We start from the raw sequence: 144,179 nt of genomic DNA on the forward strand, positions 1-144,179 counted from the left end.
AAATTCAGGCCGTGGAGGAGCGCCCCGTCTCCCCGGCCGCGAAAAAAAGAAGTAAAAACGCACACACACACACCCGTGATAGGCTACGTAACGATTTGCGTAGCCTATCACGGCTAGATTTCCAAAGTCAGCCGTGATAGGCTACGTAAATCGTCACGTAGCCTATCACGGGTGACTTTGGGGGGGGGGAAGCGCGTATGCAAATGGCGGCGCCCCATGGGCGCCGCCATTTGCGTTCCTTATTTTGGCATGTCTAGTCTACGTAAAGATTTACGTAGACTACGGCAAAAATAAGGGCAACGCAAATAGCGTTCCCTTATTTTCGCCGTAGTCTACGTAAATCTTTACATAGACTACCCCTGTCCAAATAAGGAACGCAAATGGCAACGCCCATGGGGCGCCACCATTTGCGTACACGCTTTTTTCCCCCCCAAAGTCACCCGTGATAGGCGACGTGACGATTTACGTAGCCTATCACAGCTGACTTTGGAAATCTAGCCATGATAGGCTACGTAAATCATCACGTAGCCTATCACGGGTGTGGTTTTTTTTTTTACTGTACTTTTTTATTTTGTAATGGCGGCGGCGGCAGCCGGTCGGGAGACCGTCCGCTGCCCCCGCCCCTGCCGAAACGCCGCTGAAATGCCGCCGGGACCCTCCGCCAAGAGGGACATTCGCCGAAGGTAAGTCCCATCCCAGGGGGGGCGGAGGGCTGGCGGAGAATTTCCCCAACACTTTCGGGGGGCCGAATGTGTCGGCACTCGGCCTCCCGAAGATTCGTGGAGAAATTCTCCGCCATCCCTGAAAAGGACACACACTTGATCTGGTTTTCTTGACGGGAGAGGAGGATGGTGATCTGAAAGTGGAGGAACTAACATCTGTGCCTTTGTCATAGTCAGATCACTTCCTGCTGAGGTTTAGACTCTTGGCAGCCTTTCCCCTCTGCAAGGCTGGGGGACCTATTAAAATGGTTTGCCCCTGGAGGCTAATGGATTCTGATGGATTCCAGAGGGTTCCGGAGGGTTTTCTTGCTGGTATGCTGGTGCTCCTGTCATAGCTCAGGTCACTCTGTGGAATGCAGAGATGACTCAGGCAGTTGACACGATCACGCCCCAGCGCCATCTCCCTCTGAGCAGAGCCTGGCCAGCTCCTTGGTACACACCTCAGCTGAGGGCAATGAAGCAGGAGGGGAGACGGCTAGAACGCAAGTGGAGGAAAACTCGTGCTGAGTCTGACCGAGCACAGGTTAGAGCTCATTATCAAGCCTACTCCATGGTGGTGAGGGTGGCAAAGAGACAGTTCTTTTCCACCAGCATTGCATCTTCTCAGTGTCATCCAGCAGAGCTTTTCTGAGTGGTTCACAGCCTGTTACATTCTGGGCCAGGGAGAGAGCCTTTGGAACCCTCGGTTGCAAGCTGTGACAAGTTTGCACGGCACTTTGAAGATAAAGTCGCTCAGATTCGTCATGAATTGGACACCATGATTAATGCAGTTCCATTGGTAGAGGCATTCAGAGTCCCAACTGGTCCAGTTTTATTGGAAGAGTTTCAGTTATTGAGGCTTGAGGATGCAGACAAGGTGCTTGGCCAAGTCCAATCAACCACTTGGGTGCTTGACCCTTGCCCTTCATGGCTTATTACATCAAACAAGGAGGGGATGCCTGGCTGGGTCCAGGAGGTCATAAATTCCTCCTTGAGAGAGGGAGTGGTGCTGGCCTCTTTTAAAGAGGCGGTAATCAAGCCACTCCTGAAAAAGCCTAACCTAGACCCAGAGGATGTTAACAATTATTAACATAATTATTAACATTATGCCAGTGGCCAACATCCCCTTCCAGGGCAAGGGGCTTGAGCGGGTGCTTGCAGGACAGCTCCAGGCACTCTTGAATTAAACGGATTATCTAGTTCCATTTCAATTGAGCTTCAGACCTGGTTTTGAAACAGAGACTGCCTTGGTCGCCCTGTGGGATGACCTTTGCTGGGAGAGGGACAGAGGGAGTGCGACCCTGTTGATTCTCCTGGACCTCTTAGCGGCTTTCGATACCATTGACCATGTTATCCTTCTGGATAGGTTGTCTGGTTTGGGAGTCAGAGGCACTGCACTGGTTCCACTCCTACTTGGATGGCCGACTCCAGAAGGTGGTGCTGGGAGATTACTGCTCTGTGCCATGCCAATTGTGCCATGAGGTTCCACAGGGCTCTAGTTTATCCCCCATGCTGTTTAACATCTACATGAAACAGCTGGGGGACGTTATCCGGAGGCATGGGCTGAGGTGCCATCAATATGCGGATGACACCCAGCTCTACCTCTTTTTTTCATCAAACCCAGATGAGGCAGTGGCTGTTCTGAATCTGGGCCTGGGCACGGTAATGGACTGGATGAGGGCCAATAAACTGAAACTCAATCCAGACAAGACGGAGATACTGTTAGTGGGTGGTTCGTCTGCCCAGCTAGGTGATATTCAAACTGTTCTGGAGGGGGTTGCACTCATAGAATCATAGAATAGTAGGATTGGAAGGGGCCTACAAGGCCATCGAGTCCAACCCCCTGCTCAATGCAAGAATCCAAGTCAGAGCATCCCTGACAGATGGCTGTCCAGCCTCATCTTGAATGCCTCCAGTGTGGGAGAGCCCACCACCTCCCTAGGTCATTGGTTCCATTGTCGTATTGCTCTAACAGTTAGGAGGTTTTTCCTGATGTTCAGCCGGAATCTGGCTTTCTGTAACTTGAGCCCATTATTCTGTGTCCTGCACTCTGGGATGACCAAGAAGAGATCCTGGCCTTCCTCTCTGTGACAACCTTTCAAGTACTTGAAGATCGCTATCATCTCTCCCCTCAGTCTTCTCTTCTCAAGGCTAAACATGCCCAGTTCATTCAGTCTCCCTTCATAGGGCTTTGTTTCCGGTCCTCTGATCATCTTTGTTGCCCTCCTCTGAACCCTCTCCAGTTTGTCTGCATCCTTCTTAAAGTGTGGTGCCCAGAACTGGACACAGTACTCCAGATGAGGCCTAACCAGTGCTGAGTAGAGGGGAACTAGTGCTTCCCGGGATTTGGAAGCGATGCTTCTATTAATGCAGCCCAAAAGAGCATTTGCCTTTTTTGCAGCCACATCACATTGTTGGCTCATATTCAGCTTGTGATCGACAACAATTCCAAGATCCTTCTCACTTGTAGTGTGGTTGAGCCACGTATCCCCCATCTTGTAACTGTGCATTTGGTTTCTTTTTCCTAGGTGCAGAACTTGGCATTTGTCCCTATTAAATGTCATTCTGTTGTGTTCTGCCCAGTGCTTCAGTCTATCCAGATCACTTTGAATTTTGTTTCTGTCTTCCAAAGTATTAGCTATCCCGCCCAATTTTGTGTCATCTGCAAATTTGATCCGCATTCCCTGATCTCCTCCTCCAAGTCATTAATAAAAATGTTGAAGAGCACTGGGCCAGGACTGAGCCCTGCGGTACCCCACTCGTTACCTCTCCCCAGTTTGAGAAGGTCCCATTGAGAAGCACTCTTTGAGTCCGATTCTGTAGCCAACTGTGGATCCACCGGATTGTTGTTTCATCTAGCCCACTTTGAGCTAGTTTGCTCATCAGGATATCATGGGGCACTTTGTCGAAAGCTTTGCTGAAGTCGAGGTATATGATGTCTACAGCATTCCCATGGTCCACAAGGGAGGTTACTCGATCAAAAAATGAGATCAGATTCGTCTGGCAGGACTTGTTTTTGACAAATCCATGTTAGCTTCAAGTAATCACGGCATTGTTTTCAAGGTGCTTCCAGATGGATTGCTTTATTATCTGCTCCAGAATTTTCCCAGGGATTGATATCAGACTGACTGGTCTGTAGTTCCCAGATTCCTCCTTTTTACCCTTTTTGAAGATAGGGACAACGTTAGCCCTCCTCCAATCATCTGGCACTTCCCCCGTCCTCCATGATTTCTCAAAGAGAATAGACAGCGGTTCTGAGAGTTCTTCTGCCAGTTCTTTTATCACTCTAGGATGCAGTTCATCTGGCCCTGGAGATTTGAACTCATTCAAAGTAATGAGGTATTCCTTGACCATATGCCTATCGATCTCAAGCTGCAATCCTGCCCCTTCAGCCTGTACTTCGCCTTTGCCAGGGGGGTCATAGACCCTCTTTTGGGAGAAGACTGGGCCAAAGTAGGAATTGAGCATCTCTGCCTTTTCTTGGTCATCTGTTATCATTTTGCCATCCTTATTTAATAGCTGAACAACCATTTCTTTCCTCTGCCTTTTACTATGCACGTAGCTGAAGAAAGCCTTTTTGTTGTTTTTAGCATCCCTCGCTAACCTCAGCTCGTTCTCAGCTTTAGCCTTCCTGACACCATCCCTGCAATTCTGTGCTACCTGCCTGTACTCTTCCTTTGTTGCTTGGCCTTCTTTCCACTTCCTATATATGTCCTTTTTTGCTTTCAGGTCATCTCTCAGCTTTTTGTGAAGCCACATTGGCTTCTTCTGTTGTCTTCCACCTTTTCTTCTTGTTGGAATTGTTTGTAATTGTGCCTTGAGAATTTCCTTTTTTAAAAGCTCCCGCCCATCTTGGACTCCTTTTCCCGTTAGAGTCGCTTGCCATAGGACCTTACAGATCATTGTTCTGAGTTTATTAAAATCAGCTTTCCTAAAATCCAGGGTATGCGTTTGACTACACTCAGCTTTTGCTTCCCTTAGAACCAAGAACTCAAGTATAACTTGGTCGCTTTCCCCCAGAGTTCCTGTAACTGCTACTTTATCCACTAAGTCATCTCTGTTGGTTAGGATCAAGTCAAGGATAGCCGATCCTCTAGTTTCTTCCTCTACTTTCTGTAGGAGGAAGTTATCCACCACACAAGTCAGGAATTTCCTGGAGGGGCCATGTTTTGCAGAATTTGTCTCCCAAGAAATATCAGGGAAATCGAAGTCCCCCATTACTACTATATCATGCTTCCTTGAAACAGTGGCTATTTGCTTTTCAAAAGTTTCATCCTCGTCTTCTCCTTGGTTGGGTGGCCGGTAGTAGACTCTGACCACCAGGTTCCTTTTATTCTTTGCTCCATTTATTTTGATCCAGATGCTCTTGATGGGGCTACCAAGCTCATCCTCCTGTATTTCTTTGCAGAGATATGTATTTTTCACATACAGTGCAACCCCACCTCCCTTTCTGTTCCTCCTGTTCTTTTTGAACAAGTTATATCCTTCAATTGCTGTATTCCAGTCATGACAGTCATCCCACCAAGTCTCAGTTACACCTATCAAGTCATAATTTTCCTCTTGTATTAAGAGTTCAAGTACGTTCTGTTTGTTTCCCATGCTCTGGGTATTAGTATATAGACATCGAAGACCATGTGCTTCATAGTCTGGCTTTCTTCCTATATGTTTCTGAAGACTCTTATTGGGCGCTATTAGAGCTGTTCTCTCCATTGCGGTGCATGAGTCTTCATCCGTTGTTACCCCCAACTTTACATCTCCCTTCCCACAGGATTCAGTTTAAAGCCCTCCTGATGAAGTTCTTCATGCTGTGGCCAAACACACTCTTCCCAGCCTTTGTGAGGTGCAACCTGTCCCTTGTCAACAGCCCATCTTCCAGGAAGTATAGCCCGTGGTTCCAGAATCCAAATCTCTCGCGCCGGCACCACCTTTGTAGCCAGTCATTCACCCGGAGTATTTTTCGTTCCCTTTCTATCCCTCTTCTAACTACTGGAAGGATGGATGAGAAAACTATCTGGGCCCCAAAGTTCTTGAGTTTCCTTCCCAAAGCTTCCAAGTCTGATGTGATTTCTTTGTAGCTTCGCTTGGAAGTATTTGTTCCTACATGGATGAGAAGAAAGGGATACCTGTCAGTGGGCTTAATGAGCGCAGGCAACCTTTCAGTAACGTTTCTAATCCGTCCTCCCGCGAGACAACATACCCAACGAGTCCACGGGTCTTCGCGACATCTTGGGTTTCGATCCCACGCAGCAAGGAGTCTCCCACTACTACCACTCTTCTCTTCTTCTTGTTGTAGGCCTTGGTTTCATCACCTCTGCTTGACTGACCTTCAGCCTCTTGCTCACTCTCATGCAGGTTCCCCTGTAATTCTTCCTCTGCAGGCTGTCCTCCAGTCTCATCCTCAAGTACCTGGAATCTGTTCCACAGCTCCACTTCTTCCACTGGTGCAGAGTGGCGTCTAGTTCTTCTTCTCCTGTCACCCTTTTCCAAGGAGTATCCTCTACTTCATTTTTCTTCACCTCAGCATTTCCCACTTCTGCCTCAGTTTGCTGTTGCTCTTCAAGCTCCTGGTCTGCACTTTGCTGCTGTAGTTCCCCCATTCTGTCCAAGAACTCTTCGTGTTCTCTTATTCCCTGGAGGGTCGACAGTCGCCACTCCAGCCCTCTTACTTTTTCTTCCAGAAGTGTGATCAACTTGCACTTGTTGCAGGTGTACGCCATGCTGTTCTCAGGCAAGAAAACAAACTTTGCACACACCTTGCGGTCACCACCACTGGAAAGTCTTGTCCTTTCATAGCCTTTTTCCCTTTTTGTGGCCAGCTTTCCGATTGTTCTAGACTAGCCTGTGCCTGCTCCCCTACTCAGTAGAGGTTAAAAGGAGACACCCACTGGTGTGGAAGTGTGTGTTACAAGAAAAATAATTTAAACTAATGTTAGGGGCCTCCCCCTTGACCCCTCCTGCCAAACTTCCCTGTCCAATTCCTGTTTGCTCCCCCTGTTCACTTGCTCTGGTCGCCCGCTCTCTTGGAGTTTGCTTGCTTCTATAGTCCTTGGACCAGCTGGACCAGCTTCCTCTGCTCTGCTCAGCTGGGAGGCGGGAAACAGACTGAAGCTTCCTGCCCTCAGCTGCTGGGAGTAATCAGGCCACACACACCCAATTCAGTTGGAGCTCTCAGGAGCATCTGGTGAGCTCACAGCCACTCAGAAGGAAAAAGGACAGCCCCCTGGGCTTCCTGCAGCCCACTTACCTCTTTGCTTCTGTCTCCTTTGTCTCCTTTGTCTCTTCTACCACTGCAACTCCCCTGGCCAACTCCTGGCCTGCTCCCCTGGCCAACTCCTGTTTGATCTAATAGAATACAATCAAGAGTAAATACAATTTAAAATAATACTTTAGATTTGTAAGTGCAAATAGGTGTAAAATAAAACTACTGCAACAAAGCATCAGATTAAATCATTACATTTCACCATATTAGTCTCAATAAAAGTTCTCCTCAGTTTTTGAGCAGCCACTACAAATCTCACAACTCTGTCCATCACAAATTTATCAGAATAAGATAGAAAATATATACTTTTAGCTTGCTCATCATCATCAGGTATATCACTTGGCAGTTGCAATATAAATTTTAGGGATGGCGGAGAAATCCACCACGGACTCCAGTGAGGCCGGATTCTAAAGAATCCGGAGTCCGTGACGGAACAGACTGCTCCCCCCCCCGCCACCCCGCAAAGTCTGGTAGGGACAGATCCTACCTGGCGCCAGCCGGTCCAGGTCCGTCCACTGCCGTCCACAGCCACCCGCTGCCGGGCTGTGGATGCAAATGGCATCCGGCGTAGCAGACGCCATTTGCGTCCCTGCCCTTGGAAGTGATAGGCTACGTAAACAGATCATTTCTTGATCTCCCCAGGTATTAAACCAAAGGCTAACATTTGGTGTTCACAATTTGCTACCCAGGAGGCCTGTCCATAGGATTTCAACTGTTCCAAAAAAAATTTTTCTTGAAAGCCTAAAATCATCCATATTTAGAAGCTTAAAATAATACAGAAACCTAAAAAAAACATGAAACTGTACTGGCATAATCCCCGTCTCTGCTCTAATATTGGCTGAAGGGATAGAGTGAGGCAAACCAAGTAGTGATTTAAGAAATTTATTTTGTGTAATTTCTAACTGGGTTGTTTTTGTCAGACCTCAGATTGCTCCCCCATAAATCAACTGTGGGAGCACTTTGCCCATATATATTTTCAAGGCTCAATCAAATTGCTACCTTTGATCAAATTGCTGATCAAAGTGATCAAATTGCTTACCTTTGGTTCTAGTAAAACCTAAGATGGCTTGAGAAGACCTTAATGCTTTCAAAGCTATAGCCACAATATGATACATCCAATTCCCCCAAACTGTGTACCATATCCCTATATAATTAAAGTGTCTCACTTGCTCAATTACTTGTCCATCCAGGACCCACTTGTGCTTAAGGAAGCTTGCCCCAAACACTACCACTTCTGTCTTGGTATAGTTTACATTAAGATGTTCCTTATAACAGATCGTTCCACACTTTTTAAATAAGCATCTCACACCAACTTGAGTATATGATAGCAAAACCATGTCATCATCATAAAGCAAAAGTGATAGGTTTTGGTGCAGAACCGATACAGGAAAATATTCTGAATGTTTAAGCTCTGATATTACATCATTTATATATAAGTTAAACAAAAGAGGAGCTAATAAACAACCCTGGCATACCCCCATTGAGGTTGGGATTGGCTCGGACAGTTGGCCATTCAAGCCTACTCTCACTGTTATATATGTATCTGAATATAATATTCTGATAAGTGTAAATAGCTGCCTGTCAATATTTGTATTACAAAGTTTTATCCACAACCTTCCCTGACTTATTCAATCAAATGCAGCTGTAAGATCTACAAATGCTGCATATATTTCTTAGAACCCATCACATATTTATTAATGAGATGGTTTAACACGATATATTGATCAATGGTACTTCTTCCCTGCCTGAAGCCTGCCTGGTCTTCTGCAATAATATTGTTGGATTTGACCCAATCTTCCAGTTTAATCAATAGGAATCATGCATACAATTCTGATGTCACGTTCAACAATTTTATAGGTCTGTAATTACCTGAGTCACTTTTATCTCCTTTCTTATAAATTGGTACTGTTATACTCATCTCCTAACCCTTAGGGAGCACCCCATGAGTATGAAAACTTGTATGAAAACAATTTAGCAAGCACATGGTACCACCAATTAGCATTCTCAAGAAACAATTCTGGAGGTAACATATCTTCCCCTGGTGCTTTATTGCGCTTCAGTGCCTTTATCAATAATTTAATCTCTGAAGATGTTACCACAGGCCACGGGTCGGTTTCATTCAATTCTGGAAATTTAATAAGAGAATACAATTCAACATTGGAGATTTTCGAGTTAAAGGCTTGAGCAAAAAAGGCTTCCCATTCATCAGCTAAAATATGGGTATCTACAGCAGCTTTCAGCTGCTTAGATTTCTGTGCTGCTAAAAACCAAAATTTAGCAGAATAATTCCCAGCTGCAGCCTGTTCTAACTCTTGCCAAAGTTTTATACAAACTTACATAAAACATTTTCTTCCTTTTTAATAGTAGTTTATACTCTCTTCGTTGTTGAACCATTTTGGAAATCAGACAGTCATTTCCATTTTGTTTTATTTTCCTTACGTACTTATTCCTTTCTTTTTCCTATGTTCATCATCAAACCATTCTGCACCAAGCTTGTATTTACCCCCTAGACTACTAGGTTTACTGAATACTGGGTTTAACTTCTGTATCAGATCATTATAATTATCCAACACCTCTGAGTCATTCTTCAGGAACTCCTTTCTCCAAGCAATCGTATCTGGACTAAAAAGTAAGTTTCCTATCCTACTTTGAACATTCAGGTCCCATCTCAACCTATACTGGCCATATTGTGTATATATAGGAGTTTGCCTTTCCTTTAACAACATGGATGTGTTAACATCCAAGTCAATCAGCGAAGGTTGATAGTCGCTTTCTGGTTTATCCCCCCACATGGAAGTTCTTAAAATAGGGAACTGCTCTGGGTGACAAGAATATATAATCAATAACACTGCAATCTCTAGGAGAGGAGAAAGTGAACTGACCTTCCATGTCTCCCATCCCCGACCCATTACAGATGGCTAACTGGTACTTATAAATAATCCTAAACAAATTTATACCTGGTTTGTTAATGATCTTATTTTTTGATATTCTAGGAGCTAAATCCGCCAGATCCTCATTCGTTAAACAAATTCCTCCTGCCAAAGCCACATTACTATCTCCTATTCTACCATTAAAATCACCCAGCACAATAATAGGTAATAGTGGGTGTTCCTCTATAATTTTCTCTACCTGACTATCTAACAAAGCCCAGATATTACTCCCAGAGATCACAGAACCTTTTAGTGGTATATAAACGTTAATACAAAGTAAGTTAAACCTGCCATCACTAACTAGGTGCACTACCTGAAAATAAGGGGAGAGAGGTATTAAGACCTCAACTTCCACCTTTAAGCTTGTCGAGACACAAAATAACAATCCTCCTTCCTTCCTTTATTATTGCCTCTGATAGCCAGTTGAGAATAGGAAGCAAACCCCTGTATAAAGATTTCTTTTGCCCATGTTTCTTGAAGACAAATTCTATGAAACTTTAAAAAATATTCTATGAAAGTACTGTCCGACAACTTATTAAACCAGCCTGCTATATTCCAGGAAATTATATTAATAGACTGATACTCTAGGTCTGTAAGTTTCATTTCATTTCAACAGCTATTCTGATACCAAGATCTGGTTTCACCCTTCACACTATCTCTCCATTTGCTGTAAGCCCCTCCTCTTCCATAGCTGCTTCTGCCTCCAATCGTACCCTTGGCTTGGGGGAAGAGGTATCATATTAGGATTTGTTACAGTATACCCAGGCAAACCGTTATTCTTCCTATTTCTCCTCCTCTTCATAGACCTAAAGATCTACATGGACTCTCTATTCCTTATCAAAACTGGGTTAAGATTAGTTAGAGATGCACCCTGTTTAGATACTAATTTCAAGTTAGATCGAAATTGTTTTGTACTGGGTTTTATTGGCCTCTCTCCCTCAGGTGAATTAATCCTTATTGCTAGAGGTGGAGGTTTGCAATTACACTATCCTCTTGTGCTGCAGCCTCAGTGCTATTTGATCGATCCAATTCTTTAACTTCTTTCCTACCATTGATAGTATAATTCTCTGATTTCTCTCCCACCCCAAGAGATTATTTTCCTGTCACACTCCTCTGTTTATCCTAACACCTGCCTTCATTAGAGTTAACCTTGGTAACTGCATCCATTTTTTTTATGATCTTAAAAAGCAGGTTGAAGTTCATAGTTCCACAGTTCTTTCTTTGTTGTGTTCACACTTTCTCACTGTGTTTCTTACTACTACACTCAACTGTAGAGGCTTTTTGCTGCAATATCTGAGCAAAAGCCACCCTCCTCCCTGAGCCAAGGGACTTCCTTTTTACCTTCTTTGACCTTATCTTGGACCCCTTGGTATCAGCAATTCCCCTGGACTCTTTAGAAGCAACGCATCCTCCATCAGTACCCAAGTCCAACAGTGGGGATGGAACTACCTCAGAGGGGTTTTTACACAGCAACAATTCCTCCAGGGAAAGACCATTTATCATATTGGTAACGTTGGCAGGGAGGTTAAACTCCTCTTCCTTGTTCACCCAAAATAGAGGGGTCTTTTCCTTCGTTAGAAACCAGCTCCTCCATGCAAGATACAAACTTCCCACTCAGCATTCCTATTTGTCCCAATATCGCCTTCATCCCAACTACTAAGTCTTTAATTCCCAAAATGGTATTACTCATATGATCATGGCAAACATCATGTTTGACCTGAGATTTCATAATATAATTAAATCAAAGATTTCCTTTCCACCTTCTCCTTATCAAAGCAACTAAATACAGGTGACTAAATACAGCCATGCCGAGATCAACAACCTTCCCTTTCTCTTGCTCCTCCCTCCCAATACTTCACTCTACTTTTCCTGTGGGCTCTCTTCCAGCCGGGGTAGATAAAAGATCTCCCATTCTCATTTTATCAAAGTCCTCATCCACATAGCTATTTAAACAACCATTTCACAGCAGTTGATCATTTGTTGAAGACATAATGAACAAGTCAGTGGGAGGGGTGGTATATACATCTGTGAGGGGTAAATAGCTGTGATCTGGAACAGGTGCCAATTTCCCACGCCCCTGTATAAACTCTGTAATCTTAGTTTGAATCATCCTTTCCTCTGGCATACCATTGTCCTTCTTGCTAGATGGATTATTTTCTTCCGTACCAGGGAGGGAAGACAGTAGAATGCTAGCGTCCTCTATAGTAGACGTAGGTATAATAGGGTTTGCCACCCAATCTTCCATTGTTTTTTTTAGGTCTGAAATTGGAGTAATAACCACTGTGACGCTCCTCTGCACCTGTTGGATTGCCAGAGGGGACAGGGTAAGATCAAATGCCATCCCATAGTCATTAGTATGTGTCTGCTCCATTTCAATCACATCCAATATCACTATCATCTAGTGCTTCAGGGAATACTGGCCTGCAAGAAAGTTGACGCTCTAGTCTGGAGCAGGGCAGGTGCCAGAAGATGGCCAAGTCCCCAGCTCACTGTCCTCTGAGGCAGCCGGTTGCTGAGGCAGCAAACAGTTCCTCCAAGAAAGCCCAGGTAACTATACTCCCAGCTCAGAGCTGTAGATAGGATGAACTGAGGGCTCCCTCCAATTCACCTGGCTTCAGGGGTGCTACAGCATGGTGCCTGTGAAAGAAGCGAGGTCCCAAGGTGAACAGCCAAATCAATAATAGAAAGCAGGTGATCTTCTAATGGCGGATTCTCGTCTTCAATCCCAACATAAACACAACTGTTCTATCACCTCTGCCTCTCGGTTGTTCTTATATTCAGCAAAAATTGTGTTTAGCAGAAGTTGGCAAACTACTAAAAGGTATCAGAGTTCAGCCAAACTCCACAAACAACAAGCAAAAGCCGCCAGAACTAGGTGTATTCCTACGCAGCAGCATTCTCCCCCAGTTCACAGATAAGACTGCAAACACAAGTCTGTCGGAGGAGAAAACAATTGAAAACACTCACTTACCTGACTATCTGCTGCAATCTGCACCAGTCAGAAGCACTCAGCAACAAATCTGAGGCAATTAGACTGATTAAAAGAATAAAAAACGAAAACAAACACAGAGCTCTGGCACAGCAGCCTCTTCCGTCACCATCTTGCCCCACCCAACACCTTGTTTGATGAGATGCTCAAGCTCTTCTTCATTTTTTCCCACAACGCAAAAGGCACATTCCTGGCTTTCATGCAGATTGGTGCAATGGATGGATCCAGATGGAATGACACTGGCTTCCCTTGTATTGTCCCAGTTCTTCAGAAAATATCCTTGGAAATTTATTAACAATTGCTGCAAGCCGACCTGTGGTAAGGATATGAATTCCTTGAATGCCGATTCCTATTGATGAGAACCAGTTTCTCCCGCAGAAGTTTTTTTTGCTGCCCCTCCACAATTATAAGTGGAAGCTTCCCTTGGAAGAAGCCATAGTGTACAGCTACAGTGCAGCATCCAACAACATCAACCTTTTTTGCATTGTAATCATGCAGAATGCATGATGGACTTGACAACCTTGGAGCAAGAGTCCCAGAAAATATGTGCTTAAAGGTATCCCTGTTAATTAAGGATACCCCTGACCCTGACTCCACTCCATTTTGCACCTCTGGCCATTGATTAATAGTGTTGCATACAACACAAAGTCATGAGGCTCCTTGCCATAGACCTTCTAAATGGGATATAGCTGTTCAGTTTCATCACCCTGTGGACAATCAACCTCATGGGACGCTAGGTGGAGTGACTCATTGTTATAGTTCCTTGGCCTTATGCTGACAGGTTTTGAATGGCAACTCGCTCAAGGTGGCCCTTCTTCTTGCAAAACCTGTACTCAGCATCCTTGAATCTGCACAGAGAACGCTGATGTGGCCCTCCACAGCCTGAGCAGGAATAGGTAAGCCAGGGCCTTTCTGCAGATTTTATGGAGGGTGCATTGCTTGTGTTCTGTTGACCTTGCTGCCCAGAATTCTCAGCCTGCTTGCTCGGGATGGCATTTACATCCTCTGCATCTCTCTTGAGTTCTGTGACATATAGTGATGCGGTATCACTGGCTAATGCCTTTTCTTGAGCCATTGCAAATGTCAAGTTTGGCTCAGACAGGAGGCGTCGTTGTAGTGCTTCATCATAAACCCCACAGACGAGGCGATCCCTCAACATATCCTCTAGAAAATCCCCTAAGTTGCAGGATTGAGAAAGATGACACAGTTCTGCAATATAAGTGGCAATGCCTTCTCCAGGTTGTAATATTCATTTGTGAAATTTAAATCTCTGCACAATCACTGAAGGATTTGGTGAGAAATGTATCCTCAGTAATCCTAAAACTTCATCAAATGTCTTAGTTTTGGGTGAGTCAGGAGCAGTGAGGGATCTTATTATGGCAAATGTCTGAGGCGCACAAACAGTTAAGAACACAGCTCGCTTTTGTTCACGATTAGCTATCTTATTTGCTTCAAGATGAAATGAAAGCCAGTCTACATAAGATTCCCAGGAAGCAAGTTGACTCACATCAAACTCTTCAATATGTCCAAAAGCAGCCATTTTAATTTTGATTTATATATATATATATTGCACAGGAGTTGCTCAGGTTCTTAAGTGGGCCTAGTTGACTGCTTACCAGTTAGCTGTATAATTGGATTCACAGACCTTGCTGCCCGTATAGCTCTCAAATCCCACCTTGGTCACCAAAAAAATGCTGTATAGGTAGTAGGAATGACTGCAAGAATCTGCAGGTCTCAAGCACACCTGTTCTTTATTCACCACACACAGAACTGCAGAACTGAGCAGAAGCTCCACCCACTCTTGTTGCTCCCAACTCTACAGGAGCTGCCAAGGTTCAAAAACAGTAACTAACCCATAGTACCCCCCCCCATACATAGCATAACCAATTCCATGACTTGTGAAATAAAACAATGTATAAATTAGGCAAACAATGAGTACTTAAGAGTCAGGGTATGAGCAAAAGTAAGTGAACCCCTGGTTTCATCAGCTCAGTTAAAGGGAATAATTAGAATCAGGTGTTTAAGTAATTTGGTAGATCTTCAGCGGTGAGTTTGGGAGGTCGCACCCTATAGAAGGATCAGAAACTTTGTGAGTTTGGACTTTACCATACGGTTGTGTGGAAGCACATCATGCCACAAACCAAAGACATTTCTGAGGACCTCAGAAAAGCAATTATTGCTGCTCTTCAGTCTAGAAAGGGTTACAAAACCATTTCTAAGGATTTGGTGTTCCACCAATCCACTATCAGACAGACAGTCTACAAATGGAGAAGGTTCAAGACCACAATCACTCTGCACAGGAGTGATTGTCCTACCAAAATCTCGCCAAGAACAAATGAACGCACCATCCAGGAGTAGGGATGTACGAAAATCACTTACCTTTCACGGATTATGCTGATGGTGGGGGGGGGAGGCGCTCCGTCCCTCCCCCCGGAATCCTGGATGTGGGGGAGGCGCTCCGTTCCTCCCCCCCCCCCCAGAATCCTGGCCGGCCGGCTGTGCTCCGCAGTGATTCTGCGGAGCCACTAGCCGGCTCCGCCAGTGGCCGGACATCCGGCCGCTGGCTAGCAGGGACGCAAATGGCGGCGGCCATAGACGCCGCCGTTTGCGTCCCTGCAGTCAGCCATGATAGGCTACATAAATGTTTACGCAGCCTATCACAGCTGACTTAAACAAAAAAAAAACCGCGCGTACGCAAATGGCGACGGCCATGGCCGCCGCCATTTGCGTTCCTTATTTTGGCACGTCTTAGTCTACGTAAACATTTTCATAGCCTAAGACGGCGAAAATAAGGGGAACGCAAATAGCGTAGATGCTACGCTATTTGCGTTCCCCTTATTTTTGCCATCTTAGTCTACGTAAATGTTTACGTAGACTAAGATGTGCCAAAATAAGGAACGCAAATGGCGGCAGCCATGGCCGCCGCCATTTGCGTACGCGCGTGTGTTGTTTTTTTTAAGTCAGCCGTGATAGGCTATGTAAACATTTACATAGCCTATCACGGTGTTTTTTTTTAAATCTAGCCGTGATAGGCTATGTAAATCTTTACGTAGCCTATCACTTTTTTTGGTTTTTTTAACCTGGAAATGGCGGCGGTGGCAGCCGGTCGGAAGACCGGCCACGGCAGCCGCCGCCACCGAACCGTCGCCACCAGGAAGATCCGCCCAAGGTAAGTCCTGTCCCGGGGGGGGTGGGGGGGCAGGCCGTTCCGCCACTGATTTCGGGGGGCCGAATGCGCTGGCATTTGGCCTCCCTGAGATCCGTGGCGAAACTTTCATACATCCCTATCCAGGAGTGAAAAAGAACCCAGAGTAACATCCAAAGATCTGCAGGCCACTCTCACCTTGGCTAATATGAGCATTCATGACTCAACAATCAGAAAAAGATTGAACAAGAATGGTGTTCATGGGTGGATAGCCAGGAGGAAACCACTGCTCTCTAAAAAGAACATTGCTGCTAGTCTGAAGTTCACTAAAGATCACATAGATGATCCCCAAGACTTCTGGAACAATGTTCTCTGTACAGATGAGTCAAAAGTAGACCTTTTCGGCCTGAATGAGGAACGTTATGTTTGGCGAAATACAAACCCTGAATTTGAACAGAAGAACCTCATTTCAACTGTCAATCATGGTGGTGGGAATGTGATCATAGAATCATAGAATAGTAGGGTTGGAAGGGGCCTACAAGACCATCGAGTCCAACCCCCTGCTCAATGCAGGAATCCAAGTCAGAGCATCCCTGACAAATGGCTGTCCAGCCTCGTCTTGAAGGCCTCCAGTGTGGGAGAGCCCACCACCTCCCTAGGTCATTGGTTCCATTGTCGTATTGCTCTGACAGTCAGGATGTTTTTCCTGATGTTCAGCCGGAATCTGGCTTCCTGTAACTTGAGCCCATTATTCCACTCTGGGAGGATCAAGAAGAGATCCTGGCCTTCTTCTCTGTGACAACCTTTCAAGTACTTGAAGAGTGCTATCATATCTCCCCTTAGTCTTCTCTTCTCAAGGCTAAACATGACCAGTCCTTTCAGTCTCTCTTCATAGGGCTTTGTTTCCAGTCCCCTGATCATCTTTGTTGCCCTCCTCTGAACCCTCTCCAGTTTGTCTGCATCCTTCTTAAAGTGTGGTGCCCAGAACTGGACACAGTACTCCAGATGAGGCCTAACCAGTGCTGAGTAGAGGGGAACGAGTGCTTCCCGGGATTTGGAAGCGATGCTTCTATTAATGCAGCCCAAAAGAGCATTTGCCTTTTTTGCAGCCACATCACATTGTTGGCTCATATTCAGCTTGTGATCGACAACAATTCCAAGATCCTTCTCACTTGTAGTGTGGTTGAGCCACGTATCCCCCATCTTGTAACTGTGCATTTGGTTTCTTTTTCCTAGGTGCAGAACTTGGCATTTGTCCCTATTAAATGTCATTCTGTTGTGTTCTGCCCAGTGCTTCAGTCTATCCAGATCACTTTGAATTTTGTTTCTGTCTTCCAAAGTATTAGCTATCCCGCCCAATTTTGTGTCATCTGCAAATTTGATCCGCATTCCCTGATCTCCTCCTCCAAGTCATTAATAAAAATGTTGAAGAGCACTGGGCCAGGACTGAGCCCTGCGGTACCCCACTCGTTACCTCTCCCCAGTTTGAGAAGGTCCCATTGAGAAGCACTCTTTGAGTCCGATTCTGTAGCCAACTGTGGATCCACCGGATTGTTGTTTCATCTAGCCCACTTTGAGCTAGTTTGCTCATCAGGATATCATGGGGCACTTTGTCGAAAGCTTTGCTGAAGTCGAGGTATATGATGTCTACAGCATTCCCACGGTCTACAAGGGAGGTTACTTGATGATTTGGGCCTGCTTTGCTGCCTCAGGACCTGGACAGTCTGCCATCATTGACACAACCATTCTTTACTGTATCAGAAGATTCTAGAGGAGAATGTCAGGCCATCCATCTGTGAGCTTGAAACAGAACCGGAAGTGGGTCATGCAACAGGACAATGATCCTAAACATACAAGCAGATCTACAAAAGAATGGCTGCAGAAGAAGAAATTCCATGTTTTAGAATGGCCTAATCAAAGTCTGGGCCTAAACCAAATGTTGTTGCAGGACCTGAAGTGAGCTGTTCATGCAAGGAAGCCCTCAAATATCGCTGAGTTGAAGCAGTTCTGTAAGGAGGAATGGGCCAAAATTCCTCAAAACTGATGTGAGAGAATGAGCAACAGTTACAGGAAACATTTACTTGAAGTCATTGCCGCTCAAGCGGGGCAGGGGGGACACGGACTGAATCTAAAGGTTCACACATCTTTTCACACATGGACATTGAATGCTGAATCAGTTGTGGATAAATAAATGTTGAAAAAGCATCACATTTGTGTGTCATTTGTTTACTCGGGTTATCTATTGTTCTTTATCTAGGATTATGAGGTTAGATTATATGTGACATTCCTAAGGCATTCACAAACTTTTTCTCACCACTGTATATCTACATTACAGGGCTGTGGCTGAGAGAGTGTGCCCTGCAAAGTAGCCTAATTGCAGCATTCCCATTTTATTGTGGTGGGGTTGTTATAGAAATTTCAGTTGTAGTATGTCTGTTATCCCATGATTTTATAAGCTAGGCTATGTCTGTTTTACCTCAGTGTGAGACTGCCATGCTAAACAAAGACACAGCGCCTTATCAGAGACTCAGGAATGCCAAGAATGTGTTTACTAGAGTACAAGGCTACCTCTCTGCGCATGCCTAGATATGTCAAAGGTGCTGCCTGTCTTCTGTTTCCCTCTCAGCTAGACAAAGAGATTAGTACAGCGCAAGCGTAAGACAGCCCCAAAGGTCTTGCCTATATAAACTTTTGAATCACATCACTTGATTGTAACCTTTGATGGAGCGTTAGCCCCAAGGGTTGCCTTATTCTGCAGAATAAAATCGTGTTGGACCAGATCTCTGCCTCCTCTCGTTCTTGGTAAACGAATTGGAAGGTCTACCAGGGAAAAGAACACAATTTTTGTAACAGGGTGGGGGGTTATAGTGATGTATGGCAACTCTGTAGTATAGTCCAGTGTTATTAGCCAGATTTCTGGTGTGGTGGGTTTTTTAAAAATCAATTTTTATTGTAAATTTTAACCAAATCAAACAAACAAACAACAAACATAAAACACAGTTTTTAAACAAATATAGAACAACATATTCTAAAATCCTCAGTGTCAAAAGGAGAGAAAAAAAAAGAGAAAAATGGTAATACATAAACTTCGGTAAAAAAAAAGACCAGATATCCAAATATAAGTCTATTTACAAGTTACGCCTCTATACCACTCCTTCAAATGTTGCTAGCGTTGTTAAGTCTTCAGTTCATTGCATTATAGACGGTGAGCTTTTATCCTTCCAGTATCGTAGTACCAGTCTTTTAGAAAACACAAAGCAAACGTTTTTGCTGAATAAGGTGTAACCAAAGATCCACAGAAATATCCGATACAGACACCAAAATGGTGGTCCATTAATTAAACAAAATAAGATATTCCAATTCCCTATTCCATTCCTGCTGTAAACCGCATGTATCATATTTGTTCATTGATAATAAGTATTTATAAACATGAATCATAGGTTGATATATCTGATCAGGTTCAACAAGTATTTCTAGTAATGAAGGGGACTCTGAAGCAGTAAAAGCAGCAGGACCAAATCTAGATACTAACAAATGTTTCAGTTGCCAATACTGCCATTCCGCTCTAGCAGGCAAACTAAATTTTTCTCACAAAGTTGTAAATAGCAAAAACTCATCATCAACACCCACTAATTGATCCAGGGTAAAGATCCTTTTATCTGTCCAGGTCCACCATAAAAACATTTTCTTTCCAATTCTTAAACCTGGAGTTCCCCATAAAGTCAATGTAGCATGGGAAAATGGGTCAAATTGTAATTGGGATGACATTATACGCCACACATCTCTGATGGCCAAGATTGTGGGAGGAGCTCTGTCTGCCTTAATATGACAAGAACCTAATGCCATCCATTTAAGAGAGGCTCCAGACAAGAAGATTCCAACACTGACCACGGAGGAAAATCAAATCTGAGTGGAGAAGGCCAAAATTTCGTACAGGTCAGCAAATAAGCCCAATGGTATATAGCTAGATCCAGAAAAACGAACCCGCCTTCGTTAATTGGAAGTTGCATCCTTTTCAAAGATATTCTTGGTGGAAAGGAACCCCCAAAGAGTTTACGAAACAAAGCATTAAGTTTTTGGAAATATTTGCCAGGTATTAGTATAGGGATCCCACATACAACATAAATAATTTGAGTTATAGTATTCATCTTAAGTGTATTAACTTTACCCCATAAACTGAACTTTAAAGATGTCCATCTATCTATATCTTGTGAAATATCATTAATCAACGTATTTAAATTTAACCTAATCATTTGGGATATATCTCTAGGAATAATTATTCCCAAGTAAGTAATGGACTCTGGGCACCGTTGAAATTGCCAATTGGCCAATACACTAGAGTATACCCTATCTCCAATCAGCATTATTTCCAACTTTGGCCAATTAATTTAATAGCCAGACAATTCACCACAAGTATTAATCAATTTCATCAAAGCTGGAACCGACGACTGGAGTTTCGAGATACACAACAAAAGATCATCAGCATAAAGGCTAATTTTAAATTCTAAGACAAAATGGACAAATCCATGAACACTACTATTTTGTCCAGTAGCACATGCCAGGGGTTCCAAATGTAAGTTGAATATCAATGGAGAAAGTGGACAACCTTGTCTGGTGCCCCGCCCAAGTGAAAAAAAAAAGAGTCCAAACTAAACCGTTAGTCATTACTCTCACTCTTGGAGCTGAGTATAAGATTTTAACCCATTTCAAAAATTCTGCAGGACAACCAAAATTAGTCAGTGTAGTAAAAATAAATTTCCAATGAATTTTGTCAAAGGCCTTTTCTGCATCCAAGGAAATGATGGCTGCCTGGTCAGTTCTTTCTGCCTTTAAAGAAACTAGATCAACGACTAATCTAAGATTATCAGCTCCCTGTTTAATAAATCCCACCTGGTCTGGTCTAACCAGTGTGGCCATAACTTGTTGCAATCTGTCGGCCAAGAGTGCTGTTAATATTTTGATATCTACATTAATTAATGATATAGGTTAATAGTTAGTACAATCAGTATGATCCTTGCCTGGCTTAGGAATCACGGTACTATATGTGTCATTTGACAATGAAGAAAGGGAGCCTGCCTCAAAAAAATGGCTATAGAGGCTATACAACTTTGGGGCTAAAAAACTGGAAAATGTTTTATACCATTCAATTGGGAATCCATCTGGACCAGGTGATTTCCCAATATTAATTTTCATAATTGCATTCATAATTTCCTCTAAGTGCAGAGGAGCTAAAAAGAGCTGTTGTTGTGAGGAATCTAAACATGGAAGATTGATGTGAAGGGGAAAAAAGCTTCCATATCTTGCTCTGGTATCTTGTTACTGGTACTATACAGATCAGAAAAAAAACATTAAAAATTGTGAGTTTATGTCTGTAGGAGAAGTATATACTTTGCCACTCTCATCTTGGATAGCTGAAATGACATTTTGATGTTGATGCTGTTTAAGACAATGTGCACAAGGACATTCACCATTTTCCCAATATTTCTCTCGTATTCAGGTCAAAGCAAATTCTGCCTAGAATCATAGAATAGTAGGATTGGAAGGGGCCTACAAGGCCATCGAGTCCAACCCCCTGCTCAATGCAGGAATCCAAGTCAGAGCATCCCTGACAGATGGCTGTCCAGCCTCATCTTGAATACCTCCAGTGTGGGAGAGCCCACCACCTCCCTAGGTCATTGGTTCCATTGTCGTATTGCTCTAACAGTCAGGATTTTTTTTCTGATGTTCAGCCAGAATCTGGCTTCCTGTAACTTGAGCCCATTATTCCATGTCCTGCACTCTGGGATGATCAAGAAGAGATCCTGGCCTTCTTCTCTGAGACAACCTTTCAAGTACTTGAAGATCGCTATCATCTCTCCCCTCAGTCTTCTCTTCTCAAGGCTAAACATGCCCAGTTCTTTCAGTGTTTCTTCATAGGACTTTGTTTCCAATCCTCTGATCATCTTTGTTGCCCTCCTCTGAATCCTCTCCAGTTTGTCTGCATCCTTCTTCAAGTGTGGTGCCCAGAACTGGACACAGTACTCCAGATGAGGCCTAACCAGTGCTGAGTAGAGGGGAACGAGTACTTCCCGGGATTTGGAAGCGATGCTTCTATGAATGCAGCCCAAAATAGCTTTTGCCTTTTTTGCAGCCGCATCACATTGTTGGCTCATATTCAGCTTGTGACCGACAACAATTCCAAGATCTTTCTCGCTTGTAGTGTTGTTGAGCCACGCAGCGTTGCCCTTATTTTTGCCGTAGTCTACGTAAATCTTTACGTAGACTACCCGGGCCCAAATAAGGAACGCAAATGGCGGTGCCCATGGGCACCGCCATTTGCGTACATGCTTTTTTTTTTTTCAAAGTCACCCGTGATAGGCTACTTAACGATTTACGTAGCCTATCATGGCTGACTTTGGAAATCTAGCCATGATAGGCTACATAAATCGTTATGTCGCCTATCACATGTGTGTGTTTGTTTGTTTTTAACATTCACTTTTGTATTTCGCAGCTGGGGAGACGGGGCGCTTCTCCCCGGCCTGAATTTTGGCCGGGCGAGGCAGGGCGCCTCCCCCCCCGGCCTGAATTTCGACTGGGTGAGGCGGGGCACCTCCCCCCCCGCCTGAACTTCGGGGGGAGAACCGAAGTGCCTCCCCCCCACCGCAAAGCAAGTTGCGGGACCAGGTAAGTGATTTTCGTACATCCCTATATGAGAGTCATCCATTGTAGTTTAATGAGCAGTAACCCGGCCTTCAAGTGCATTAACTTTTGACTCCATCTTTTGAAGACACACATTCATCGAATCTACAGACCCTTGAAGAATAATGATGGAATCCTGGATCGATCTGTTTTTACTGAAAACCTGTTTGAGCTACTTTGACTGGAAAGATAACTGTGAAGACATATTTTTTATTAAAACAAGCAGCTCCTATCCTTCTGCAGCTTCTTTAGAAACTTTTACCAGGGGGGTGGTATTGGCCCCAGGAGCGTAATCAAGTCACCTGCAGTGTTAGAGGGGCCTAGAGATCCATAATGCTTTGCTTAAGTTCATTATTGGTGCAATTCCCTTGTTAGTAGGCCTCTGAGCATGTGAGATGAGTCAAAGGCTGACACATTCCACACTAACAAGCTAGAAGATCTTATCAAGACCGGCCTGGGAAGTGAAGCTATGTGTTCATGCTGAACTGCAGGTGTCTGTGCTGAGAACCAAGCACTGCTAGTCTATGCTGGGGATGAACGCTAGGGGGTGCTTGCTGCTGTCATGCTGCCTCATTGCTAACATGTATGGTATAAAACCCATTGTACCCCATGGCTCTGGGTTCAGAGAAGCTGTCTGATCCAACCATTGGGTACGCCTGTGTGCTGTAAGTTACTCAATAAAGTACTCCTTGTAAGTAAACCTGGATCTGATTTATCACTATCTTGGCACCTCTAACCTAAGAGTTCAAAGCCCACGGCTGGGGCAATACAGGGCCCATCGGGGGAGTAGGCGGCGTTCCCAAGCTTTTCTTTCCTTTTGGTGATGACATCCCCATCTCACCTCCAAAAGCACAACAAGCAAATACAAATGTGGAAAACCAAAAAAAAATCTTAAGCAAAGTTAACAACAAATACCCAGATAACGCAACAGTCTCAAAGAGGTATTTTTAAAGTTGAAACTAGGGAAAGATGCAGTGAAGAGTAGGGATGTACGAATCCCTTACCTGGTTCTGGTCCGGGGCTTCGGCGGTGGGGGGGAGGCGATCTGTCCCTCCCCCTGGAAGCCTCCCCAGCCGGCTCCACTCTGCGGCAAGGCCGTGGAGCCGCCGGCCAGGGCCAGCTGCAGCCGGACTTCCAGCTGCTGCTGGGCTGCTGCGGCCACAAATGGCGGCTGTCGTAGCGGCTGCCATTTGTGTCCTTGCATTACACTGTGATAGGCTACATAAATACTTACATAGCCTATTATGGCAAAGAGCAGGGGCGCAAATGGTGTAGCGGCAGCCATTTGCGCCCCTGCTTTTTCCCATGATAGGCTACGTAAGTATTTACATAGCCTATCATGGCAAAAGGCAGGGATGCAAATGGCAGCCACTATGACGGCCACCATTTGTGGCCGCAGCAGCCCAGCAGCAGCTGGAAGACGAGCCGTATCTACTGCCGCCACCGCATCCGTCGCCACCACATCTGCCTCCGCCACATCCACCGCCAGGTAGGTCCATTCCAGGGGGGATTTCAGGGGGTAGTGGGGGGGGAGGCTGTTCCGCCACGGACTCCGGGGGGCTGGATTCTAAAGAATCTGGCCTCACTTGAGTCCATGGCGGAATTCTCCAACATCCCTAGCGAAGAGCCGATCACGACACCATCTCCAACCAGAAGTGTTGGTTGTTTTAGGGAAATGCAGGGGTGAGGAGTTGTGAAGTTGACTGTAGCAGCAGTGCTATTTATTCAGGTTTAGAGGTGGCTGTTGGGATGTATGTATGTATGTATGTATGTATAATACAGAAGTTTAATACAGGGGTGGGCAACAGGTAGCCCTTCAGATGTTTGGATTATTTTTTATTTAATTTCTATACTGTCCAATAGCTGAAGCTCTCTTACAGCTCCCATGATCCCTCACCATTGGCTGTGCAGGCTAAGGCTGATGGGAGTTGTAGGTCAAAACATCTGAAGGACCACAAGTTGCCCTCGCCTGGAAGAGAATGTGCAAGTTTCACTTCTTGCAGGAGGCCTGAATGGAACTTCCCTCTCTCTCTTTCTGTGCAGGCCTTATAGCTAAGACAGAGTGCCATACAGCTCCTCAGAAGTTAGTGTTTTCTCATGTATTGTAGTAAGGTGCCTGAATCTATTGTGCATTGCCTGCAGAGCAGAGCCCAAGAGTGGACTGCAAGCTGAGCAGGTCATGCCCCCACCCCCAATATTAACTATGGCCTTCATGCTTGTAATGGCCCTTGGCCCAAGGCCTCCCTTGGCCAAGGCTTTCCATGGCTCCCTTCACCCCCAAGGGCCATTACAGGGGTGAAGGGAGCCAGGGAAATAATTGAAGATTTCAGCTAATGGTGGAAATATGTTGTCAGGACACCATGTCTGCCTATTGAGAAACAACAGATGTATATGAATTTCTCAATGGGCAAGTCTACCTATCCTGGTTGACCAGGTGCCCAGGCCTTGTTCAGTCACCAGTTCTACTAAAAGTGGTGGACCTGTTCTTTGATGCTGACATGCCTTTTTTAAAAAGTGCAACCATACACAAAATACAAAATCCACACTTGGGTAATACTTTCTTTAGGACCAACCATAATTCCACAAAATTGTGCAAGCTTTCCAGTTCTCGAGAACAGGACTGAGCAGAAGATAGATCTACTTTGGGTGATTTGCAGTAGATTGGTAAAGATTTCTGACAACCAATTGTTTAGCAATAGCACCAACAAAATGAATTCCCTGTACTCCAAATTATACTGCTGAAATTAAGAAAGCTTGGAGTAACCACGAATGGATTTTTGTGTGGAAGGACCATGGCCCCATTCCTGCCAAAAAAGCATGGACATAAGGAGAGGTGTTGGCTAAAGATGTCTGCTCAGAAGTGACTCATTGTCTTCCATTGCACTTCACTGTGAGCAGGTGTTATAGAAATTTCAGTTGTAATATGTCTGTTATCCCATGATTTTATAAGCTAGGCTATGTCTATTCTACCTCTGTGTGAGATTGCCATGCTAAGCAAAGACACAGTGCCCTATCAGAGACTCAGGAATGCCAAGAATGTGTTTACGTAGTACACAACTATCTCTCTGCTGCCTCTCTCTACGCATGCCTGAGTATGTAAAAGTGTTGTCTGTTTCCTGTAGGGGTGCACGAAAGTCACTTACCTGGTCTTGCAGCTTTTCGCAGTGGGGGGGAGGCGCTTCGCTGCTCTCCCCGCGAAGTTCAGGCCGGGGGGGGGAGGCTTCCCTCCTCGCCCGGCCGAAATTCAGGCCGGGGAGGAGGCGACTCGCCTCGCCCAGCCACGAAATAAAAAGTTTTAAAAAAAAGCCCCCGTGATAGGCTACGTGACGATTAACGTAGCCTATCGCGGCTAGATCTGCAAAGTCAGCCGTGATAAGCTACGTAAATCGTCACGTAGCCTATCACGGGTGACTTTAAAAAAAAAAAGCGCGTATGCAAATGGTGGCCCCCATAGGGAGCCGCCATTCGCGTTCCTTATTTCATCGCTGTAGTCTACGTAAATCTTTACGTAGACTACGGCGAAAATAAGGGCAACGCAAATAGCGTTGCCCTTATTTTCGCCGTAGTCTACGTAATCTTTACGTAGACTACAGCGACCAAATAAGGAACGTGAATGGCGGCTCCCTATGGGTTCTCCATAGGTGACTTAAAAAAAAATTTGCAAAACAGCTAGATTTGCAAAGTCAGCCGTGATAGGCTACGTAAATCGTCACGTAGCCTATCACAGGTGACTTAAAAAAAAAAAAAGCGTACGCTAATGGCGGCCCCCATAGGGAGCCGCCATTCGCATTCCTTATTTGGTCGCTGTAGTCTACGTAAAGATTTATGTAGACTACGGCGAAAATAAGGGCAACGCAAATAGCGTTGCCCTTATTTTCACCGTAGCCTACGTAATCTTTATGTAGACTACAGTGACCAAAAAAGGAACGTGAATGGCGGCTCCCTATGGGGGCCGCCATTAGCCGTACGCGCTTTTTTTTTTTTTTTAGTCACCTGTGATAGGCTACGTGACGATTTACGTAGCCTATCACGGCTGACTTTGCAAATCTAGCCGTGATAGGCTATGTTAATCGTCACGTAGCCTATCACGGGGGCGTTTTTTTTTTTTAACTTTTCTTGGAATGGCGGCGGTGGCAGCCGGTCAAAAGACCGGCTGCCGCCCCCGCCCCTGTCGAAGCCCTGCCGAACCACCGCTGCGACCTGCCACCGGGAGCGACATTTGGGAAAGGTAAGTCCCATCCCGGGGGTGTGTGCGGGGGGCGGGGGGGGCGGAGAATTTCTCCCCGAAACTACTTCGGGGGTCCGAATACGTTGGCACTCGGCCCCCCGAAGTTTTGGCGAGAAATTCTCTGACACCCCTACTGTTTTGTCTTGTCTTCACAGGTTCGCAGCACCATACCAATCCTTGCCTTTAGATTCTCCAGTGCATAATTTCAGTCCTAGTGATTGGTGCTGATCCAGTCCTGGAAAGATGAACCACTTACTGAGAAGTGGAAGGGTCCATTTCAGGTTCTACTCACCACTCACACAGCTGTAAAAGTCGCTGGAAGAAAGAAGTGGATCCATCACACCCACATAAAGGCATCACCTGCACCAGAGAGGGTCACACCAGAAGCTGACCCACCTGAAGGCCACCATTGGAGTAGCAAACCACTAGAGGGATGGGGCAACTTGTAAGACAAATGAGTAAGAACTGTGATGACACTGTAATTATTGAAAAACAATTGTCAGATTCAGAACCAAACAGGGTAGGGGGTAGGCTAGTTACAGGATTACTTACCCTGGGTTCATACCCAGGAATTATTGCACAAGAAAATAGAAAAAGCATCCTACGCCTCACTTGCCATTTAGAAAAGACCATCAATGCCACAGACATAATAGTAAGGGCCATGCAATCTAAAATTGAAGATCTCAGCCAGCTAGTGACCCAATATCAATTTGTTGTAGATTATCTCTTAGCACGCCAAGGTGGCTTCTGCACCCTAGTGAAGCAAGGGTGTAAAGTTCCATGATTTAAACAAAACCATAGAAGATGAAATCGCCAAACTACAAGATATGATTAGACAGAATTATTCAGGAGCAAGTGATCCTTGGTTATGGTTGACTTCCTGGCTCCCTGATTTTTCCAGGAACCTGATTTTTTGGTTAAAACAACTTGTAATTGGCGCAGTTCTGTTTGTTATGATACTATTGATGATGGTTTGCGCCTTTAAGTGTGTAGTCCATTGCTGGACCAAAAAAAGGTATACAATTTGAGAAAAGCCTTTTGAGGGGGAAGTGTTATAGAAATTTCAGTTGTAATATATCTGTTATCCCATGATTTTATAAGCTAGGCTATGTCTATTCTACCTCTGTGTGAGATTGCCATGCTAAACAAAGACGCAGTGCCCTATCAGACACTCAGGAATGCCAAGAATGTGTTTACGTAGTACACAACTATCTCTCTGCTGCCTCTCTCTATGCATGCCTGAGCATGTAAAAGTGTTGTCTGTTTCCTGTCTCCCTTTCAGCTAGACAAAGAAAGTGGTAGAGAGCAGGTGTAAGACAGCCCCCAGAGACTTGTGTATATAAGCCTCTGGATCACATCACTTGATTGTGACCTTTGTTGGAGCGTTAGCCCCAAGGGTTGCCTTATTCTGCAGAATAAAATCATGCTGGACCAGATCTCTGCCTCCTCTCGTTCTTGGTAAACAAATTGGAAAGTCTACCAGGGAAAAGAACACAATTTTTGTAACACAGGGAGAGGGGCAAGGAGCAAGCCTGCTGGTTTAAATATCCGTTCTTATGGAAGAGGGAAGGTACACAGGACTGTAATGATTTTAAAAGCTGATTGCCCCCAAATGACCCTTATTCCCACCGAGAACGAGTGGACATGAGGAGAGGAGCTGGCTAAACATGTCTACTCAGAGTAACTCGCTCTCTTCCATTGCACTTCACTGAGCAAGGGAGCAAGAAGAGGGGCGGGGAGCAAGCCTTTTGCTGCCTCATACCTACGCAGTTGATGATGTTCAGTTCTACTCATGGGACTCTGCCCACCCAGCTCCCAGCCGATATGGTTTCAGGTGCCGTTTGCCCCATGGAAGTGGGGTGTTGTTTTGTTTTGTTTTGTTTTTTTAAATGTATACACCAATTTACTGGCTACCTTCGCCATGGGAGGAGCAAACCTGATTTCATGAAAATCCGGATTTAAATGGAATTGCCTCAGAAAGTGTCTCCATGTAGATGGAACCTATGAGTTGCATTCAGTTCTGCTGCTCAAAAGAAATTCCTGGACACTGGAGCACTGGGCAGAAAACAACAGAATGAAATTTAATAGAGATAAATGCCAAGTTCTGCACCTAGGAAAAAGAAACCAAATGCACAGTTACAAGATGGGGGACACATGGCTCAACAGCAATACTACAAGCGAGAAGGATCTTGGAATTGTTGTCGATCACAAGCTGAATATGAACCAACCATGTGATGTGGCTGCAAAAAAGGCCAATGCTCTTTTGGGCTGCATTAATAGAAGCATCGCTTCCAAATCCTGGGAAGTACTAGTTCCCCTCTACTCAGCACTGGTTAGGCCTCATCTGGAGTACTGTGTCCAGTTCTGGGCACCACACTTTAAGAAGGATGCAGACCAACTGGAGAGGGTTCAGAGGAGGGCAACAAAGATGATCAGGGAAACAAAGCCCTAGGAGGAGAGACTGAAAGAACTGGTCATGTTTAGCCTTGAGAAGAGAAGACTGAGGGGAGATATGACAGTGCTCTTCAAGTGCTTGAAAGGTTGTCACAGAGAGGAAGGCCAGGATCTCTTCTCGATCATCCCAGAGTGCAGAACATGGAATAATGGGCTGAAGTGACAGGAAGCCAGATTCCGGCTGAACATCAGGAAAAACTCCCTGACTTTTAGAGCAATACGACAATGGAACCAATTACCCAGGGAGGTGGAGGGCTCTCCCACACTGGAGGCATTCAAGACGAGGCTGGACAGCCATCTGTCAGGGATGCTCTGACTTGGATTCCTGCCGTGAGCAGGGGGTTGGACTCGATGGCCTTGTAGGCCCCTTCCAACCCTACTATTCTATGATTCTATGACTCAGAATTCTTTAATTCTAAGTCTATCTCGAGGCTCCAGTTGGTGGATCTCTGGGTTCTAGTGAAAAACAAAGTAGATTAAAAAAAATCCTTTCTGGGGAAATAAACAAAGGCCAAAAATTTAGCCAGATGTAATGGCCATGAGAGTCTGCGGTTTAGATCCAGTCTCAGAGTAGAGAGCTGAATGAATTAATCAGCGGTAGCTGTTAAGGTATCAGATTACAGCTAGCAGTGCATTTTGGGTTAAGAGAAGCATTAGCTGATCTCTATTTCTGAGAACACAAAGGGCGGTTGTAATTAAACTGCCTCTTGTCTTTGACAAAATGCACAAGTTCCTGAGATGGCATAAAGCAGAATGACATAAAGCAAAACTGGAGATTACTTTTAATTTTACCCACTTTTAGGTTTAAAAAGTGGCTAAATTGAGGTGAAATTGTATTACCTAGTAGTTAGAGGGAATGGAACCCTCAGTGCAAAGTCTTTCTTCAGGTGTCAGACAATCTTCCTCTGGTTCCATCCCTACCACTGACTAATTAATTCAGGCTGCAAATCTCCATTTTGAGACTGGGTCTATGTAAACTGCAGCCCTCATGGCTATAACCACTGGACATTTTGGGACTTGCTTTCTTACCCTATCCCCTCCTTTTTGTACTATGTAGCCTGATGAAGAGTTCTGGAGAACTCAAAAGCTTTTCCAGTTTTGGTTGGTTCTAATAAAAGCACAGCCCAACTGTGGATTTTGGATTTTTTTTCTCATAGGCCAGCATGGCTGTTGTTTTTGTTTTTTATGTAGACAAAATGTGCAACCACACACAAAATGTGCAGTTCTGGGATGGGCTGGGGGAGCCAATTCCAAAAGAACATTCCTGCAGTTCAAAACTCTATGCCATGCAAACGTTGTATTATGTTGAAGTAACAATGTGACAAGTAACAATGTGAAAAGTGAAGTGAGTAGTCCAGGTCATGTAGAACCCTGATCAAGCAGACCCATTTCTCCTCCCTCTGTCAAAGATACTCTCAACAGACTCCACTACGAGAGTGTTCACTAATTCTTCCAAGGTGAAGGAAATCATTCTAGGACAACTCAAGACAAAGTATTATCATAGAATCTTTGAGAAATCATGGAGGACGGGGGAAGTGCCAGAGGACTGGAGGAGGGCTAATGTTGTCCCTATCTTCAAAAAGGGTAAAAAGGAGGAACCTGGGAACTACAGACCAGTCAGTCTGACATCCATCCCTGGGAACATTCTGGAGCAGATTATAAAGCAATCCATCTGGAAGCACCTTGAAAACAAGGCAGTGATGACTTGAAGCCAACATGGATTTGTCAAGAACAAATCCTGCCAGAAGAGTCTGATCTCAGTTTTTGATCAAGCGACCTCCCTTGTGGACTGTGGGAATGCTGTGGACATCATATACCTCAACTTCAGCAAAGCTTTTAACAAAGCCCATGATCTCCTGATGAGCAAACTAGCTCAAAGTGGGCTAGATGAAACAACGATCAGTTGGATCCACAGTTGGCTACAGAATTGGGCTCAAAGAGTGCTGATCAATGGGATCTTCTGGGGAGAGGTAATGAGCAGGGTACCACAGGGCTCAGTCCTGGGCCCAGTGCTCTTCAACATTTGTATTAATGACTTGGAGGAGGAGGTGCAGGGAATGCTGATCACATTTGTAGATGACACAAAATTGGGCGGGATAGCTAACACTTTGGAAGACAGAAATCAAATTCAAAGTGATCTTGATAGATTGGAGCGCTGGGCAGAAAACAACAGAATGAAATTTAATAGAGATAAATGCCAACTTCTGCTCCTAGGAAAAAAGAAACCAACTGCACAGTTACAAGATGGGGGATACTTGGCTCAACAACACTACAAGCGAGAAGGATCTTGGAATTGCTGTAGTTCACAAGCTGAAGCCAACAATGTGATGTGGCTGCAAAAAAGGCACATGCTCTTTTGGGCTGCATTAATAGAAGCATAGCTTCCAAATCCCGAGAAGTACTAGTTTCCCTCTACTCAGCACTAGTTAGTCCTCATCTGGAGTACTGTGTCCAGTTCTGGGCACCGCACTTTAAGAAGGATGCAGACAAGGCCAGAATCTCTTCTCGATCATCCCAGAGTGCAGAACTTGGAAGAATAGGCTCAAGTTACAGGAAGCCAGATTCCGGCTGAACATCAGGAGAAAATTCTTGACTGTTAGAGCAATACGACAATGGAACCAATGACCTAGGGAGATGGTGGTCTCTCCCACACTGGAGGCATTCAAGACGAGGCTGGACAGCCATCTGCCAGGGATGCTCTGAGTTGGAGTCTTGCATTGAGTGGGGGGTTGGATGCAATGGTCTTGTAGAGCTACAAGACCATCGAGTCCAACCCCCAATATTATATATTATTACCCAGTCTCTACTTTCCCCACAATGATTTCTAACACTTTTATAGAAAGACTAGAGACGTAAAATATCTGGAGATAATGAAGCCATGGGGGGAATCTCTCTGTAAGATTCCCAGCATAATTATTTCTTCCATTCTTTCTTAAAATTATTGATCTAAAGTATATTTTACTAATATACATTTATGCTCAGTTTCCCAACATGTGACTAGAGTCACCATTGTGCATTCTTGACAGTTTGAGTTTTGTTCTAGAGTCCTGTGTTTCTGATGCTGTAGTAGTCATTTAATGTAGTTCTAATCTATTCAGACAAGAATTACAATTTTACAGAGTTTATTTTTAAAAGTTTGAAAATGATAATTTTACGAACAAAGTTATATATTTTTATTATTATTATTACATTTATATCCCATCTTTTTTCCTCCTAAGGAACCCAAGGCGGAGTACATAATCCTGCCCCCCGCTCCATTTTATCATCACAACAACATCCCTGTGAGGTGGGTTGGGCTGAGAGTCTGTGACTGGCCCAAAGTCACCCCGTGAGCTTCCATCGCCGAGTGGGGACTAGAACCTGGATCTCCCGGCTCCCAGTCTAACACTCTCACCACTACATCTTCCCAAAGCAACCTTCCCCAACCTGGTGCCCTCCCAATGTTTTGGACTACAGTGTCCAGCATTCCTGACCATTGGCCATGCTGCCTGAGGCTGATGGGAATAGAAGTCCAAAAGATCTGGAGGGCACCAGGTTGGGGAAGGCTGTCTTAAAGCAACAAAGTTACTTTAGATCTGTAAAGAGTGCTACAAAAGAAGTATTGCTTATTTTTCCATTTTACCCAAACTTTATTTTTCCCCCAGAAAAAGCCCCCCCCCCCTATGTTTTTTCCATGGCCCCAAAATTTCCAGGAAGTTTACATGTATGTTCTGCATCTTTTCAGTGAAGCTCCCCCGAACCATTTCATGAGAGTGTGGATTTTCTCTGGTGAATTAGGCCCTTTGGAGACTAATTGGACAAAAAGGTGTCAGACTCAGACCCCCAAAGGTGTTACGCAGGTTCAGCTTCCTCTCTCTCTCTCTCTTTTTTCACACAATGGGGGTGTTTTTTCAGGGAAAGCTACTCATTCATCATTGCAGATGGCCACCATGGCCAATAAGGCCGCCTTGTTTATGCCCTCCAGGTGGCAACGATCGCCTCTGCCGCAGACTATGGACTAGGAGGGGGAAGAGGCCAGGAGGGGGAGCCCGGGCGCTTGAACTGCTGCCCGCGTTGGGCCCTGCCGGCCGGCCCCGCCCTCCGCCGCCTCGCTCGCCTTCGCGGAGGGCACGGAGGGGCGGGCGCTCGCGAGAAGCGCCTCGAGGCCTCGCCACTGCGCCCGGCGGAGGGAGCCGCCCGGAAAGGGGCGCGGAGGCGCCGGGCACTGCGGCGGCGGAGGCCCGAGACCGCGGCAGGCCATGGTTGTATTTGGGTTAACCGTCGTTCGGCAGTGAGTACTGGGACTCCCCCCCCGCCCAGCCAGGGCTGCCTTTTCTTGCCCCTCCCTGTGACTCCACAGCGCCAGACGCGGGGAGAGGCTGCTCCTGCGGGGGCGGGATCGGGCCCCTCTAGCGCAGCGCCCCTACCCCGGGGCGTCCACGTGGCCACCAGTTCGGCATATTGGCCCAAGTGAGGCCACTGGGTAAGTGTCGGGGGCTTTCAGAAAAGGGAAGGCTCCGGGTCTCCCCCTGGCCCTGCGCGCCCCCATCCCATCGTCTCCAGATGAAGCTTTTGTCACTAAATGTCATTGGCTTTCACCACATGCTCAGATGTACGAGCATTCGTCAACGGGCAAACGCTCTCGGTTGCAATCCTACGCACAAATACTTGCACAAATAAGCCCCCACTGAAACATACGTAGGATTGCACTGTTATTGTGGAGCCCTGCCGTTGATCGAAGCTCATTAACCTGCTGCTGTTTTTTTTTTTTAGAACGTCTTTCCCTAGTGAATTGCGAAGGAAAACACGCAGAATTGGAATAAGCAAGTGTCCCTGTGTATGAGGAGGCCCATCCCGGCAAAAGGCCTCCCCTCCCCTCCACCTAGGTGGACAGGAACAGAGCCTCGGGCAACCCGCTCCCCTCCTAGGTCATGGCTTAGCACATGCAATGTTCAAAGCTGTGTTTGGGAACAGGCCGCCTAACGCTGCTGCGTTTATTTTGACGTGAAAGCAGCCGATTGGTGACTAGAGGAGATCAAACTGTAAAGACCCAGCTCCAGTCCAGTAAACAGCCGCCTCCTCTCCTCTGCCCTGCCGCAGAGGCGGGGAAAGAGCCGGCAGTCGCTGTTTCCCCCTCCTCTCTTTCGCTCGCCACCTCCGGGAAACGCGGCAGGCGGGGCTGGGCCCGCCGCTTCCGCCCGCGTGCTCGCCTTTTTTTCTCTGAGCAGCGCACCTTAGCGGGCTGGTTGCAGTCACCTCATCCTCTCACTCACTCACCTTCACTCCCTCTAGGACTAGGGAATGTGGTTCCGAGGATTGGCCCCAACTTACTGCTTTTATGAAATAGATCCCAGGTCTTGGCCATAATAAATCTGCCTGCGATGTTGGACTGTACTGTCAAATCACTGGGGCTTATTGGCAGTTTTCCCAAAGATGAGAACTTTAGGGTGCGAGTGTTGACCTGAAGTCTCAGTTTCCTTGGAATGAAGTACTGGAGGCTTATGATGTTTTCGTGATACATGGTTTACATATGTTTTGGGAACAACCCACAGTGTGTGGTTGGTGCACCTGATGGATGATCAGGCACACCGTCCACAGTGTGTGCCTTGTTTATCCCCCCCACCCCCGTTTCCACTCAGTCCTCCAGCCAGCTCCACCCCACATCCCAGGGGATTTGGCTGCAGAACCCGTCTTGTCTGCCGCCAAGCCCCCATCCTCACTCCGACCACAATCCCAGTTGGAGCCCTTTTTTATTTTATTATATTATTTGTGCCCCTTGCAGCAGCCCTAAAGTGCCCAAACAACACTTTGGAGGGGCTGTCACTGGCTCCCCTGGTTCACACCAAGCCCCCCATGCCCGCTCCGATTGCGATCCCGATTGTGATTGGAGCCTCTTTTAAAAAAAATATGTTTCTTTTTTTGTGCAAAAACAGGGCTGGGATTTTTTTTTATTTTTATTTTTTTTGCATTTTCTAAGACCCATTGTATGTGCACAAATGACCCCTTTAGTTATGTTTCTTATGCCTGCAACTGCAGGTATCCAAAAACACTCCCTTTGGAGTAGAGAACCATGGTGGTGTGCACTTTTATAAGAAAACAGGGTGCTGGGGACTGGAGGTGGAGGGGTTCCCCAAAGGTCAGGGTGTCACTTTAAATCCCTGGGGTCTTTTGGGTAATTAGGTGATCTTCAGTACTTTGACAGGTGGGGAAAGTGCTCAAGATGACCCAGTTAGCCGAGCCTCCCCCCCCCCCGAGATTTAAAGTCTTGCCAAGACATATGGAAGTGCCCACTTCTATTCTGCCCCACCCTGAGTTGGCAGAACCCCATTTTCATATAAAAATGCATCCCACCCATTTTTCCTGGTTTTCTACTACCCACGTGGGAGTACAACAGCTGTCAAAAGAGCTGTTAAAGTCCAGCCCAGGTAGTGGAAAGGGGGGGGGGGAGTGGATCTGCTTGGAAAAGACTCTCTATGACAAAGAGATATAAAAGGCCACGCCACCCCATTTCTCTACCCCAAAGGGAGTAACGACTTCTGCTTTGACAGCTGTCAAAATAGAAGTGGTTACCGTGATCTGAAGAGAAAAAGGGGGTGGTGCCTCAGGCACCCTTAAAAATAGGTGCAGGGGACTCGGGCCCGTTGGGATTCCTAGCAGGGCACCCTCATGTTTTATGGCAACACATTTAACCCTGGGGACACCCTTGCTAGGGGGGTGATCTACACCCTGTTTCCCCCCTGTAGCCTTGCTACAGTGTAGCCTTGAGTGCTCCCTTGCATGTTGTACATACAAGGGAGCAGCCAAGACAAACCCCTATATTTTTGGATATCCACAGTTGCGGAAGTGTGCAACTGCAAATAACCAAAATAAGTAATTTTTTTTTTAAAAGCTAAAGGGGCCATTTGTGGACATAAAATGGGGCTGGGAAAATGTGAAAACAAATCCCAGCCCTGCTTTTGCACAAAAAAAGAAGGGCAGGGGGGCTCTGACCACAATTGAGATCTTGATTGGAGCAGGGACAGGGGCTTGGCAGGAACTCAGGGGGGGCAGCGGCTGTTCGGGCACTTCAGAGGGGCTGCCACTGGCCAAGGGAAAATGGCACTGGCAGCAGAGCCAATCGTGGCTGCAGTTGCTCAGGGAGAGTGGCAAGGGTTTCTGCTCTCTTGCCAAGCAGCTCGCTGGCCAATGCCCTTTACCCACAATAGGTTGGCATGTCCGTGTTCGGATGACACGCTTATCCATTGTGTGTAAAACAACACCTACAACAGACCATGTGTTATGAAGGTGGATTGTTTGGGAAAAACAAGCCAGCGTGATAAATCTGATTCTGGTTCGCATGACACATTAACCCACCGTGGGTTGTTCAAGCAAACCTGTCGTGCAAACGCAGTCAGTGGCTTATTAAAGCCTTCCCCAACCTGGTGCTCTCCAAATGTGTTTGACTACAACTCTCATAATCCCACAGCCTGCTATAGGGACTCTGGTGTGTTGGGGGAGAGACAAGCCAGACTTCCCTGTTTGCAGGTGACAATAAACAGACCACAGATGGAAGGTTTGTTTTAGTAGCTCTTGCTTGCAGTGGGAGTGATTGGGCAGCTGATTGTTATGTCTGAACTGGGCCATTGTATCTTTTTGAGGCTCTTGTAGGAAGTGCAGATAACTTCAAGCTTAATAAATAAAAATCCCCAGTCTGTAGGAAGAAAATTGCAAAACAAAATAGCTCTGGAAAGGGGTTTCTTTCACAAAAACAACTGCGTGTACAACTATACTTCAAGACGAGGCTGGACAGCCATCTGTTGGGGATGCTCTGACTTGGATTCCTGCATTGAGCAGGGGGTTGGACTCGATGGCCTTGTAGTTCCCTTCCAACCCTACTATTCTATGATTCTATCAACCAGGGGATAGGGTTCCCTCATCATGTCAGTCAACAGGGTCCTGGTTAGGGATGTATGAAAGTTCCGCCACGGATCTCGGGGAGGCCGAATGCCACTGCATTCGGCCCCCCGAAATCGGTGGCGGAACGGCCCGCCCCCCCCAGGATGGGACTTACCTTGGGCGGATCTTCCAGGCGGCGGCGGCTCCGGCAGCGGTTCGGTGGCGGCGGCGGCCGGTCTTCTGACTGGCTGCCACCGCCGCCATTTCCAGGTTAACAAAAAACAAAAACCGGTGATAGGCTACGTAAAGATTTACGTAGCCTATCATGGCTAGATTTTAAAAAACACCATGATAGGCTATGTAAATGTTTACGTAGCCTATCACGGCTGACTTAAAAAAAACACGCACGTATGCAAATGGCGGCCATGGCCGCCGCCATTTGCGTATGCACGTTTTTTTTTGTTGTTTTTTTAAATCACCCGTGATAGGCTACATAAACATTTACGTAGCCTATCACGGCTGACTGCAGAGACGCAAACGGCGGCGGCTATGGCCGCCGCCATTTGCGTCCCTGCTATCCAGCGGCCGGATGTTCGCCTGCTGGCGGAGCCGGCCAGCGGCTCCGCAGAATCGCTGCAGAGCACAGCCAGCCGGCCAGGATTCCGGGGGGGAGGAACGGAACGCCTCCCCCCCACCATCAACATAATCCGCGACAGGTATGTGACTTTCATACATCCCTAGTCCTGGTCAGCAGACTGGTGGATAATCAAACTGAGGCCCACCTTGCTAAATGGGATTCCAAGTACCCCCCCTACACACACACACACACACACACACACACACTCGGGGAGAAGGAGGAGAAGCTCCTCAAATTTGGATAGCTCTGCCTCCTTCTCTTTTCATTTTCTTCCTTCCACTCATGATCCTGCTGCAGCAGGAGCAGATTCAACTGCCACAACAATTGTTGCTCCTCAAAACAAAACCAGCCATTCTTCTAAAGCAGCCTTCCCCAACCTAGTGCCATCCAGATATTTTGGACTTCATTTCCCATCAGCCAGTGTGGCCAATTCTCAGCTCTAGCCAGCATGTCTAATGGCCAGGTATGCTGGGAGTTGGAGTCCAAAACATATGGAGGGCACCAGGTTGGGGAAGGCTGCTCTAAAGGGTGAGATTTTTTCCACAAGTCATGCAAACCATACTACTGGCAGTCACTGTTCTGGCCTGCAGATAGTTGTAAAAGAGAATGAAGGAGTGTTATATTAAATTCTTGTTAAAAGCTCCACTGAATGCCAGAGGCCAGTCTAGCACAGTGGCTATTTTGAGACAGCAATAAGTCAGTCGCATTACTGAATTGCGAACTTGCAGGTGGAGACAAGCAGGAGGTAAATGAGGAGATATCTCTCACAGACAGGCCTGCTCTTCTTGTTTTCCTTGATGGCTGATGTTGAGTCCCTTTACCCAGAGATTTTTGAGCTGTATAAATGGGTGCAAAAGTTGGATATGGAAGACTGAATTAATCAGCTCAGGACTGAAGCATAAAGCTAAGATCCAGCACAGGTAGTAATGAATCTCCTTCCTCCTTTTTCTGCAGCTCTGGTCTCAAGGGTTAAAGTTAAAAAGTGGAGCTATTAAGTTCTGCGTTGAGCTGTGTGTAACAACGGCAGAATGGTCATAAATCACAACTTATATGGTGAATGGTATTGTGGTTATCTGAACTCTCATCACAAAGGCGGTGAGATGCAAAAATCTCCCCAAACTTGTAAACCAGCCCAAGATATCCTGTGTTTGCACCAGCTGAGGCAGCCGTTCCTTTTTACACCAGGAAGTTAACTATGTCAGACCCCGTCCCTCCTCAGAAACAGAAGAGGTGGGCAGCTGTCTTGCGAGGGAACCGAGAGTTCTAGAATTTTTCTTCTGTGAAGTGTATTAGACACCTTCCCTCTTTGAAATAGAAGGGTTAGTGAGCTGTATGATACCAAAACTAAAGAGTTCCAGAACTTCCTTCTGTGGAGAGTATTAGATACCTTCTCCCTCAGAACAGGAGATGTGATGAGTTGTATGGGCAGAGATAAGGGAAATCTGGATAATGATGATAATTATTATTATTAATAAACATTTCTGTCCCACCCAAACATTTCTATACCACCCAAAGCTCTTGGGTGGTTTACAAATGATTAAAACTTTAAAAATACAATATAAAACATAATATAAAAACCATTTACATGAAAAACAATTTAAAACAGTCAACAGTACAAATCCTGGGACCAGATAAAAACCTTATCATGTGTTGTCAAATGCCTTGGAGTAGAGGAAAGTCTTAACCTGGTGCTGAAAGGATGTCAGTGTTGGCACCAGGCAGATCTCAGCGGGGAGAGCATTCCACCGAAAAGGCCTCCTTCCAAACTCCCTCAGAGGAGGGACCTGGAGGAGGGCCTCAGATGATGATTGTACTGTACAGGCAAGTTTATACTGGGAGAGGCACTCTTTCAGGTATTTCAATCCAGAACCATGTAGGGCTTTATAGGTCAAAATCAGAACCTTGAATTGGGCTTGGAAATGTACAAGCAGCCAGTACAAGTGGGTCAGAATTGATGTTACATGGACAGACCTTCTGGTCCCCATAGTCAATCTGGCTGCTGCATTTTGCAAAAGCTGCATCTTCTGAACCATTTTCAAGGGCTGCCCCACATAGAGCGCAATGCAGTAATCTAACTTGGAGCTTACTAGGGTGCAGACTACTGAAGCCATGTTATCCTTGTTCAGGTAGGGGCATAGCTGGGTCACCAACCAAAGGTGGTAGAAGGCACTCCATGCCACTAAGGCTACCTGAGCCTCAAGTGACAATGATGGCTCCAGGAGAGCCCCCAAGCTAGGAACCTGCTCCTTTAGGGAGAGTGCAACCCCATCCAGAATAGGTTGAACACCCTCCATTCAGTCAGAAGAACCATCCACTAACAGCAGCTCAATCTTGTCTGGATTGAGCTTCAGTTTTTTAGCCCTCATCTAATCTATTGTCACAGCCAAGCACCAATCTAGCACATCCACAGCCTCACCTGATGACAATAAAAAGGAGAAATAGAGCTGCATGTCATCAGCAAACAGATAAAACATACTCTAAAACCCCTGATGACTTCACTCAACAATTTCATGTAGATGTTAAATAGCATGGGGGCAGGACTGACCCCTGTGGAACCCCATGCTGGAGAATCCACGAGGCCAAGCAATATCCCTCAAGCACCACGTTCTGGAGCTAGCCACTGAAGTAGGAATGAAACTACAACAACTCCCAATTCAAGACAATTGCCCCAGAAGGATACCTTGGTCATTAGTATTGAAAGCTGCCAAGAGATCAAGGAGAATCAACAGGGTCACACTCCCCCTATCCCTTTCCTGACATAGCTCATCATACTGGGCGACCAAGGCTGTTTCCATGCCAAAACCTGGCCTGAACTCTTAACTGAAATGGATCCAGATTATTGGTCTCATTCAAGAGCAACTGTAGCTGGTTAGTAACTGCCTGCTCGAGGACCTTGTCCAGGAAATTAACATTTGCCATCAGTCTAAAGTTGTTCAGATATTCCAGTTCCAGGGAGAATTTCTTCAGGAGTGGTCTCACTGCTGCCTATTTCAGGCAGCCCGCCCCCGCCTCCCTTTGCAAAGAGGTATTATTAATCATCTCCCTAGCCCAGCCAGCTGTTCCCTCTCTGCCGGTTTTTATAAACCAAGAGGGGCAAGGATCCAATACAGAAGTAGTTGGACAAACCTGTCCAAGCACCTTGTCAATGTCCTCAAGCAGTATGAACTGAAACGCATCCAACAAAACTGGTCAAGACTGTGCTCTGGATACTTCACCTGGTTCACGTAATATAATGCTAAAGCCCAGCCAGTCCCAGCAGATGCAAGAGATTTTATCTTGGAAGTATCATAGCAAGCATATCACAGTGAGCCTCTGATGGATCCACAGTGTCCTTAGAGCCAATATGTAATAAGCCCTGGATGACTTCTTTAAATCAATTTTTTATTATAAGGTTCAACAAAAAACAATTTAAAAAGGGGGGAAAAACCCACTAGTATATGCTTTGTACCCCACTATGTGCTTTAAAGGTTTCAGTTTCAGTATTACAGCATTCTAAAAAAGAAAAAGAATAGATTAAATGTAAACCTCAATAAAAGCAGACCAAATCCCCATACACAGGTCCATTTGCAAGTGTCACCTGTATACCTCTCTTCTGAATGTTGCTACCATTATTAGGACTTCAATCCATTGCATTAAAGGAGGTGAGCATTTATCCTTCTGGTATTGTAGTATCAGTCTTTTGAAAAGCTGCTCGATGGCACATACAGTCATGTGAAAAAGAAAGAAAAGAAAAAGCATTATAGTACACCCTCTTTGAGTTCTATGGTTTTACGTATCAGGACATAAAAATCATCTGGTCCTTAGCAGGTCTTAAAATTAGGTAAATACAACCTCAGATGAACAACAACACATGACATATTACACGTGTCATTATTTATTTTACAGAAATAAAGCCAAAATGGAGAAGCCATGTGTGAAAAACTAAGTACACCCTTACTGCTTCCATAGGTATGAAGAGGCTAAGTAGCAGCCAGGTGCTGCTAATCAAATGCCCTTGATTAAGTGATCATCAGCAAGTGTGTTGTTGTTGTTGTTCAGTCGTTCAGTCGTGTCCGACTCTTCGTGACCCCATGGACCATAGCACGCCAGGCCTTCCTGTCCTGCGCTCTCTCCCGGAGCGTGCTCAAGTTCATATTCAGTGTGACCACCTCTATAAAAGCCGAAGTCTCAGGAGTTTGCTGGTCTTGAGCATTCAGGTGTGTGTTAACACAGTGCCAAAAAGTAAAAACATCAATGATCTTAGAGAAGCAATTGTTGCTGCCCATCAATCTGGGAAGGGTTATAAGGCCATTTCCAAACAATTTAAAGTCCATCATTCTACAGTGAGGAAGATTATTCACAAGTGGAAAACATTCAAGACAGTTGCCAATCTTCCCAGGAGTGGACATCCCAGCAAATTCACCCCAAGGGCAGACCATGCAATGCTCAGAGAAATTGTAAAACATCCAAGAGTTGTATCTCAGACTCTACAGGCCTCAGGTTGTTAAATGTTAAAGTTTGTGACAGTACAATTAGAAAAAGACTGAACAAGTATGGTTTGTTTGGAAGGGTTACCAGGAGAAAGCCTCTCTAAAAAGAACATGGCAGCACGGCTTAGGTTTGCAAAGTTGCATCTGAACAAATCACAAGACTTCTGGAACAATGTCCTTTGGACTAACGAGACCAAAGTGGAGATGTTTGGCCACGTTTGGCGAAAACCAAACACAGCATATCAGCACAAACATCTCATACCAACTGTCAAGCACGGTGGTGGAGGGGTGATGATTTGGCTTGTTTTGCAGCCACAGGACCTGGGCACCTTGCAGTCATTGTGTCGACCATGACCTCCTCTGTATACCAAAGTATTCTAGAGTCAAACGTGACGCCATCTGTCCGACAGCTAAAGCTTGGCTGAAATTGGGTCATGCAACAGGACAGTGATCCCAAGCACACCAGCAAATCTACAACAGAATGGCTGAAAAAGAAAAGGATCAAGGTGTTGCAATGGCCCAGTCAAAGTCCAGACCTCAACCCAATTGAAATGCTGTGGCAGGACCTTAAGAGAGCTGTGCATAAACAAATGCCCGCAAACCTCGATGAACTGAAGTGATGTTGTAAAGAAGAGTGGGCCAAAATTCCTCCACAATGATGTGAGAGACTGATAAAGTCATACAGAAAATGATTACTTCAAGTTATTGCTGCTAAAGGTGGTTCTACAACCTATTGAATCATAAGGTGTACTTAGCTTCTCCATTTTGGCTTTATTTCTGTAAAATAAATGACACGGTGTAATACGTCATGTGTTGTTGTTCATCTGAGGTTATATTTACCTAATGATTTTTTATTATGTCCTGATATATAAAACCATAGAACTCAAAGAGGGTGTACTTTTTCACATGACTGCAGAGGATTCAAGAGAGGCAGAAAGATAGTGTTTCTTTACCCCTGAATATATCTGAGCATATCAGTGTTCAATTACATCCACTAGTTTTTCTCCATCTGCACTCAAGCCATTTCCTACTTTGTTTCTTCAGTCTCAACTCTGGGGTATACCATATGTATGAGCTCTACTCCAGAGAGGGCTCTGAGGAGCAATCATGTCAACTGCCCTGGTCATTTCTACATTCCACAGATGGTCCAGGGTTTTGACCAGAGAGCCAGCTATATCAGCCAGAACACCCCCACCCCCCAGCACCCTCTGGAAACCATCCAGATCCATTAGCCTTCAGAGGCAGACCATCATAATGGGTCCCCCACCCTTTCAGAGGGGGAAAGTTGCTGTAAGTCTAAACGTCGGCAGGAGGTGATCCGACCATGACAAAGGTGCCGATTCAAAGTTCCCCATCTTCAAATCCCCATCTCCAAGGCTAGCTGGAAAAACCAAGTCTAGAGTGTGCCCTGCTTCATGTTTGGACCAATAACAAATTGGGACCATCCCATGGTTGTCACGGAGGTCATGAAATCCTGAGCCACCCCAGACAAAGCACCCTTAGCATGAATGTTGACGTTCCCCAGAACCAACAGTATGGCAGATCTCAACAGCATACCTGAGACCATCTCCATCTGCTCAAGATAGACTGTTGGGCAGTGGGATGGGTGGTACACCAAAAGAATCCTCAGTCTGTCCAGCTGGCCCAACACAAGGTGCAAACACTCCAGACCAGTAGTCGATGGACAAGGAGCCTGCAGAGACAGAGATGGAATTCCTATAGATCATGGCAACCCACCCACCCCTTCCCTGGCATTCAAGTCTACCCTGATGCTGAGCCAAGTACCTCGACAGACTAACTCTTCCTGCTCACCCGCCCAGGTCTCTGTTATGCATGCCAGATCAGCTGCCTCATCCTCCATTAAATCGTGAATGATGGAGATCTTATAAACTTACCTGGCATTAAAAACAACATCTGGAGACCCAAGGGCAAGCTGATAAAGCAACCCCCAAACCTGAGTGTGGGGGGAAGGGTTGGAACATGGCACAGCTGTTAATTGCCTGGGCCTTGTTCCCCTTACCTCTTGAGCCCTCCTCTCAGTGCCATATCTCCCTTGACTATCACCACACTAACTGAGGTCCCTTCAGGACCCCCATTTGTCCCCACATCCTTTCTCTCAGGCACATGATCTTTCCTAAAATGGGGGGGGGGAATCAACCCACCTCCCCAAAAAACTACAAGAGCCAATCGGACTGGTATTAAAGGGGCTGCATCCCCCAAAGTGGCTCTTAGCAAAGGGGCAGCCCCCTTTTGTGCTGGCCTTTCAGGGATGGGCCCGCCGCCAGGCAGCCCACCCTTTCTTGCGCCAGCCTGAAGAGGCTGATACCAGCTCTTGCCAGCTGCAGGGAGTCTCCAGTAAAAAGTGCCAAGTCAGGGGTCTTGTCCTGTGAAGAGATCGTGTTGTCTGGTCCCAGAAGCCTCTCTGGATCAGCCACAGGTAGTGGACAGACAGAAGGATGGTAAAGCTCTCGGGCTCAGTCTCCCGGGGGAGCCAAGGGCACTGTCACCATTGTTCTCTCAAGTCATTTGAATAAGAGCAGATTGTTTCTGTTGAGAGAGCAGCTTTCCTCTCCCAGGTGCAAAGGGCCAAGGAGGAGCCTGTTCGGTCTTCTAGATGGCCACAGCTTTAAAATAACTAACTCATGAGAAGTTAGAAAGTTCTGGAATGTGCACCTCACCAGAACTTAGTTCTTTGTAAAGTTTATGTAAGTTACCTAAAGCCGCTCTCCTTGCTGGTAGATACAAGCCTAGATGCTACACATTTTCTCTGCCAGAACCTTATAGCAGATGTGATCAGACTAAAGGTGCAATCTATGTGTGTTTAGACAGAAAAAAAAGTCCAAATCCTGTCTGGCTGGGGATTGCTGGGAGTTGTAGGACTTTTTTTCTGTCTAAACATGCATAGGATTGCACCTTAAATGTATTAAATAAATGGAGTATTTATTCTAAATCTAAGGTTAATTTTGCTTTTCCTCTTTTATTTGGCATGTAATCCTTTTGGAAAGTTTTGTTTGAAATCATTTTAATAGAATCAAAGGACAAGAAGAAACTTCTTCCTCTATTCCCTAAATAAGAGGAGAAGAAGCCTGCTAAGCCCTCCATTAGTTCCCTATGTCCCTTTAAACAGCAGTTTAAACATATGCCTTATAAAAATGTCATAGATTCTCACAGAATGCTAGTAGCCTGCTGATATAGACAAGGATTTTCACCTAGCCAGGAAAGCAGCTTCTGCGGGCAGTTAGGTGATTTTAAAGTATTCAAGAAGGACATTGTTTGTACCTATGTTCTTTCTTCACAGTGCAGGTTCAAGGTAAAACATGTTTGAGTTCTCTGAGAAATCCAGTATCTCAGCTAGGTGATTTTAAAGTATTCAAGAAGGACATTATTTGTACCTATGTTCTTTCTTCACAGTGCAGGTTCAAGGTAAAACATGTTTGAGTACTCTGAGAAATCCAGTATCTCACTGGATCTCAGGGTACTGAACAGGTATCTTTTCTAGTCCAGCATTTAGGTTATTAATCATCCATTTTCTTCATTTTAAATGAGATGAAAATTCTCAAGACAGTAGTGGAGGCTCTCCAGCAACAGAACTCTCTAGCTTCTGTAGATCTCACAGAAGCATTGCCCTTCTCCAGAAGTACTGGAGAGTACTCCCCCTGTCTCTTTCCTGATAAAGGTGATCCTTCAGGGCGACCAAGGCTGATTCAGTCCCTCAACTATGCCTGAACCCAGACTGGAAAGGATCTAAATAATCCATTCCTTCCAAGAGCATCTGAAGCTATATGACCACTACCTTCTCGAGCACCTTCCCCAGGTAAGGGATATTAGCACCCGGTTAGTAGGTATTAAGAACCTCTAGGTCCAGTATGGTTTTCTTGATTACTGGGTGCAGCGCCACCTCTTTCAAGGCATTAGGCATCCCTCCCTCCCACGGTGGCACATTAGCCACACAATGGATCCACCTCAGTCAGTCCCTTTTGGCTAGTTCAAATTAGCCATGAAGAGCACAGGTCAAGTAGTTGCTTGCACAGCCTCAAGCATCTTGTCCATATCATTGGGCCTCAAAAGCTGAAAGCTATCTCTGGCTAGATCTCTGGACTCTCATAATGCTGGCACAAACATCTTGGAGAGTGATGGGGAAACTGGTACAACTTGGGTGTCTGTACTTCAGCAACAAGACATTTAGGCTGCAGTCCTATACTCACTGGAGAGTAATTCCTATTGAACTCACTGAGGCTTACTTACTTACTTACGCATGAGGTGTGTGTGTGCGCACACTGGAATCACAAAGTGAGCTGTAGAGCAGAGGTGTATAACCTCTGGCCCATGGGCGTAATCTAGTCTGCAGACTGTCCCAATCCAGCATGTGTCACCTCTTGCAGTTCCTCTGGGGGGCAAGGCTTAAGTTTCAAGCTCCACCCCTGGAAGAATGCACTTGGAAGTCATCCCTGCTCTCTCTCATCACAGATTGGAGATAGTAGCAAAGGTGGGGGCAGCCTGGGCTTTCTTCGTGCTTGTAGGTTCCGTGCCTCCTTCCAGCATGATGAAGAAAAAATAGAAAAGGAGGGGGACAGGGGTGGGGCCATGCCCCCTGATGTCATCTGGTCCATGGGGTGCAGGATGCATCCCTGCTGTAGAGACTTGCATCCTATGCTGGTATTGCGTCTATCTCTGATGGATGTGTGTATGTATGTGTTTAGATTTCAAGGCACCTATTATGCCATCGCTTTTCTTTATCCGATATTAAGCTTTTGATCATACTTGTAAGCATTTGTCGACAAGGTTCAACAATTTGTATGCCTTAATTATACTGTTGCAACATGGTGGTTTTTCAGGAAGTACTTACTTCTCAGCTTTGGGTGAAATATTAAGGTGAAGAGAGATACAAGATAGGGCCAGGTCTGACAACACATAATGCAGCAACCTTGCTGAAGCCAAGCAAGTCTAGATCTAGTCGGTGCCTGGATAGAACACCATCTAGGAACCCTATATTACTTTGAGTTCTACTGAAGAAAGTGTGTAAATATAATAAAAATTGAAAGAGGTCAAAGTATGATTCTCGGTCAAGGAGTAAGCTTCACTACAGAAATGAGATGTGCATGCTAGTAAATTAAGTATTGACTCAGCCATCAGATTTGCCTTTCCTTCTATGTTTCAGGTGTGCATGTATCCTGCATCTCTCTTTTCTAAAAAAAAAAAGTTTTTTTCTCTCTCTTGGGATTGTGTGTGTTGGCTCTCACCAATAGGCACCATTGACAACCAGCTTCTGCTACATATCAAAAGAACTATTTCCCCCCAGAATTCAACTGGGGGGTGGGGGTGGGGGGAGAAATGAATGCAGTGAAGCTTCTCTCAACCTGGCTGTATTGCTCTGCGCATGTTACCTTGCTCTTCTTTCTAAGCAAGCGTCCCCCCACTACATTTTGAAGTATTTTATCTCTTTCAGTGGGGAAACAAGATACAACAAAGAGAAGATACTTCAAGGTTAGTGTCTCTTCTGCTGCAGCTCTTACGATTGTTAATAATTCACAGTTGCCTTTAGCTTCACATCTTTGCTCCCATTATTACGTGCTGAAACATTATTGGCCAATCTTGTCAAAGTATTATTTCAGTTGTGTTGTTTTAAAGATCTTGGCCTTAGTCCAGAAGTACACATGCACATCAGTGGGATGCTGCTGTACATTTGTTTCCCTGAGCATGCGCTGTCTTGGTCAGACGGAGTGGAGAGGGAACAGCTGCATTTGGGCAGCTGCCCACTCCCAGACTGGCCTTTTCAGCTTCGAGGCGTTCACATGCAGCAGCACCTGTCTGTGAGCACTGCTTCTCAAACAGCTCATGTACACAGATGGAGGCCTGCTTCCATGCACCTATGGCCCTAACTAGATTGGGGCACAATATAACATAGATAGACATTTGGGGGTCAGAAACCAATAGAAATTTGGGGAGAAATTGAAATATGTGCATTTCTTGTTTTCTTATCAGTTCTACACTTACTACTTAAAGAACATAAAATACTCAGCACATACAATGGTACTGCTCGCTATATCTATTACATTTAGAAGTGCAAATGTTTTAGGTTTATTCAGACAATAATTACAAATATATCCAATGTCAGAGTTGGATTAGCTGTCTGCTGCACCTTACAGTACGTGCTTTTGCTAGCTGGGAAGAAAGGGTAAAATAGAGTTTAAACCACAAACCATCAATGTTATAATATACAAAAGGAAATTTGTATTATTGGGGCTTAGAAATAGTCTCCAAAGTCAGCATTATCAAGAAACGTAAGAAACAATGCAGTAAACTGTGCAACCTTATGAGGTGACAATGGGATGAATATATACCATAATCCATCTTTCAAACTGTTTCTAACCCTCGTAAAAGAAATTTCTGTCTCTACCTAACAGGATAGGATTTGAGTTGTATGTTTTTATATTATACAGAGATGGTAATTACCTAATTTTATAGATTGTCTCACAATTATTTCAGTTATTAGAAACCATTTTGAGGGAATAAAGTGAAGCTAGCAAAATATTAAAAAAACCTGCCTTGAAAAGCATTTTACTCATTATTTTGAAAGAGAAAACAGTTCATAAGAGCCCAATTTGCACACACTTTTCCTTGGTCTTTCAGGCCCAAATCCAGATAGGGAGAATGGAGTGCCTGGGAGTAGCAAAGATGCCCCCACATTGTCCTGGTCTTGTATTCCTTTATGAAGCATCTGTTTTGCTAGAGGAATCATCCTGTGAGTTGATCCATGTCTGGTTGTTGCTTGCATCAGTAGCTGGCAGGAAGGGTTAAACAGTGAAAGAGAGCCCTCTTCTACCACTAAGGCTAGATGCTTCATAAGGACCAGGACAACATGGACCATCTTTACGGACCAAGGAAAAAGGTGGATGCGTGGAGGGCACACTGTAAGCAAGCATAGTTTGTGACGTTGCAACAACATCACTGATCAAAGGACGCATGAGATAAGGCATCTGCCCTAGCTTCCAGTTTCCTGGCTTTGTGGAGCTTGAGCCAACATGAGATAGCCTTAACTTTGGTCTTAGAGTGGCACTTTTTATCATTAAATTTCCCTAGTTTTTGAAAAGGAAATTTTATCATTACAGTGCTGGCAATTTTACCCTCTCCCCAATGTATTTGAATCTGCTTTCTTGCAAGTTTACCTATATGATAAATAGGATTATAACTACTTAACTAATGGTAATCTTAACCAATTACCTAGGGAGGTAGTGGGCTCTCCCACACTGTAGGCATTCAAGACGAGGCTGGACAGCCATCTGTCAGGGATGCTCTGACTTAGATTCCTGCATTGAGCAGGAGGTTGGACTCGATGATCTTATAGGCCCCTTCCAACCCTACTATTCTATTATTCTAATCATGATTTCATTTCAAGAATCAAGATTCTAAGATCTTGGGGAGAACTGTCACAGATAGAGGAAGCTATCTGGAGACAGTTCTCCCCCCCCACACACACACACACGTAGAAAGCAATGAGAACAGCAAGGAAAGGGTGGAGCTAGCGAGCTCATCCCTGCTTCCCTTCCTCATGTGTAGAGTTTACACATGTTGAAAATGACTGAATAGGACTAGATTCTCGCAGTCATCTTAATGAGCATACATAAGAGTGTGAATTAGGGATGTACGAAAGTCACTTACCTTTTCGCAGGGGTGCTTCGCGGTGGGGGGGAGGTGCTTCGCTTCTCTCCCCGAAGTTCAGGCGAGGGGGGGGAGGCGTCCCGCCTCGCCCGGCCAAAATTCAGGCCGGGGGGGGAGGCGCCCCTCCTCGCCCGGCCGAAATTCAGGCCGGGGAGAAGCGCCCCGTCTCCCCGGCCGCGAAACAAAAAGTAAAAAAAGAAGAAGACCCCGTGATAGGCTACGTGACGATTTGTGTAGCCTATCACGGCTAGATTTCCAAAATCAGCCGTGATAAGCTACGTTAATCGTTACGTAGCCTATCACGGGTGACTTTGAAAAAAACAAAAACGTGTACGCAAATGGCGGCGTCCTATGGGCGCCGCCATTTGCGTTCCTTATTTGGTCCTGGTAGTCTACGTAAAGATTTACTGCGTAGTCTACGTAAATCTTTACGTAGACTATCGGGACCAAATAAGGAACGCAAATGGCGGCGCCCATAGGGCGCCGCCATTTGCGTACGTGCTTTTTTTTTTCCAAAGTCACCTGTGATAGGCTACGTAACGATTTACGTAGCCTATCACGGCTGACTTTGGAAATCTAGCCGTGATAGGCTACGTTAATCGTTACGTAGCCTATCACGGGGTTTGTTTGTTTTTTTACACTTTACTTTGTAATGGCGGCGGTGGCTGCCGCCCCTGACGAAAGGCCGCCGAACCGCCGCCGGGACCCGCCACCGGGAGGGACATTCGCCAAAGGTAAGTCCCATCCCGGGGGGGGCGGGGGGGGAGAATTTCACCGCCGATTTTGGGGGGCTGAATGCGTTGGCGCTCAGCCCCTCGAAGATTCAGGGAGAAATTCTCCGCCATCCCTAGTGTGAATACACATTCAGCGTAACGTGAATATACCCCTAGTGTGAGATAACATCATTTCATGTTCTTTTCCCACCATACAGAAAGAGCAAGGATTGGGGCTCTTGTGATGCATTTCTGCTTTCAGAAAGGTGATGTGAGGCCCTTATCCTTTTGCTTCCCTAACCTGTGTATTCCATCTCTTCAAAAAAAAAATTCCCTGAGGATCTAACTGCATGTTGTGTAAAGCAAGTTTGCCTTAACAATTTGGCCTGGCTTCATTTTGGGTTTTGCAGGACAGGGCATAGATGAGCCCCTTTCTGAGACAGGCTTCAGACAAGCCAACGCTGCTGGCATATATCTCAGTAATGTCAGATTTACTCATGCCTTCACAAGCGATTTGCTTCGGGCAAAGCAGGCAAGTATGCTGTACAGTATCTATGAAATAATGCAAGATCAGAGGTTTAGGGGTTTGTTTTTTGAAATTCATGTTGTGGGAATCATACTGTATATCTGTAAAAATACATCTGTAAGTCTAAAACATCTGTACTACAGGAACACATTGTAGGTCTCTTTCGTAAGTGCACGTAAACTGGGAGCGTTCACTTTAAAAGGCTGGAAGCTCAAAAATGAGGAGGAGGCTCACAGGTGTCTGCAATCAATTCCCCCTTTACAAACTTGTGTAATAAATTTAATAGACACAAAATTAAGAGCAAGCAGCTTGATACAACTCTGGAGTAAAACAAAATGAAATCTTTCATATATGATGAACAACAAATCCATTTCTATCAAGGATTAGTCTTCTTCAGTGGTCTGGTATGATAGTCTACTACTATCATAATTTCTCATATATATGGAAAACAGTACCCATCCTCTCAGCCTAAGCTGCCAAATATGGTAAAACAAGAATGATGTAACACTGGTGTCATCTGCAAAATAGACAGAAATTGATTGTTAAAGTTAATTAAAATTGGTATTAAAAGTAACAGTTAAGATATATATAAAGAAATGTTAAGTACTCAAATGATAAAAAAATGAACTCATGAACTGAACATAAGAATACCACTGTGGTATACAACATTAAAATCACAACAGGATAAAGATAAAATAATCACATAATCAGTGCAGCAAGGTATGACATAATAATTGTCCTAGCTCGTTACGCCTCTCTCACCATCCTTTCTAGGCAAAATAGAAACCTTTGGGCCAAGGTAACTATGAGGGGACACACAAAATAGGGCCAAATATTGTTCTCTGGCAACAGAACTGATGGGTGTTTTTTTACTTTTTAGAAAGCTTCATGGCTGACTGGTGATTTGAACAGAAGTTTCCCAGTCCTGGTACAACAATCACTGTACCGCACTGGAACAGTTTCCAAAGGGGTACCCATGTTCGTCTGTTGGAGCAAAAATCAATGAAGAGTCTTGTGGCACCTTAAAGATTAACAAATCTATTCTTGCATAAGCTTTCATGGATACTGTCCACTTCATCAGATTCACATCGAATATACACATGCTGGGGCATGGGAAGATGTAAACTGTGTTGTGACTTGTGAGAAGGAAGTGAAATGCAGGAAGTACAGACAGTGATGATTACCTTAAACAATTTCCATTCACAAAACAACACAGACATCATTGCAGTGGTGAGCCGATTAGCATATGCAGTGTGATTTAAAAAAACAAAAACAAATCCTTATGGAATCACAGGAAATAGAGTTGAATCTGTTGATGAATTGTACTTAAGCAATTTCATGTTGACGTCTATCTTTGAAATTCATTTGTTCAAGAATAGCTACTGTAAGGTCATTGACAGAATGTCCTAGAAGGTTGAAATGTCCCCCCCCAACCTACAATTCACTACACATACCTACATAATTCCAGCTTCCACTCAGAACATACCACAAAACCAATTGTCTACATCCGATCCCTATGATATGCCTCTGCTCAGACTCATCAGACAAAGACTCAGAGCATAAGGATCTAAATCAGGCATTTTTTTGGACTACACTATGCACCCAACAAAGTGTGTGTGTGGGGGGGGGGGGACCACATCAACAGGGCCAGACTGGTACCCAGGAATAATCTGTTACTGGACAGATACAGAAGAGAAAACAGCAGAACACCACTTGCTAACTCTGTTCCCATATCTACTCTGTCAACACTATTATAGGACCTAATAATACCATCCACAACATCAGGGCTTCATAGACCTGCTTATCTTCCAATGTGATATATGCTGTCATTTGCCAGCAATATCCTACTGCATTCTCTATGCCAAATAATAAATGGACACAAACCTGACATCAAGAATGGCAATGCTCAGAAACCAGTAGGGAAACATTTCAACCTCCCAGGACACTCTTACCATTTCAATTCCCTCTGACAACACAATTTACATCTCTTCCCCCCCCCCAGCATGTATATATAAATCTGCCAATTTGAGGTTAACACTTCATGCATATGATGAAGTGGACAGTGTCCATGAAAGCGTGTGAGCCTGGCCAGGGTGGCTTGTTGTCATGGTCAACAAGCCTCCACAGAACCCTACAACAGCCCATGGGTTCTGGGTGGCTTGTTAATCTTGTGGACTCCTGATGGCAATTTATTCCAGAATGTGGGGCCACTGCAGAAAAGGCCCTCTCTTGTGTGGTTGGCCATCTAACTTGCTGGTTACACAGGTGGGCAAATGAGGAGGGCCTTTCTTGCTGATCATAAAGTGCAGGCAGGCTGATATGGTGTAGGCAGTCCTTCAGGTAATTTGGTCCCGAACCATTTAAGACTTTAAAGGTCAAAAGCAGCACTTTCAATTGGGCTTGGAAACACACTGGTAAGCAGTGCAGCAGGCACATTATAGGTGTTATATGATTGAATCGCCTCGCCCCCACCAATACTTGGGTGGCTGTGTTCTGCACCAGCTGAAGTTTCCAGACCATCTTCAAAGGTAGCTCAATGTACAGTGCAGCACAATAGTCCAGCCTGGATGTCACTAGTCCTTGGATAGCTGAGGCGAGGTCCATCTTCTCCAGATAGGGCTGCAAGTGGAGTACCAGACTAAGCTGGTAAAATACAGTTCTGGACACTGCAGCCACCTGGGCTTCCCTAGTTAGTGCAGAATCCAGGAGGACTCCCAGACTGCACACTTGGTCTTTCAGGGGGAGTGCAACCCCATCCAAGACCAGCTGTAAGCCTCCATCCGGGGTAGTTGGTTACCCAACCCACAGTACCTCCATCTTGTCTGGATTAAGTTTCAGCTTGTTCATTATCCACCCCAAATGAGAAGTGCTGAGTATCATCCGCATACTGATGACATTTCAGCCCAAATTTCTTGATGACTTCTCTCAGTGGCTTCATGTAGATGTTAGCATGGGGGACTGGATGGAACCTTGCGGCACCCCACAGGCTAACAGCCATGGGGTGGAGCAAAAGTCTTCCAGCACCTCCTTCAGAGACCACTCCTCCAGAAAGGACCGGAACCACTTTAAAACTGTCTCCCAAGCCCAGTCTATATAAATGATCCAGAAGGATACCATGGTTGATGGTACCAAAAGCCGCTGAGATATCCAGAAGAACTAACAGGGTTGTACTCCTCCTTTCCATTCCCTGGTGTAAGTAATCAACCAGGGCAACGAAATCTATCACTATCCCATACCAAAGGTTGCCAAATACCATGGGAGCTATCAGTGCCTGCTCTGCTACTAAGCAGCTTTACAACAAGAGAGTGGCTTGCTAAAACCACCTAGTGAGTTCATGGTAAAGGTGAAATTCAAATTGAGGACTTCATGATCTGTAGCTCAGTCTCTTAGCTACTGCCGTACTCCATAATGGAGACTTCTAGTGTACATGTTCGTAGTGCATAGTAACACAGTTTAAAGACATTTTCAAAACCTCACAGAAGGCCAAATAGGGAAACAATTTACCAGGGACAGATATCAGAAAATGGCAGTGTCTCAGGTAGCTAGGGAAGAGTTGGAGCATATGCTATAGCTTTCTTCTTTTGGAAGTGCATTTATCAATTTCATGAGACAGAGGAAACAGTGACATTCTAGAAAGTACATTTTACTTGTTTTCTGTTTCCTATATTCCTGAAAGTACAAAAAAGAAAAGCCAGATAGTGTGCATTTTTTAATTTTTTGAAAAATCTTTTAAGGCACAAGTTTACTTTACAGAGAGCAGCTTTTACATATTTGTCTGAGGGAAACCTTCAGCATTCATCGTGTGTGTGTGTTTTAACATGACTTGTATCCTTAATGTTTCAGACCATTGCCACAATTCTTAGAAAGAGTCAGTTCTGCAAAGAGGTTGCTGTAAAATGTGATGCAAGACTACGAGAACGGGTAAGTATAGAAATTTCTTTGCTTGTTTGTTTTTTTCTTTGTTGTATTTCTATGCCACCTTTTGGAAGCCAACCAATGGGTTTACAAAGTTTGGAAAATACAAACCTTTATATAATTGTCCTTTATTTGCACTGTCCTTATGAACTGTCTTGATGGGGCAAGATCTCGAGCAGAAGCCTCCAGTGCGGTGCCCACAGGGGCCGCGGTGCCCCAAAGGCCAGGCTGAGGTGCCCACCAAGCTATTTTCCTGCTCTGCAAGTAAATGGAGCAATTCCTTCATTTACTTGTACAGAGGGAAAAATGTCCTCCTTGCTGAAAAATGGGTGGAGGCGGGGTGGGTGGGAGTTCACCCCCTACCAAGGACCCTTGGGGCAACAGAGTCCTTGGCTGGGGGAGAGTTTCCCCCTTCCAGCCAATTTTTGGAGCTCCCTCCTTATACAAGCCAATGGAGATCATTCAATTGGCTTATATAGGGAGCAAACCCCCCCCCCTCCACCGCACGCTGTAAATCAGCTGGAGGGAGGATGGAGTCCAACCCCACCAAGGTCCTTGGGGTAACAGGGTCCTTAGCAGGGGTGGGCCTTACCCCTCCTTTAGCCAATTTTTGGCCGGGGGCCTTTTTCATTCCCTGTACAAGCCAATGGAGTTTGCTCCCTTGGCTTGTATAGGGAGTGAGCCCCCCTGCCAAAAATCGACAGGGGTTTCTGCAAACGACAAAAAATACAACTTTAAAAATGGACCCATTTTCACAGTAACTACACCCAGATTCCCACAGAAATTACACCCACCCACCCCAATAGCTCTGTCCCATTCAGCTGCTGCTTTCAGAGTTTGAGGTCAATAGAAGTGCCAGACTGGGGGAAGAAGCTGACAAGTGTCATTTCAAGAGATAAACCAGTGAGAGGATGAAATTGACAAGCGGAATTTCAACACTTACAGAGGGGCTATTAATCTGCAATACTGAAAAAAATAAATAGTTGACAGGCAAGTGTGTGCAAGTGCACACTTGTGAATGACAACAAAAAACCTCAAAAAAGCCCAAAATCGTTTGCATACTTTTGAGGCACCAAAAAATAATTTTTTAAAAGGTAGTAAATGGAAAAATAGTGTAGAAAAGGGGTAGCGATTGGAGCAGGGAGGGAGTTTTCCTCTGTAGGACCAAGGATATGAGAGAGGTTGTGCTGCGAAGGCCCGTGGGATACATGCCTGGAGCGAGCGGGTAGGAGGAATAAAAGGGAAACCAGCCATGGCAAGCCGCAGAGTGCTGAATTGTCTGTTGGTAGCAACGTGGGTTAGTGAGTGAACAACCAACCCACCGTGGCTTATTTTCAGGGTGGCTTATTCTAACGCGTGAAGTGAAAAAGAGAAAAGATGAGCCAGGGAGAAAGAGAAGCCAGAGAAATGGAAGGAAGGAAGGAAGGAAGGAAGGAAGGAAAGAAAGAAGCCAGAGAGAGAGAAGCCAGAGTAGGTAACACACACACAAGATGGACATTCAAGCACAAGCACAGATAAGGGGGCACTCTTAGTATTGTTGTGATTGATCTCTCCCCCCCCCCCCCCAGCAGTCAATTTGTGTAGACGCCCAGGGCACTTTTTCAAAATGCCAAATATGCCCCTGGGCCAAAAAAAATTGGAGATCCCTGATCTGGAGCATGGTGTACTATGGTGCTGAGCCCATGAGATGGTGCATTCTGGGTACCACACTTTAAGAAGGATGCAGACAAACTGGACAGGGTTCAGAGGAGGGCAGTGAAGGTGATCAGGGGACTGGAAACAAAGCCCTATGAAGAGAGACTGAAAGAACTGGGCATGTTTAGCCTTGAGAAGAGAAGACTGAGGGGAGAGATGATAGCGTTGTTCAAGTACTTGAAAGGTTGTCACAGAGAGGAAGGCCAGGATCTCTTCTCGATCATCCCAGAGTGCAGGACATGGAATAATGGGCTCAAGTTACAGGAAGCCAGATTCCGGCTGACCATCAGGAAAAACTTCCTGACTGTTAGAGTAATATGACAATAGAACCAATGACCTAGGGAGGTGGTGGGCTTTCCCACTCTGGAGGCATTCAAGATGAGTCTGGACAGCCACTTGTCAGGGATGCTCTGACTTGGATTCCTGCATTGATCAGGGGGTTGGACTCGATGGTCTTATAGGCCTCTTCCAATCTACCATTCTGTGATTCTAGGATTTTTGCCAGAACTTTCGCAGGGGTTGAGTATATCTTCCCCCGCTGTTGAACTCTCAGTATACAAAATGAGATTGAACTCACTGGGATGCTATCTTGGTCTGCGGGTTGACACTTTGAGTGCATGCCAGGAGGTGTCCAGTAGCAGCCCTTTCTTGCAGAATAGGCCTGGCTGGGGTCATGCATTGCAGCCAAGCTCTGGCCGCTTCTTATCCCAAGCCAGGGAGGGATTCAGAAGTGCCCTCTTACTTAACATTCTTCTTCATGGTCTCTGTGCATCACATATATGGTCTCTTCACCTGTGTGGAGCCCATTTGGGAACCTTCTATAGCTGAGGAATTTTTGGCGGGAATTCTCCCCCACCATCCTAGTGCATGTGTCCCAGGCGTGTTCCTGCCTATTCCTTTTGCTTTTGATTGCTGCTGTGGCAGCCTCGTAAGGAATCTTCTCAAATTGTTCACTGCTTCCTAAGGGAAAAGGAGAACAAACTGAGATTTGTTATCTGATCTCCTTCTTTCCGTTTCTCATTCTTTCTCTCTATAATTTGCATTTTTACTTCTGTTTGCAATCCTCATGGTTGCCAGAGGGTCCCTTGGGCCCCTTTCACAAATGTGCTCATTGTGGGAGCAAACGTCCACCACTTGATGGACAGTCCCTTTGTCTGGGAGAGGGACCTAAAGCAGACTCCCACTCCTTCTGCCTTCACAAGCCGGCTTGTCATCCTCGGTCTGCCAGACTCCGTGCTTTGCTTTGGGAGCTGGCATTGAGAGCAGTGCACCCTGACCCTACGTTTGCAGACCAAGGGCAGTTGGCCGTCTGGTCACCAGAGACTTGGAGATGCCTCTAACATCCAAAGAGCACCCTCCCTGGAGTGTCTGGGACTTCTGACACCTTCTGACATTGTTGCACCTTCAGTGGCTCCGAGTTGGACCTCTTCATCAGTACCATCCACCTCCAAAGCCTCCCGTGCCAACCCCCATACGCCAGTCCAGTTACTGAATATTGTTGCGGCACAAAAGTTATCCCAAAGGGCAAAAGTCGCTCCAATCAGAACCAAAAAAGAAGAAAAAAAATTTGTCTTCATCAGTCGCCCTCTCTCTCTTGATGCTTCTTGTAGGTGGTATCAAGATACCCGTTGTAGTTACTAATTGGCAATTTTGTTGATGCCCAGAAGTGATAAATTAACTTGGTATATTGATGTCTAGAGATATTTCGCAAATGGTTAAACTGAAGGTTTGACTTGGATTCCTACACTGAGCAGGGGGTTGGATTCGATGGTCTTATAGGCCCCTTCCAACCCTACTATTCTATGAATCATAGTGCATTACTGTTGGAAATATCTCAACTTGGAAAGACAGGCATCACTTAATTTAAGTAGTTAGGGTGAGGTTAATATACTTAAGATGAATGTCTTGCCACGGGTAATTTATGTATTACCTCGTGTTCCTTTATATATTCCACAAATGTATTTTCAAAAACTTTATGCAGCATTTTGGAAGCTTATTTTGTGTGTTGGGGGCGGGGTCTCCTCCCCATTTTTCATTGAAAAAGATACAGTTGTCAATTAAGGAGGGTGGATTTAATTTTCTAGATCTTAGTTTATATCATATGGCTTATTTGTTAACTCATATCAATGACTGGAAAAAAACATCTTTTAATATTCCTCTATGGGTTATTTTGGGACAAACATTTTGGTACCCCTTTCTGGCTGGATGGTGTTAGGATCTAGGTATATTAAAAAGAAAGGAATGGCTCCATTAATAATTTTAGCAGTGTGAGAGACTGTGAATGCAATGGCTCGTCAGCTGCAGTTTGATCCATATTCTCATGCTAAATTAACCTTATGGGAGACTCCTGTTTTGAAAATAGAGAGATGACCTTTTATGTGGAGGAGTTGGGGTGATCATGGAATTTATGCTTCAGATCAGTTAATAGGTTTGGATGATGAATTTAAACCATTTTCAGTAGTGCATATTACATATCAGTTACCATCTAATGCTAGTTGGCAGTACATTCAGCTTCAGCATTTGTTGGAGTCTATACGCGGGCCATCCGTGATGAGTGCTTCAGCGCTTCTTATGCTGTTGGAGGAATTAATTGGTTCCTTACAGAAAACTAAGCCTACAATAGCTGTTTATAAATGTTTTTGGAATGTAGTAAAGTAGATGTTCAGAAGGTCAGAGATGAATGGAATGAGGAATTGGAATGTTCTACACAGTCTAATCAATGGAAGGTTGCCATGTATAGGTGTTTCTATGCAAATGCTAGAAGCCTCTGAGCCAAAATGGGAGAGCTGGAATGCTTGGTTTTAAAGGAGAACCTAGATATAGTGGCCATTACATACACCTGGTGGAACGGAGAGAACCACTGGGATACGGTCATCTCTGGATAGAAACTCTGCAGGAAGGACAGGGAAGGGCGTCCTCAGGGAGGTGTTGCTCTGTACATCAAAAAAGGCATAGTGTCGAGCAGACTAGAACACCTAAAAGGGGTAGACTTCCACAGAAGCGCTGCGGGTGACAATACCGGGCTCCAAAACTAATTTAGTGTTAGGAATATGTTATCGTCCCCCCCGACCAGAATGCTCAGGGTGTCGTTGAGATGGAAAATGAAATTAGGGAGTCTTCCAAACAAGGAAATGTTGTAATAATGGATGACTTCAGTTACCCCCACATTGACTGGATAAATGCATATTCTAGACATGACAAAGAAGTTAAATTTCTCAGTGCCCTAAATGACTGTGCCCTAGAACAGTTGGTCCTGGAACTGACCAGAGCAGAGGCAGCCCTGGATTTAATCCTAAGTGGTGTCACCCATGACCCAGTATAAGATGTAAATGTTGTTGAACCATATATATTTAAGTGAAAGATTGCCCAGGAAGTCCAACACAGTCACATTTGACTTCAAAAGAAGAAACTTCTGTAAAATGAGAGAACTGGTGGAAAGGAAGTTGAAAGGGGGAGTCAAGAGGGTTACATCCCTTCAAAATGCTTGGAGGTTACTCAAAATAACAATAATAGAAGCTCAGCTAAAATGTATACCACAGATTAGGAAAGGTAGCACCAAGTCCAAGAGGTCACTGGCATGCTTAATGAACAATGTCAGGAACCTCTTAGAGAAAAGAGGGCTTCCTTCAGAAAATGGAAGTCTTGCCCAAGTGAGGAAAACAAAAGGGAGCACAAGCTTGCACAAAAGCGATGCAAGCAGACAATAAGAGATGCAAAAAAGCATTTGAAGAGCATATATCGCTAACAACATCAAGGCCAATAATCAAGAATTCTTTAAATATATCAGAAGCAGGAAACCAGCTTGGGAGGCAGTTGGACCACTGGATGTCAGTGGAGCTAAAGGAGTACTAAAGAAGGACAAGGAGATTGCAGAGAAGCTGAATAAATTCTTCTCATCGGTCTTCGCTGCACAAGATATAGGACAGATAAAAGGTAAAGGTAAAGGTGTCCCCAACCAGTCGTGTCCAACTCTAGGGTGCGGTGCTCATCCCCGTTTCTAAGCCGAAGAGCCAGAGCTGTCCGAAGACGCTTCCGTGGTCATGTGGCCGGCATGACTGAACACCGAGGTGCACGGAACGCTGTTACTTTTCCAGCCGAGGCGGTACCTATTTATCTACTTGCAATTTCTTGCTTTCGAACTGCTAGGTTGGCAGGAGCTGGGACTGAAGACGGGAGCTCACTCCGTCACGCAGCACTCGGGTCTCGAACTGCTGACCTGCCAACCTTCCAGTCTGCAGTTCAGCGTCTTAACCACTAAGCCATTCGGCCCCACTATAGGACAGATACCTGTGCCTAAACTGATGTTTTCAGGAAGGCAGTCTGAGGAACTGGGGCAAATAGTGGTGACAAAAGACGAAGTTCTCAACCTTATTGATAAATTGAAAGCAAATAAATCGCCAAGTCCAGATTGTATCTATCTTAGACGTCTCAAAGAAAAATATGAAATTGCTGCTCTTCTAGCCAGAATATGCCACATGTCCCTAAGATCAGCCTCTGTACCAGAGGACTGGAAGATGGCCAATGTAACACCATTTTTCAAAAAGGGATACCGTAGCCGCTGCCAATTGCGTACGCGTTTTTTTTTTTTTTAAGCCAGACGTGATAGGCTACGTAAGTCTTTACGTAGCCTATCACGGCTGACTACAGGGACGCAAACGGCGGCGGCTACGGCTGCCGCCATTTGCGTCCCTGCTAGCCAGCGGCCGGATGTCCGGCTGCTGGCGGAGCCGGCCGGCGGCTCTGTGGAATCCCCACGGAGCGGAGCCGGCCAGCCAGGATTCCGGGGGGAGGGACGGAGCGCCTCCCCCCCCCAGCGGATTTCATACATCCCTACGTAGCTGGTGTACCAGTCAAAGCTGGTAAAAGGCACTTGGAGCCACCATAGCCACTTGGACCTCCAGGGACAGTGATGGGTGCAGGAATACCCCCAGACTATGAATCTAATCTTTCAAACCCCATCCAGAACAGGCAATGAGTCTATCTCCCGGACTTGGGAATCACTCACCTACAGGGCTTTCATTTTGCCAGGTTTCAGCATCAGTTTATTTGCCCTCATCCAGCCCATCACTCAGTCTAGGCACTGATCCAGGACTTGCACAGCTTCTCCTCATTCAGATGTCACGGGGAGATAGAGGTGTGTGCCATCAGCACACTTTGCTCCAAATCTCCTAATTGGCACTCCCAGTGGCTTCATATAGATGTCACACAACAATGGGGAGAAGATGGTACCCTGCAGCACCCAATAGCTCAATTGCCAAAGGGCCGAGCAAAGGTCAGCCAATATTATTCTTTGAAATCAACCCAGCAGGTAAAACCAGAACCGCTGTACCACAGTGCCTCCAATGCCCAGCCCACAGAGTCAATCCAGAAGGATATCATGGTCGATGGTATCAAAAGGTGATGAGAGATCGAGCAGAATTAACAGGGTCACACTCCTCCCTTCCCTCTCCTGATAAAGGTCATCCATCAGGGTGACCATGGCTGATTCGTGTCAGAGTGGACACTGAGCCCATAGAATCCCAGAGTAGTTCTGATTCTGAGGTGGAGCAGCTGCTTGTGGGAGAGGAGCGTGCTCATCCCTCCCAGGGCCAACAGCTGGCAGAGATTCCTCCTGCCAGCATTCCTGACATAGATAGCGGTCCTGGAAGTGAGAGAATGCGGGAAGAGGGCTTGCTAGATGCGCGACGCCAATGCAGGGAGCAGCGCCAAATGGAGGGCGTGGAAAGGAGGCGTAGTGCCCGATTGGCGCGCAAGCAATGGTTGCACCCAGGGGATCCAAGGGAAAAGGGGAGGGTCTCTCCCTAGCCCATAAGTTCAGGGTCTGCAGTGATTCTCCTTCAAATGGGGAACAACTGTTCCAACTCAGGGCATAGGTACTCTGCTGCTCATAGCTAGTCGCTGATAGTAGAGTTGTTAAGTTGTAAAAGGATTAAAGCTTTGAAAAGAATCCCTTTGTCTGTGTCTGGACTTGGCTACTGGATTAGACTGAAAGAGGCCGCCAAGGAGCTCCTGAGAGTTTGGTCCCATGACCAGGTAGAAACCCAGACTGGAATGGGGCTAGATAATCAGTATCCTCCAAGAGTGCCTGCAGTTGCTCTGCCATGACCCTCTTAAGTACTTTCCTTAAGAAAGGGATATTTTTGACTGGGTGGTAGTTGTCAGGTCCTGAGGCCTCGCCCGGCATGGTTGCAGTCAAACAAAGAAGTCAGTCTCCAAGTAAATAGGTTTTATTACATGAATCAGTCTAACAGTGATTCAGGTTGCAGACCTTGTTATCTTATGGCAACGTAACGCTACGTTCCTTGATTAAGCTGGCACAACACTAACTAGCTTACCCAAAGATCCCTTTGAGAGATGCACAACAGTAGAGGGGAAAGTTGTTGCAAATCTAGCACCAGTCTGCAGCATAGAACCAGAAAGGCGTTCTCAGTCGTGCCCTCAGGGAGGGCCATTCCCTAGAGACCTCTTGTGATGGGCCACTTTTGTAGAACACCTTTCTTACGCTGCTCCTCCCTCTTCACCTTATGTCTGATCCTTGCATCTGTCACGCCCACCTTCTCCCCCACTGTGTTCCCAAAGAAGGAAAGGTTATAGCTGGGCTTTGATCCAACTGATTTGGCTCAGTCTTCTCCCAAAAGAGGGTCTATGACCCCCCTGGCAAAGGCGAAGTACAGGCTGAAGGGGCAGGATTGCAGCTTGAGATCGATAGGCATATGGTTAAGGAACACCTCATTACTTTGAATGAGTTCAAATCTCCAGGGCCAGATGAATTGCATCCTAGAGTCATAAAGGAACTGGCAGAAGAACTCTCAGAACCGCTGTCTATTCTCTTTGAGAAATCATGGAGGACGGGGGAAGTGGCAGATGACTGGAGGAGGGCTAATGTTGTTCCTCTCTCCAAAAAGGGTAAAAAGTAGGAACCTGGGAACTATAGACCAGTCCGTCTGACATCAATCCCTGGGAACATTCTGGAGCAGATGATAAAGCAATCCATCTGGAAGCACCTTGAAAACAATGCAGTGATTACTCCAAGCCAACATGGATTTGTCAAAAACAAGTCCTGCCAGATTAATCTGATCTCATTTTTTGATCAAGTCACCTCCCTTCTGGACTGTGGGAATGCTGTAGACATCATATACCTCGACTTCAGCAAAGCTTTCAACAAAGTGCCCCATGATATCCTGATGAGCAAACTAGCTCAAAGTGGGCTAGATGAAACAACGATCCGGTGGATCCACAGTTGGCTACAGAATCGGACTCAAAGAGTGCTTCTCAATGGGACCTTCTCAAACTGGGGAGAGGTAACGAGTGGGGTACCGCAGGGCTCAGTCCTGGGCCCAGTGCTCTTCAGCATTTGTATTAATGACTTGGAGGAGGAGATGCAGGGAATGCTGATCAAATTTGCAGATGACACAGAATTGGGCGGGATAGCTAATACTTTGGAAGACAGAAACAAAATTCAAAGTGATCTGGATAGACTGGAGCGCTGGGCAGAAAACAACAGAATGACATTTAATAGGGATCAATGCCAAGTTCTGCACCTAGGAAAAAGAAACCAAATGCACAGTTACAAGATGGGGAACAAAGGAACTGGCAGAAGAACTCTCAGAACCGCTGTCTATTCTCTTTGAGAAATCATGGAGGACGGGGGAAGTGCCAGATGACTGGAGGAGGGCTAATGTCCCTATCTTCAAAAAGGGTAAAACGGGTAAAAAATTCAAGTTGCATCATTTTCAGAGATAATCTTGGTGGAGAGACACCCCCTCCCCTCCAATTTATGAAACAAAGCACTGATTTTCTGAAAGTATTTGCCAAGTATAGATAAGGGAATCCCACATATAACATAAACAATCCAAGGTATAGTATTCATCTTAAATGTATTTACCTTACCCCATAAACTCAGCTGTAAATATGCCCATTATCTAAATCCTAAGAAATCTCATTAATTCATTCAAATTAAGCATAATCATTTCATAGAATAATACGATAGTAGGGTTGGAAGTGGCCTATAAGACCATCGAGTCCAACCCCCTCAATACAGGAATCCAAGTCAGAGCATCCCCGACAAATGGCTGTCCAGCCTCATCTTCAGTGCTTCCAGCGTGGGAGAGCCCACAAACTCCCTAGGTAATTGGTTCCATTGTCATATTGCTCTAACGGTCAGGAAGTTTTTCCTGATGTTCAGCCAGAATCTGGCTTCCTGTAACTTTATTACAGCCCATTATCCTGTGTCCTGCATTCTAGGATGATCGAGAAGAGATCCTGGCCTTTCCTCTTTTTTGCCCTTTTTGAAGACAGGGACAACATTAGACCTCCTCCAGTCTTCTGGCACTTCACCCGTCCTCCATGATTTCTCCTTGGGTTGTTGTTTTTTTTTTAAATCTATTTCTGTTTTATTTTTATAAATGAAATAAACACTACCAACAACATAATCAGAATCTTCAGTTTCCAACATTACAGTATTCTGAGGAAAGAAAAAAGGATTATATTAAACTTCAGTAAGAACAAATTAAATATCCAAATATAAATCCAATTGCAGCACTCTTCCAAACATTGCAAGTATTATTAAATCTTCAATCCGCTACACCACAAACGGTGAACCTTATCTTTCAGTATCATAACCTCAGTCTTACAGCAAAGGAATGGGAGCAAACAATCCATTTCCATTGGCCATATATTACCATTCAGATAACACGTATTAATAAACATTAAGGGTTTAGCCAAGAAGAAATAGTAATAATAATAATAGTCCCATAATGATAATAATGATGGTGATAATAATAATAATAATAATGAAAAAAAGTTTAAGAAAAAGATAAAAAATAAACAACAAAAGCAAATCATTTGTATATTTTAATTAAATCATATATAAAAATATATTTACATGTGTACACACACATACATACACAAACAGGCATTTCATTACAATATAACATAAAAAAGGAAAAAGAAAACAGAAATATGCAAATATTTACTCTGGCATACCGCCTAGACATCTTGTCAGCTATAGCCCAAACAGCACTTCAAAAGAACAGTGAAGATGGCTAAATTCCAATTCCGGAGGCTGGGAGAGTTGTTGGTTCCCTTGTTTTAATTTTAATACCAATTAAAAATGATTCTGCAGCATCAGGATCCCAGGATGCAGCATCTGGCCTTCAAAAAGAATGCAAAATGTAGCCAGATATTTAATATGGTATTGCAGGTTAATTTGCTTTGCCAAACTTCTCATCTTGGTGAATTGCCTTCTTCTGTTAGCAATTTCTTATACTAATCAGGAAAGAGCATAATCTTGTCATTTGCTGGTCCCCACCGAAGCTCACCTCGTTCTCTTGCCAGATGCATAAGATAATTTTTTGTAGAGACTTGTGAAAATTGAACAATAACAGTCCCAAAAGTCCCTGTAGTGCCACGTATTGAACCAGGAACACGATATGCATGCTCATAGAATCATAGAATAGTAGGGCTGGAAGGGGCCTACAAGGCCATCGAGTCCAACCCCCTGCTCAATGCAGGAATCCAAGTCACAGCATCCCTGACAAATGGCTGTCCAGCCTCGTCTTGAAGGCCTCCAGTTTGGGAGAGCCCTCCACCTCCCCAGGTAATTGGTTCTATTGTCGTATTGCTCTTACAGTCAGGAAGTTTTTCCTGATGTTCAGCCGGAATCTGGCTTCCTGTAACTTGAGCCCATTATTCCGTGTCCTGCACTCTGGGATGATCAAGAAGAGATCCTGGCCTTCTTCTCTGTGACAACCTTTCAAGTACTTGAAGAGTGCTATCATATCTCCCCTCAGTCTTCTCTTCTCAAGGCTAAACATGCCCAGTTCTTTCAGTCTCTCTTCATAGGGCTTTGTTTCCAGTCCCCCGATCATCTTTGTTGCCCTCCTCTGAACCCTCTCCAGTTTGTCTGCATCTTTCTTAAAGTGTGGTGCCCAGAACTGGACACAGTACTCCAGATGAGGCCCAACCAGTGCTGAGAAGAGGGGAACTAGTACTTCCCGGGATTTGGAAGTGATGCTTCTATGAATGCAGCCCAAAATAGCATTTGCCTTTTTTGCAGCCACATCACATTGTTGGCTCATATTCAGCTTGTGATCTACAACAATTCCAAGATCCTTCTCGTTTGTAGTGTGGTTGAGCCACGTATCCCCCATCTTGTAACTGTACATTTGGTTTCTTTTTCCTAGGTGCAGAACTTGGCATTGATCCCTATTAAATGTCATTCTGTTGTTTTCTGCCCAGCGCTCCAGTCTATCCAGATCACTTTGAATTTTGTTTCTGTCTTCCAAAGTATTAGCTATCCCGCCCAATTCTGTGTCATCTGCAAATTTGATCAGCATTCCCTGCACCTCCTCCTCCAAGTCATTAATAAAAACGTTGAAGAGCACTGGGCCCAGGACTGAGCCCTGCGGTACCCCACTCGTTACCTCTCCCCAGTTTGAGAAGGTCCCATTGATAAGTACTCTTTGAGTCCGATTCTGTAGCCAACTGTGGATCCACCGGATCGTTGTTTCATCTAGCCCACTTTGAGCTAGTTTGCTCATCAGGATATCATGGGGCACTTTGTCGAAAGCTTTGCTGAAGTCGAGGTATATGATGTCTACAGCATTCCCACGGTCTACAAGGGAGGTTACTTGATCAAAAAATGAGATCAGATTTGTCTGGCAGGACTTGTTTTTGACAAATCCATGTTAGCTTCGAGTAATCACGGCATTGTTGTCAAGGTGCTTCCAGATGGATTGCTTTATGATCTGCTCCAGAATTTTCCCAGGGATTGATGTCAGACTGACTGGTCTGTAGTTCCCAGGTTCCTCCTTTTTACCCTTTTTGAAGATAGGGACAACGTTAGCCCTCCTCCAGTCATCTGGTACTTCCCCTGTCCTCCATGATTTCTCAAAGAGAATAGACAGCGGTTCTGAGAGTTCTTCTGCCAGTTCCTTTATGACTCTAGGATGCAGTTCATCTGGCCCTGGAGATTTGAACTCATTCAAAGTAATGAGTTGTTCCTTGACCATATGCCTGTCGATCTCCAGCTGCAATCCTGCCTCTTCAGCCTGTACTTCGCCTTTGCCAGGGGGGTCATAGACCCTCTTTTGGGAGAAGACTGAGCCAAAGTAGGAATTGAGCACCTCTGCCTTTTCTTTGTCATCTGTTATTGTTTTGCCATCCTTATTTAATAGCTGAACCACCATTTCTTTCCTCTGCCTTTTACTATGCACGTAGCTGAAGAAAGCCTTTTTGTTGTTTTTAACATCCCTCGCTAACCTCAGCTCATTCTCAGCTTTAGCCTTCCTGACGCCATCCCTGCAATTCTGTGCTACCTGCCTGTACTCTTCCTTTGTTACTTGGCCTGCTTTCCACTTCCTATATGTGTCCTTTTTTGTTTTCAGGTCATCCCTAAGCTTACTGTGAAGCCACATTGGCTTCTTCTGTTGTCTTCCACCTTTTCTTCTTGTTGGAATTGCTTGTGATTGTGCCTTGAGAATTTCCTTTTTTAAAAGCTCCCACCCATCTTGGACTCCTTTTCTCTCTAGCATTGCTTGCCATGGGACCTTACTGATCATTGTTCTGAGTTTATGAAAATCATCTTTCCTAAAATCCAGGGTACGCGTTTGACTACACTCGGATTTTGCTTCCCTTAGAACCAAGAACTGCAGTACAACATGGTCGCTTTCCCCCAGAGTTCCTGTAACTGCTACTTTATCCACTAAGTCATCTCTGTTGGTTAGGATCAAGTCAAGGATAGCCGATCCTCTAGTTCCTTCCTCTACTTTCTGTAGGAGGAAGTTATCCAACACACAAGTCAGGAATTTCCTGGAGGGGCCATGTTTTGCAGAATTTGTCTCCCAACAAATATCGGGGAAATTGAAGTCCCCCATTACTGTTACATCATGCTTCCTTAAAACATTGGCTATTTGCTTGTCAAAAGTTTCATCCTTGTCTTCTCCTTGATTGGGTGGCCGGTAGTAGACTCCGACCACCAGGTTCCTTTTATTCTTTGCTCAATATCAAGTAAAAAATCAGATGGTAAAGCCAATAGCTCATGCAAAAGTTTATTCATAAATTCAAACCTATATCAGTAGCCATGTCTTTAATACCAAGGATACTTAGATTTGCTCTACATGTGAAGGCCTCCAGTTGAGAAATTCAAGCAGACAAAATATTATGAGAAGCTTCCATGGCAGTTTCTTGAGCAGTAACCCGATCTTTGAGAGCATTAACCTTCGATTCCATCTTTTGAAAAGAGATATTAATTAAATCCACAGCCCCCTGCAATGATTGAGTCCTGAATTGTTTCAGGTTTCTTTGACTGCTCTGGTATCTGGGAAGACATAGATTTTATCAAAGCAAGCAACTGCTCTTCATCTCTGGCACTTCTAGAAACCTTTGCCAAGGGAGCAATTGGGGTGGGGGATAAGTGGCGTTCTCAAGCCTTTCTTTTTTTCCTTTGGTACTGCCATCCTCCACTTTCAAAAGCACAACAAGCAAGTATAATCGCAGAAACAAAAAACCCAAACACTTAAGCAGTTTTAATTGCAAGTCCTCAGATATTGCTGGTAGTTTAAATTCAGAAATACTGTTTGGAGCCATTTGTCCTTATGTCTCCTAATTGCTTAGGAGTTTCATACAGCGTTCAGTAGATGATACTTCAGCGTCTAACCTTAGATTCCAGCCCCTCTGTTTCTCCGCAAAAGCAGCTGTTCTTCCAAGATTTCTTCCGGATGGCACTGTAAGCTTCCCCTTTTAATTCCAGAGGAAGATAAAAAGGTTTCTCAACCTTTTCACAGCTGTTTGAGATAAACAACCTGCATAGCTCCGCAAGTCACTGCAGGACGACATGGCTCCAACCAGATGTCTCCCCTCCATGATTTCTCAAAAAGAATAGACAGCGGTTCTGAGAGTTCTTCTGCCAGTTCCTTTATTACTCTGTGATGCTGTTAATCTGGCCCTGGAGATTTGAACTCATTCAAAGTAATTAGGTGTTCCTTGACCAAGATTTGAAATATATCTCTGGGAATAAGTATTTCAAGATAAGTAATAACATTAGGGCACCACTGAAATTTCCATTCTGCTAATACATTATGAGAGATAGAATCTCCAATTGGCATCAGTTCGGATTTTGACTAGTTAACTGAATAACCAGATAAATGATCAGCTGCATCAACGCCAGCACAGACAACTGGAGTTCAGAAATAAATAGGTGAAACACATAGTTGAGGAACAGCTGGAAGGTCTGAGAAGCTGAGGACAAACCTTGCATAAGAATAAAATGTGCCATCTTGGTCAGTATGTCTACTACAACAAAGACCACAGTGTTCCTTCATGAAGGTGGGAGCTTGACAGTGAAGTCCATTGAGGTATTAGCCATTCTTTCTGTGGGGTGGGCAGTGGCTAGAACAGGACTTGGGGTCTGTGACATGACATCTTGGTCTGGGAACACAGGTTGCAAGACTGGATATAGCACTTGACAGCCTGTAAACTGTGCGACACACTCAGCTTCTTAAGATAGGCCTGTGGACACATCTGAAATAAGTTGGCACTGACTGAGAAAACCCCAGAGTTTTTCCATCAAACCTTTTGGAGGGAGGGGTGCAAACAGCCATGTTCCAATAGCCCCAGTTGCCATAGGGTAAATAGCCTGAAAGGATCATACTTCAGTTTGTAAGCTCACTACTTGAGCCTTCAGGGTCTGGAGAAGCTGCAGCAGGGCAGAGTCTGTAGAGCTGCCTGAAGTTTATTCATCTGTTCCTGCTTGGGACTCATTTTTTGTTTGTTTGATCAGACTGCCAAAGTTGGGCTGTGGACACTGGTCTGGATAGAGTAAGGAAGGAGGTTTAGGTCTTGTCAGTGCTTGGAGGGGAGACTACCTAGCAACCACATGTAGCCACCTTGAGTTTCATGATGGAAGAAAGGTGGGATATAAATGTAAAAAAAATAAAAATCTAAAGGTAAACCTGAAGGCAGGATTGGAGAACAAGCGAAGAGTCAGAACCAACATCAAGAGCAGAAATGCAAGAGACACTAAAGCTTGTATAGACCTTTGTTGCTTGATCAAGGCTTAGCTAGAAGAAGAAGTCCTTTATATACCTTGCTGCCCTGGAGGAAACAATGGCCAATGTCGGTGGGTGGAACCAGACCAGATCTGGAGGGTTCTTCTCTAAGTGGGACTCATCACATGGGGCCAGCTATTGCTGATACTCCCATTCATTCTAATGGGCTTGCACTGTCTGGATTGTACTCCTAGCCTCTTCTTTTCTTTTTCAAATAATGACAAACATTTAGAGATACAATTTATCTACTTAGAATAAAGAAATCCATTCATACAAGTTTGACAGAAAATTAGTAGAGCTTCATATACATGTTTAAAATATTCTCTTAAAATGGGGATGGGAACCTTTGTTTTGGCCTGAGGGTCATGTTAGCGCCATGTTGGGGGCCGCATGCCAGCAGTGGGCAGAGCCACCCCAGCGCATGCATGCAGCCCTAGCTGCTTTCACACACACACACACACACACACACCATTCACCTCATACACAAACGCCATTCACGCACAAACTCACCACATGGAAATGTAACAAACTACTCATGGAGTAGCTCCAGCTCTGGCGGCCATGTGCCCAGCTGGGTTTTCGAATGCACAGCAGCCGAGGGCTGGGGATCGGGGAGGGGAAGTGGCCGTTATCTACCAAGAGTCCTTGGTCTTCACCAGACCCCCTCTCCGGGAGACCAAGGTTGCTGAGTGCATGTACTGGAGGTTGGGCCCAAAGGGCAGTCTGGGGGTTCTGCTCGTGTACCGCCCACCCTGCTGCACGACTGACTCCCTGGCTGAGGTGCTTGAGGTGGTCTCTGATGTGCGTGTGCAGTCCCCTAACTTATTGGTGTTGGGGGACTTCAACGTACAGTCGGAGGCCATCCTCACAGGAGCACCTTGGGACTTCATGGAGACCATGGCTTCCTGGGAGCTGCACCATATTCCAACTGGGCCAACCCATGTAGCCCGTCACGCGCTAGACCTTGTGTTTGTTTCTGGAGAAGTGGGGAGTGATCTCGAAGTCGGGGGTATATCCACCACCCCCTTGTCATGGTCAGATCACTATCTGGTGATGTTAGACTTCTCGGTTCCACAACCCCTCCGCAGGGGTGGAGGACCCATTAAAATGGCCTGCTCCAAGCGTCTTACGGATCCAAATGGATTCCTGAACGTGCTTGGGGATTCTCTGGAGCACGCCAACGGCCACTCGGTTGAGACCCTGGTGGGTGGCTGGAATGCCGCAATCACTGGGGCATTAGATCGGGTGGCTCCGAAACGCCCTCTCCCCCTGAACCTGGCTCGGACTGCACCATGGTTTAATCCACAGTTACGAGCTCTGAAACAGGAGGTGAGACGGCTAGAGCGCCTGTGGTGGAAGTCTCGCTCCAAAGACCATCAGAGACGGGCTAGAGCTGTATCTTCAGCCTATCACGTGGCGGTGAAGGCAGCAAAAAAGGAATATTATGCTGCCTCCATCACGTCTGCAGAGTGCTGTCCCAGGAGGCTGTTCCAAGTGGTCTGGTGCCTGGTCAGTCCAGTGGCTCCGGAACCACTGGAGCATTTTAAGGCCTCCTGTGAGGCCTTGGCAAGGCACTTTGCAGATAAAATTGATCGGATTAGGAGTGTTATTCCATGCGCTGTGGATACAATTAGTGAGCAAGAGGCAGTCTGTGGTAAACCGGTTTTGTGGGATTGGTTCCAGCTTTTTCCTTCTGATGAAGTGGACAAGGTGCTTTCATCTGTAAGGCCGACCACCTGCTTACTTGATCCTTGCCCATCTTGGCTCGTTATGGGCTGCAGAAAGAGACTGGGTGAGGGGATCAGGGCAGTGGTGAATGCCTCCCTTGAGGAGGGAGTGATGCCATCAGCCCTCAAGGAGGCAGTGATTAGACCACACTTAAAGAAAGACCTCCTGGGATCCCCAAGTTCTGAACAACTTTTGCCGAGTCTTGAATCTGCCATTTTGGGGCAAGGTGATTGAGCGGGTGGTGGCGATGCAGCTGAAGACTTGGAAGAAGCCAATTATCTAGACCCATTTCAGTCTGGCTTCAGGCCTGGGCATGGGACAGAAACGACCTTGGTCGCCTTGGTGAATGATATGAGGAGGGCTCTGGATAGGGGTGAATGCTCCTTCCTTGTTGTCCTCGACCTCTCAGCGGCTTTTGATACCGTTGACCACGGTATCCTCTTGGACCGCCTGGAGGGGTTGGGCATTAGAGACACCGTATTGCGGTGGTTCCGGTCCTTCTTCTCCGGCAGGTACCAGAGGGTAGCACTGGGAGAGGAGGTTTCGGACCCATGGCCGCTCTTGTGGGGTGCCACAGGGTTCCATCCTTTCCCCAATGCTATTTAACATCTATGTGAAGCTGCTGGGGACTATCATCAGGAGGTTTGGGGTGCGGTGTCATCAATATGCGGATGACATGCAGGTCTACCTCTTGTTCAGTTCTTCACTAAGGCTGGCCGTAGAATCCCTGTCCAAATGTCTGGAGACAGTGAGTGACTGGATGGGGAGGAATAAGCTGAAGCTGAACCCTGAGAAGACCAAGGTACTTTTGGTGGGAGACAAGAGGAGGTTGGGGGATGTTGACCTGGTGTTGAATGAGGTACAGCTAACCTTGAAAGACCAGGTCCGCAGCCTGGGGGTCATTTTAGACTCCCAGCTGTCCATGGAAGCTCAGGTGTCAGCTGTGAGCCGGACAGCGCTGTATCAACTCCATCTGATACGGCGGCCGTGCCCCTACCTTCCCGACCATCTGCTCCCATCGGTAGTACATGCCCTGGTCTCTCGTTTAGATTACTGTAATGCGCTCTTCACTGCCTTGTTGTGGCGAAGGGGCTTGCGTAACTCAGTGAAGCCATAAGCTATGCTGTGCAGGGCCACCCAAGACGGACAGGTCAAAATGTGGTCCACTGGAGAAGGAAATGGCAACCCACTCCAGTATTCTTGCCAAGAAAACCCCATGGAACGTATCACAAGGCTAAAAGATATGACGCCGGAAGATGAGCCCCTCAGGTCGGAAGGTGTCCAATATGCTACTGGGGAAGAGCAGAGGGTATTTCCAAGTAGCGCCAGAAAGAGTGAAGCGGCTGGGCCAAACCCGAAAGGACACTCAGCTGTGGATGTGTCTGGTGGTGAAAAGAAAATCCGATGCTGTAAAGAACAATATTGTTTAGGAACCTGGAATGTAAGATCAATGAATCAAGGTAAGCTGGAGGTGGTCAAACATGAGATGGCAAGATTGAACATCGAAATCTTGGGAATCAGCGAACTAAAATGGACAGGCATGGGCGAATTTAATTCAGGTGACCATCATATCTACTATTGTGGGCAAGAATCCCTTAGAAGAAATGGAGTAGCACTCATAGTCAACAAAAGGGTGGGAAAAGCAGTACTGGGGTACAATCTGAAAAATGATAGAATGATCTCAGTACGAATCCAAGGCAAACCATTCAACATCACAGTAATTCAAGTCTATGCCCCAACCACTGATGCCGAAGAAGCTGAGGTTGATCGGTTCTATGAAGACCTACAACACCTTCTAGAACTAACACCAAAAAATGACGTCCTCTTCATCATAGGGGATTGGAATGCTAAAGTAGGAAGTCAAGAAATCACCGGGATAACAGGCAGGCATGGCCTTGGTGTACAAAATGAAGCAGGACAAAAGCTAATAGAGTTTTGCCAAGAGAACATGCTGATCATAGCAAACACTCTTTTCCAACAGCACAAGAGGCGACTCTACACATGGACGTCACCAGATGGTCAATATCGAAATCAGATTGATTATGTCCTTTGCAGCCAAAGATGGAGAAGCTCCATACAGTCAGTCAAAACAAGACCTGGAGCTGACTGTGGCTCAGATCATGAGCTGCTTCTTGCAAAATTTCGGCTTAAATTGAAGAACGTCGGGAAAACCACTAAACCGTTCAGGTATGACCTAAATCATATCCCAGATGAATATACAGTGGAGGTGAGGAATAGATTTCAGGGATTAGACCTGATAGACAGAGTGCCTGAGGAACTATGGACGGAGGTCCGTAACATTGTTCAGGAGGCAGCAACGAAATCCATCCCAAAGAAAAAGAAATGCAAGAAAGCCAAGTGGCTGTATGATGAGGCTTTACAAGTAGCTCACGAAAGAAGGGAAGCGAAAAGCAAGGGAGAAAGGGGAAGATATACCCAACTGAATGCAGAGTTCCAGAGAATAGCAAGGAGAGACAAGAAGGCCTTAAGTGAACAATGCAAAGAAATCGAGGAAAACAACAGAATGGGAAAGACTAGAGATCTCTTCAAGAAAATTGGAGATCTCAAGGGAACGTTTTGTGCAAAGATGGGCATGATAAAGGACAAAGAAGGCAGGGACCTAACAGAAGCAGATGAGATTAAGAAGAGGTGGCAAGAATACACAGAAGAACTATACAGGAAAGATCTGAATGTCCCTGATAGCCATGATAGTGCGGTCACTGAACTTGAGCCGGACATCCTAGAGAGTGAAGTCAAGTGGGCCTTAGGAAGCATTAGTAACAATAAAGCTAGCGGAGATGACAGTATTCCAGCCGAGCTATTTAAAATCCTAAAAGATGATGCTGTTAAAGTGCTGCATTCAATATGCCAACAAATCTGGAACACTCAACAGTGGCCACAAGACTGGAAAAGGTCAGTTTACATTCCAATTCCAAAGAAGGGCAACGCCAAAGAGTGTTCAAACTACCGTACAATTGCGCTCATTTCACATGCCAGCAAGGTGATGCTCAAAATCCTACAAGCTAGGCTTCAGCAGTATGCGAACCGAGAACTACCGGAAGTACAAGCTGGGTTTAGAAGAGGCAGAGGAACTAGAGATCAAATCGCCAACATTCGCTGCATCATGGAGAAAGCAAGAGAATTCCAGAAAAACGTCTATTTCTGCTTCATTGACTACGCTAAAGCCTTTGATTGTGTGGATCACAACAAACTGTGGCAAATTCTTAAAGTGATGGGAGTACCAGACCACCTTACCTGTCTCCTGAGAAACCTGTACGAGGGTCAAGAAGCAACAGTAAGAACCAGACATGGAACAACCGATTGGTTCAAAATTGGGAAAGGAGTACGACAAGGCTGCATATTGTCACCCTGCTTATTTAACTTATATGCAGAGTACATCATGAGAAATGCCGGGTTGGATGAATCACAGGTCGGAATTAAGATTGCTGGGAGAATTATCAACAACCTCCGATATGCAGACGATACCACCCTAATGGCAGAAAGCGAAGAGGATCTCAAGAGCCTCTTGTTGAGGGTGAAACTGGAGAGTGCAAAAGCTGGTTTGAAACTCAACATTAAAAAAACTAAAATCATGGCATCTGGCCCCATCACTTCCTGGCATATAGAAGGGGAAGAAATGGAAGCAGTGACAGATTTTATTTTCTTGGGCTCCAAGATCACCGCAGACGGTGACTGCAGCCATGAAATTAAAAGACGCTTGCTCCTTGGGAGGAAAGCTATGGCCAACCTAGACAGCATAGTAAGAAGCAGAGACATCACCTTGCCGACAAAGGTCCGTCTAATCAAAGCTATGGTTTTCCCAGTAGTAATGCATGGCTGTGAGAGCTGGACTATAAGGAAGGCTGAGCGCCGAAGAATTGATGCTTTCGAACTGTGGTGCTGGAGAAGACTCTTACGAGTGCCCTGGACTGCAAGGAGGTCAAATCAGTCCATCCTAAAGGAAATCAACCCTGAGTGCTCATTGGAAGGACAGATAATGAAGCTGAAGCTCCAATATTTTGGCCACCTAATGCGAAGAGAAAAGTCACTGGAAAAGACCCTGATGCTGGGAAAGACTGAAGGCAAAAGGAGAAGGGGACGGCAGAGGATGAGATGGCTAGATAGCATCACGGATGCAATGAATATGAACTTGAGCACGCTCCGGGAGAGAGCGCAGGACAGGAAGGCCTGGCGTGCTATGGTCCATGGGGTCACGAAGAGTCGGACACGACTGAACAACAACAACAATGCGCTGTACATGGGGTTACCCTTGAAGACGGTTCGGAAGCTGCAGCTGGTACAGAACACGGTGGCTCGCCTGATTAAAGGCAGCCGCCGGCAAGATCACATTACTCCAGTGCTGAAGGAGTTGCACTGGTTACCAATTGTTTTCCGGGCCAAATTCAAGGTGTTGGTTTTGACCTTTAAAACCCTATATGGTTCCGGCCCAGCCTATCATAAGGAGCGCCTCCAGCAACACCAGGCAGGCCGCTTAACAAGATCAGCCTTGGATGGCCTTCTCTCTGTCCCATCAGCCAGGACAGCTAGACTGGTGGGGGCAAGGGATAGGGCCTTCTCTGTGGAGGCCCCCACTCTGTGGAACTCTCTCCCTAGGGAACTCCGCCATGCCCCCTCTTTAATGAGCTTCCGCCACGCATTAAAAACGTGTTTGTTCAAGCAGGCATTTGGGATGGGTTAGGGTATTTTAGAAAATGTTTTTACTGTAGAATTTTATTGTTTTAAACTGTTTTATTGTATACTTTGTACATCGCCTAGAGTGGCTGGGTGACCAGCCAGGTGGGCAATTAATAAATTTAATAAATAAATAAATAAAATGGAGAGAGAGATCTTCCCTCATGGGAAATTCACAGTTGCAGCCATCCAGTGAAGGGCGAGAGCCATCTCTCAATAGGCAGTTTGCTCCCTTTCCATACTGTGTGATGACAAAGGAAATAAGAGCCTTTCTGTGCTCCTGTGATTATATAAGGGAAAATGTACAAGCAGGATTTTATCCAATTGCCCTGCCAGGGAGGGGGAGCTGCAAGAAATCTCTCATCCTGAATCAATAAATCCCTCATTGACATTTTTGTTCTTGTATGCTCTGTTTCGTTACTTTCTCTCCCTTGCCTCTTCTATCTTGCTTGCTTCCTCTCCCATTTAATGTCAGCAGTGACAAATGAGAGCAGTGGGCAGAAAATACTATACTATTTCTGGATTGTACCCTCTGATCATGCTGGAGATCAGAGCCTCAGGGTCATAGAAGAGCCTCAGGGCCTTAGAAGTCAGAGGCCAGAAGGAGAAAAGTATCCCCATTCTCAGTTCTGTTTTTCATAGAATCATAGAATAGTAGGATTGGAAGGGGCCTACAAGGCCATCGAGTCCAACCCCCTGCTCAATGCAGGAATCCAGGTCAGAGCATCCCTGACAGATGGCTGTCCAGCCTCGTCTTGAATGCCTCCAGTGTGGGAGAGCCCACCACCTCCCTAGGTCATTGGTTCCATTGTCGTATTGCTCTAACAGTCAAGAATTTTCTCCTGATGTTCAGCCGGAATCTGGCTTCCGGTAACTTGAGCCCATTATTCCGTGTCCTACACTCTGGGAGGATCAAGAAGAGATCCTGGCCTTCTTCTGTATGACAACCTTTCAAGTACTTGAAGAGTACTACCATATTTCCCCTCAGTCTTCTCTTCTCAAGGCTAAACATGCCCAGTTCTTTCAGTGTTTCTTCATAGGGCTTTGTTTCTAGTCCCCTGATCATCTTTGTTGCCCTCCTCTGAATCCTCTCCAGTTTGTCTGCATCCTTCTTCAAGTGTGGTGCCCAGAACTGGACACAGTACTCCAGATGAGGCCTAACCAGTGCTGAGAAGAGGGGAACTAGTACTTCCCAGGATTTGGAAGCTATGCTTCTATTAATGCAGTCCAAAAGAGCATGTGCCTTTTTTGCAGCAACATCACATTGTTGGCTCATATTCAGCTTGTGATCAACAACAATTCCCAGATCCTTCTCGCTTGTAGTGTTGTTGAGCCACATATCCCCCATCTTGTAACTGTGCATTTGGTTTCTTTTTCCTAGGTGCAGAACTTGGCATTGATCCCTATTAAATGTCATTCTGTTGTTTTCTGCCCAGCGCTCCAGTCTATCCAGATCACTTTGAATTTTGTTTCTGTCTTCCAAAGTATTAGCTATCCCGCCCAATTTTGTGTCATCTGCAGATTTGATCAGCATTCCCTGCACCTCCTCCTCCAAGTCATTAATACAAATGTTGAAGAGCACTGGGCCCAGGACTGAGCCCTGTGGTACCCCACTCATTACCTCTCCCCAGTTTGAGAAGGTGCCATTGATAAGCACTCTTTGAGTCCGATTCTGTAGCCAACTGTGGATCCACCGGATCGTTGTTTCATCTAGCCCACTTAGAGCTAGTTTGCTCATCAGGAGATCATGGGGCACATTGTCGAAAGCTTTGCTGAAGTCGAGGTATATGATGTCTACAGCATTCCCATGGTCCACAAGGGAGGTAACTTGATCCAAAAATGAGATCAGATTCATCTGGCAGGACTTGTTTTTGACAAAAAGATCACCATAGAATGTAGGGCCTAGATGAGCCCTAACACTTCATTTAGAATAACACTTTTAGAATTTAGTATAAAATTAATTCAATTTAAATTAAGAAATTAAGGGTGCAATCCTATGGCTGTTAGTCAGTGGCTAGATGGCCATAGGATAGGTCGATTCTCAGGAACTGACCTCAGAGCCTGCACTCTGCGGTCAGTTCCCTGAGAACCGATCTCCACCCCCTCCCAAGGCAGCATGGATCAGCCCCACGCTCATAAGAGGAGCATGGAGCAGCGAAAACAGGGCATTCCTAGGGATGGGGTGGGCGGAAGTGCTGTTCCGACACTTCATATGTGTCATCCAGCATCCCCCGCCCCAGCTTCCCGTGGCTAGACAGCCTCCCCCTTATCCTTACTCTGCCCCTCCCTTGCCCTTACTCTGTTTTTGCAACATTTATCCAACAATGCCCTAATGCATTGTTTGTGTTCCAGTTTTTTTCTGCCCTCTTCCTGACCTTCCTGTAAGCACTTTGCATTTTTAGAGTGCTTCAGTCTTCTTTAGAAGACTACACTGCCCTTCATTTCTTTCCAGAGCTCTGCACTGTGGGATGTAGAAAGCGCCTCATTGGTTTCTGAAGCTTTTAGGATGGCATCTGAAAGTGCAATTTTGAGTTTGATTTTTAGCTTGGTTTTTGGGGTGCTAATGAAAGTGCGAAGTGTGTGTGTGTGTCAGTGGGTATGCATGTGTGTGAGAGAGAGTGAGCTGGCTCTACCCACATTGGGCTTTGCCTCTGGCCCCACCCACTGATGGCATGCAGCCCCTGAGAGGTTTCCCAGGTGGCCATACAGCTCTTGGGCCAAGAAGGATTCCCCATTCCTGCTTTAGGCCCACTCACAATAATAGTTCTGGCTATAAGCCTGATAGTTGAAGAATTAGTTCTAAAATGGACAGTTTAAAAAAATCAAATATAATTAAAAATGGTCTTCCCTGGCTCACATGGTTGACTCATCTAGCACCTTTTCCACAGTCTGCAGTTTTCTGTAGTGATTCCTTAAGTACTGAACCCTGGGCAGGGCCATAGCAAAACCTGATAAGGTACATATGGAGCCTAGTATAATCTGATGGGCCAGGGGTAGAACCTGGTAGAACCTAACTTTTCAGGCCCCCAATATTGGTTACCTGGCAGAAGACAGTTTTACTAGCCAGTATTAGGCAGAAGTCTGTTTAATGTAACACCCCCCCCCCCCGAATCTTTTAAATGAAGATGGTGCCACAAGTGAAGGGCCTTGCCTCTTGACCAGGGGGGAATGAAGGTCTTGGGATTCCTTCCAGCACACTTTGTATTTGATTTGCATCACAGTCACTTAAAATGCCACCATTTTCTGACAGAAATATGGAGTGGCAGAAGGGAGGCCCCTGAGTGATCTCAAGATTATGGCTAAAGCTGCTGGGGAGCAGTGTCCGTCTTTTACACCTCCGGGAGGCGAAACACTAGATGAAGTAAGTATTATTTCTTCTTTGCAATTTGTCCAGCCATGCAGAAATGTTAGAAACATGTATTTTTTATATCACAAGTCCAGCCTATACCTTTCCTGGGCCATTATTTAGTAACTGTGTGTCATGCATTTTGTGATAGTGTTGGTTGATGAAGCCTGTGGCAGTGGCTGGCTAAACCGACCTACTGCCACAGAATGGCAGTATTACTGAAGGGTCTCCAGTTGCCATTGGCTGAGCTGCTTTGATCTTAGGGACCGGTAAAGCAAGCAGGAGGACCTAAGGGAGGAGGGGTAGAAAAAACAGGGGCCTAGAAAAAGAAGAAGCAAGAGAAGAGGAGAAAGCCAGAAGGGAAAATCTGAGAGGAGAAGCCAAACTGAGAAAGAGATTGGTAAAAGGAAGATCTGTATGTGGCCAGAAACAGTAGGGGTGAAGAAAACTGATGTTCACTTACTCTTTTCAAATATAAACACAAAATTCTTGGCTGCAGTCAGTGGTGGCTGGTGCTCATTGTGATTGGTGGGGCTAATGGTAGGCAGGGCCAAAGGGTCACAGTAATAGGAGAAAACTAGATCTAGTGTTTCCTCATCCTCCTCACTTGCAAAGTCCCTAAGGACAGTTAATGCATTACAGTTAATTGCATTACAATTACATGGCATCTAAATAAACTGAATAGTTTCATAGCTTGGTTCAGAAGGGTTGGGTGCTGCCAAACAGGGTTCTGTGCTGAAGAAAAGCTGAGTGATTTCCACCACCTTATAGTCACCCCAATTCTTGAACAAGGAGTTTGGCTCCAAAACATTCAGAAGCGTAGCTTGTCTAGCAAGACTCAGCCTTGAAAAAAGTGTTCAGAACAAAGCAAAGGGCAGGGGGAGAGATACATACAAAAACAGACTTTTAAGTCTACAGCAGCAACTCAAAGCACTGAGAAGGTAAGCTGAGGAAAACTTTGAGATCAGGCCTGCAAAGAAGAGCGTTGGAAGTGAGAGATCCACACAACAACACACAAAAGCAGTCTTTTGAATCCACAGCAGCAACCCATTGCACAGAAAAGGAAAACCAATGAGAGAAAATTACTTTTTTTTTTTTTAAAGGAAACGATTGAAAAACAAATTGTAAAAGAATTGGCAAGGGTTTGGTGCCTTCTAAGACACCTTCAAAGTTAAAAATGGGGGAAGGGGGAATAGGAAAAATGAAATGGTGAGGTGTTAGAGGTTCATGGGGCACTATGTACACAACCCGTAATTGCTCACACAATCTGCTAGTTTGAAGAAAGAAAGAAAAAAGCAAGGAGCTTTGTCCCCTACCCCCAGACACTAGTTCTTACGCACAGACACAAATACAAAGCATTGTACCACCCTGCTGGCTGGATGCTGCTTCCCTCCGGTGTATGGATTCCATTCTCACCCCTCGCCACCTCTACCTCTCTCTCTCTCTCTCTCTCTCTCTCACACACACACACACACACAGAGTTTTGCCAAGAGGCAAAGGTTCTTCTAGCATTCAGAAGCAATAAATGCACAATTGGATAGACGTCAAGAATTTTATTACAGAGCAGGCAAAGTGATACAGAGCAACATAAAATACTGATATTGAGCAAGATAGCTTACTTCCCCTTTCAGTTGTCAGGAGCTCCAGGTGAATGACAACAGAGAGACCCCAGTCTCTCAGAGAGACCCCGTCGGTACGCACCACTTCCATGGTCCACGTGTGCGTCGAAGCTTACTGTGGGCAAGTCTCTGGCAACTTTTATACTTGAGTTCTTCTGTTGCTATGTGCAGGTTTGAGGAGCACCCTAATTAATCACACCTGGGTGATGGTCAGATTCTGAGGTCTTGTGTATTCTTGTACTGCTCATACATTCTTGTACTGCTCAAAAGATAAGCTAAACCAAGTGGACAGTGGCCAACCTAATTGATTCAAGATTGTACACTCCAAAGCAGACAACTGACCTTGGAAAGCAAAGCCTCCAGCCTAAAGGCTTGAGAGTTCTTAAGGGGGATGGGTTTTTAAGTTTCTCCAGGAGATTCAGGCATGCAAGGAACAATTCTGGCACACCACTCTCCTATCTCCTCAAAATACAATGGTCTTCTGGTGCATTTCCTCCACACACACACTGCTCTCAGGTTATCTCAATTTATTAATAATAAGGATAGGCCAAGGCTCAGTGACACCCACAGCCACACATTAAAATCAGTGGCTGGCTCCTGATTGGTTCAGGAACCAATAATGACTATGTATGATACTCGGTCAAAGTAGTCCTCCCAGATGCCCTGCTTGGTGCCTGCCCTACTATCTGAGCTGAGAGAAGAAAGTGCAGCAGCAGCAGAAAAAGCAACCACTGAGCATGCACAAAGCACTACCAGCCAGCACTTGAAACTGCAGCATCAGTGGTGTGTCTGTGGGGACAGCTTGTTGTTGTTCAGTCGTTCAGTCATGTCCGACTCTTCGTGACCCCATGGACCATAGCACGCCAGGCCTTCCTGTCCTGCGCTCTCTCCCAGAGTGTGCTCAAGTCCATATTCATTGCATCAGTGATGCTATCTAGCCATCTCATCCTCTGCCCTCCCCTTCACCTTTTGCCTTCAATCTTTCCCAGCATCAGGGTCTTTTCCAGTGACTTTTCTCTTCGCCAAAATATTTGAGCTTCAGCTTCAGTATCTGTCCTTCCAATGAGCACTCAGGGTTGATTTTCTTTAGGATGGACTGATTTGACCTCCTTGCAGTCCAGGGGTCTCATAAGAGTCTACTCCAGCACAACAGTTCAAAGGCATCAATTCTTTGGCACTCAGCCTTCCTTATAGTCCAGCTCTCACAGCCATACGTTACTACTGGGAAAACCATAGCTTTGATTATACGAACCTTTGTCGGCAAGGTGATGTCTCTGCTTCTTACTATGCTGTCTAGGTTTGCCATAGCTTTCCTCCCAAGGAGCAAGCGTCTTTTAATTTCATGGCTGCAGTCACCGTCTGCGGTGATCTTGGAGCCCAAGAAAATAAAATCTGTCACTGCTTCCATTTCTTCCCCTTCTATATGCCAGGAAGTGATGGGGCCAGATGCCATGATTTTAGTTTTTTTAATGTTGAGTTTCAAACCAGCTTTTGCACTCTCCAGTTTCACCCTCAACAAGAGGCTCTTAAGATCCTCTTCGCTTTCTGCCATTAGGGTGGTATCGTCTGCATATCGGAGGTTGTGGATAATTCTCCCAGCAATCTTAATTCCGACCTGTGATTCATCCAACCCGGCGTTTCTCATGATGTACTCTGCATATAAATTAAATAAGCAGGGTGACAATATACAGCCCTGTCGTACTCCTTTCCCAATTTTGAACCAATCGGTTGTTCCATGTCCGGTTCTTACTGTTGCTTCTTGACCCTCGTACAGGTTTCTCAGGAGACAGGTAAGGTGGTCTGGTACTCCCATCACTTTAAGAATTTGCCACAGTTTGTTGTGACCCACACAGTCAAAGGCTTTAGCGTAGTCAATGCAGCAGAAATAGATGTTTTTCTGGAATTCTCTTGCTTTCTCCATGATCCAGCGAATGTTGGCGATTTGATCTCTAGTTCCTCTGCCTCTTCGAAACCCAGCTTGTACTTCCGGTAGTTCTCGGTTCACATACTGCTGAAGCCTAGCTTGTAGGATTTTGAGCATCACCTTGCTGGCATGTGAAATGAGCGCAATTGTACGGTAGTTTGAACACTCTTTGGCATTGCCCTTCTTTGGAATTGGAATGTAAACTGACATTTTCCAGTCCTGTGGCCATTTCTGAGTGTTCCAAATTTGTTGGCATATTGAGTGCAGTGCTTTAACAGCATCATCTTTTAGGATTTTAAATAGCTCAGCTGGAATACTATCATCTCCGCTAGCTTTGTTGTTAGTAATGCTTCCTAAGGCCCACTTGACTTCACTCTCGATGTCCGGCTCAGGTTCCGTGACTGCACTGTCATGGCTATCAGGGACATTCAGATCTTTCCTGTATAGTTCTTCTGTGTATTCTTGCCACCTCGTCTTAATCTCATCTGCTTCTGTTAGGTCCCTGCCTTCTTTGTCCTTTATCATGCCCATCTTTGCACAAAACGTTCCCTTGATATCTCCGATTTTCTTGAAAAGATCTCTAGTCTTTCCCATTCTATTGTTTTCTTCGATTTCTTTGCATTGTTCATTTAAGAAGGCCTTCTTGTCTGTCCTTGCTATTCTCTGGAAATCTGCATTCAGTTGGAGATATCTTCCCCCTTTCTCCCTTGCTTTTCGGTTACTTTCTTTCCTCAGCTACTTGTAAAGCCTCATCATACAGCCACTTGGCTTTCTTGCATTTCTCTTTCTTTGGGATGGATTGAGTTGCTGCCTCCTGAACAATGTTACGGACCTCCGTCCATAGTTCCTCAGGCACTCTGTCTATCAGGTCTAATCCCTTAAATCTATTTGTCACCTCCACTGTATAGGATATGATTTCGGTCATACCTGAATGGTTTAGTGGTTTTCCCTAAGTTCTTCAATTTAAGCCGAAATTTTGCAAGAAGCAGCTCATGATCTGAGCCAGTCAGCTCCAGGTCTTGTTTTGACTGACTGTATGGAGCTTCTCCATCTTTGGCTGCAAAGGACATAATCAGTGTGATTTCGATATTGACTATCTGGTGATGTCCATGTGTAGAGTCGCCTCTTGTGCTGTTGGAAAAGAGTGTTTGCTATGATCAGCGTGTTCTCTTGGCAAAACTCTATTAGCCTTTGTCCTGCTTCATTTTGTACACCAAGGCCATGCTTGCCTGTTATCCCGGTGATTTCTTGACTTCCTACTTTAGCATTCCAATCCCCTATGATGAAGAGGACATCTTTTTTTGGTGTTAGTTCTAGAAGGTGTTGTAGGTCTTCATAGAACCGATCAAACTCAGCTTCTTCAGCATCTGTGGTTGGGGCATAGACTTGAATTTCTGTGATGTTGAATGGTTTGCCTTGGATTCGTACTGAGATCATTCTATCATTTTTGAGATTGTACCCCAGTACTGCTTTTCCCACCCTTTTATTGACTATGAGTGCTACTCCATTTCTTCTAAGGGATTCTTGCCCACAATAGTAGATATAATGGTCACCTGAATTAAATTCGCCCATGCTTGTCCATTTTAGTTCGCTGATTCCCAAGATTTCGATGTTCAATCTTGCCATCTCATGTTTGACCACCTCCAGCTTACCTTGATTCATTGATCTTACATTCCAGGTTCCTAAACAATATTGTTCTTTACAGCATCGGACTTTCTTTTCACCACCAGACACATACACAGCTGAGTGTCCTTTCAGCTTTGCCCCAGCCGCTTCACTCTTTCTGGCGCTACTTGGAAATTCCCTCTGCTCTTCCCCAGTAGTATATTGGACACCTTCCGACCTGAGGGGCTCATCTTCTGGCGTCATATCTTTTAGCCTTGTGATACATTCCATGGGGTTTTCTTGGCAAGAATACTGGAGTGGGTTGCCATTTCCTTCTCCAGTGGACCACATTTTGTCAGAACTCTCCACCATGACCTGTCCGTTTTGGGTGGCCCTGCACGGCATAGCTTATGGCTTCACTGAGTTACACAAGCCCCTTCGCCACAACAAGGCAGTGATCCATGAAGGGGGTGGGGACAGCTACTGGATGGAAGTATGCCCATGCATTGCATAAATCATGCACTGCAACCAGCAGTTTCTTCCCACTGAATGATAATAACCACAAACAGTCCTGCTGAACTACACAGTGATTATGCCATAAATGTTGACCTAAAAGCAATAGATGAACATTAAAGAAAAACAAGTTCTAAGGCAGGGTTTCCCAGATGTTTGATATCTGGATCACAGTTGTTTTTCAGATTAAAATTGGGGGCATCAAAAAGACACATACATGTTTTCTTGATCAGTCCCCCAACCAATAGTGGAAAGGCATCCTCCCTGCAACTACAGGATGCCTCAGTTAAAATGTTGCCTCCTAGTCTGCTTTCTCCTTTGCCCAGTCAGTGAGGGTTCAGTGATGCAACTGTGCTTTTCTGTACAGTGGTTCTCATTCTGGAATTTTCTCCTACTTGTCAACTGCAGCATGAACTATGTAAGGAACTCGAAGAGTTTCTTTATCCCTCTCTCAGAATGATGTCACTGTCAATATATTGGCAGGAAGAAGGGTGAAGAAAACTCTGTGGGGCATCCCCACTCCAAGGAACGTAGAGTGGTGGATACATCCCACATGGTGGCTTAATGTTTCAAAACACAGTTTATCCCTTCTCACAACATACTAGAGAACGCCAGCACACCATTTGGAAATTACTGCTTTGTGGATATTTTTTATATTGCACAAAAAGAAAACAGCTCTATGTTAGGCATAATTAGAAAAGGAATTGAGAATAAAACTGCCAGTAGATTTATACAAATCTATGGTGTGACCACATTTAGAATACTGTATACAGTTGTGGTCACCACACCTAAAAAAAGATATTGTAGAGCTGGAAAAGATGTAGAAAAGGGAAACTAAAATGATCAAGGGGCTGGAGCATCTCCCCTATGAGGGAAGGTTACCACAGCTGGGATTGTTTAGCCTGGAAAAAAGGAGGGTAAGGGGAGACATCATAGAGGTGTACAAAATTATGCATGGTGTGGAGAATGTGGACAGGGAGATATTTTTCTCCCTCTCTCGTAATACTAGAACCTGAGGTCATCCCATGAAACTGATTGGTGGACATTCAGGACAGATAAAAGGAAGTACTTCACACAGTGCATAGTTAAACTATGGAATTAGCTACCTCAAGATGTAGTGATGGCCACCAATTTGGATGACTAAAAGGGGGTTAGATAAATTCCCTAGTGGGGAAGACTATCAATGGCTACTAGTCCTGATGGTTATGTGCTACCTCCAGCATCAGAGGCAGTATGCCTGTGTACACCAGTTGCTGGGGAACATGGGTGGGAGGGTGCTGTTGTGCTCATGCCCTGCTTGTGGGTTCCCGGTCAACAGCTGGTTGGCCACTGTGTGAACAGAATGCTGAACTAGATGGACCTTTGGTCTGATCCAGCATGGCTCCTCTTGTGTTCTTATGGTTGTTCTTTTATTCCTAGTGTATTTCAATACATAATCTCTTTCAAGAGAAAAACATATTATTCTCTCTTCTCCAAATAGTTCTAATTTCTTCCTAAAACATGAGAAGCAACTGCTCAAGCATTTTTCATAGCTGCAACTAAATCAGACAAATTGAGCTTGGGCTGAGAATCGTTTTGATAAGCCATGTTGGCTATGATGTCCTGCTAGCTGCTATAAGGTACCAAACTCCATTTGGGGAGACAGCAAATCTTACAAGGCAGTTAGTCCTAATTGATAGATACGTTTGTATTTATTTTCATTTCCATTTCCGTTGTCCAACTGGGTTTGTCTCACCCAGTGAATGACTTTTCACACCTTTTTCCCTGACCAGGCTCTCTTTGTAAACACATTTCTGCCTAAACCCCATTTCTCTCATGGGTTATCAATATAAATGTTAATTGACTTTGAGCAGAATTCAATGGGGGGCTCACTCCTCCGCCGAGTCTCTTATGCCCCACTGCAAGCGGTGGGGCATAAGAGACTTATTCCATCTGCAAGCGGCCCCCACTGCTTGCTGAACCAAGATTTAGTGCTTCTGGGCCAACTAGAAACAAACAAAGATGCTCATTTCTGGAACAGGGCAGGTCCGTGGAGATCACATTGTCACGAAGAGCCATGGACTCGCTGGGTATGCTGTCTCCTAGGATGACGGATTAGAGACGTGACTGAAGGGTTGCCCACACTCATAAAGCCCACTGACAGGTTTCCCTTTCTTCTCATCCATGTGGGAACAAATGATACGGCAAAGCAGAGCTCCGAAGAAATCACGTCAGACTTTGAAGCTTTGGGAAGGAAACTTAAGAACTTTGGGGCCCAGATAGTTTTCTCATCCATCCTTTCAGTAGTTAGAAGAAGGATAGAAAGGGAAAGAAAAATACTCCGGGTGAATGACTGGCTACAAAGGTGGTGCCGGCACAAGAGATTTGGATTCTGGGACCACGGGCTATACTTCCTGGAAGATGGGCGGTTGGCAAGGGATGGGTTGCACCTCACAAAGGCTGGGAAGAATGTGTTTGGCCACAGAATGAAGAACTTTATCAAGAGGGCTTTAAACTTAAGCCTATGGGAGAGGGAGACGTAAAGTTGGGGGTAACAATGGATGAAGGCTCATGCACCGCAACAGAGAGGTTAGCTCTAATAGTACCCAATAATAGTCTTCAGAAACTTGTAGGAAGAAAGCCAGACTATAAAGCACATGGTCTTCCATGTCTATATTCTAATGCCCAGAGTATGGGAAACAAACAGAACAAACTTGAACCCTTAATACAGGAGGGAAATTATTACTTAATAGGTGTAACTGAGACTTGGTGGGATGACTCCCATGACTGGAATATAGCAATTGAAGGATATAACTTGTTCAAAAAGAACAGGAGGAACAGAAAGGGAGGTGGGGTTGCACTATATGTTAAAAACACCTATCTCTGCACAGAAATACAGGAGGATGAGCTTGGCAGCCCCATCAAGAGCATCTGGGTTAAAATAAATGGAACAAAGAATAAAAGGAACCTGGTGGTCGGAGTCTACTACCGGCCACCCACTCTAGGGGAAGACGAGGATGAAACTTTGAAAAGCAAATTGCCAGTGTTTCAAGGAAGCAAGATGTAGGAGTAATGGTAGTAGTTCAATTTCCCTGATATTTGTTGGGAAACAAATTCTGCAAAACATGGCCTCTCCAAGAGATTCCTGACTTGTGTTGCTCATAATTTCTTCCTACAAAAAGTAGAGGAAGGAACTGGAGCATCGGCTATCCCTGACTTGATCCTAACCAACAGAGATGACTTAATGGATAAAGTAGCAGTTACAGGAACTCTTGGGGGAAAGAGACTATGTTATACTTGAGTTCTTGGTTCTAAAGGAAGCAAAAGCCAAGTGTAGCCAAACGCATACCCTGGATTTTAGGAAAGCTGATTTTAATAAACTCAGAACAATGATCAGTAAGGTCCCAAGGCAAGCGACGCTAACGAGAAAAGGAGTCCAAGATGGGTGGGAGTTTTTAAAAAGGAAATTCTGAAGGCACAATTACAAAGAATTCCAACAAGAAGAAAAGGTGGAAGACAACAGAAGAAGCCAATGTGGCTTCACAAAAAGCTGAGAGATGACCTGAAAACAAAAAAGGACACATATAGGAAGTGGAAGGAAGGCCGAGCTACAAAGGAAGAGTACAGGCAGGTAGCACAGAACTGCTGGGATGGCATCAGAAAGGCTAAAGCTGAGAACAAGCTGAGGTTAGCGAGGGATGCTAAAAGCAACAAAAAGGCTTTCTTCAGCTACGTGCATAGTAAAAGGCAGAGGAAAGAAATGGTGGTTCAACTACTAAATAAGGATAAAATGATAACAGATGACAAGGAAAAGGCAGAGGTGCTCAATTCCTACTTTGGCTCAGTCTTCTCCTGAAAGAGCGTCTATGGGCCCCCTGGCAAAGGCAAAGTACAGGCTGAAGGGGCAGGATTGCAGCTTGAGATCAATTAAGTCAAGGAACACCTAATTACTTTGAATGAGTTCAAATCTCCAGGGCCAGATGAACTGCATCCTAGAGTAATAAAGGAACTGGCAGAAGAACTCTCAGAACCACTGTCTATTATCTTTGAGCAATCATCGAGGATGGGTGAAGTGCCAGATGATTGGAGGAGGGCTAATGTTTTCCCTATCTTCAAAAAGGGCAAAAAGAAACCTGGGAACTACAGACCAGTCAGTCTGACAGCAATCCCTGGGAAAATTCTGGAGCAGATTATAAAGCAATCAGTCTGTAAGCACCTTGAAAACAATGCAGTGATGACTTGAAGCCAACATGGATTTGTCAAGAACAAATTCTGTCAGACGAATCTGATCTCATTTTTTGATCAGGTAACCACCCTTATGGACTGTGGGAATGCTGTGGACATCATATACCTCGACTTCAGCAAAGCTTTCGACAAAGCGCCCCATGATATCCTGATGAGCAAACTAGCTCAAAGTGGGCTAGATGAAACAACTCTCAGGCAGATCCACAGTTGGCTACAGATTTGGACTCAAAGAGTGCTTATCAATGGGATCATCTCAAACTGGGGAGAGGGCATGAGCGGGGTACCACAGGGCTCAGTTCTGGGCCCAGTGCTCTTCAACATTTGTATTAATGACTTGGAGGAGGAGGTGAAGGGAATGCCAATCAGATTTGCAGATGACATAAAATTGGGTGGGATAGCTAATACCCTGGAAGACAGAAACAAAATTCAAAGTGATCTTGATAGGCTGGAGCGCTGGGCAGAAAACAACAGAATGACATTTAATAGGGATAATGCCAAGTTCTGCACCTAGGAAAAAGAAACGAAATGCACAGTTACAAGATGGAGGATACGTGGCTCAACAATAATACAAGCGAGAAGGATCTTGGAATTGTTGTAGATCACAAACTGAACATAAGCCAACAATGTGATGTGGCTGCAAAAAAGGCACATGCTGTTCTCAGCTGCATTAATAGAAGTATAGCTTCCAGATCATGTGAAGTACTTGTTCCCCTCTACTCAGCACTGGTTAGGCCTCATCTGGATTACTGTGTCCAGTTTTGGGCACCACACTTTAAGAAGGATGCAGTCAAACTGGAGAGGGTTCAGAGGAGGGCAACGAAGATGATCAGGGGACTGGAAACAAAGCCCTATGTGGAGGGACGGAAAGAACTGGGCATGTTTATCCTTGAGAAGAGAAGACTGAGGGGAGATAGGATAGCTCTCTTCAAGTACTTGAAAGTTTGTCACAGAGAGGAAGACCAGGATCTCTTCTTGATCATCCCAGAATGCAGGACACAGAATAATGGGCTCAAGTTACAGGAAGCCAGATTCCAGCTGAACATCAGGAAAAACTTCCTGACTGTTAGGGCAATATGACAGTGGAACAATTTCCTAGAGAGGTAGTGGGCTCTCCCATGCTGGAGGCATTCAAGATCAGCCTGGACAGCCATCTGTCTGGGATGCTTTGACTTAGATTCCTGCATTGAGCAGGGGGTTGGATTCAGTGGTCTTATCAGCCCCTTCCAACCCTACTGTTCTTTGATCCTATGACCTGTCCCAATCCACTCGTTTCAGAGCTTCATTTGGGAAGCACTAAATCTGTGTTGTGCAAGGAGTAGATCCTGCTTGTACAGTGGAATCAGTGAGACCCACCACTTGCTCAACAGAATCTGCAGGCAAAAGAGAATTGGCAGGGGCATCGTCCATTGGATTCTGCCCTTTGTTACCTGGGGAAGGTGTGGTCATCTTTGGCCTGATGTTCATTGTGACTTGCCCAGCCTGCCCCCTAGAGGTGGCAAATGTTAAATTTATAAAAGAGGTGGGACCAGCTGGGAATTTCTCTTTTTGTGTTTTTGTTTTAAACCTGCTGGCTGTGTAGGAGACATGGTTTGGCTAGAGCTGCTCTAGAGGTGGAGAGCCTAGAACTAGGCAGTACCACCATATCAGTCTCTTGTTGATGCCTTGAGCAGAAGACTCAGAACTTGCCAATTTTTAAAGCCCTGCTTGGTAATTTCACCCCAGCCAAGCAGAGAAGAATTAAGGAAACCATTTAGATAAGCTATTGTTTCTTCTTTGTTGTGCTCTATGTTCTGTTTTTGCTGGCTATGTTATGTAATAGGAACTTTGTCTAAAGGATTTGAGACTGCCTATATTGCTTGCTTACATAGTTTCTTGGAAAGAAGGTTTTGCTCAGAGTAGCAAGGAGGAAGCCAGAAGGCTGGCTAGGACAGATAGGGATGTGTTGGTGACCTCAGGACAGTGAGAGTGGAAGAGGTAGAGATAATAGGCTGCACTGGCCGAGGAGAGTTGGGTTTCATACCTGATAGTTGACCAGAGATTTGGCTATTTGGTGGTATAGAAATGTAATAAATAAATGTTGGTTCCTTTTTATAAGGGGAGATTCATCAGAGACCTCTTCATGGCCCAAATCTAGCCTGACTCCTCCTCTTCTTGAATGCTGAGTGGCAAATTCTAGAATGCCAATAATAGGGTGGTGGACAGTCTGTTAGTGTCAAGACAGGATTCTACAAATCAAATATTTGAAACCACTTGGAAGGCTTTCATCAGATAGTGCATGAGAAAGGGTTCAGGTCTCAGTGGGCTGGCATTTTTTTTTTTATTTGTCCAAGACTAAAAAATGACCTCAGACCAAACACCCTTATGAGGGAAGCAACAACACTTTTTACGGTGTTAGGTAAGATTGGAAACATTCCCATTTCGTCTTATATTTTATAGGGAATTACACTGTTTTATTGCTCAATAGTACATCAGTATCCATCCTGGGATCCCCAGGAGTTCCACAAGCCACCCTTTGAACTTCTAAGATCTGTCCTCTCAAATTGCTGTCTTGGAAAGCATGCTTCTTGGTAGCCATACCATGAAAACATTTTCAAAACTGCCAGAATAATTTAAATCCTGGGAATAACTTTCTCTCTTTTCTTCTTCCTCCTTCACATTTAAAATTACTATTAGAGTTCCAATGTTTTTTTCAGTATATCTAGCATGTTCTCAGTTTTTTGTGCAGCATCCCAGAACTGGAAGGAGCCTCTTCCCATAACAGAGGACTAAACAAAGCTAATTAACATAGTTTTGCCTACTGGAGTGAGGGCAGGAGACACTCAAGGATATTCTCCATCCACTGAAAAGAATAAACGGATCATGACATTCTTATCTCCTGCAACACAATCTTTTCTAGTAAAATCACTTCACACATTCGTCTGCAAGTCATCAAGCAACAAGACATCTAGTAATACATATGCATGTGTGAATCATACCACAGTTATTTCAGTTTATATGCCATATATTATATTTGATAGAGATATTATGCAGACTGCTTTGATTATTATTACCGTCATCGCCATATATAGCGCCATCATTGCACAGGGAACTTGAAGAGCAACACAGGCATAAAAGAGGGCTTCCCTGTCCCAAGGAGTTTACAGTCATATTTCAGTAGTGAAAGTTATAACGAAGGTAGAACAGAAATGGGAAGAGGCAAGAATCACAAGAAATGAATGTGGACAAATGCAGCTGGATGTCATTAGGGCTTGTTTCAGCTGGGGAGGAAAGCTATAAAGTTAAGTTTCATGGAAGAGATGAGTTTGAAGGGGTTTGTTCTAGACACAGAAGGGAATTTAAGAAGCATGAGAAAGTTCATCAGATAAAGGATATTTTCAATAACTTTGCAACCACTTTGTTCTGTCCTTCCCTCTTACTTTAGATAAAAGCACGCGCCAAGGATTTTTTCGAATATCTTTGCAACCTTGTTGCCCATGAAGCATGTCTGGAAAAGCAAGCTTCTCCAATGACAGAAGGAAATGGCACAGAAATGGCAGAAAGAAGTTGTATCACCTCATTAACAAACCACCGGAATGGACTGGAATTTCATTCCGATTCTGATGGAGCTGCTGAAGTGCTGGATGCAAACATACTAGTTGTGAGTCATGGGGCATACATGAGAAATTGGATTGGCTATTTCATTTCAGACCTAGAGTGCACTTTACCAAGCACTTTGACAAAGACTGAACTGTCTTCTGTTAGTCCCAATACTGGAATGAGTCAGTTCACTGTAAAGCTGGAGATGATAGAAAACATTACACCTAGAATCCACTGCAATTGTCTTAATAGAAATGATCATTTAATTGACATAACAGCTGAAAGCATGTAGCTCTGGAACATTAATCTATTTATGCAGTGTAAAATTATGTTTTCTTTTAAATTATTTTAGTGGTATGGCTGTTGGGAAGACAAAGGATTTTTTGCTCAAAATGAAAAAAAGGAGTAAACACATTTTGTTTGGAAAGTTGACCTTCAGCTATTGATTATTGGTAGATATCATACAAAAAAGAATAATCAGTTGTTTACTCATATGCACAACTGAAATTACCCTGGCTATTTAGTCAGTACTGCAGTAACCAAAGTATTCTATTTGTGTACAGATGAGTTTATATGTATATGGTCCCCCTGTGTATTATTTCTGTACCTCAGCATTTTATTAAACCTTTATTTCTCGGAGTTGGCTCTTCTGCCGTGCAAGGTTTCACACTATGGAACCAATTTGCCTCCATTCTAAATCAGTCTCCTTGTTTTAGAATGCATGAGCAACCATGAGGCTGGGCCTCCATTCCCTCTCATACCTCAGCCTCGCTTTCCATCTTATTTCTACAGCATGAAAACTTAAAATAGCTGAATAAAGATACACGTGGTTTACAGCAGTTTGTCTTGTCTGTTGTGGCTCTCAGGTTCCACAGGTACCCTTACTGTTCTGACATTCCTGAGCATGCATGATATATTTACTGGAATCCGATGGCTCTCTAGTGTGGACATACAATTTATTTAAATTAATAAGGAAATCAATGAACAGATAAAGGCATGTGACACTTTGAAAAATAACAGACAGTCCATCTGGATTTTGTGGGGAAGTGCAAATGCTGCGCGATTCATTGGTAAGCACATCTGTCATTTCAGTTGTGAAACCAGGTTCACCTCTCAGCTGGAGGTCCTGTTGTGAACTCCATTCTTGATGACTGAGGCACCAACAACCAACATTGGCTGATGAAAGGGGGTTCTGCCATTGGGGAAGCCCTATTATGGCTTCTGGAGAAGGCACAAAGTGACCTTGGGGTGCCCATTCAGGGTCACACTGAGGGCAAGAGCATCACCTATATTCATTTTTTAGGAAGCATAGATCTTGGGTCGGTGGTAAAGGGTTTGTGGTTAATCCCAGGTAAATCGTGGGAGAACAGCAGCTATGAGTGAGAAACATTGCTGTTGTTTAGTTTATAGTAGAGAGAATTCATTAGTTTCTGTGTTAGGCAGCCTCACATATACTTAATGCAATCTTAGTCTCAGGGATTTTATTTTCATGTATTGTATGGGTTACTGCAAAACTTTTTTAATATGTGTTTTTAATGTATTTTTATTATTGTTTTCAACTATGGTTTAAAAATGTTTTAATGGTTGCTATCTGCCTTGGGCGTGATTTTCTTGGTGGACAGGCAGGGTATAAACCAAATCAATCAAATAAAGAAAGTTGTACTCTGCTTTGAGTACTTGTTAATGTAGGAAAACGGGGTATAAACTATATGAGTGTATAGAATAGAATAGAATAGAATAGAATAGAATAGAACAGAGGTTAGGCAACCAGCACAGACAGATTTGGGGCAACATTAAGGGCAGAAGAATAGGAGACAGACAAGTCTGACCCATGGGGCACAGTTCACTGGTAAGTACTCCTGTGCAGGTCTTATTGAAGTGAACAAGAGCTGCACAACACAGTGATGCTGTCGATCAGCTCCCATTCATTTCAGTGAGGCTTGCATAAGGGAACTTCTCAAAGGAGTGTGCCCCATGTTAATTAGCAGAAGAGTACTGCTTGGAATTTTAGCCTCACAACCTTCTTTTCTTCACTCTGGTCTAATTTAATACATATTTTAATGGAAGTTCTTCTTTCATACTACAGAACCAGTTTGTCTGCCTTCTAAACCTGCCCATTGTTTTGGTGTGCAATGGAAGGAGCATGAGTAAGCTGGAACTCCCTTGTTATTTTTTAGGACCATGAAAACTTAAAATAGCTGAATTGGGTTATGAATGATTCACAGCAGCTTGCCTGTCTGTTGTGGTACTCAAGTTTTCGGCCCAGGCTCTGCAGACACTCCTGAGCATGCATGGCATCCTCATTAGTTTTTGGAATTTGATGGTTCTATGGCAACTTTCACCAAACGCATGCCCTCCACATGTGTTGAACTACAACTCCCATCATCCACACAGGTATGGCCAGCTGGTGTGATGGGAGTTATAGCCCAACATATCTGAGGTGGAGCAACAGATGGGGGAAAGCTTTTCTATGGTATGATCTAGCCAAGGAGTCCCCAACCTTTACGGACCTGTGGGCGCATTGGGGAATTCAAGAAACTGCTGTGGGCACCACCACAAGATGGCTCCCATGGACAATGTGGCTTGTCACATAATGTGGGGGCCTGGCTAGTCAAAAGTCAAATAATTCACCCAAGAAACTGAGTATAAGCAGAGGAAGGGTCTGAACCCCAAAGCCAAACCACATATTTAACTCCACAGAAGTACGTCAAAATACCCATTTAAGGTTGCAGTCCTATGCCTGCTTACATGGAACCCAATGGAAATTACTTCAATATCGAAATCAGATTGATTATGTACTTTGCAGCCAAAGATGGAGAAGTTCTATACAGTCAGTAAAAACAAGACCTGGAGCTGAATGTGGCTCAGATCATGAGCTTCTTATTGCAAAATTTTGGCTTAAATTGAAGAACTTAGGGAAAACCACTAAACCATTCAGGTATGACCTAAATCATATCCCTTATAAATATACAGTGGAGGTGATGAATAGATTTAAGGGATTAGACCTGATAGACAGAGTGCCTGAGGAACTATGGACGGAGGTCCGTAACATTGTTCAGGAGGCAGCAACTCAATCCATCCCAAAGAAAGAGAAATGCAAGAAAGCAAAGTGGCTGTCTGATGAGGCTTTACAAGTAGCTGAGGAAAGAAAGTAACCGAAAAGCAAGGGAGAAAGGGGGAAGATATCTCCAACTGAATGCAGATTTCCAGAGAATAGCAAGGAGAGACAAGAAGGCCTTCTTAAATGAACAATGCAAAGAAATCGAGGGAAACAATAGAATGGGAAAGACTAGAGATCTTTTCAAGAAAATCGGAGTTATCAAGGGAATGTTTTGTGCAAAGACGGGCATGATAAAGGACAAAGAAGGCAGGGACCTAACAGAAGCAGATGAGATTTAGAAGAGGTGGAAAGAATACACAGAAGAACTATACAGGAAAGATCTTAATGTCCCTGATAGCCAAGATAGTGTGGTCACTGAACTTGAGCCGGACATCCTAGAGAGTGAAGTCAAGTAGGCCTTAGGAAGCATTACTAACAACAAAGCTAACGGAGATGACAGCATTCCAGCTGATCTATTTAAAATCCTAAAAGATGATGCTGTTAAAGTGCTGCACTCAATATGCCAACAAATTTGGAACGCTCAACAGTGGCCACAAGACTGGAAAAGGTCAGTTTACATTCCAATTCCAGAGAAGGGCAATGCCAAAGAGTGTTCAAACTACTGTACAATTGCGCTCATTTCACATGCCAGCAAGGTGATGCCCAAAAACCTACAAGCTAGGCTTCAGCAGTATGCGAACCGAGAACTACCGGAAGTACAAGCTGGGTTTCGAAGAGGCACAGGAACTAGAGATCAAATCGCCAACATTCGCTAGATCATGGAGAAAGCAAGAGAATTCCAGAAAAAGTATTTTTGCTGCATTGACTACGCTAAAGCTTTTGATTGTGTGGATCACAACAAACTGTGGCAAATTCTGAAAGAGATGGGAGTACCAGGCCACCTTACCTGTCTCCTGAGAAACCTGTACGAGGGTCAAGAAGCAACAGTAAGAACCGGACATGGAACAACCGATTGGTTCAAATTGGGAAAGGAGTATGACAAGGCTGTATATTGTTGCCCTGCTTATTTAACTTATATATGCAGAGGACATCATGAGAAACGCTGGGTTGGATGAGTCACAGGTCGGAATTCAGGTAGCCAGGAGAATTATCCACAACCTCAGATACGCAGACGATACCACCCTAATGGCAGAAAGCGAAGAGGATCTCAAGAGCCTCTTGTTGAGGGTGAAAGTGGAGAGTGCAAAAGCTGGTTTGAAACTCAACATTAAAAAAAAACTAAGATCATGGCATCTGGCCCCATCACTTCCTGGCATATAGAAGGGGAAGAAATGGAAGCAGTGACAGATTTTACTTTCTTGGGCTCCAAGATCACCGCAGACAGTGACTGTAGCCATGAAATTAAAAGACGCTTGCTCCTTGGGAGGAAAGCTATGGCAAACCTAGACAGCATAGTAAGAAGCAGAGACATCACCTTGCCGACAAAGGTTCGTATAATCAAAGCTATGGTTTTCCCAGTAGTAACGTATGGCTGTGAGAGCTGGACTATAAGGAGGGTTGAGCGCCGAAGAATGGATGCTTTCGAACTGTGGTGCTGGAGAAGACTCTTACGAGTCCCCTGGACTGCAAGGAGGTCAAATCAGTCAATCCTAAAGGAAATCAACCCTGAGTGCTCATTGGAAGGACAGATACTGTGAAGCTGAAGCTCAAATATTTTGGCCACCTAATGCGAAAACTCCCTGGAAAAGACCCTGATGCTTGGAAAGATTGAAGGCAAAAGGAGAAGGGGATGGCAGAGGATGAGATGGCTAGATAGCATCACCTATGCAATGAATATGAACTTGAGCACACTCCGGGAGAGAGTGGAGGACAGGAAGGCCTGGCGTGCTATGGTCCATGGGGTCACGAAGAGTCGGACACGACTTAACAACTGAACAACAACAACAGGCCTACATAGGATTGCTCTCCTCACCCTATCCACACACACCTTTCCCCAGGCCCAAAGGAAAAGAAAAAGCCCCTAGCCCCAAAAGGAAAGAAAATGTTTTCCCTACCTCGACCCTCCTCTTCTGCTATCAGAGCCCCCACAAGGGAACATGCATTCTCTCTCTCTCTCTCTCCCCCCCCCCCTCCGTGTGTGTGAAGGATGAGGAAGGGGCTGGGAAGAGAGAGACAAAGGAAAAGGCCGGGGGCTGGGAGGAGGAAGAAATAGTGAGGTAAAAGTGCCCTAATGTTTCGCAAGGTTGTTTTTTTAACTGAAAATCAATCTTTGATGAGGGCAGGGAATGGGCATCACTGGAGGTCCCAACAGGTGCTGTGGCGCCCATAGGTGCCACATTGGGAACCCTTGACCAAGTCCATGATTCATGGGAAAGAAGACAGCATGTTGCTCAGTCTAACTAGTATCAGATAAAATAATAGGCTGGAAAAGACGGATCTGCCTGCCATGCGCATGCAGTCAGCCACTGGAAGTGCCAGCCTCAAATGGGGAATATGTGTTGCTGAAACATGAATGACATGTCTGGAGGTAGTGGGGGCTTTCTACATGGGATTTGCAGGCAGCCCAGTTTAGGGATTAGGTGAGGAGGAAGTATTTCCCTATATCACCTCCTCCTTGGAGTATCACTCCTGTAAAATGTGTTGCTGACCAGGGCCATATGCTGTCCGTTCAAGACCTGTTGGCTAGAACTTTGAACTTCTGCCCTTGGTTCTGGCACTAAGCTACATTAGACCTTGTTCACAGAACTTACAGGGCATACGCATGCTGAAAGAGCACACATCATCTCCTTTCTTCAAGCTGATGCTCTGAGCAGTCTATACAGTTCTGCAATTCTACACATGTTCAGAGGTAAATAAATAAATGAATAAATCATGGCTTGCCTATTACAGAGCTGGGCCCTGGCACAGAAAATGATGGCAACAACGAGATGCACAATAGTGCACAACATCACACTTCCTCCATGTATGATACTATGCTGGCAGTAGTGCAACATTACTCCTTGTCCTGTCCTTTCTCTCACTTATAGTGCAATCCTATACATAGCTACTCAGAAGTAATACCCATTGAATTTAATGTGGCTTACTCCTGGTTAAGTGAATATACCATTGCAGCTTCAATTGGGTAAAAGAGAGATGCTTTAAATGCTTTACCTGTGGGAGGGGTTAGACTAGATGACCTCCCAACTCTACCATTCTGTGTCGTTGGTAGTGGTTGCCAGTTGGGTACTTGTAATGTGGAATGGTAACTTCAATTTCACAATAGTTTAAATCAGTATCGTTCTCCATTATCCACTACTGTATGTATGAACCCAGGTCCCAGGAGGGATTCCAAAGGTATCCCTATTTTCACTACCAGCAACTCCGTGACTTGCCTCCAGCTCTCCAAGACATGTATTCCCTGAAAGCAGATTGGGAAAAAATAGTGAGCAACTTATAAAACAAGAAATAGGATGTATTTAACAGGGAAGGGGGAGGAAGCAAAACAAACATCGGAATAAATTATTTAAATTAAGCCCTTGATAACATAAAATGGAGGGAAGGGAGTCTAATACTGATACGTTCCCTCAAAGTTATTTCTTAAAATAAAAACCTCTAGCTGTGCAGTCCAGGACTCAGAATTAATTGTAGGACAAGGGGACAGACAATTGGTAGTCAAGCATCTGGTTACTGGGGGAAGGGCAGAACCTTCTCTTCAAACTCTGTCCTTGTCTCTCCTCACAGCCCCCTCAGGAATCTCCCTACATGACTCATCGGGTTTGCGTCAAAAAGGGTTGACATGCTGCCATCACACTCCGTTCTATTCCCACTCGCATCCTGCAAATAAGAGCTTATAAAATTCCATAGGTTAAAATGGGGTGAGAAATCTCACAAATACCGAATATCGCTTCTGGGGCGCAGCACATACTACACTTTCTCCCTTACCTAAGATGACAAATAGAAATAGAGAAATGTTCCTACAAAATAAACCCCATGTAAGCCTATGGGGAAAAATCAGACGATACCTGTCAAAACTCCTGGTGGGCTCTCGTAAAACTTTAAACTCTGATAAATAAGCCATTGCTTCCCTTTCTACCTCAAGATCAGCACAGAACTTCCTCAAACTCATTCCCATAGGCATCCTCAGGAAGGGACAAGGGGGGGCAGTTGCAGCCCCCCCCCCAATAAGCCATAATCCTCAGATTCCCAGCCTTCCTTTAAAAAAAAGGCAGGTCTCTAGCACTTGTAGAACCTGAGATATGAGGCAAAATATAAAGCTGCTATTCTGCCCATTTGTTTTGGAAGCAAATGGGATGGTGTAAAAGCCAGAACGGAATAAAACAGACTGGAATGGCCCCTTTGTTTTTTTTTTTAAAAAAATTTAGATACACTTGAGAACAATATTTTAGGAGTGAAACATTTGCAATATAGTCTCACACTCCTGTCCCCCAGTCCTGACTGGGATGAACTTGCAGGGACTGCAGAGCTTATTCAGACTTCAGTTTCCTCAGTTTCCTGGAAGGAGAGCACTGGAGACTTGTGGTATTTCTTTTATAAAGGCTTATTTACACAGTGCTCAGGATGAAGACCTACCACAGCAGAACTCTAAGCAAACCTTGCTTCCTCTCAGCTGTCCAGCAGATCTTCATCTCCAAGACAAAAGCCACTCTCCCTTCCCCCAGATTGAGATTCATTTCCTCTTAGGCCCTATAAGACAAAGGTTACCAATTCAAGAGTCAGAGTTGTTGGGAAATCCTCAGTTTCTTTGTACTCAGCAGCACAGGATTGTAAGGGACCCCCCCCCCCCGAGGCATTTCTGACTTCTCTCAAACACGTAACAATATTATTAACCCCTTAATGCCCAGAACCCATCTGGAACAGAACAGAATGGCCCGGAACAGCCACTTCCAGAATGGAATGGCGACCGAAATCAGAGCCACCGGCCTCCACTGAAATCAACCAATTCTCCAGCCACACATAACTGCAATGGGGTGTTGCAATGAGCCTCAAAACCAATGTCCAAATACCCATTCCAGGCAATAGTCCATATTCTGCAAAAATGGCCTGGAATGGCAACTTCTAAGCAACCCAAATCAACCAAATTCACCAGTTGCACATGATTGTATGGAGGGATGAATGAGCCACAAAACATTCACAGAAACCAAGTTGCAATATCGGTTCCAAGCAATATTTCATATTCTGCAAAATGGTCTGGAATGGCCACTTCCAAATGAACCAAATCAACCCAATTCACCAGCTACATATAACTACACGGGAGACATACAATAAGCTACAAAACATACACAAAACCAACATTTCAATGGCCATTCTGGGCAATAGTCCCTATTTTGGAAATTGGCTCTGAATAGCAACTTCCAACTGAGCCGAGCCAAGCCAATCAAATTCACCAGTCAGTCATAAGGGATGCAGTGAGCCACAAACCATCCATAGAAACCACGTTTTGGTGCCTGTTTCAGACTATAGTCTGTATTCCAGAAAATGGCCCAGAACGCCAACTTCCAAGTGAGTCAAACCAACAAAATTCACCAGTCACACACAAATTGTATGGGGGTGATGCAAAAAGCCACAAAAGTTCAACAGAAACCATATTTTGGTACCCATTCCAGGCAATAGTCCATATTCCGCAAAAGAGCCTGGAACACCAACCTCGAAGGCCCAATCTACATGTGGGCATCCTCTGACACTGATGTGGTTTAAAAATATGCATTTTCTTGAATTTGCATCTACTCCTCCTGTGGCACACATAGCCAATTGATCTGGTGTAGGCTTGATATAAATCTCACCTTTGTGAGACAAATGTAATCTTAAACCGTGTTAATTTGGCTATATAGGTGGAGACTCGGGACATCAACAAGATTCCTTCCTTTAAAAAAAATTTTTTCATTAAGCTTGGTGCGAAAGAGTGGAGGTTTTTTTTAAGTCATCCCAAAAGCAACATGCTGACTTTCTGAGGAGTAAGCCTCATTGAAGAGAATGTGATTTACTTCTGAGCAGACATGTCAACTAGTTGTTCCTTGAGGCAAAGAAATAAAAAGGACAAAGGAGAGAACATCTCTCATTCATTAAGCTTATTTGATGCCCAGGTATGCATTAACAAACAAACAAAAAACCAATAGTCAGAGGAAGGTGAAGCCAACAGGAAAGGTTAACTTTCATTCCTGTCAGGTCCACCCTTAGCTGACACAACTTTCCGTTCCTCCTCGCAATGTTGAAGCCACTCCTCCTCTTGCTGGAGTAGTACTGCAAATTTAGGATACACTGAGTCCCAAAACTCATGGAAGTTGTGGTAACCAGAAAATCCATCACAAAAGGTCTTTGCAAAAAAGTGTTTTTGTATGGCAAGAAAACTCGGGTCTGATACAGATTGGGGGTAACGTCATGCATCTCACCCATGTGTGAGGCACAGTAGCACCACAGTAAATTATCCATGTAGATTGGGCTTAAGTGAGTCAAATCAACCTGTGGAGGCTGGTGACTCCAGTATAGGTGGGTCTGTAAATCCATTCTGGGTTTCAGTCAGAGCCAGCCAGAACTCTAAAGGAACTATCCAAGGTGCTGAACCCTACCCCCAAAATAGGTTCCATACCTTGGATAGCTCCTTTATAGTTCTGGCTGGTTCTGACTGAAACCCAGAATGAATTCATAGCCCCAACAAAATTGGAAGCACCAGCCTCCTCTGAAATCAACAAATTCACCAGCCACACGTAATTGCATTGGGTGATGCAATGAGCCACAAAACCAATGTCCCAATACCCATTCCAGGCAATAGTCAATATTCTGGAAAAATGGCCTGGAATGGCAACTTCTAAGCAAACCAAATCAACAAAATTCACCAGTCACATAATGTATGGCAGGGATGCAATGAGCCAGAAAACCTCCCCAAAACCACATTCTGATACACATTCCAACCAATAGTCCATATTCCAGAAAATGGCTGTGGCACTGCCCTCCCTTCCTACTGCTTCCAGCACTGTCATCATGTGCAAGTCTCCAGCTCTCCCTGTTGGACTGGCAGGGAGAGAGGAAAGGTTGTGGCATGGCAGTGGCTTTATTTTTTCTCCCCACAAAAAGGCCAAGTTACAGAAATTGTGACTGCAATTTGCGTACCCTGGCCTTTTTCGGGGGGGGGGGGGGATCCATGAATTCCAACCGGCTTGGCTTGCGCTTGCAAGCTGAGACGGGGGCTCCAAGGAAATCGAGCGAGTCCCAACAGGACCACATTTCTCCGCAACACACATCCTAACTTTTAGTACAGGCCTTGTTGGAGCCATGCAGCTCCTCAGAAGTTAGTGTTTTCTTATGTATTGCAGCAATAAAGAAGCCTCTTGTGGAGGTACCTGAATCTATTATCTGTTGCCTGCAGGGCAGAACCTAGGAGTGGACTGCAAGTTGAGCAGGTCCCCCCCACACCTCTCATATTAACCATGTCCTTCGTGCTTCCAATGCCCTTTGGCCCAAGGGCCATTACAGGGGGTGAAGGGAGCCAGGGAGAGAATTGAGGGATTCAGCTGTAGGTGGAAAGACATTGTCTGGACACCAGGTCTGCCTACTGAGAAACAACAGAACAGAAGTGGACTTGGTGTACACATTTCTCAAAGTAGACCTGGTACACAGGCCTTGTCATGGCTGTGTTCCCAGATCTATCAGAAATGGTGGACCTGTTCTTTGATGCTGTCAGGCCCTTTCTTTCTTTCTTTCTTTCTTTCTTTCTTTCTTTCTTTCTTCTCTCTCTCTCTCTCTCTCTCTCTCTCTTTCTTTCTTTCTTTCTTTCTTTCTTTTTAATGTGCGGCCATACACAAAATCCACAGTAGGGTAATACCTTTATTAGGACCAACCACATTTCTACAAAATTGTGCAAGCTTTCAAGTTCTCCAGAACAGGAGTGTGCAGAAGGTAGATCTTGATCTTCTGGTAGGTCTTTGGGCAATTTGCAGTAGATCGGCAAGGATTTCTGACAACCAACTGTTTAGCAATATAGCAGCGACAAAATGAATTCCTCCTATCCCAGATTATACTGCTGAAATGAAGAAAGCTTGAGTAACCAGGAGTGGATATTTGTGTGGAAGGACTGTGAGCTCTGTTCAGTTCTGGTACACAAAACAAGTTCCTGGGCTCAAAATTCTTTAATTCTATGTCTCCTGCATCAGATTGGTAGATCTCTGGGTTCTAGTGAAAAACGCAGCAAATCCTGCAATAAATTCTTCCTGGTTGAAGAAACAAAGTCGAAACATTTGGTCAGGTATTATTATGGCCATGAGGTTTACAGTTTAGATAAACCCAGGCCCTGTCTCCATGACAATGGAAGGAGATGGGAGGAGTGGCTCACCTGAATTTTTGTAGGAGCTGCTTTTGGTCTGGGCAGGGTTCCATGAGAGTGTACATGACACCATTCTAAGTGGCTTCACATAACTTACTTCTGGGTGGGGGTGGGGGGTTGGAGTGAACATCATCTGAGTGGCAGGGGCTGCTCAAACAATAAGAGAGGCTTCCCACCCCCTCCAGGGTCTGTAAGGAAAGTGCGAAGTAGTTACTTCCCCTTGTGCACTTTTGTAAGACAAGCCTCCCAACGAGTCCCCTTTGTAGCCTGTTGCTGCGCTTGATGGAGGGGCAAAAGAAACACCCCCGATGTGTGCATTTGTTAAGACAAGCCTTTCAAGCCTCCAGTACCAGAGTCAGTGAGCCTATGTACACCAGTTGCTAGGGAACATGGGTGGGAGGGTGCTATTGCGCTCATGCCCTGCTTGTGGGTCCCTGGTCGACAGCTGGTTGGCCACTGTGTGAACAGAATGCTGGACTAGATGAACCTTTGGTCTGATCCAGTTTGGCTCTTCTTATGTATGTTAAGCTTCCCAACGAGCCCCAAGCCTCACTGAATACAATGGGTGTTACTTCTGAGTAGACACTATTTGGTTTGTGCTGGGAAATGCTGGGATGGGAGACAGGAAATACCCCTTGACTGGGGTCATGGTGAAAGGCACACCCCTGGGCAGGGCTAGCATACCCAAGGTCAATGCGGGGGTTGGGGCACACAGCAACTATACCGCAGAGAAGACTAAAGACGTAAGAAAAAGAATCGGACTTTAAGCAGTCTCAGGAAATCCGGTTTTTCCCTGATAAGCTCCAGAGTGGCTGCTGGATGGGCACAATGTCATGTATGCCTAAGACCTCCACACTTAGCCGTCTTGGAGTAAATCACTGGTGGAGACACACACCCCAGTCTCAAAATAGAGATTTTCAGTCTGAATGAATTGGTCAGTAGTAGGTGACCAACACCTAGCAATGCTTTATGGGAAGAAGAATCAGAACACAAAGGCCTTCTGTAACTACTCTGCCTCCTGTTTTTGGTAAAACACACAGGTTCCTGAGACAGAATAAAGAAGAAGCTCCGAGAAACCTGAAAGTCCTTATATTAACAAAGTTGGAGATTAATTTTAGGTAGTGGGTTAGGTAAAAAAAAGTCAATTGATGCCAAATTGTGAGTATGACTTAGTGGTTGGAGGGGATGGAACTCTCAATGCAAAGCTTCTCTTCAGGTGGTAGAAAGTCTTGCTCTGGTTCCATTCATTCAGATTCCAAATCCCCATTTTGAGACCAGATCAATCTAAACCACAGGTCTCACAGCCCTTATGTCTGGCCAAATGTCAGGACTTGGGTCCCCGTCCCTTGATTTTTGTACCGCCTAGCCTGATGAAGAATTCTGGAGAATTCAAAAGCTTGCATAATTTTGTGGAATTTTGGTAAGTCCTAATAAAGGTGTTGTCCAAGTGTGGATTTTGGATTTTTTTTTTTTCACGGACCAGCACAGCTGCTTTTGAGGGTTTTTTACATAGACAAAATGTGCAACCACACACAAAATGTGCAGTTCCAGAAGAAGAAAAAATGCAGTATAGCAGCACCCTGCCATATACAGTCTGCACTAAGCAGGGGGTTGGACTAGATAATCTCTAAGGTCCGTCCCAACTCTAAGATTCTATGATATGGATAGTGATGCCATAAAATATCCTTTAGGACATTCTTAAGACTGCAATTCTGTGTTTCTGCATATGTTCCCCCCTCCCCTTTGAAGAGATATCCCTCACTCAAAATAAAGTTTAGTTGGAGTTCATGATGCCTCTTGTGTGAAGCTTGACTAGAATTCTAAGAACATAAGAAGAGCCATGCCATATCAAAGTAAGCATCCATGTAGTCCAGGGGGCTGTCTTCACGAGTGATTTAGTAAGAAGTTAGAGCAATCTCAATTCCTTCATGACAGTTGACGTCATCACCAATCCACTGCCAACCAGCTGCTTCCCTCTTGAAAAGCCGCATTTTCTGAAACTCCTTTTACTTCGACATTTTTACTGAAAGAGGCTCGCTGGCAGTTTTACCACAGTGTGCCATATCCCCCGCATTAAATCCTGGGTGTGCCTCTGCGGCCTGGCAGTAACATGGTCAAGGGGGTGGGACCCCCCATTTCTTCTTGTTTCCGCAACAGAAGTAGTTTTTCCCATTGAGAAAACCCCCAGGAGTGCAGCTGCGACCCCTCACATTACTGCAGTCATGGGGACACTCAATCACCTGTAGCCTGTTTTTAATCTCTAACATCCCCCCCTTCTTGCTTCTGTAAGAAGAAATCTCCCCACCCCTGCAGTGAAATGGTTAAAAGTTAGCTTTAGTAACTCATCCTAAAATGCTCTTTCACTTCTCTGATGTTCTCTTAAATTGCTATTGCGATGTTGTGCTTCTTTGATGTTCTGTAGTTTCTCTGTTGTTATGTAAAGTCCCTTCTCCACTTTATCACAGTAATGATATTTCAGGTTTACAAGAGCTTCTCATTGTGAGCACAGAGGAGAAAGGGGCGGGGTTGGAAGCAATAGGCAAAAGTGCACCCATGAGGAAAAATGGGGTGGGAGCAATAACTCTGCAGCAGATTGCTGGGATGTGGCAAAATTGGGGTGGGGTGGAGCTCTCAGATGCTGCACTGGAGAACTGGGGATTTTGGTTTCTTCAGGGAAATCTGCACACACGGGGAAAATTAGTTGCTCTCCATTCGTAATGTAGTAGCAGTGGGGACAGGGGTGGGAAACAATACTCTCTCATTGGTTGAGCAGCCCCTGCCAGTTTGATGACATTCAGTTCTACTCCCTCCACCTCACCTGGAAGAATATTCCTTTCAAGCCCTGAAAACCAGATTTTCAAGATATGCTACACTCGGCTAATCTTGCGTTGTGTATCCGTGATGAACCAAAGCTGATTCCATGAAAATCCAGGTAATACTCCAATGTGCTTCTCATTCTGTTGTTGTCAAGATCTCCCCAGCATTCTGTTCAAACAGTGGCCACCCAGCTGCCCTCGGGTAACGCACAAGCAGGACATGTGTGCAACAGCACCTTCCCACCCATGTTCCCCAGCAGCTGGTGTACACAGGCATACTGCCTCTGATACTGGAGGTAATAACCTATGGCTGCGAGAGCTGGACCATAAGGAAGGCTGAGCGAAGGAAGATAGATGCTTTTGAACTGTGGTGCTGGAGGAAAATTCTGAGAGTGCCTTGGACTGCAAGAAGATCAAACCAGTCCATACTCCAGGAAATAAAGCCAGACTGCTCACTTGAGGGAATGATATTAAAGGCAAAACTGAAGTACTTTGGCCACATCATGAGAAGACAGGATACCCTGGAGAAGATGCTGATGCTAGGGGAAAGTGGAAGGCAAAAGGAAGAGGGGCCGACCAAGGGCAAGATGGATGGATGATATTCTGGAGGTGACGGACTCGACCTTGGGGGAGCTGGGGGTGGTGACAGCCGAGAGGAAGCTCTGGCGTGGGCTGGTCCATGAAGTCACGAAGAGTCGGAAGCGACTGAACGAATAAACAACAAAAAATGCAGAAGAGTATTCAAGTCTAGCTTCAAACAAGAGGCATCACAAACGCCAACTAAAGTTTATTTGGAGTGAGTGATATTGCACCCCCCCCCCCATTAAAAACAGGAGGAAAAAATACATGCACAAACTCAGAACAGCAATCTTAAGAATGTCCTAAAGGATATTTTATGTCATCTAATCACAGAATGGTAGAGTTGGAAGGGTCTTCAGCAATCATCTTGTCCAACCTCCTGCTCGGTGCAGATTCTGCACTGCAGGGTGCTGCTACATTATACCCCCCCCCCATTTTCTGTGTGGTTGCACATTTTGTCTATGTAAAAAATCTTCAAAAGTAGTCGTGCTGGTCCGTGAGAACCAGCTGCTCCTTCACACAGAGCTTTTATCCTGCGATTGAAATTGCTCCTTCACGGAATTTTGCAGGCTCTTTACATGATGCTGTGACCCTGCCATGATCGTTCAAGGCATCTCCTGCACTAAATGCCCTTTGTTCCATTTTTAAATAGATCGCGATCAAATTACCCCATTGTGTTCTGCTTGAGTTCCCTCCATGAGAAGAGGAAAAGTGGCAAGAAGAGGAGTGAGATAATGAAAGAGAATGGAAGAGTCAGATACAGGGAGAAGAAGGGGAGAAGAGGAGGGGGGAAAGGAAGCACGTGTAATACATAGTCAGTTGTGATCCTGCATTTAAAACGGAAGCAGAAAGCCCCATTTTAAATGCAGGATTGGCTTGCTTGCTTATTTATTTATTTATTAAATTTATTAATTGCCCATCTGGCTGGTCACTTGGCCACTCTGGGCGATGTACAATGGTATAATTTAAAACAGTAAAATTATACATTAAAACATTGTTTTAAAATACCCTAACCCACCCCAAATGCCTGCCTGAATAAACAAGTTTTCAGCGCGTGGCAGAAACTCATTAAAGAGGGGGCACGGCGGAGTTCCCTAGGGAGGGAGTTCCACAGAGTGGGGGCCACCACAGAGAAGGCCCTCTCCCTCGTCCTGACCAGCCTAGCTGTCCTGGCTGATGGGACAGAGAGAAGGCCATCCAAGGCTGATCTTGTTGAGCAGCCTGTCTGGTGTTGCTGGAGGGGCTCCTTGAGAAAAACCATATAGGGTTTTAAAGGTCAAAACCAACACTTTGAATTTGGCCTGGAAAACAATTGGTAACCAGCGCAACTCCTTCAGCACTGGAGTGATGTGATCACGCCGGCAGCAGCCTTTATTCAGGCGAGCCGCCGCGTTCTGCACCAGCTGCAGCTTCCGAACCGTCTTCAAGGGTAACCCCACATAGAGCGCATTACAGTAGTCTAGACAAGAGGAGACCAGGGCATGTACTACCGATGGGACCAGATGGTCGGGAAGGTAGGGGTGCAGCTGCCGTATCAGATGGAGTTGATACAGCGCTGTCTGGCTCACAGCTGACACCTGACCCTCCATGGACAGCTGGGAGTCTAAAATGACCCCCAGACTGCGGACCTGGTCTTTCAAGGATAGCCATACCCCATTCAAAACCAGGTCAGCATCCCCCAACCTCCTCTTGTCTCCCACCAGAAGTACCACAGTCTTGTCAGGGTTCAGCTTCAGCTTATTCCTCCCCATCCAGCCATTCACTGTCTCCAGACATTTGGACAGGGATTCCATGGCCAACCTTGGTGAAGATTTGAATGAGAGGTAGAGCTGTGTGTCATCCGCATATTGATGACACCGCACCCCAAACCTCCTGATGATAGCCCCCAGCGGCTTCGCATAGATGTTAAATAGCAAAGGGGAGGGGAAGGAAACCTGTGGCACCCCACATGTGAGCGGCCACGGGTCCAACACCTCCTCTCCCAGTGCTACCCTCTGGTACCTGCCGGAGAGGAAGGACCGGAACCACCATAATACGATGTCTCCAATGCCCATCCTCTCCAGGCGGTCCAAGAGGATACCGTGGATTTTAGGCTGCTGCCCATAGAATCTACTGCCCCACCTTTCTGCTTATAATGGTAGAAATCAACTCATCTGACTTACCATATATATATATATATATATATATATATATATATATATATAACATTACAGCCTTGGTTAGTGAGGGATGCTAAAAGCAACAAAAAGGCTTTCTTCAGATACATGCATAGTAAAAGACAGAGGAAAGAAATGGTGGTTCAGCTATTAAATAAAGATGGCAAAATGATAGGGATGGCGGAGAATTCTGCCACGGATTTCAGTGAGGCTGAATGCACTGGCATTCGGCCCCCCGAATTCTGTGGCGGAACAGCCTGCCCCCCCCCCGCGGATTCCCCCCGGGATGAGGCTTACCTGGGGTGGATGTTCCAGACGGCGGTGGGTCCAGCGGTGGGGCTGGCGGCGGGTCCGGCGGCGGCGGCAGCTGGTCTTTCGACCAGCTGCTGTGCCCGCCATTTACATCCTGGTCTTTGCCATGATAGGCTATGTAAGTCTTTACGTAGCCTATCACGGCAAGCCAATAAAAAAAAAAACTGCGCAAATGGCGGCGGCTACGGCGGTCGCCATTTGTGTTCCTTATTTTTCGCCGTTTTAGTCTACGTAAATATTTACGTAGACTATTACAGCGAAAAAAAAAGGGAACACAAATAGCATAGTGGGCGCTATTAGCGTTCCTTTTTTTCCCGCCATTTTAGCCTAGGTAAATATTTACGTAGACTAAAACGGCAAAAAATAAGGAACGCAAATGGTGGCCGCCGTAGCCGCTGCCATTTGCGTACGACTTTTTTTTGTTTTTTGTTTTGCCCAGTCATCTTATAAAGACTTACGTAGCCTATTATGGCTGCCTGGCTGGATGCAAATGGCGGCCGCTACGGCGGCCGCCATTTGTGTCCGCACCAGCCAGTCCGTGGCCGGAAATCTGGCTGCGGACAGCCCTGGCCGGCTGCTCCACGGAGCTGCCGCAGAGCAGAGCCAGCTGGGCAGGATTCCGGGGGGGAGGACTGGATCGCCTCCTCCCCCATCAAGGATTCCGGGGAGAGGGACGGAGCGCCTCCCCCCCCACAAACACAATCCGCGAAAAGTTAAGTGACTTTCGTATATCCCTACAAAATGATAACAGATGACAAGGAAAAGGCAGAGGTGCTCAATTCCTACTTTGGCTCAGTCTTCTCCCAAAAGAGGGTCTATGAGTCCCCTGGCAAAGGTGAAGTACAGGCTGAAGGGGCAGGATTACAGCTTGTTAGGCATATTAGGTCAAGAAACATCTAATCACTTTGAGTTCAAATCTCCAGAGCCAGATGAACTGCATCCTAGAGTAATAAAGGAACTGGCAGAAGAACTCTCAGAGCCACTGTCTATTATCTTTGAGAAATCATGGAGGACGGGTGAAGTGCCAGATGACTGGAGGAGGGCTAATGTGGTCCCTATCTTCAAAAAGGGTAAAAAGGAGGAACCTGGGAACTACAGACCAGTCAGTCTGACATCCATCCCTGGGAAAATTCTGGAGCAGATTATAAAGCGATCAGTACGTAAGCACCTTGAAAACAATGCAGTGATGACTTGAAGCCAACATGGATTTGTCAAGAACAAATCCTGCCAAACTGATCTGATCTCATTTTTTGATCAGGTAACCTCCCTTGTGGACTGTGGGAATGCTGTAGACATAATATATCTCAACTTCAGCAAAGCTTTCAACAAAGTGCCCCATCATCTCCTGATGAGTAAACTAGCTCAAAGTGGGCTAGATAAAGCAAATCTCAGGTGGATCCACAGTTGGCTACAGAATCGGACTCAAAGAGTGCTTATCAATGGGATCTTCTCAAACTGGGGAGAGGGAACGAACGTCTTATAGGCCCCTTCCAACTCTTCTATTCTATGATTTTATGATCAGCAGCAGCAATTTCTAGATGGTGGCTGCTGTGTGTGCCCCAACTTTCCTCAAATATATTCTGCCTCCAGCCCGACAAAATGTACCCCGTCCTTTGTTGATAAAACCATTTTCATCTGTTTTGACTTGGACTCCTCTTGTGCAAGAGTGTATGTTGGACATGTCTGTGTTCCCTCTTAGGTTTCTATAGATACCTATCCAAGACATCTCTGACTTTTGACCTGTCCCAAACATTCCCTTTCTAGGCAAGGTGTATGGCTTATCATGGCAGTCCAGCTCCAGGTTTTTGGTAGGTATAACCATACTAGTGAGCAGGGGCATCATTATAGTAGGGTCCACCTGAGCATGGAATTTGTTTTGAGATGTGCCCCAGATCTTTTGAGCTGTCCTAATTGCCTTTTTTTTTTTTTTTACATTTTCCCATTGACTTACATTGGAAAACAGAAACGGTCATATCTTTTTTAGTTTGTATGATAAATACATTAAATTTGGAGACCTGGTAGCCCCATGGAGTTGACTGAACCAGCCCAATTTCAGAAAGTTAGGTCCAGTGGCTTTTGTGCTGCTCACAGGTAAAATTTGCAATTTTCAAGAAAATGTGTCAAAGCAAAGAGCTATAATTTTTTTGTGCTTCTACATAAGTTCATGGAATTTGGGGACCTGGCAGCCCCTACAGAGCTGACTGAACCTGCCAAAGTTCAGACAGTTAGGTCCAGTGGCTTTTGTGCTAACCATGTGTAAAGTTTCCTTTTCTCAAAGATGAAAACAAAAAGTAAAAACTGTCAAGCCACACAGGGGGTTAGAGATCATAGAATCATAGAATAGTAGGGTTGGAAGGGCCCTACAAGACCATCGAGTCCAACTCAATGCAGGACTCCAAGTCAGAGCATCCCTGACAGATGGCTGTCCAGCCTCATCTTGAATGCCTCCAGTATGGGAGAGCCCACTACCTCCCTAGGTAATTGGTTCCATTGTCATATTGTTCTCAGGAAGTTTTTCCTGATGTTCAGCCAGAATCTGGCTTCCTGTAACTTGAGCCCATTCTTCCATGTCCTGCACTCTGGGATGATCAAGAAGGGATCCTGGCCTTCCTCTCTGTGACAACCTTTCAAGTACTTGAAGAGCGCTATCATATCTCCCCTCAGCCTTCTCTTCTCAAGGCTAAACATGCCCAGTTCTTTCAGGGCCAATATACATTGCGCCCACCATCACAATGAATTCAGTGTCCCGCTGGGTTAAACACTCTCACATTAAAACGTGATTATTCACACTCACCCATTTTCCCCATTGCAGTGCTTCATCGAATGCGTGAGCTCGGTTCACGCTCGAGCGCTGTGCTGTTTTCCTGCTGTTTTCCTGCACGCGCTTGTCTGATCTCGGATGCTAAGCGGGGTCAGTCCCGGTCAGTGCTTGGAGGGGCGACCGCCTGGGAATCAGGCTTCCTGCACTGGGTTGTTGAATCCCTTCAGAGGAGACTAAGTTTTATCCCCTCCTATCCCCTGCTCAGGATTTTTTTTTTTAATTAAGGCATTATCCTCACAGAATCGGGGCTTCTCTACGATGTTTTTTTTCTAATTGAGGCACAATCTTCGAAGATTTGAAGTTGTGAAGCTTCAAAGATCATGCCTGAAGACATGGGACCGACCCCGCTTAGCTTCCGAGATCAGACAAGTGCGCGCACATCCAGCTCTTTGCTTGTTGCTGAGGAAACGGGGGCCGCTGAGGAAGCTATGCGATCGGTAGCCAGAAGAAAACATGGGGCCGTCGAGAGCTGTGATTGGACAGGAGGGAAATACAAACACCACTGCATATGAACAGGTGGGGGAGGGAAATACGACTGGATATGGCAGCAAAGGCAGAAAATCAGAGCACATTAAGGGGAAATACCGGGATATTAGGGTAGTGAAAGCGGGAGCACAGAAGTGGGAAATTCCGGTTCCAATTTGAGGTGGCTACTGCGTAGTGTGAAAGGCGGGCAGTGAAACCTCATTGGAAGCGAAAAAACGTGGTAAGTGTAGATCCAGCCTCAATCTCTCTTCATAGGGCTTTGTTTCCAGTCCCCTGATCATCCTTGTTGCCCTCCTCTGAACTCTCTCCAGCTTGTCTGCATCCTAAATTGTGGTGCCCAGAACTGGACACAGTACACCAGATGAGGCCTAACCAGTGCTGAGAAGAGGGGAACTAGTACTTCCCAGGATTTGGAAGCTATGCTTCTATTAATGCAGCCCAAAATAGCATTTGCCTTTTTTGCAGCCACATCACATTGTTGGCTCATATACAGCTTGTGATCGACAACAATTCCAAGATCCTTTTCACTTGTAGTGTTGTTGAGCCACGTATCCCCCATCTTGTGACTGTGCATTTGGTTTCTTTTTCCCAAGGTGCAGAACTTGGCATTTATCCTTATTAAATGTCATTCTGTTGTTTTCTGCCCAGTGCTCCAGACTGTCAAGATCACTTTGAATTCTGTTTCTGTCTTCCAAAGTATTAGCTACCCACACAATTTTGTGTCATCTGCAAATTTGATCAGCATTCCCTGCACCTCCTCCTCCAAGTCATTAATACAAATGTTGAAGAGCACTGGGCCCAGGACTGAGCCCTGTGGTACCCCGCTCATTACCTCTCCCCAGTTTGAGAAGATCCCATTGAGAAGCACTCTTTGAGTCTGATTCTGTAGCCAACTGTGGATCCACCTGATCGTTGTTACATCTAGCCCACTTTGAGCTAGTTTGCTCATCAGGAGATCATTGGGCACTTTGTCGAAAGCTGTGCTGAAGTTGAGGTATATTATGTCCACAGTATTCCCACAGTCCATAAGGGAGGTGACCTCATCAAAAAATTAGATCAGATCACTCTGGCAGGATTCGTTCTCGATAAATCCATGTTGGCTTTGAGTCATCACTGCAGTGTTTTCAAGGTGCTTACATACTCATCGCTTTATAATCTGCTCCAGAATTTTCCCAAGGATTGGTGTCAGACTGACTGATTTGTAGTGCCCAGGTTCCTCCTTTTTGCCCTTTTTGAAGATAGGGACAACATTGGCCCTCCTCCAGTCATCTGGCACTTCACCCGTCCTCCATGATTTCTCAAAGATAGACAGTGACTCTGAGGGTTCTTCTGCCAGTTCCTTTATTACTCTAGGATGCAGTTCATCTGGCTCTGGAGATTTGAACTCATTCAAAGTGATTAGATGTTCCTTGACCTAATATGCCTATCGATCTCAAGCTGCAATCCTGCCCCTTCAGCCTGTACTTTGCCTTTGCCAGGGGGGTCATAGACCCTCTTTTGGGAGAAGACTGAGCCAAAGTAGGAACTGAGCACTTCTGCCTTTTCTTTGTCATCTGTTATCATTTTGCCGTCCTTATTTAATAGCTGAACCACCTTTTCTTTCCTCTGCCTTTTACTATGCACATAGCTGAAGAAAGCCTTTTTGTTGCTTTTAGCATCCCTCGCTAACCTCAGCTCGTCCTTAGCTTTAGCCTTCCTGACGCCATCCCTACAGTTCTGTGCTACCTGCCTGTACCCTTCCTTTGTTGCTTGGCCTTCTTTCCACTTCTTATATGTGTCCTTTTTTGTTTTCAGGTCATCTCTCAGCTTTTTGTGAAGCCATATTGGTTTCCTCTGTTATCTTCCACCTTTTCTTCTTGTTGGAATTGTTTGTAATTGTGCCTTGAGAATTTCCTCTCACCCATCTTGGATTCCTTTTCTCGTTAGAGTCACTTGCCATGGGACCTTACTGATCATTGTTCTGAGTTTATTAAAATCATCTTTCCTAAAATCCAGGGTATGGGTTTGGCTACACTCAGCTTTTTCTTCCTTTAGAGCCAAGAACTCAAATATAACACGGTCGCTTTCCCCCAGAGTTCCTGTAACTGCTCCTTTGCCCACTAAGTCATCTCTGTTGGTTAGGATCAAGTCAAGAATAGCCGATCCTCTAGTTCCTTCCCCTATTTTATGTAGGAGGAAGTTATCCGCCATACAAGTCAGGAATTTCCTGGAGGGGCCATGTTTTGCAGAATTTGTCTCCCAACAAATATCGGGGAAATAAAAAAACCAAAAAAACGCGCATACGCAAACGGCAGCGGCTACGGCCGTTTTTGCCGTCTTAGTCTACGTAAATATTTACGTAGACTAAGATGGGCCAAAATAAGGAACGCAAATGGTGGCGGCTGTAGCCGCCGCCGTTTGCGTACACACATTTTTTGTTTTTTGTTTAAAGTCAGACGTGATAGGCTACGTAAAGATTTACATAGCCTATCACATCATTTTGTTTTTGTTTTTTAACCTAGCCATGATAGGCTACGTAAATGTTTATGTAGCCTATCATGTCTTTTTTTTTTTTAACACTGGAAATGGCGGCGACAGCAGCCGGTCAGAAGACCAGCCGCCGCAGCCACCGCCGCCGCCGCCACCGCCACCGGCGCAGGTTTTTTTTTTCAAAGTCACCCGTGATAGGCTACGTAACGATTTATGTAGCCTATCACGGCTGACTTTGGAAATCTAGCCATGATAGGCTACGTAAATCGTGTGTGTGTGTGTTTTTTAAATTCACTTTTTTATTTCGCAGCCGGGGAGACGGGGCGCTTCTCCCCGGCCTGAATTTCAGCCAGGCGAGGCGGGGCGCCTCCCCCCCAGCCTGAATTTCTGCCAGGCGAGGCGGGGCGCCTCCCCCCTCCGGCCTGAACTTCGGGGGGAGAACCGAAGCGCCTCCCCCCCACCGCGAAGCAAGCTGCGGGACCAGGTAAATGACTTTCGTACATCCCTACAGTTGCCATTGTCCAGCAATAGGAAGGGCTGCAGCTCAGTGGCAGAGCACCTGCTTGGCATGCAGAAGGTCCTGGGTTCAGTCCCCAGCATCTCCAGGTGGGGCTCGGAAAGAATCCTGCCTGAAACTCTGGAGAGCTGCTGCTGCCAGTCAGTGTCAGCAATACTGGGCTAGACGGACCCAGGGTTTGACTCAACATAAGGCAGCTTCCTAGATTCCTATGAACAGAAAGCTTTAATAAAAATAGGAGGTTTTGGTTTGTTTTTTAAGTAGAGGGGAGAGAAATACTGCTAATTTATACAACCTGCATATTGTCACCCTGCTTATTTAACTTATATGCAGAGTACATCATGAGAAATGCCGGGTTGGATGAATCAGAGGTCGGAATTAAGATTGCCGGGAGAATTATCAACAACCTCCGATATGCAGACGATACCACCCTAATGGCAGAAAACGAAGAGGATCTCAAGAGCCTCTTGTTGAGGGTGAAAGAGGAGAGTGCAAAAGCTGGTTTGAAACTCAACATTAAAAAAACTAAGATCATGTCATCTGGCCCTATCACTTCCTGGCATATAGAAGGGGAAGAAATGGAAGCAGTGACAGATTTTACTTTCTTGGGCTCCAAGATCACCGCAGACGGTGACTGTAGCCATGAAATTAAAAGACGCTTGCTCCTTGGGAGGAAAGCTATGGCCAACCTAGACAGCATAGTAAGAAGCAGAGACATCACCTTGCCGACAAAGGTCCGTCTAATCAAAGCTATGGTTTTCCCAGTAGTAATGTATGGCTGTGAGAGCTGGACTATAAGGAAGGCTGAGCGCCGAAGAATTGATGCTTTCGAACTGTGGTGCTGGAGAAGACTCTTACGAGTCCCCTGGACTGCAAGGAGGTCCAATCAGTCCATCCTAAAGGAAATCAACCCTGACTGCTCATTGGAAGGACAGATACTGAAGCTGAAGCTCCAATATTTTGGCCACCTAATGCGAAGAGAAAACTCCCTGGAAAAGACCCTGATGCTGGGAAAGACTGAAGGCAAAAGGAGAAGGGGACGGCAGAGGATGAGATGGCTAGATAGCATCACGGATGCAATGAATATGAACTTGGGCACGCTCCGGGAGAGAGCGCAGGACAGGAGGGCCTGGCGTGCTATGGTCCATGGGGTCACGAAGAGTCGGACACGACTGAACGACTGAACAACAACAACATGTATGCCTGCTCAGAAGCCCCGTTATGTTTAATGAGGCTTACCCTCAGGAAAGTGTGCATAGGATTCCAGCACAAGTTACTTTTGCAGGGAGATTTACACCTTGATGTTTACTCAGAAATAAGTCCTGAGTTGTGAGCATGGTACTGCAGGCTTAATACAGTGCCTACCCAATTCCGTCTAATGAATTGACTACCCAAAACATGTTTTGTCATTTGTGTATGTGTGTGTGTGGGGGGGGGGGGGTAGCATGAACTCTAGCTTCAGTGGTGAGGGAAAGGGACTTTCATGCATGCTCAGAGTTTCTCCATAACTTAGCCCTGGTTTTGAAAACAGACTCATTGGCTGAATCCTGGTGAAGCCTTGGCACAAATGAAGTTATGGGGAGGAAGATACAAGAGCTTGTGTATAACCAGGAGGAGGTAGAGGAGAGTTGCACAAAACAAGACATCTGTTTTTATGAAAAATTGCTGGAGGATGGTAGGATGAGGAGGGAAGTTTGAATGGAGGGGAACAGAATTGGTAAAAAAAAACAGTGGTGAAAGAAAAGCATTCTGCACATGCTCAGAGGCACTCTCTATTTAAGAACATAAGAAGAGCCGTGCTGCATCAGACCAAGGTCCATCTAGTCCAGCATTCTGTTCACACAGTGGCCAACCAGATACCCACGGATAACCCTCAAGGAGGACATGAGTGCAATGGCACCTTCCCACCCATGTTCCCCTGCTGCTAACATTGGTGAAATGTAAATAAATTCTAGTAAGTCTAAATTTGCATGCATGTATATCCTTCAGAAACTCTGCAGGTTTCTTGCCTAGGGGACACCTCTAATGACCTGTGCATTTTCATACAAATTTGCCCAAAAACTGTTGGGGAAGGGGTAAATGGAAGGGAAAGCAAATCACTCCCTCCCCCAAACTTGAGAACTCCCCTTCCACATGAACTGCTGCACCTAACCTTCTGAAACTTTGCTGGTTTCTTACTTAGGGACAACTGTAGGCTGTCAGTAATTTTCAGAACAATGGTCCACAAGGAACATAGGGAGATAACTACGTATGTCCTCTTTTGGAGGCCTCAAAATGTCAAGGCCACCCTTGCACAAAAACCCTTGTGGCTATCATTCTGAAATGTGGCAGACATGATGTTCTCTGATGGGGCAATGAATCCTGAAATTTTTATCCAATTTTCCAAGTAATAAAATGTGTTATGGGCCTGTGCTCTGGATCTTTTAAGAACCTAGCAACGCCCTTGCTAGTGAATTCAGCTTGCATTTTGCAACCATAGATACACATTACTGGCTGCTACTGAAAATCTTTTTAAGGCTAGTTCAAGTGTGAAAGGGCAATTTAATTCTCAACATTTTATCCTATGTGTGTTGCCTTCTATTGTGAGGTAAAAGTCATTTAATGTTTTCCATCAGTGCATCATCAGGTATGCCAAATTTCAGCTTGCTGGGTGGCCTGCAAATACCATAACCATTTCAGGGGTACCCCTTATTTCTAGGGAGATTTTTAAACAAATTTTCTGTTCCAGTAATCACTGTCTTGGGTTACATGTATACAAAATTGGAGTGTTCTGGCTCATGCAGAAATATAATTAAAAATTCAATATCTCTATCTGAATGAATGCCTAAGGCCCACAAAAAATGCAGGGAGCAGTCATAAAGTCCTAGAAATTATATGTGCTTTTTTGGAAGAAGTTATTTATTAGGACTAGGTCCTTTGCAGGTTCAGACTAGACTGAGGGCCAGTTCAGACTCCTGGTGTATTGTTAAGAGCCTCTGGATGATGGTGAGTGGGGCTGGACCTGGAAACGTACTGGCACATGAATGAACATGCATATGAACTGGACATTCGCATGTACAAATGTATGCATGGTATACCCTATGCCCATGATCGTCTCACTAGTCACTAGAAAGTTCTCAGGTGTTTGACAGGCTATTCCTATTCCTAACAGCCCTGTCAGTATCATATTAGATCAGACCCAAACTTTTGATAGCTGAGTGTATTAATCTGGGATCCTGATTCTGTCAAGGCCCAGTCCAAATAGATTATTTTAGATTACCAAGATGAAGCAAAGCCACTTGTGCAAAAGGATGACATTTATTGATAGAAAAGATGTAGAATAAATATGCAAAGAAAGCTCATACCTCTCATCAGCCAATGAAGCTGTCATAGCAGGGTATCTATCTGGGTCCCCAAGATAGACGAGAAGCCATTCCTAGAGCCACATGTTTCTCCAGGCTGGTAGCACACTTTCCCCTGTGGAGTGAGAGTGAAGGGCAAGGGCAAAGCCTGCAGGTTGGATTTTATAAGTGCCTCTCCCTAGTTCAGGAGCTGACAGGCTGGTCAGGAGAAGGGGGGCTTCTCTTTCCCACAGGAAGTGAAACCTATCTCATCTATTAGGAGCTGACATCATCTAGCTGGCCAAAACAGCTCCAAGGTGAAAGCTGTAAATTACCAGGCTCTGTGAAAGGCCTACTTAATTAAGAATAAAGCTGCCAGTTAGGCCAAACTACACAGGTCTAGGTGGCTACCAAGAGCATATAAGAATGCCGTGAAGTCCGCCTTATTGCTCACCAACAAACTCACTACACTGTATGCTTTTACACCCTCAGTGTGTTATTTTTTAGAGTGTATAAAAGTAAGAATTGCCCTTCTCAGTCAGGATCTACATGATTCAGGGTCAAAGCAGAAATGACTGCATCAGACCTGTCTATTGCAAATCCCTCCCTTCCTCCACTCCCATTTTATATGGATTCAGCAGCAGATGTGATTTTAAGTGCACTGTGAGCAGGGAGCTGAACCCTCTCCCCTACTGCACATTTTGACCTGTAACTGCTCGGCCCTAATTGGATCCCTGCCCAGTGTCATATGTAACAATGAAACTTGAAGTAACCCTCACAGGAGAAAAAGTGCTAGTGTGCAACGTTTTGGAGAGATTGGAGAGAAGGTTTCACCCATGGTATGCTTCGTTTTTTCATCCCACTTTATACAGATTAGGCAAGTATCTTTGGATCTGCCGCTGTAATATCTAGGACCCCCCCTGAACACTTGATCTGGGTGTTCCTCCATACTGGAAGGAGACAAACTTAGAGCAGTGTCTCATTTAAACCTGCAATAGACAGTCTCTTCTGTGTGTAGGTAATTCTTCTGCTTCAGGACTGACTGACAGCTCCAATCTCACGCAATTTAGAATTGGGGCAGAATTTCTTATTGCCAGTGGAAGCTGACTGGAAGGTAGCCAGGGTGGAGGACTGTATCATGCAGAAATATAAAGGGCAGCATCCTTTGTTGGTGGGTCTTTGAGGCTTATTGATTTCTCATGGTACACTTAGGTGCCTTGGCTCATAGTTTGGGAATCACTACTTTGGATTTCCTTGGAAAGAGCAATTTTTAAACCGCAGCAAAAAGGCATGATTTTTTCCCTCAGTAAAATGAAAAGTTTATTTGTCCCTTCATAATGATTTGGGGCGGGGGATACAGAATAATAAATACACATAAATACTTCTGAAATGTGTAGATAATTCAAATAAATAAATAAATACAAAAACATAAAAATGCACTAACCACATTTCCTATTAGCAGGTGCTGCCCAGGGCCTCTTTTGAATTCACTATATAACACCCACACTTTAGTTTATATATTTCACAAGTAGGACCTGCAACAGAACACCTGCAGAATGGCGTACTCCCCATTCAGGATTCCAACCACTACATTCCATCCTACCCTGCCCCCTGCAAGTTGGTCAGCATCCAAGGCCACTGAGCATGCTCGGTCTTCAATGGACTCTTTGGTTGAGGAGTCGCATGAGGGTTTTCCCCCTAAAGTTGTTTATACTTTTGCGAACCCCAGGGTTTCCCTGAGTCTGCCAATACATCCTTCTTGTGCATGGGTGGGGACATTTTGGCTACATAAGAACAGGCACTTGGAGAATTGGGCTTGCTGATGTATATATGATGATACTATGGGGAAAGTCATTCTACATTTTCTGGCAGCGTAAGGGTTCTGTAGACCTATTATTGTGGGAAGTAACTGTTCATAACAAAAATATATTAAAACTTCTCCCTTACAAAATCTGAAAGTTAGCACTAAGCAGGGAGCAAATCCTGAGCGTAATCCCATCCTTGTTACTTAGAAGTAAGGCCCACTGAGTTCACCGCGGCTTACATTCAAGTAAGTGTCCACAGAGTTGAGCCTTAGTCTGCAATCCTATGTACATTTACCTGGGAGTAAACTCCGTATCTCTAATCTACCCCACAAAAGCTGGTCCATGTAACTGACACTCTTATCCAAAGAATCAACCATGCACCCTGCACATTTTCTGGCTAATCACATAATTGATCAGCTGACTATGTCATTATTGATGATCGAGACTCTTGAAAAGCGTTCAGTGCAAGAAAAAACTGGCACTACAGGTTATTGGACAATGCTAAGGAAAAGCTGGATGATTCTCCAAAATCTTGTAAATTTATTTTCCTACTTGCATTTTCCAAGTGACCTGAAGAAAGAGGATTATGCGAGTACTAAACAGGGGTAAGAGCTGAAACATTCAGCAGAAGATCTTCTGCTGCAGCTTCTGCTGGGATGTACCATTTTGACTGCAGATGAAGGACTTTGCATTTGATTGTTCCATATAAGGGGGGGAGGGGGGCAAGTGATAGGCTCACATTTTTAAAAGGTATGTGTGAGCATTCAAACATGTAATTCTTTACTTGCATTCTGAAATGGTACAGTCCCACTCCATCATGTGATTTTGCTGATCATGTAGCTTGGCTCATTTGATAGATCAGCAAGTTGAAGGTAAGCATTTCTGCTCTGATGTATAATATCAATAATTTCTAGTATTATGCTTATTGCTATGTTTAAGGACACAGCAAGTAAAATTCAGAGCTCACAAGGCCACAAGAGAAACACTGGACCTGAAGTATATTTTGCATTTTTGTTTTGGACCTTTCCCCCTTAATATTAACATCCCATCTACCAAGCCACTTACTATCTAGGAGACCAAAGTTAGTTCCAATGTTCTGTATTCCTAATAGATACATAGAAGCTATATGGAACAAGCTATAAGTATTTATGATTTATATCTTCATCCATAGCATCAGTCAAGAAAGATTTGGTCCTCCTAAAAGCACTAGCCAGCGAAGTCATTATATTTTCTCATTGGACATTCATTTGTAACTGAAATTGTTCCAGTTCTGTTCTGGCTGAGGCCTATAAAGGTTGAGTAACCCAGTTCTGCACACCTAAACTGGTCAGAGTTTCAATTCATATGGAAAAGTTTAAATATTGCTAGCATTATAATGCTGATTTGTGTATCAGGCGAGAACATTAATCATTGCAATACCATATCCTGAATACTCAATGGTTCAACATAGTGGACTGAAAAGAGAATTGGTAGCAAAAGTAGCTGCATTGTGGTAATGGCAGAGAGAAGTAAGGAAGAAAAACAATAGCCCATAAGTATTTGAAGATGACTTACACAGAGTCAGACTCTTAGTCCGTTTACATGATAGGCAGCAGCATACCAGGTCTCGGGCAGGTAAGGATCTTTCCCAGCCCTCAGATCTTCTTTTGCTTCTTTTGTTCTACTGCTGAACTATGGCCTCTTCCAAGTTAAGTCCTCGACATATGAAGCTATCTTATACTGTCACCCACTGGTCTATCTAGCCCAGTACGCTGGACATAGGCAACTTGTGGCCCTCCAGATATTTTGGCCTCCAACTACCCTCAGCCCTAACCAGCATAGCCAATGGGATGGGATGATGGGAGTTCTAGGCCAAAACATATGGAGGGAATGCTTAGATTCCTGCATTGAGCAGGGGGTTGGACTCGATGGCCTTGTAGGCCCCTTCCAACCTTACTATTCTATGATTCTCTGAGGGCCACAAGTTCCCTCATAGAATCATAGAAAAACTTCCTGACTGTTAGAGCAATACGACAATGGAACCAATTCCCTAGGGAGCTGGTGGGCTCTCCCACACTGGAGGCATTCAAGACGAGGCTGGACAGCCATCTGTCAGGGATGCTCTGACTTGGATTCCTGCATTGAGCAGGGGGTTGGACTCGATGGCCTTGTAGGCCCCTTCCAACCTTACTATTCTATGATTCTATGATTCCCCAGCTCTGCTTTACTCTGACTTGCAATAGCTCTCCAAGATCCAAGCACATATTTCTCCCCAGCATTGTTATAGGAGATCCATTTAACCCAAGATGCCAGGGAGTGAACCTCGGACCTTATGCATGAAACATATGTGCTCTTTCATTGAGTTATAAAAATTTCCCATATTCTGAATCCAGCTAAAGTTAGTAATGACTAAATTCTATTGAAACCAGTGGAGCAAGATAACTGTGACCAACTTTGGCTGAATCATTGAGTGCTTATGTTGACTGTGAATTTTATTACCTGATAACACAGAATGGAATATTTTGGAAAAACTCATGAAGCCTAAATGAAGATCTATGCAATCTCTTGCTCATTTACAATCCTTACCTATGCTACCTGGTTCCCTCCGTCTGCTCTGTTGGACCTCTCCATCTCAGCTGGGCACTGAGAGGCTGCTGCACTTTGCATTGTCTGGGAGTATGCAGACCTAACTGTAAGAGAACTCACTGCTTAATAAACAAATGCTTTGATCTAGCAAGGGCCATATGCTCCACCCTAGCTGGATAGAAAATGCCATATGTAAACACATGGTTTGCATGGGACTCCCTAGCCCAGTCAAAAAGCCAGAGCTCTATTCATGTAGCCATTTTTAAAAAGCCACAGTCCCACAGCAAATTGCTATTTAGGAAGGGTTCCATATATAATCTGTTAGATTGGAACCAAAGTTAGGGGAAAGATTTCAGCAACTTTACCAGCTACAGGAACTGGTCAAGGGCTTCTTCACATGGAGCTTTTATCCAGCAATTGAGATTGCTCCTTCACGGAAGTTTGTGGGTTCTTTACATGACGCCATGACCCTCCAGGGTGTCTCCTGCACTAAATGCCCTTTGTTCCATTTTTAAATAGATTGCAGATAATGAGCTATCAAATTACCCTGTTGTGTTCCGCTTCAGTTTCCCCCGTGAAAAGAGTTAAAGCGGCAAGAAGATGAGCAAGATCAATGAAAGATAATGGAAGACTCAGATACGGGGAGAAGGAGGGAGGGAGGGGAAGGGGAGGGGGAAAGGAAGCACGTGCAAAGGGAATCAGTTGTGATCCTGCATTTAAAACAGAAGCAGAAAGCCCCGTTTTAAATGCAGGATTTTAAGCTGGTGTACAGATGCCCCAATTCTGTAACATGGGGAAGGCACTCAGTACACATAATACTGCTGTCTCCACCAGGCTGTGGTGAATTACAGCTTTAAAAGAGGTGGTCAGAGCATGGAAACTTGAGCAGACCCAAATATATGAAAATCCTTCTACATACTTGATTTTATGTGCCCACAATTCATTCTGGTTGGGTTCAGTGAGTGTACCACAATTTTAAAATATATACATTATTTTTTAAACCCTTATTCTGAACTAATAACCTGAAAAATGGTTTAAGGTTCTGTTACAGTTCAGGTTAAAAGATACTGTTCATGTTATGTCCTGATTAGGACAGAAATCAAGTTGTTATAACAATTCGGCTCAGGTTCTGATATCAGTCTTAGGACTCAAAAATCTTCTGCTGAGTGTTGCACTATTTGGGTCTCCATCTTCACTGTTTGAATTGGCTAATCTGTGATATGTGAATGGTTGAGACTTTGGGTTGTTTTTGGAACCATTTCCAGCTGATATGATACTGTCACAGGGATCGGCATTGGCATCTCGGGTATATCTGCGAGGTTTGGGTGTGTTGAATTGGACTAAAGGAATTTCATTTCTTCTGGTCAAAAACTGGGAGTAAGGTGGTGGATTCATCCTGGGGAAAAGTGGTTGCTTAGGTTTTCCTAGGCTGACCAGATAATTGTACTTGGGAGACTGGTAAACATCATAACCATTTTCCAGGGTCCAATGTTTGAAAGTGCAGTCCTCATAACTGAAGAAATGCTGAAGAAAAATAAACAAGCACAAACCATCAGGCCAAGTATTAAAATCAGAGATGAAGAATCTTGTCAATTCTCTGCTGCACATTTTGATATTGAATATTCTCTGGGCATTTCCAAATATTTGATATCTCTTTATGATATTTTATTTCAGTGTTTTATATTCCACAGTATTGATGTGCAGTGGTACTGAACACTCAGTAGGTGACATGCCATGGAATGAGAATTTCACAGTATTTGATATATTATCTGCGATGGTGTTAATTTTTGATAGATGACAACTTGTGAGATATTTGATGACTGCCAAATCAATCAAGAGATCCCAACAAGTCTAAAGCTGACTGTTAGAGCAATATGACAATGGAACCGGTTACCTAAGGAGATGGTGGGCTCTCCCAAACTGGAGGCATTCAAGATGAGGCTGGACAGCCATCTGTCAGGGATGCTCTGACTTAGCTTCCTGCATTGAGCAGGGGGTTGGACTCAATGGTCTTATAGGCCCCTTCCAACCCTACTATTCTATGATTTTATGATTCTAAAGCATTTGAACTGAGGTATCAGTCATTCCCCACAGCCCTAGTCAATGTCTCTGTGGCCTTATAGATATTCTAGTCTCTGTACACTGTTTCTGCAAGTGGTAATGTTTTTTCCTCAACTACCTACCAAAATGCTTGAACTCAAAATTCCAGTTTCTGCACAGAAAAGACCACCCTGAAAACAAATTGTGTTGGACAAAAATGAGGAAATTGGGAGAGCAGGAAACTGATGAAATTCTGTGCATTGTTTTGGAAGTCAGTACAGATGACCAACTTACGAAAAGGTAAGGGGTATACACACTGATAAGTACCCATCTGGTAAATGGTGGCCTGTACTTTTCAGGGTGCGGGGAGGTGTAAAACAAGATTCATACAGTATTCCTTTGGTCTGACATGTCTTGATTGCTGAAACACCTGTTAAGGCACATCCAGACTGGCAGGTGTTTGAATGACTAGCAAAATGTTCATCATTATTATGAGCAGATGTGTGAACAGAAGGAGGATTTGCATATTGGAAACATGGTGGCCTGTATTAATGCTCTGTTGCTGACAGCCTCACAGTTGTGTCAAGTCAGTGTTTCACAAGATCAAACTAAAGGGGACGAGTTGTGCAACCCTCCATCAGTGATGTGGATTTTCTGAAAAATTCTGAATTGGAAAATTTTCTTATGCAAATCAAGCTAATGTTCATAGGGCCATTTGCATCAGAAAATTTGCCATTTGCACCAGAAATTTCCCAGCATGGCTGGTTGGGAATGCTGGGAGTTGTAATCCAACATATCTGGAGAACACCAGGTTGGGGAAGGCTGCATGAATTAAGCTGAGTAGCCCAATGAAATGTGCATGGTATGCTGACAACTATTCATCTATTTCAACTTTCTTCTACTAAGGTTGTTGGGGCACCTTCAGTTTCGCTGTTACTACCTATTAGTTCTATTTCACACTGAGACATATATGTATTTCAGTGACCTATATGTATTCTCTCACATGCTTGCTAGGGATAATCACTTGAAAAACATGAATTACAATTCCGAAACTGCCAAGCTTGCCTAATATTATATTTGTAATTGGCATCCATTCATTGTTGTTAATGAACTTATGAAATGGAAATTTTTCCACAGAAAACTAAAGCACTGGAAAAATTTCCACCTTGCATCATGGCCCTCCATGTTCTCTGTAGCACAGCTATGGCATGCCAGTGGTGATGTATGTACAGGCAGAAAGAAGTTGGGGGCATTCTGCACCAGTCTTTTTGTCTCATAAGAGTTGCAGGAGGCTCAACAAAGTTACACCAGGCATAAGTGAAAGGGCCAGGGACAGTAGCTTCTTGGGAAGCACAACTGAACTGGCTTACTGCTCCTCTTAGCACAGAATCACTCTTCAATTGTCATGGTACAAGTCATTAATTGCCTTGCTTCACAAAGAAAAGATGCCACATAATTTTATACACGTATGAAGACTCACCGATCCAAAGATATTCCCATTAATGTCCATACAGAGAAAACGCCCACTTTTCACACCATTTATCACTACAGAACCTGCACCTTCAGATTTGATCATCAAGGCACCTGGAAATGAAGTGGTGGAATATTAGGAGATTACACCTTAATACCTTAAACCAGAGATAGCCAATTGGTGACCCATAGGCCAGGTCCAGCCCCCAAATATTTTTTATCTGGCAGCTTGGCAGCCCTACTACATTTTAGTTATGGCAAAATGCCTGCTCATAATTTCGGCCACAAGGAAACCATCTCTTTTCCCATTCTAAACTATTAAACAATCTTCCTGGATGATCCTTAGAATCCTTGTTGATTATTTTCCTTGAGGGTTCTAACATCTCAGTTATAGAGCATGTTGCTAAATTTTTAAGACCCTCTATTATTATTTCATGATTCTGCTCTTAAATTGCTATGTATTTTATTTTTCAATATGTATTTTATATTTTTTTATTCTGTATGTCAGTGGTGGGTAGACCATAAATAATAAACTACTACTACTATCACATTCTAAGAAACAGAAGTATTATGTTTTGTAATGCTATCTCCTTAGTTTGGATTTTGTATACAATATGTATATGTTGATATATGCATATTATATGCTATATCTGAGCACAGGTGTTCCCAAACTGTGAAACACTTAAAGTTAAATGACACCAACTTTATTATGGACCCTGATCACTCACTAGGCCCTAATGATTAGGGGGTCAGTTTGTGTCTCAGAATAAACTTCCAGACCCCAGACCACTGTCTGAAGAATACAGCGGCCCCAAGAATATAGAAGCTGTCCACCTTGTCATTAATTAGTTCAGAATAAGAGCACATGAAATATGAAATTCAAGAGAATTAAATGTAAAGTCCTGCATTTAGGTACAAAGAAACGCCTCAGTATAGGATGTGGGAGACCTGGCTTGGCTGTAGTACATGCAATAAGGTTCTAGGTGTCTTAGTTGCTGACAAGCTGAACATGAGCCAGCAGTACAGTGCAACTTCTAAATAAAATGAATTTATTTTATTTAGAATTTTATTTATTATTTTATTTAGAGGTTTATGCAACCTCAGGCTGCATAAACAGATGCACTGTTTAAATCACAACTTTTATTTAACTACAAAACCTGATTACCAGAGGCAAAAATGGAAAGTCAGTGCACACCACATACCTCATTCCTCATTCAAACTGCCTTCAACTCACTGACAAGAACTCATCTGACATCAGCTTCTGTTAGATATTTCTAAGACAGACAATTGTTTTCTTCAGAGCATTGAAGGTGGTATGAGGGAGGACCTGTTGCCTGTGGTGTGTATCCTACTGTTTCTGGTATTCTTTATTGAATACCAGCTTTGAAACTCCCTCCCTAAATGAATGACATTTGTATGGTTAGTGTGTTATTTTTTATAATTAAATTGAACTGGAAGTCTTCAACCACCTGCTCCTTCTTCAAACTCACACAGTAAGGTGCCTGGTTTGTAGTAGTGAGGGAACAATAAACTATTGGCTTCAATAAATCTGTAGTGAGCCTCCTTTAGCTGAAAATGTGGATTATTCTCTATTATTCAAACATACAATGGAATGCTATCAGTGCGTCTCCATATAAATCTCCATATAAATAGAATCCAGTGTAAACAGCACCCCAATTTGTCCAAAGAATTTGAATGAATGGCATAATGTTCAGATTGAGATGGGAATGTTTTCTAGCTCATCCTGACAGCATCACTTCCCAGAAAGCTTTCTTTTGAATGTTGCTGAATATTACACTGCACCTTGTCCTCTATCATCCAAATTTAAATTTTATCACAAGTCACCTTCCACTGGCTCATTCATTTCATTCATTCATTTTTATCAGAGAGCACTAGAGGAGCTTGCCACTATTGTGATAATCCCTACATCTTGTAAATCCAGTCCACAATATTCAGTCACACTCTGGAGAGACCAGAATTGGGCTTTGAAAAAGGACCAGGTTTGATTCTTAATTATTGGGAGAGTCAGGATTAGGTTTAGCATTCACATCCTCCAAGTGCCTCAGTAAGCAATCCTTCACTTTCTCCCATATAAATAAAAGGTTGCCATTTATGAAAAACAGATTCTAATTTCCCTAAAACATGGGGAGTAGGGATGTTCAGGAAACATCTTCTTTCCACCTTTATGCAAAGCTGATCAAATTTCTTTACACTGCATCGAAGTGACATGAGATATGCAATAATGTAGACTGCACTGCTGATTCATTGAACAAAAGACCAAATCATCAGCAGGACATGATCCAGCCAAATTTTAAAGCCCCAATTGATGCCAATGGGGTTTTAAATGTTTAACATTGGCTGGATCATTCCTTAATGTTATCCATTAGGGTTCAATTTCTTCCAAATTACAGAGTCTGCAACAGAGTCTAACACACCCCTCTGGAAATCACCATATCTTGTGGCAGCAAATTCTGTAAATTATCTGCTTTGTCTGTCAAGAACCTACTGCTAATCACATTCATTGGGTGTTATGGGTGATGCTCCCTATACAGTCTTTTCACATAGTTCATAACCCCTTTATCATGTTCTCCCCACCCCCACTGCCATGGTACTTACTGTAAATTGTTTGGTAAGGACTTCCATCCACATGTCCATTAGAGTTAATTTGTAGGTGGAAGCTGTTTCTTGCTGTGGATGTGTACAAGTGCAACAGGCTATCTGTGTTCCCCCAGTTGGGATTGAGCAGCGGTGAGGCATTAGGAAAAGCAGCAACTGCCTTCCAACCACACATTGCAAGGAGCATGAACTTCAGGAAGCTGTACTGAGTAGCCTGGGGCATGGTGCTCCTTGCTTAGTGGCTGCAGCAGGACCTGAAACTTGATCCCTTCTGTGTTCCTCTCTTCCTCTGTGTCTCCTTTCCTTTGGAGTGTGAATCCTCAGATGGGTTTCCTACAGTTTTTGCAGCAGCTTTATAAAGGGCAGCTGAATGACATGGGGAGGGGAGAAAGAGACATCCCCCTTTTTTTTGTAATAGCAATATTTTCGGAGTGTCCTGAGACCTTAACCGTCCTGGTGGAGCGGGGAGAGAGAGGGAGATGCACGTAGGTTTCTCAGGGAGGTGTATGTGGTTTCCAAAGTAAGCTTTTGGACACTAATAACATGTTCAAATGTTATCTGAAAAAAAACTCTGACATCAGAATGCTTCCCACTGACTGAATCAGGATCAACCCATTCCTTTCCAAATGAATTAAATTCTCATTCCCCCTTCCCGTTGTTGTTTCTGTAAAGCTGGGGTGTGAAGCGTAAGCCTGGGTGCCTAATTAGGCCCACTTGACTCCCTGATATGGCCTAAGACATTCTTACCACACAAATACTGAGCCAGAGCTAGGAAGCAAATGGCATTAAAGGGGTATAGTGTGAGAAGAACGAAGACCACTTAATTCAGAGACGTTTCTTACAGTTTGTAAAACTCCTAGGGTGCTTCCCAACCGGTGGCTTCAAGGCCTACTCAGTCCTTCCTCTTCTGCTGCAAGTGGAATTGCAATTAACTATTCACACTTCTTAAGAGATAGTGCTTTGTCTGTGCATACATCCTGCTATGTTCTGTCCACACTAGTGGGTGTTTCATAGCCACTTGGACAGGGAAGGGTCAATTCACCTTAGCATGCTATTTTTTCAATCAATTTTTAAATACTCTTTTTAGATATTTGTATCAGAGCACTTTTTAAAATTTCTGTACTATTTCACTATTACGTCAGTGTTAAAAAGTAGAAGAAAAAAGAAAATTAGAAATTAGAAAAAAAAACAGTGATAAAATGGTGCTAAGCAGAATGAACAATTTATTCTTTTAAATCATTTTTAAAATTTGCACTAAAATATCTTTTAATTTAAACACTATTGCACAAATATTTTAATTCTAATTAAAAAGTGCAAATGAAAAGATCAGTTAAAGCTGACTACAGTGGTGCCAAGAAGAAAGACAATAGTAAAGGTGTACAGAGTTATAGATGCATAAAGGTAGGCTCAGCCACCTGATATGTCACTGCATACAACAAAACTACATTTCTTTACAAAGATAGAACATTAGCACTAAGGCAATCCACTGCTGTAGAGATTTCTCTATTGTTACATTCTTCAAAAAAGTGGGATTTTCTGCAGTCTGAAAAAAAGATGGAAGAAACCCAGGGAAAACCCAGGGGGACAACAATTTGATGACATCATCATGCAGACAACATCACTTAGATGCCCCATAAAAAGTGAGTGAACACAGCACAAGCTACTCCACAGTCAATGCAAAGTGTGGAAGCACCTTTAAAGATTTTTGGTCTGAGGTAGCTGGCATGTCACTTTAACTTCACCTTAACTCTATCTGTTTGCTGAATTTTGTAAATATAATAACTGGGCATATTCTAGTTCTATGGACTCTCTCACAGTAATCCAGATTAATATGTGGAACTTTAATTATTAAACTGTTAGGACTGAAGATGTGGAAAACCAAGGATCCTCAGATAATCAAAAGTGGAAGGCAGAAATGCTAAATCTGACACATAAGGAATATATAGCTTACAAAAAGTAGTAGGTTCTGTGAAACTTATTTTTAGAATTGTTCAACAGCAGAGCATGTTCATGTGAGAGATCAAGCCCTGCAAAACCTTCCTGGTCTTTCTTTCTTCTGGCATTATGCACTTAAAAATATGGTTTTCTTATGTCCAGTTTCTTCTTCATCTTTGGACAGTTTTCTCATATTATGTGGTGAATAATGATTTGGTTGAAAAATTGTTGCGCCTTTTATTTCCATCTTACACATGGGCAGTTTCTGTATGCAGTAGCCCTATTCAGGCATTATTAAAACTAATAGTACTCACCACATGAGCCAACTAGTATTACTCACCGCATGATTTTTGGAACAGGGCAGGTTGGCGGTGATCGCTTAAGGGAGCTCCGCCAACCTGTCCCAATCCAAAAATAAATGTTTCTGCTTATTTGGGGGGTTCCTATAGGAAGAGTGAAATCACCGTTGCACAAGCAGTGAGTCCCACTTGCAGAACCGAATCGGCAGGACAAGGGGCTGCTCACACAAAGGCCCTGTTGGATTCTGCCCTGTGTTTTCTGAGATCGGGCTTCTTCATATTTCTGACTGGATTTTGGATATGTTTACATTTGTATTTTTAAAAGCACTGAACCCAGAAAGAGCTGCAAAAGACAGCTCACATCTGGCAGGGGATGTACACCAGTGGTCCAGAGTCCCTGATATTATAGGCAGAAAAGAAGCTTAATTTACAGTTGTCATAGCACAGCCTAAAGATGTCAGGACTGGGATCAAATGTGATTCCAATCTGAGAACTAGTAAGTCCACACTGGAGGATGAAGAGCAGCAAATTCACTCCAATTTTGAGGTAGAAAGGGTAAGAAATTGCTTATTTATAAGAGTTTAAAGTTTGATGAGTGCCCACAGCAGATTGAGAGGTATTGTCTGTATTTCTACCCCCACCCCACCCCACAGACATACATAGGGTTTACACTGTAATAACATTTTTCTATTTGTACAGCATCTTTTGGAAAACAGTTTGTCATCTTAGGAAAGGGAGAAGGTGTTGTATGTGCCATGTCCCAAATATTAGGTATTTGTAGGTTTTGAAAAAAGTGAGATTTCCCACCCCATTTTAGCCTATGCGATTCATAACCTCATATTTGCAGAACGGGAAGGCGAATAGAATGGAGTGTAAGTGCAGCCCTCTGATGGAATGCCAGTATCTGAACTCTTTTTGACCCTGATGAGCCACTATAGGGAGATTCTGAGGAGACAGTGCAAAAGGGCAGAGATGTTATGAGGAGAGATTCTAGAAGAATCTTGCCCCAGTTACCAGACAGCAGTGGCTCTATAACCAATGGTCAGTTGAGGCCTACAGTTATTTCTGAGTCCTGTCCTGCACAGCTACAAACAGGTTTTAAGAAAGAACCTACCTTTATGATCATGGGCTTCTTCACACAGAGCTTTTATCCTGCTATTGAGATGGCTCCCTCACTGAAGTTTGTGGGCGCTTTAGATGATGTTGTGAACCTCCAGGGCATCTCCTGCACTAAATGACCTTTATTCTGTTTTTGATTAGATTGGAGATAATGAGCTATCAAATTACCCCACTTGTGTTCCGCTTAGTTCCCTCTGTGAAAAAGGAAAAGTCACACGAAGAGGAGCTGGATCAATGAAACATATGGAAGACTCAGATAAGGGGGAGAAGGAGGGGGGAAGGGGAGGGGGGAAAGGAAGTGTGTTTAAAGGGAGTGCATTGTGATCCTGCATTTAAAATGGAAGCAGAAAGCTCAATTTTAAATGTGGGACTTTTGGCTGGTATAGAGATGCTCCATATCACTATTGGACACCCTTCCTTCCATTTTACTGTTTAAGACTTACTTTAAATCATTTATTTAAAGGGAAACCTTTTCCCTTCCTTGTTAAATAAATCCTAGTTCTTATTTAATAAGTTGCTCACTGTTTTTCCCAAGATGTTTTCCCCACAGAACAGGGGGCTTGGTGGGCTGGAAGCACAGCATGCTAATTCGGGGGTCAGCATCTGCTGCTGTTCCACTGAAGCAAGGTCACAGTGATGCCTCCAAATGTAACCCCCAGTTTCTCTACCAGCAGCCCTGTGGGGTGGTGGAAACCATGAGATCTGGGTTCATACATACAGTTATGGATGTCGGAGAAAGATTCTAACTAATGCCCAGTGCCTCCAGGCCACCAGGGCCCCTGTTCCCTGCTGCTCTCTTTCCTGAACTCTGTCCCCATGACAACAGAAGGAGAAGCTATGGAGGCTTATCTGGATTTTTTCAAGGAATCAGCTTTGGTGCACTTTGGTCCACGCCGGGCTCCATGAGCGAGTGCACCACTGCGGTATAAGTTGCTTCACAGAACATACTTCCAGATGGGGTGGGGGGATTGGAGTAAACGTCATCAGACTGGCAGGGGCTGCTCAACCAATAAGAAAGCCTCCCCCCATCCAGGCTCTCCTGATACTCCTGTAAAGCGGTGGATGGAAGCTTAGCCTCATTGACCACAATGGGAGTTACTTCTGAGGAGACCCCTTCCCCAAGCCATGGCTGAGTCTGCCAATTGTTTTTTTATTTCTCCCCTTCTAAAACCACTATCTCACTTTGTCACAATCGCACGATAGTGCTAATGTGCGATAGTGACATAGTGAGAGATAGGGGGCATAGCTGTTGCTGGAGAAATGCATGGTAGTGACCTAGAGACATTAAAAACTCCTTTGTAGGTGTGATTTTTTTTAACCTTCATTTCTGGATGGGTGATTTCTTTCATGTCTCTATGCCAGTATCATGCATTTCTCTATCCTGCAAGTGCTCTATTGCTCTATCACGCGATAGCGCAATTGCGTGATAGAGCAAATGTGTGATTGAGGCATGGAGACATGAAAGAAACCACCCATCCAGAAAGGAGGAAGTTAAAAAAATCACACCTACAAAGGGGTTTTCAATGTCACTAGGTCACTATCACACATTTGTTGAGCAGTAGCTATGCCCTGAATAGTGAGATAGGGGATACAGGTATTGCTGTACAAATGTGAGATAATGACATACTGAGATAGCGAGAAGTGGGGAGGTGTAGGTGCTGCCAACAAAAGTGCTATTCGGTTTAACACTTTAATTTTTTAAAAGAAGTTAGAGGCTGCCTGGAGCATACTATACTTTGCAGGGATGGCCACCTGAGTTTAGTGGTAGGCAAGGTGAAGTAAATGCCATGAAGTAGCACAGAACTCTGATGGCCAGCCCTGAAATGGCGGTAACAGCGGGGAAACACAGGTGGGGAAAAAATTGGGGAAACACCCCTTAATTGGGGTCAGTGAGGTGAAAGACACACCCCTGGGCAGGGCTATCATGCCAGAGTAAATGCAGAGGGTGGTGCACACCATAACAGAAGTGCAGACAAGCCGAATTAAGGAAAACAATCGGACTAAAAGTAGTCTCAGAAGAACCGTTTTTTTGACGTGAAACTCTGGAGCGGCTGCAAGATGGCCATGATATCATGTATCCCTAACAATGTACAAACGCAGCCAGCTCAGAGTAAATCGCTCATGGAGACAGCCACCTGGTCTTTATGCAGCCTCCTCAGGACCTCGCTGTTCTGTTTCTGCTTTCCCCCCTTCACAGTTTCCTCAGAACTTCTCTTTTTCTGCTCAGAACTTCCCTGTATCTGAGTCTTCCATTATCTTTCACTGATTTCCCTCTTCTTCTTGCCGCTTTTCCTCTTTTGACGGAGGAAACTGAAGTGGAACACAACGGGGTAATTTGATAGCTCATTATCTGCGATCTATTTAAAAACAGAACAAAAGGCATTTAGTGCAGAAGGGTCACAGCAGGGTCATTGTGTCATGTAAAAAGCCCGTAAACTTTCACGAAGGAGCAATCTCAATTGCCGGATAAAAGCCCGGTGTGCAGGAGCCCTGTATGTTGTGGTGAGAGCCTTTTGCCCCACTGTTTATGACTGCAAAGCCAGGGAAAAAATGAACCTGGAGTTTAGAAGGATGTGAACTTGGGGTTAAAAGAGGACCCAACCCCACCCAATGTTCCAGGGGATAGGAAGCCATTCTGGAGGAGATTAAAATGACAGGGAAGAATGAAATTGAGGTTTGCTTTTTCTTGAGATAACAGGGCGGGGATTCACCCCAATGCTGGACGAGATGGGAGAGGTGTGGGGTAAATTACCGGGGCTTACTTCAGGGCTTCCAGTAAACTTCCCTGAGCAGGGGAGCATGGACAGGGGTGGGGAACAACTCTCTCATTCTCTGAGCAGCACCTAGGGGGTTGATGATATTTTCCATGAAATCGGCTTTGGCCCATCAGCTGCACGCGGAGCAAGAAAAGTGGGATTTTAGGGATTGCATACTCTACTTTTCTTGCTTTGTGAGCCACTGACAAACTAAAGCTGATTTCATGAAAAACTGGAGAAACTAGAAAGCACTTCTCATTCTGCTTCCATGAAGACTGGCCCCTTTTTCACCCATCTACCTGGGGCACGTTGGAGTGGAAGGAGACTGGGGAGGCCTGGGAATATGTCATAGCCCAGCTTCCCCAGCCCCCTTCCCTCCCTGCCCACCAGCACGCCCCCTTTATCCCCTCTCTGAGATTGCCTTTGTGATCTCAGAGAGGCACGTTAAATCCAATGGGTCTTACTTCTGAGAAGACATGTACAGGATTGCACTATACATGAGAGAATGGATAGGACAAGGACTAATATTGCACTCCTGCCAGCATATCATGCATGGAGGTAGCATGAAGTTGTGCACTACTGTGTACTCTTGATTTGGAGCAGCGTTGTAGCAATCATTTTCTGTGCCAGGACCCAGGTCTGTAATATGCAAACCATGATATGTTTATTTTTACCTTTGAACATAACGCAAAATGGAATTTCTTCCTAAATAATTCATCAGAACATTGTGGAGTAGGTTTTCAGAAGTTTTTGAGCTTCTAACCTGTTTTTAAAAATGAAAGGGAAAAAAAAGAGCAGACACATATTTAAGAATAGAAAATCAATTTTGATGTACTGCTAGTATATTTTTCATACCTAGTCATGGAATTTGTTCCTCTCCAAGCTCTGTGACCTTTTTCTAAAGGACCCCTCATCCCACCCAGGGTAAAATTATGATGAGAGTTTAGGAAGAGAAATACTTACTGAAGTACATGCTTAAATAAATGGCAAGACTTTTTACTAAGTTGACAATGACACAAACTAACACTGCAATATTATGAACAGCTACTCTGCCCTAAGTCCTAAGTCCTTCTATATGGCTGACATTTGACTATGTTTGCATATGTTCAAATGATGCAGTGCAGAAACCTATGAAACCCAGTGTTTGAATCCTTCCTGTGCCATACACTCAAAAAGCACTTGAAAGTAAGTCTCTCTCCCCGCCTTCCCTCCCCCCGCCCCTCTCTCAGCACTTTTACTCATTCTACACCTACTACACAGGATGTTTGTAACCAAAAAAAACCCTAAACAAAAACCTGTGTGTGAGATATACTGGGGGAGTAAGAAGGACTGCTTTACCTGTAGCTTAGGCTGCACTAAGCATGGTTCCTATTGGTTACCAGTTGGGTACTTGTAATGTGGAATGATAGTATCATACTTCAGTTGCATAGACTCCATGTGTCTATTACAGCAAATAAACAAATCTGGGACTTCTACCACTCTTCCACTGACAGTCATTCAGCTCCAAGGTAGTGATGAACCTAGAACTATCCACAGCATAGGATACCGTCCCACATGCATATTCTCTAAATAACACATTGGTTAAGGACGTGGCCCTTAATAGCTGTAATTCCCTGGCATTTGGGGGCTTGTGTAAACATGGAAAATCCTTAACACAACATGTTAAACCAGAAAGGTGTTGTTAATTCCTTCTTACTCCAAATTGTTCATGGAGTAATACAGTTCACACATGAAAAGAGATACAAATGCCAAATAAGATCCACATGCAAATAGGGTGGTGGGAGGGGGGAGAGAAGTTCTTGTGAGTAGATCCTCTTATAGGCGGCTTTCTGCTTTAAACACACAGGTAGATCTACTCACACAGTCAGTGCACTAAATGTTGTCTCGTGGTAAGTTTGCAATGGACCTTTTGATGTGTGTTCCTTATGATATCTGTCTACACATCAAAAAAATGGCAGGGAACTTAGTTCCTCTTTGAAGAGATGCTAATGTCCTCAGCAGAACACCTTGCAGCGAAGCCCCTTATTTGCAATAGGAGGATAATAATACACTACCTAATAGTGTTGCAAAGACTGCTGAGAAATTTTATTCTGAAGTATTTGGGGGGAACAATCCTATGGCTGCTAGTCAGTGGCTAGTCGGCCATAGGGTATCTGGTTTTCTGGGAACTGACCTTCCCCCCTTCCTTTCAGGCAGCGTAAAACAGCCCCATGCTCCACGCTCTGAAGAGGAGCGTGGAGCGGCCAAAACGGGGTGTTCCAGGGCGGGGAAGGTGGAAATGCCAGTAGGACACACCCTATGTAGTCCGGCAGCCTCCTCCCCCGCTCCGCCTTCCTGTGGCTAGACAGCCAAAATTGGCTGTCTAGCCACAAATGCAGGGCAGGAGAAGTGCGGAGGGAACAATCCCCTCCATGCCTCTTCTGCTCAGCATTGGATAGACGGTGGTCACCTCCAAGTTCTGGGGCAGCCACCTATCCCCATAGGATTGTGCCCTAAAGAACTAAATAAATGCTCCATTTTATTATTTAAAGCTATATAAGTTAAGCTTTCAAATTACTAAAACAAGAACTAACTCCTGCATAGAAATGGGTGGAAATCGTTAACACACACACATTGTAATTTTTAAAAAGAAAAAAAATGCCTGAAAACAAACTCCAAAAGACCTTTAAAAGCAACACGTATAGTAACAATTTGACAGTGGAGGCTTTAAACAAATTTACTTTAGCATTGCAACTTAAGCAAACACAGCTTAGCAAAGTTGGGACAGGCAGCACTGACCCTTTTCCAAAATGCCTGCAGTGAAAACCTAGTGTGGGGCTAGGGGGTGGGGGGTATGTATGTGTGTATGTCCACGTGCATGTTTTGCTTCTGTGCCAGAAGAAACCTGGGGTGACTGGTAATGCTGAGACAGATAGTGAATGGTGCGGCACACAAATTTCATTTCTTTGTAAGTTAGACTTTGCTTCTCACACTGATATATGGAAACATTTGAGATTTTGCCTGTTGTTTTGCTGTAACATATCATACCTTTGGGTTGCCTCTCTCGCCTTCCTCCACAAAAAATGTCAGTTGTCTCAGCAACAAAACGAAAAGGAGGACAACTGTTGCAGACCACCACAAAAAAAATGGTAAAAAGCACCCAACTGTTTTAATTAACAAAACCAAAGGTGCAATTTATTATACAAAAGGTGACAATTCAAATGTTTAAAACAGCAGAAAAAGCCATGTATAAAGAGAGTTGTGCCTCTTTGAATGGATCGTTGAAAGTTTAGTCCTGTTTCTTTGTATTTTCCCCTTCTTTATACATGGGCTTTGTAGTGCTACATTTTCCACAACTGAATTTTCACCTTTTGTATAATAAATTGCACCTTTGATATTGTTTATTACAACAGTTGGGTGCTGCTTAGCATTTTTTTTTGTACCAGTCTTAGCAAAACGCTTTAAGGGTGCCATAGGATTGCTCTCTAAGGTTCCCTTGAAATTCCTTAGATGTTTTGTCCAAGGAGGCATCCCCAAATTCACCTTTAAATATCAGCTCAGGTGATATTTGGTAGAAGCTCTAACCTGTCTGGACTGCTCATTCACCCATTTCCACATTTCGTAGTTCTGGACATGTTCTTCCCATGGGCTAACTCTTAACAGAGGCAACTTCTTCAAACAAAATGGGACAACACCATGAAAATTGAGCATAGCAGGCCTGTAGATCCAACAGAAGTCTTGTTCGCAGTCTAACTACAATCCTACACACACTGGGCACAACTCAGCCAAAATTAAGAATGAAGTCCTATTTATTTTGTTGGGATAATTAAGGACATGCCTGTTAAAATCAATGGAGTTGTAAGTTTTACAGTGTAAGAATTTAACTTTGGCCACATCAAGCCGATTTTGATGCAAGAAGGGGTTGGTCCACACAGTCCAAACCTTCTCCATGAAATGCTGCTTCCTGACTGTCCCTGAAGAGGCAATTGAGAAGAAGACAACAAAGTTCTGTAGCACACTAAAGACTGACAAATATTGTAGCATAAGCTTTTGTGGACCTATTGTGCAGGGCAATTGCACAATAAAAGCCTCATCCCGAAGCATCCCCAGCCCTCACTCTCATCTTTTTTCTGACTGATGTTCTGTGCCTTTAAAAGCTGTGTGCTAGGCATAAATTAATTTAGTACAACTGCCCTACAACATTTCTTTTCCATGGCACAGAAAGCTATACCTGCTGAATTCCTGCCAATTATGCAGTTGTTAAAAGAGCTGCTACCTGGAAAAAAAAGTTGGAACCTCCTTTTTAATAGGAATTGCAGCCTATGTTTGTACCCCATGTTCTCACATTTAAGGGCAAGCGGAGGTGCTGTCATTTACACAGGTGCATGTTTGGAAAAGAGCCATAGGTGTCAGAGGACTTGATAGGCATGTACACAGGTGTAGCTGGGGCAAAACCTGGCACAGTGGGGCAGATGTAAACAATTGGTTCGACGCAAAACATCGAGGCAAATTATGTACTTATTTACACTGGCATAAGAAGGCAAGAACTCCCTTGACTCCAGTGCATTATTTCTCAGGCCACTATTTCTGGAGTACTGCTGGGTCAAATGTTAGTCTTTCATAAAAGCACAGATTTCATATAAAATATTTAGTCATCTGGGAGGAAAGCTGAAACACAAAGAAAATTTTCACAGGTATGTTGACAGGGGAATCCAGTAGTGGATTGATAGCTCCCTCCCCCAAATTGGAAAATGCAAAATAACTATGAATTATTATTTATTAAAGTATTATATAATATTTTAAAACTTGCCAAGTGAAAAGGTAAGAGAAGACCTATTTGACACATTTCTTTACTCTGGCTACCTTTGACAGATCCAGTAGTTCAAGACTGTGCAATTATAAAACTAGTATTTGTACTACATTTTCAATAATGAGTGGGAGATTACAGAAAATTAACCCATCCATGTAAAATCTAAGAATGATAAGGTCTAAATAATAGGTGTTGTGGGTGAAATTTTCTAAATTCTTTCTTTTTTTCCAAATAAGCTCTTTTAATAATGCTTACTGATAATATATTAGAGTGAAATGTATTAGTAGTTATTAATGTTTCAAATATTATACAGCAAAATAAAAGGAGGGCAAAATCAATTTATGATATTTATGTATACTATCCACATATAAAATATAGCCTTATATCCAGTCAAACTATTTGTCCAGCTACCCAGTATGGTCTACTGGCAGTGGCTGTCTAGGGTCTCTAGCAGAGGTCATTTCCATCATCTGCTACCTGATCCTTTTTAACAAGAAAATCCAGGGGGTAAAGTGGCAACCTTCTGCACACGGAGCATGCACTGCACCACAGAGATATGGTCCCTAGCTGCTCCCTTGGCTCAATTTTGCAACAACGTATTGGACAACAATCAGATTCCTGTGAATCTGGGATGTTCTTCCTAAAAAGGGGGAGTGACTAAATACTCAAATAAAGCAGGGATGAGCAGAAGGTACACTGGTATCTACTGGCCCCTGGGTGATTTGCAATAGATCTGCATGTGTTTCTGGCTCTCAGTTGTTTTAATAGCAGCAACAATGCAATTAGACCCCTAAATTAGACTAAATGGGGAAAAAAGCTTGGGGACAAACTAGGAGTGGATTTTTGCATGAAAGGATTGCAAGGTCAGTTCCAATACTGAAAACAAATTCTTGATCGGAACCATGAGCTCAGAGGCACCCTGTTCCTTAATTCTTGGAGTATATCTGCTCCCCAGAGCCACTGTTTTGAACCTGGACTCAGTTGGTAGACCTTGAGATTCTGGAAGCTTGACATCCTTCACTCTTCTGCCCAACCCAAATGTGTTTGGCTGAGTTTGCAGCCCGCTGGGATTGGAGTGAGGCAACAGGCACATGCGCACTATATCCCAATGCTGGTTCTGGGGGATGGGGAGCCAAGGTGGCTTTATTTATTGTTGTTATTAAATGTTTATGTCTGCAGGTTTTAAAAACAAGTTTAAATTCAATTTCCTAATTTCTCCCTACACCCACTCACAACCCATGTCCTTCCAACTCTGTTTTGCAATTTTGTGTTTTCACTTGATGCACATTGCTTATTCAGTTATTATGAAGAAAGGAGAAGTGGGGAGGAGAGACACAGGGCCTGTTCAGACGTCACACTAAGCCATGGTGGTTGGGGAATTTCCGATGACCATGGTAGCTTAGCATGTCGTGTGGGGGGAGAAAACCAAATTCCACATGGTTACTAAGCCGCCCTGGATACTGTTAGAAAAAAGGGAAGTCTAGCGAGACAGTCACATAAGCATAATCAGAAATAAACATGTTGACACAGTCATGCTCTAATGAGTCAGCTAAGGGCTCAGTCAGTTGACATGTCTTGTGGCTAACAGTAAATTGCAAAGATGGGGGGTATAAAAGATTTGTGCATGCTTAGCTCGGGGTCCAGACTGCTCTGCACCCGTTTTGCAAAACGACTAATAAAATAGTGTTGGATCGACTGCTGCCTGCCTGGCATCCTTTCTTTCAACCAGAAGCAAGAACTTTTTATCTAACAGTACCCACCCCCTGCACAAGGGTTAAGGGCCCCCAGAGAGGCTTCCCATGTCACC

The 144,179-nt window shown here is 44.6% G+C and overlaps 2 protein-coding genes across 7 annotated transcripts; one reads left to right on the plus strand and one right to left on the minus strand.

Moving 5' to 3' along the window:
• The first annotated feature begins 33,507 nt into the window (after nucleotides 1-33,507).
• On the plus strand, nucleotides 33,508-94,961 carry TIGAR (TP53 induced glycolysis regulatory phosphatase). Of its 6 annotated transcripts, XM_084857157.1 has the most exons (8): nucleotides 33,508-33,654; nucleotides 46,021-46,158; nucleotides 47,791-47,828; nucleotides 51,127-51,248; nucleotides 52,123-52,212; nucleotides 55,086-55,163; nucleotides 80,571-80,681; nucleotides 93,973-94,961. In XM_084857157.1, exons 2-8 carry the CDS (start codon nucleotides 46,127-46,129, stop codon nucleotides 94,417-94,419), a joined length of 918 nt encoding a protein of 305 aa, XP_084713283.1. In that variant the 5' UTR covers nucleotides 33,508-33,654; nucleotides 46,021-46,126; the 3' UTR covers nucleotides 94,420-94,961. The 6 variants fall into 6 exon arrangements, with proteins under 6 accessions (XP_084713283.1, XP_084713286.1, XP_084713285.1 ...); XM_084857160.1 differs by lacking the exon at nucleotides 52,123-52,212 and having other exon boundaries at nucleotides 33,508-33,846; XM_084857159.1 differs by lacking the exon at nucleotides 52,123-52,212.
• A 31,288-nt stretch (nucleotides 94,962-126,249) lies between these two features.
• Nucleotides 126,250-131,804, minus strand: FGF23 (fibroblast growth factor 23). The gene is made up of 3 exons (XM_084860367.1): nucleotides 131,475-131,804; nucleotides 128,869-128,972; nucleotides 126,250-126,872 (listed from the first exon to the last, which is right to left on the minus strand). The coding sequence occupies exons 1-3, from the start codon at nucleotides 131,695-131,697 to the stop codon at nucleotides 126,471-126,473; spliced, it is 729 nt and encodes a 242-aa protein (XP_084716493.1). The 5' UTR covers nucleotides 131,698-131,804; the 3' UTR covers nucleotides 126,250-126,470.
• Between the last annotated feature and the right edge of the window lie 12,375 nt (nucleotides 131,805-144,179).

Source organism: Heloderma suspectum, chromosome 5 (genome assembly GCF_057233095.1).
Source record: "Heloderma suspectum isolate Gila_16-S chromosome 5, 16-S_ref, whole genome shotgun sequence".
NCBI classification, from domain to species: Eukaryota; Metazoa; Chordata; class Lepidosauria; order Squamata; family Helodermatidae; genus Heloderma; species Heloderma suspectum.

Bases quoted from the DNA above. Each gene is read 5' to 3' on its own strand.
- TIGAR (XM_084857157.1), top strand. From the start codon at position 46,127: ATGACCACTACCTTCTCGAGCACCTTCCCCAG. The intron at 46,159-47,790 runs GTAAGGGATATT...TATCTCTTTCAG, and splicing joins TTCTCGAGCACCTTCCCCAG to TGGGGAAACAAGATACAACA. The intron at 80,682-93,972 runs GTAAGTATTATT...CTCTTACTTTAG, and splicing joins GAGGCGAAACACTAGATGAA to ATAAAAGCACGCGCCAAGGA.
- FGF23 (XM_084860367.1), bottom strand. From the start codon at position 131,697: ATGCCCCAGGCTACTCAGTACAGCTTCCTGAAGTTCATGCTCCTTGCA. The intron at 128,973-131,474 runs GTAAGTACCATG...CTTCATTTCCAG, and splicing joins TCCTTACCAAACAATTTACA to GTGCCTTGATGATCAAATCT. The intron at 126,873-128,868 runs GTGAGTCTTCAT...ATTTTTCTTCAG, and splicing joins ATGGGAATATCTTTGGATCG to CATTTCTTCAGTTATGAGGA.